Genomic DNA, 116,350 nt, shown 5'->3' with positions numbered 1-116,350 from the left:
GGGGGGAGAGCAAGATAGTCCAGCAGCACACAAATATCATATTCCCCAATATGGGAGGGTGAACAGATGCAAAACGCCACACTGTGAGCTATGAACCAAAGACTTGACAAAGACCCGGAAGGGTTGAAACGTTGTCTCTTCTCTGCATGGAGTCAATAAAGAATGTTATACTACACCATGTATGCTGCCACTTCTTGCATGGATATGTAGTCCGCCTATTCTGTTTATTACGTTAGATACTCTTCTTTGTAACCGTTCAAGCTCTGATATGTCCTCCTTGAGTACCGGTGCCCAAAACTGTATACAATATTCAGTGTCATCTGACCAGTGACTTGTAAAGAGGAAGAATAATATTCTCATCATATGCCCTTATACTTCTGATGCACCCCATAGTCCTATTTACCTTGGCAGCAGCTGCCTGACCCTGGTTGCTCTGTTTAAGTTCATTAATGTTCATTAGTGGTTTCCCATTTAGTGTGTAATGGTGACATGTATTTCCCTGCCCATGTGCAGAACCTTACATTAACAGTCTTAAACCTCATTTGCCACTTTTCTACCCCCAATTTATCCAGATCCATTTGCAACCATATACCGTCCTCTTTTGTGTTACTTTGCATAATTTTGCATCATCTGCAAATATTGCTAAGTAATGACTGGTCATAATACAGAGAAATCCCATGTAATGATCTGACCTTTTATATTACAGTCTAGTTGCTGTATACAGAATAAACCTCTTAATCCGACCTACTGTTACTCTTTCTTATAAGAGTCTCCACTTTAGACAAACCATACTTTTTACAATTATTATTTAAATTATGGCTGGTTTGTGCAAAACTGAACAATAATCGTTCAGCATAAACACTGCCAGCGGCTGAAAGACGAATGATAATTTGTTTGCTTATCGTTTGTCATTCAGGTTATGCAGGCATAAAAATCAAATAACGGTTGGCCTGTGTGAACAGGCAGTCATTCATCTACAAACGGCTGCCTGTTTACTGTGAATGGAGGCGGGCAGCCAAAAGTGATCGCGGGGCGGTCTGCCTCCATTCACTGAACAATCACTAATGTGTGAAAGCGCAGGAGTAAAAGGACCCTTAGAAGGTCCTTTAACAATAAGCAGCTCACAAAGCGTCCCTCCTGCTGGGACCCTCAGCGATCAGCTGTGATGTGTGGGGAATCCTAGCAGCGGGTGATTTCACTGCTGCGCCACCAAAGAGGAAATGAAGCCAAGGTTTTTCATAAGGATTCCTCCTCAAGAGCTGCAGCAGAAATCATTGGGTGAGCACTTGTAGGTCTCCGGATCATCACGAAGATTTACCTCCTTTTAATGGGCAGATCCGCTCAGACAGTCACTCGATCACATCCCTTTCCACGACGCGATTTTCGAGTGATGTCTGTTCTATTTTTGCCCGTTTAGCGCACCTCCCCAATGATGAGGTACGCTAAACTCCGCTGTCGGCCACAGCTTCCTGTGGCCATAAGCGAAAGTAAATCCACAACGCGTGTGTGAGGAAGGTCTAAGGCCATTACTGCACGGTTATAAACGCAGCCAAGCAAGCTGACCGTGCCAGAACTGATAAAACGCAGCCAGATGCTGAAGACGCACCCCATTCATTTCAGGGGGCAAAGCATCGCGTTGTGAAACACATGAAAATAGACACAAAGCTTGACAAACGCAGCGTTAAACGCTGTAAGAAACGTGTGCTCCATACCAAACTGTCCATGAGAATCTGCATGTAACACGGAGATATTAATGCGGATTTCTCCCCCATTTGAAGGACTGATGCACAGCAGACTTGCTTCAAAATCTACAACATTTGGTGTGAATTTTGCTGCAGACTTTCTGGAGCAAATCCTATAACTGCTCTCCACTTCGGCCAAGCGATGAGGACATCGCACTATTAACTCAGAATGCCCTAAAGCAGTGGTGGCGAACTCGCGGCACGCAGAGCCCTCCCTGCTGGTACGTGTCGCTGTCGGTCGCTCACCACGATGGAGAATACCTGCCGGTATTCACTCTGCAGTGCTGCTATTTGTGCTGATCCCGACGCACACTATCACGTCAGTGTGCAGCCTGGATCCTCCTCCCCCGACGTCTCCTACTTGGTTCCGCGAGAGCAGGGGGAGGCGTCGGGCAGCACACTGACATCAGTGTGCACCTATGATCAGCTCTGCTGGAGGGCACGCCGGGTAGAAGAGGAGCGCTGCTTCCATGAGGAGAAGGGGGTAAGTATGTGGGTCTCAGGGGAAAATGGGGCGCTGCTATGGGGTGTCACTGTTATACTGGGTGGGGGCCGCTGTGGGGTGTCACTGTTATACTGGGGGGCCACTGTGGGTGTCACTGATACTGGGGGCCGCCTTGTGGCATCACTGTTATTACTGGGGGCCGCCTTGTGGCGTCACTGTTATTACTGGGGGCCGCTGTGTGGTGCCACTATTATTACTGGGGGCTGCTGCGGGGTGTCACTGTGATACTGGGGGCCGCTGTGTGGTGTCACTATTATAACTGGGGGCCACTGTCGGATGTCACTGTGATACTGGGGGCCGTTGTGTGGTGTCACTATTATAATTGGGGGCTGCTGTGGTGTGTCACTGTGATACTGGGGGGCCACCGTGTGGTGTCACTATTATTACTGGGGACCGCTGTCAGGTGTCACTGTGATACTGGGGGCCGCTGTGGGAGGTCACTGTGATACTGGAGGGCCGCTGTAGGGGGTCACTGTGATACTGGGGGGCCGCTGAGGACGGTCACTGTGATACTGGGGGGCCGCTGTGGGGGGGGGTGTCACTGATAGTGAGGGGGTCACTGTGATAGTGGGGGGGGAGCTACTGTGGGGGGGTCACTGTGATACTAGGGGCCGCTGTGGAGAGGGTGTCACTGTGATAGTGGGGGGGTCACTGTGATAGTGGGGGGGAGCTACTGTGGGGGGGGGGGGGGTCACTGTGATACTGGGGGCCGCTGGGGGGTATCACTTACCCCTGGGGTATGTTTACATGTGGTGGAACTGGGCAGGGCTGTTTCAAAATAGCCAGCTTGCAGATTTTGACTGCTTTTTGGATGCGGAAATGCTCCACAGAAAGTTCTGCTGAGGACATTCTGCAGCATTTCCATATACAAAAAGCAGTCAAAATCTGCATGCTGCCTATTTTGAAGTGGCCCTGTTCTTATTAGAACGATGGGGGTAAAATCGTACATCGTGATAAGCCTCGCCCCTGATGTGTTGGCACTCTGCAGTAAATAAGTGGGTTTTGAGTTGCAGTTTTGGCACTCAGTCTCTAAAAGGTTTGCAATCCCTGCCCTAAAGGGATATAAGAAAATGGGTTTATAACTAGACAATCCCTTTTAATGTGATGCATAGAGATGAGCGAGCGTACTCTCTAAGGAAAATTACTCGAGCGAGTATTGCCATTTTCAAGTACATGCGTGCTTGTGCCAAAAGATTCGGGGGCCGGCGGGGGTGAGCGGTGAGTTGCAGGAGTGGGAGAGGGGGGAGGGAGGGGAGAGAGAGAGAGATTTCCCCCCCCCGAATCGAGCGGGAATGTACTCGAAAATGGCAATACTCGCTCAAGTAATTTGCCTTAGCCAGTACGCTCACTCATCTCTAGTGATGCAGTTTGACTGCTGTGAATTATATATATGCTCCCCATATATAAAAATAATCCCAAACTCCCCTCTCCTGGCTCTAGCACTGCGCCCTTTACAGGGAATATAGTGCCAACATTTTTTTTTACTAATTAAAAGCAGACATATTTCCTAATTTGTTTTAATTTTCTGGCAGTATAATTCTTTATTCTGTTGTTTATTCATGACTATGGGGGCGGCCATCTTTCCTGAGAGCTTCATATAACGGCATTCAGAGATATGCTTTACAGCAGCCTCGTGGGCCGTTCACACAGCAGACAGGGAGGGGCCCATTGACTTGCATGGAAGTGGTTCTAGACATGTTCTGTGACGTGCGGAGGCCATTCTGCAGGGAGGGGAGTAAATAGTCACAGATTACACAGATTGTGAAGGGTGGATCCAATGTTATATACATATAGGTGTCACCTCTCAGTGTAATCCTGTCTGTGATGTATCACGATCAGCAAGAATCTCAACGATTATCATTCAGTCTAAATGCATGCACCACTGAATGACAAATGATGAATTTGTCACAGTTCCTGCCCTGTTTTTCTCTTCTTTGTCTAGGAGATTTTCTCTTTCAGTGGGTGCGGCCGAATTCCACCATTCTTAACCATGTTTATGCCACATTCCTTTGCATATCTTAATGCATGGCTTTTGATTTCTTACAGCAGTTATACAACATACAGATGCATATACTGATAACTTCCTTTATTCACAATGACTTTTCTAAATCATGGCCAAGTTGGTAATGGCTTCAGCTATTCTATTTCACACAAATATTTTAACCCTTTGTTGTCCAATTTCACTCTACTAACTTTACAATACAGTTTACTGCAGTTTTTAGCATGCATTCAAGTGGTGATTTTGAGATTGCACTGCCCATACTTGGTTGGTAGTATTTTCCCAATGCACTGAAGACAATTGTCGCATTTTACGGGTTTTTTTCCACTGAACTGTTAACCACCATATTCTTAACGACAAAGCGTCTTCCTTTCCAAAATCTCAGGAAAGTACTGAGGCTTGTCCTAGAATTCTGATCAAGAATTCTCTTCTGTCTCTACAGGATTGGCTGTTCACCTGTGATTGTTTCAGACTAATCGCTAACATCTACTCAACAGGGCATATCATCTCACAATCACAAAACATATTATTTTACAACTTTAGAATAGATTTTAGAACCCGGGTTCTTACCTTTTTAGCTGATTTCAAGACTTCACCATATACCGTTCAGATCCTATCACTCTTCCGCGTTCGATCCAATTGTAATGAGAGATCAGACAAAACTCCTGGAATGACCGTCCTGAAGACCCCTGCAAATATCTGCTGGGGAGGAGCTCCTCCTGGCCGATCATCCAGCGTCGTCCTGTCTTTGCTCATACACGAGCAGTTCCAAAAAGGCAGTCTTTCTCAAATCCCAAATGAGGCCCCATTTGATATACGATGGGATCTACAGAATACACCCAGAGTGTATAGAAAATTTACAAAGATTGTACTGACCCAAAATGGACTGAGGGAGCTTTGCTCACAAATCGCAAACTAATTTATTACATCACACACAGAGCTTTATATATTGGGTAGACAGGCTTATTAAAAGCTAATACTTATTGGTTCAGCTTATCTCTTAGCGTAGAACAAAGAAAGCATGAAGTGTATTTTATTTTCTCTTATACCAGTTACGTACATACAGATACAGGAAGTCATACAGAGTGATACTGAGGGGGCAGTGGGGGAACGTTGCTGCAGCCTAGCATCCTATTACACATTGTTCCTCAGCTATCTATATGGGAGACTTATTACAACAGAGTAGGAAGGGGTAGAGTGTGTGAGTCAAGGAAGGGGGGTGTTAGTGGGTGAATTACAGTATAGGCTTCTGGTACCTGGTTACACAGTATATCTTTGCTACAACTAGCATCACCCAGGAAAAATTAGATACCCAGCAGAGCAGACTGCATGTGCAGACATTTGCGTTTATACCAAGGGATGTTAATAAAAGGTAAAGTTAGTATACAGTAGCTACATTTCATTTGTTAGATACTTATGTAGTAACAGAACAATATATATAATGGGATGGGAGGCATTTTTGACACAAAATGCATTGCATCTTCAGGGACATTGCACGTATGTGAAATAGCGATCTAGCGGCTCATGTTTCAGGCTCGTCAGAGGTTTACATGTGTTTCCATTGATTTCAGTGGAAAACATTACATCACACTCATCTGCACATCTCATAGCATGCTATTGCCTTGCAATGTCTTTTAGGATCTATTATAGTAATAATATATGTATTCTATTGTGTATATGTTTCTTACCTCAGCCTAGGCAAATGTGTGTGTGTATATATGTATGTACATATATATAACCTTCTTGTTATTAGCATATTAATGGTTAACTCATTCATGTTATACACTGGTATGTATTAGATGTAATCTCATCCCCCCCCCCCCCCCCCGTATCATTTCTCGCTTAGGAATGTCCTAAGATAGAACGTTCTGACCCCCCACCCTTCGAAGAGGAGCAGTTAGAACACATACAGAATGAGCCTTTTCTCCTTAAGTTTTTAGGTTCCTAGGAATTACGTATTTAGTAGTGACACACCTCAATGCATTAGCATATGTTAAACCATTAGCACCTAGAGCCAATCATGAGTTCTTATGATTACAGGGGGGCGTGTATTTCTGATCATGTGTAAGTGAACATATATATACATCGTCTGCCTTGTAATAAACTCAGAAGAGCATCATTGTCAGATGATATAGGCTGTGTCATGTGTCAGTGATTTGTGTACACAACTTCTCATATAATTCAGACCAAGCAATGAAACACGCTGAAAAATCTCTGATTTCCCTACCAACTTGCGCCCGAACAGGGACGAAAGAGGCTTGATAAGAGAATTTATTTGTCCGATCGCTTTAGTTCGAGGCTCAGATGACAGGACAATTGGAGAAACTGCAGTAGTGAGGTGAGTCATATGTACTATGTACCTCCACTCCATATATTGTTTCTTGTCTGTCTTAAGAGCTTTGGTCGGGTAAGTTGAATCCATATATGGGTTCTTTGTATAATTTATAGCCTCTCTTCCTTAGCATATAAGAACTCTGATGTGTTTCATTGTACTGGGTAATGGCTGGGTGCTGTGTATGGTGTGTTTGTTTGTCTGTGCTTATTCTGGGTTTCCAGTTTCTCATGTGGCATTGATAGTATGCTAAGCATAGTCTCAAAGGTTTTTATAAAATAATGATTCCTAGTAAAAGTACATGTCCCTGCTGAATAACGGAAATGATCTAGGAGTAGCACAGTAGTTATGCGGCGTATATAGGTCATTAAATGGATAATGTAGGCAGCAAGCAGATGGATGTTGAAAAATGCTACACAGCACCGCAGATTGAATCCCATATGGAGGAGAAACGGAATGTGAGCAAGTTGAAGTAGGTTGATGTTTATTACAAAATGTAACTCGGGAGGTAGGCTAAATGGTGGCCATTTCAGTGCCAGCCAAGGCCTGCGGCCATTTTAGAATCTGCTGTAACAATACCTCCGGCTGCCGCCCAAGCACCATCATAGCTCCATAGCAGGCACAGTCTGGCTTCTCACCTCCCATAGATGCACTGGTAGTAGTGTACAACACCAATGTTGAGGAATATTTAGAACCCCTCAATCCCATGTCCTCTGTGCTTTGATGATATGTTGTCTGTCTTAGGTGTTTACTATAAGATAAGATCAGTATGATACTGTTGCATATTAAGTCAGAGCAGTTCTACATTTTAGGTATAAAATCTAGAGAAAATATGTGTGGTCTCCTAAAGATAAGTGTCAGATAGTGTCTGCACTGAGGAGATAGGTTGCTATGGGTGACAGTAACACTGACAAGGATCATGGATAGTAGTCAGCAGTACAGACTTTTTCAGAGAAAGAAGGGATGGTTATGTAATGCAGATAGTCCTGAAATAAGACAGTAAATGAATAAAAGCTACAGTAGCATTAAATGAAGTTGACAGGCAATAGCTTAAGTGCTGGCCCTATGTGGTATGGTTAGTTTACAAATGGTTAAATAATCTTTATTTTATTTGAATGCTTGGTCCTTCTGAAGCTACTTCCTCCTTTGCCCCCCCCCCCCATTCCTCACCCTCCAGCCTCACAGAATTTCTTGGATATTGGACACACAGAGAAGGGAGGAGGAGGGATGGAAAGAATGTGATTGACCTTATAATGTAGGAATCTGGGAGCGGTACTCTGCTTGCATGAAATGAATAGAGACTTGTAATGAAGACAAAAATGAATGAAGTGAATTACAGTGTATTAGTATAAACTTGTGCAAATACGAAAGGCACAGGAATGTTAGGGTATATTCTTGCTGTTATTTGTGTAAATGTAAGTTCTGTGATTGGTTTGCAGTGAGTTTAATTGTTAAACGGTGTTACTGTTGTGTTTTCAGTGTGATAATGTCATGTAGGAGAAACAAGTTGTTAATAACCTCTATGTGAGACCTGAATGTTCCTATTATGGGAAAAATATTACAATGATACTAAGGTTAGCTGTAGGATTCTAGAAACCGTTAAAGTTTCATTTTTTCTCTTTCACCCTTCTCTCCTTAATAACAGGAATTCCGGAGGGGGTATTGTTTCGGTTGGAGGATCAAGCGAGTCTGCAGATGAGGGGAGTGCTAGTAGCTGCATGAATTTTTATGTTATGCAGTAAGCATTGTGTGTAGAGAATTATATGGTTTTTAATATTTATATGAGAGAGAAAGACATGACCCCACGGATGGATGAAAGTTTATGACAAGTGTTCAAGCTGTGATGAATGTAAAATGTGTGATGAAGATATTGACTGTGGCTACAAATTTCTCTCCCCTGTGCATAAAACTCTACTGGCCACTTAGTGTGGGATGTGAATTTCATCCACATTTTTGTTTTCCTTTTTCTATGCCTTTGCATATGTACACTGGAGCTGTGGCATTCTATTCATGAACTCAGAAGTCCAGAATAAGCAATAATAAACACCCTGCTGAAGTGCACTTCTTTGTAGATGAATGACTTTCTACTTGACTGACCAGGCATTGCAGGGAAAAAAACACTACATTTTTCACACCCTGAAGATTGTGGTCTATTTTATTTTTCTCTCAGCCCTGGGAATACTAAGCCTTTCAATATTGCTTTTGGTGGCCTCTGGTGTTAGAAAGAGTAGCAGCAGCTGGACAAAAGTTTTGAGATTGGTTACAGTTTTCCTATGACAGTATTGGGCCCCATGATGTTTCGGTCAACACTGTCATAGGTTTAGTTCAAACTTTGGTTTACCGAATGTCACCTTCACTTACCGTGTGCTCTGCTCATGACAGCTCTGCTCATGACACACTGTGTCCAATTCAGTGCTGCACCACCCTCAACCCCGCTACCTTGCTGTATCTGGAAAAGGAGTGGAAGGGGGGGGGGGGGGGGGGGATAATCATGTGATAGTTTTCCTTTCAGCCTGATACACATGACTATGCACATGCTAATGGCCCAGGAGACAGGGGATTCAGTCATGTTGTTGATCAGTCATTAGACAACCCTGAGTTTACACTCTTTGTGGATGGATCAAGGAATTGTTAAGAAGGCAGATTCTATACAGGTTATATTGTGCTCTCCTTACATGATGTGGTCAAAGCTAAACCCATTCCATCTCACATGTCAGCCCGAGAAGCCGAATTGCGAGCCCTGGAAGAAGCATGCTTAAGAGAACACGGCGGCTAACATCTACACGGACTCACTCTATGCCTACGGCATTGCTCATGACTAGAGACCCATCTGGAGAACAAGGTCATTCTTGAAAGCAAATGAAAAATCAATTAAAAACAGTAAAGGTGTACAGGCACTGATGGAATCCCTCTTGCTGCCCAAAAGAGTGGCCTGAAAGCACAACAAAAGGCCACTCCAAGGATGGCACAAAGGAGGCAACCGGAAATCATTTAGCTGATCAGGCTGTAAAGACAGTCACACAGAAGCCCAGACTTGGGGTTGGGGTGGTACAGGTACCTCCGCAGACGTTATGCCTGTTGAATTATGACCTCTTGATTTAGTTACAAAAGCAGCCAATCAAAGCGAAAAAGGAACAAAGCTGCAAAGCTTTTTCTACAGATAAGGAAGTGACAGACTAGCAATATGTGCTGTGGTCTGTGTGAAAATGCAGGATTTTAGGATTTTTTTAATGCAGATTGTAATCAAAATTTTAAAAAAATCCCCCAAATTCTTAAAAAATATGCTTAACACAAAAATGGGATTTATAAAATAGGTCATTTTCTGATGATGCCTTTAATGGTATCCACATAACACATATCTGCTGCAGGCTTGCCGCAGCACAAAACCTGCAGCAAATACGCGTTAAATCAGCAGTGACCAAATCCACACCTGAATGGTGCTGACTCGGACATGTTTTTAATTGCAGATCTGTTGCAGATTTTAACTCTTGTGTTTTAGGTCTTAAAATCTGCTGCATAAATATAACTTCTGCGGATTCAGAACCTGCAGAGTTTTTAAAAGTGCTGTGGATTTGTTGCGGAAATTTGTGAAAAGGTTTCTACGAAAAATGGTGCAGAATATCCGCTGCAATTCATGCAGCACAAATTATGCCCCTTTTCCAATATGGATGGTGGCCTAAGGATGGTCAGACTTGTTTTTAGCTAATACACCTGAATGGTGGTGCTCATACCATGAATATGTGCACCTACTGTTCTATTCAATTGCAGGTTACCTTTTTTTGAGATGTGATATGGGAGGGCAGGGAGGCTCTAGTACCTTACTGTACTGCCTCTAGCTTGGATACAAGATGTGATATGGGCAGGTATGAAGGCTCTAGTACCCTGTTGGACCACCTCCAGCTTGGATACAAGATGTGATACTTGCGGGCTTGGAGGCTCTAGCATCGTGTTGTACCGCCTCTAGCTTGGATACAAAATGTGATACAAGTGCAGCAAGCAGAAGTAGGCAGGAGTATCTCGAGTGGGTGCGCCACCACTGGCCTAGTCATGGTGGTGGGTAAAATAGTAACTCTTGTGGCAGGGACTCTCGGCGAAAGCAGTTAGCAATTAGTGTAAGTTTTTCATTTGACACCAGTGCCTTCGAATGAGTGTGTAACCGTGATGAAATGAAGAGACAAGTCCGTAAATGTATCAGTAAAACCAAAGGCACACAGTTTACTTAGGCCTCATGTCCACGGGGAAAATCGGGCCCGCTACGGATTCTACATGTAGAATCTGCAGCGGGTCCCTCCTGCCCCGCGGACATGAGCGCTGAAAATACAAATAAATGACAAACTCACCTCCCATCCGCTCCGTTTCTTCTCTTCGCGGCGGCGTCATCTTCTCTCGTCGCGGCTGGATCTTCATTCTTCGGCTCGGCGGATGTGCACGATGACGTCGGTGACGTGCCCCGCGCATGCGCCGGGCCGAAGCAAAATGATCCGGCCGCGGCTGAGAAAGGATGGCGCGGCGCCGAAGAGAAGAACCGGAGCGGGTAAGTAAAATGTGATTTTTGTGTCCCGCGGATCCGGATGGCTTCCATAGGCTTCAATAGAAGCCCGCGGGAGCCGTCCCCGCGGGAGACCCGCATGAAAATGGAGCATGGTCCAGATTTTTTCATGCTCCATTTTTTTTAAAATCACTTTTATTGACGATCCGCGGGTATTTATCTACCCGCGGGTGGTCAATGCATCCCTATGGGGTGCGGATCCGCGCGCGGGAGAAGAGTTAAAATCCGCTGCGGATTTTAATTCTTTTTTTTCCCCGTGGACATGAGCCCTTAAGCCTGTGGACTGAATAGAAAGTTCACACTTTTCTGGTAACAAACAGTAAATTCTCCAACAACTTCTTGCGTGTACGGAATGGCAAACATTTATTCCTTGACCCCTCTTGAAGAAAGGAGTGCGGTTGCCAGGCTAAGTGAAGTGGTTGCTGTACTAGGAGGTTATTTGAGGAGGGATAGGAGGAACACAGCAGGCTCTCCCATGGACACAATGACCTCTGACTGCACAGGGACAAGTTAAAACTCACATTGGTGGTGTCAGGTTCCTCCTGATTTACAAGCAGAACTTCTCTCTGTGTTCCTGCTCTCCCCTTCTGCTGACTCCACGACTGGACTTCTTCCGTGGCTTGGGCTCCTACCTCCCCACCCACTCCCTGTCTTTTATACCCTCCCCACTAACCAATCCTGAGCTAAGGGGAATCTCTCTACCCAATCCCAGTACTAGCTAGGGGGCGACTAACAGGTGTGAGAGCAAGTTAGAGTGTATAGTGTTGAATCATATAATGTTAGGTTGTAGAAACCTCAGACATTAACTCTTTAGTGACCATTTAAGGCCAATGCACATCATTAAACACAATTTACCATAAGTACACATATATACATATACACTTTAAATGAGCTAGCTATAAAAGTGCTGTAGGACCACAACTCTGGGGTACTACACGAGCGGGTATGAAGACATACAGGTACCATATGGTATCCTGCGGCATATCGCTCCACATTTGCTGTAACTGAGCCTCTGGATCATGCAAACCCGTTGAAGTTCATGTCCCAGATGGTCCCATACATGTTCTATTGGTGTTAAATCTGGTGACTGGGCAGCCACAGAAGTGTGACAATTTTGTGGGGACATTCCTGAGACCCCCGGTGTGCGGCTAAGGATGATCCTGCTGGAAGATACCTTTCAGAAGCCGCCATGAGAGGAACAGATGTGGCTGCAGGATGTCCTAAACATATCACTGAGCTGTCATTGCCCTTCGTACCACTACTGGGGGTGAGCAACTGTCGTATGCGATGATCCCCCAGACCATCATACCAGCAGTGGGGGCAGTGTGCTGATCCACAGCAAAGGCATGATTAAGGCGCTCACTCCGAGGTATCCAGACACGAATACGATCGTCAGCGCCAAAACTAAACCTGGATGCATCGCTGAAGACAACCCTCTTCCACTCCATAGTAGTCCAGTTTTGTTGTTCACTACACCACTGCAAACAAAAGTGATGCTGGGTGGGTATCAAAGGCAGGAAAACATAATGGGCGCTGTGAGATCAAATGTCCTTCAGCTAAGAGCCTGGAAATGGCCCCGATAGACACAGGAGCTTGGTAATGATGGTATCACCTGTCAGCTGAACAGTTGGAGCTGCTTGTGTTTGTTGGACGATCAGGTGACTCTCTCTACTGGTGGTCTGTCAAGAGCATCACCTTGTGTATCCTCACACATCCACTGGTCCCAACACCTCCTAACAGTCTGGACAGAACAGCCCGGTGGTGGACAATTGACCAATACGACCATCCAGCTTCTATTATCCCAATAATGCGCCCCCTCTCAGACTCTGGTAACGGAGTGGGGAAATCTCTTCTCTGCGTCATAGAGGTGTCTAGTGGTCAGCAAGTTCTGCACAAGCAGAACAAGAGGTCACTACACCCAAGGAGCCTCCAAGAACTTTTTTATATATCAAGAGTGGAATGACTTTTTGGGCCTCAGGTGCCAAGATCATTCATCTAATCACACCACAACTCTGCCTGAGATGTAACTGCATGCTAAGTTGTGCAGCAAAATGACAACTTCTTGGGACTTGATTTTTTTTTTTTTTACAAAGAGTTTACATTGGGATATTAATACCAATTTATAAGCTGGCCACACAATATTTTTAAAGAAGTAATTCCTCATTTCACCACAAGAGGGAGCATCTTTTCTGCAGCAGCGTATAAGAAACTGTGCGCTTTCAGTTCAACGTGCTTTAGTTTTCTAAGTTTTAGGCTCTGCTTACGTCTGCATCAGAATCTCCATTAGGACCTTCCTTTGCAGATTCTGTCAATTTTGACCAAAGCAATGCTGCATGCCGTGCTATTTTTCCTGTCAAAACAATGGAAACTTTGCAGAATCGTACAGATCCCATTATACAGATGTAGCAGTACCATCCTTGAAGGATTGCGCACAACATCTGCAGCGAAGACCGCCTGGCACCTTTAAGCCATGCTACGCTAATTGTGTAGCATGGCTAGTGCCATTCTCTTTGAACAGTGGCTGCGCTACACAATTAATGTAGGTGCGCCAAGCTCAGCATCAGTAAGTCAGTGGCATCCATTGTGTAATCATATGTGACTTCCTTTAGAAACAGAATCCACAAGGTACATGTGAACAGAGCCTTACATGGGCTGTAGAAGAAGGCGAACAAATCTTTAGGTGACGTTGAACAGAGTGACACTGCTGCTCTCGATTGGTGCGGTTTATATAAACTCATATGGCATTCTCAGTTACAGGTTGGATCCATCTTTGCAACTTTGTTGGTTCAGTGCATCTTAAAAAAACTAAAAAGCTATGCACATAGCCCTGCCTAAGCATTTTGTACCGTTTTGTGTATACAGCTCCAATGCAGACCTACAGTTACTGTTAAAATAAATTAACCATTTGGAATATTCTAAATGTCTGCATTGATTTCTGATAAAATGTGAGCTGATTGTTAAAACGATAGAAAAACAGAATCTAACTAAACTAACAACACACAAACATTTGTGCTGCTCATGTCTCTTAGGGCTCGATCAGTCAAGGGAATTCGCACAGCTAACTTACATGCGCACCAAACACGCGCCTGTTAGAGCCAATAGTTTCCTATGAAAACGATAAGATGAAGGATTTAAGGACGCCCCTTAAAAAATAGGACATGAGCGGCTGAAATTCCCTGCTGCGTGTGAAAATAGGACCAGATCTGTCTTTAGTGCTGGATGCACAGGCGTTTCAATAGACTCCTATGGGAGATGTATAACATGGAGGGGGGAGATTTCAATTGTTTAGTTTAAACTTCTAAACAATGGGAGAGGAAGGCTGAATGCCCATGGACTGATTACTGCTGCGGAAATCACAGTCAGACACCCATCTGACACCATATGACGAGAGACTATTGCAAGCTTTCGTTCTGGCAGGCCTCTGCTGCATACCTATCATTACAACTGGGGTCATAATAAGAGAGATAAGGTTGATAGCCGCCTATAGCTATACACAGCGCTCTAGTGGTTCAGTCACTATCACACAAAAAGGCACACATGTATCAGTACACTACCTGTACTAGTGTACCACATGGTTGGTGAAAATATATTTAAGTTCCTGACGAAGTGCCTACACTTGGCATGGAAACGCGCAGAACTAACTGAAGGTGTATAAAATCATTGAACCCACTGAAAAGCATCAATCAAAATTGTATACAAATCATCATAAATACGATTTTGATGGACCAACTACTAATTAATAATTGAAGAATCATCATAATTACAACCCCGATGATTACAATTTTTAGCAACAAGTACAGTTAGTATATGAGCAGGTATAGAGGGATCCCTGCAGTCCTCTGTCACTGTGCATCTTAGATGCTCCTATATTAGGCATTGATGATTAACGATTTCTACGTATATTGTCTGATAAATCGGACCAAGTGTGCCATCCAATATTGTTTTGAGAAAAATTGATACACTATTCAGTCTTCTGAATGCTCACTCCAATCCAATAAGGATTGACATACTATATAATCTGTGAGCAAGAAATCTTCATCAATACCAAAACCGTGCCGAGGATTCCGTTGTATTTTTTCGTTCTTTGGTCTTTGTCAGCCCTATTTTAATGACAATCAATAAAATATTGTTTTAGGTTGTCTATAACTGTGAAGGGCTTCTGCTTTAGTTCACTGTAGACTTCTTCTGCCCCAGTGACTACTTCTCCCAAAGCAGCAGCATTTTTTTAAGCAACGCTGCTCCGGATCATGTGATGACGCCCAGGGCTTCTGCATGGAAATAGCGTCCATTCACACGATTTTTAGGGCAGTTAGCTGCGGGTTTTTTTTGCATGGCTACCTTATGCATGATTTTTGTGCTTGTGTGAACGAGCCCTTATTAAGCACAGTGAGTAAACATCCACAGTACAGGGAGAAAAGTAAATGAACCTCTGTGCTACTCACTTCTGTAAGAGATAATTGGCAAGAGGTACTTCAATTAAGGAGTTGAGCTAGTGCTGTGTAGTGGTCGGCACTTGTAATTGCAGGCACAGCTCTTAAAATCAATGGGATCTGCGCCTGCAATTACAAGCATAGCTCCCTGTGATTTCAATTGTAAAAATAAACATTAAGTCTTGTGCTCATAAGGATAACAGAATGTTTTTGGAATGAAAAACTTACTTAGGAGGAGGTCTCTATCCCTGAGACTTCCCCAATTTGATTCCATTGTGTACCTATATGAATTGGACCAATAACCTTCTTAACAAAATACCTGGATTGGATATATTCATCTTGCCTGGAATCCAAATGGGGACTTCTCAGGGATAGAGACCGCCTCCTAAGTACGTTTTTCATTCCAAAAAATATTTAGTTATCCTTATGAGCGCAAGACCTCCTTTTTATTTTGACAATTACATTTTTCCCTGGATTTCCTATGTGTTGTCCGGTGTTGGTCTGGCTGCTGTCTGTGGTGGATGCACATAAGGCTTAAAATTCTGTCTATTGGAGACCTGGGCGTTTACAGGGTTTACGGTTGACTTGATGGCATTGGGTTAGACCGCAAATGCCAGGTGAGTCCCTATACTAAGATATTTGTTAATTGTATACCAACTGTTCCCAGAGCACTGTCCTCTAAAACTTTGCATTTCCCCTCTGATTTCAATGAGACTCCAGCCTGTAGTTACGAGTGCCGGCCACTACAAGCAGTGGCTTCCTCTCCGTCACTGACAATTGGCGCTACTTTGAAAACCTCTTTCAAACCTGGTTACTGACAAAGTCTGTTCTTCTTAAGAAAGATTGGCTTGTGTGAACCATGGCTCAATACAGACATGAATGGAAATTCATACCTTTATGTTCATCTTCTCATGGGCTGAGTGAATGGGTTGGCCACTACCACCATAATAAGCATTTCCTACTGTCTATTACCTTGCATGTCAAGGACTGAGCCAATAAATTTGGAGAGAACCTGTCAGCAGTTGCTACCCTACTAATCCAATCAGAGGAGCAGACCAGGGAATTACAGCAACTTCCATAAATGACTTTGTTGAGTTATGTTCACAAAGACGAATTCAGCATGGAAAAGTCCATGTGAATTCCACTTCAAAATCTGCATCCTTTTGCTTCATTTCTTGTGCATTGATCCGCAAGCGGAATCTGCCTAGTCAATGGGCAAAATCCGCGTGCGGAATTCCGACACGGAGAATCATGTATCCGCACGTCATGTCACTTCTTGATGAGAAAATGGAAATGACAAGGCAAATTCCGTTCGCGGATCCGTGAAGAAGTACACATTTTTTGAGGCAGAATTTTCCACAGTGACTTTCGCCATGTGGGTCAGAAACGCTATCTTTTCTCCTTAGGGAGAGCAACTATACTATAAACTAAGTGAGGAGACTCAAATGGCCACGCACGCTCATCTGGGTAATATGCAAATAAGGGAGATGGAATAAATCCTCCACAGTGCCACCTATTGAAAGGCAGCATTCCTTCAAGCCAAAGTCAGACTTTTTCTACAAGCCTTGTTACAATGACCAGGAATTTTGCCACGTGAACATATACTTATTGTTCCTTTTGAAAGCACACCTGTGTAACCATATTTTAAAATCTCCCGCGCTGTATACTGATGCCCCCCCGGTTCGGTGCTCGGGCCCAGACTGTCTCTTCTGGCCGGGAGCACAAGGAAGATCAGAACTTTGGAAACTATTGCAGCCCCTCCTTCTCTACAGTCTGCAGTTTCCTTGGCCACACATGGAGAAGCTATCAACAAAGAAATCCCAAGTCACAATATGATGATGGATTTATCAGCTGTGTTACAAGAGCCGAACATCAGGAGATGAAGATTTTCAGTCAAGCAGAGACATCTGGTACAAGAGCAATGGCCATCTGGAGAAAGGAACACAGGAAGACACAATATGAAGACGAGACATTTTGAAGGAAAGCATTCTTCGAGGTCAAAAATACATACAACAAGGAGTCCGTCCTCAATACCACAGAACACGCCATAGTGACTCCCTGAGAAGCAAAGTACACATTCTCCAGGTTCAGGCCTCACTCAGACAGGTTGTATAGTACCGAAGTTTAACTGTCTGTATTCCAAGTGTGACCCTCAGAGCCCCCACGGTTCAACTGAACTGGGCTTCCAGCATTGCTCACCATCGGAGAAGGGGGGGGGGGGGGTAATCTTTTTGGGAAAGGTACATTCTGGGGTCTCTTTTATAGTTTTGAACAATTTAGATAGCTCTATGATGTTCCCTATAGTTATTCTTTCCAGTTCCTTCAGTTACAACATATGCTTGTTGCTCAGGCCCGCTCGGTATTTGTGCTTATGGTCCAACACCCTTTGCTGAATTTTCTCAGGTGTTCTGGAGCAACAAAGGGTATAATACCTTATTTATATAGACAGATGCTTTCTTACCATTTACAGCAATTCCCAATAAAGGTAAAGGAAAAAAAGATTTAGGCCATATTAGTGAAGATAAATGGGCCGTAGTATTGAATATGATGATTCCAATGATATCTCTGATCTGAAAGTCAACGATTATCGCAGCTGTATTTAGTGCATAGAGTTTATCCTACTCCTTTAAAGTTGTTTAACACGGTTATGAGATTAAACTTAGATTGTCCGAAATGTTACATGCATGGTGCAGATTTAATGCACGCCGTCTGGGATTGTGTAAAATTGCATGAATTTTGGAATGGGGTACTAGAGATAGATTTTTTAATTATATCTTGTCAATATTGGTCTTAATCCCAGAACTTGTATAATGGGTATTATTGATGGGCAAACTCTTTTGGGAATTCAGAGAGCACTGTATGAGATGCAGGAGCTGAATAACTGCCAAAGATAAGAGAGGTCATATGTTTGGAAAGGGGGATACATCAAAAAAGTGTCTGTCTGACTAAGTTTGGGGAAATGTGGGGAATATGGCCCGATATATAATGGATATTTCACAAGTGCTGGTGGCATTAAGGTATAGTAGAAAAGTTGATGGGATTTGGGGGCAGGGGAAGAGAGGTTAGAAGGTGGAGAAGATTTGCTTAAAGATAGTTATGATTGTATGGTTTTGGTGGGTTATAAAATGTTCTATGTATATTATGCTTATGCATGTATAAATGTCATGAAATTAAGGGCTAATTGTGTTCAAAAGTGTAATTTTAATAAAAATTATCTAATTCAAATGCAAATATGTTTGTGAGAAGCCGCCATTAGATTGTATTTACAGAGGCAAGTGTAATATAAGTTAGGGAAAATTGGACCAATATTACACTTGTAAAGCTGTGATTTTGATGTGTTTCCATGTTAAAAACACATTCTGCATCTCTAAAGAAATTGTATGTTATTCCAACATTCCAATAGCTGAAATGGGAAAAACTGCATCACATTAAAATGCAAATTGCACGGCATGTGAGCGCAAAACAATTTTTTCTCAGGCTCTTATAGGAAAGAATCAGCGATTCTTGCAGTGGAATTGACCAAAAGTAGAACATGCTGCAATCTTTCAATCTCGCACTATCAGGGCTTATTTAGACGACCGTATATCGGCTGGGTTTTCACGCCCGGCCGATATACGGTGTCCTTGTCTGCAGGGGGAGGAGGATGAAAGAGCCAGGAGCAGGAACTGAGCTCCCGCCCCTTCCCACTATTTGCAATAGGAGGGGGCGAGATGGGGGCGGAGCGAAGTACCAGCACTTAGCTCCGCCCTCCTATTGCAAATAGTGGCAAGGGGCAGGAGCTCAGTTCCTGCTCCTGGCTCTTCCATCCATCCCCCCCCTGCAGACAAGGACACCGTATATCGGCTCGGCGTGAAAACTCAGCCAATACACGGTCGTCTAAATAAGCCCTCAATGTGAGCGAAAAATCTCTCATGTAAATTAACCCATTGAAAATAATTATTACAATTTTGCGAGTTCTGTATCTCGCACATTACTATTGCCCATCTAAATATAACCTAGGCCAGGCTTACATGGGCAGATGTGATAACAAAATAAGGTAAGCTAAGCCTAAGACAGCCCATTGCCTGCATCCTGTCAGTGGCTTGCTGATGAGACTAAGGCCTCTTTCACATGTGCATAATTTTGACACTCGATTAGCTGCACCAAAAACTCGTGACCAATGGAGCAGCAAATCGCATAGACGAAGAATAGCCACGACCAAGTTGCTGCTATTATTTGCAATCTTTCCATCCATTCACATGGCTGGCTGCAGTGAAATAACGCCGCAGCCCCGAAATCCCTCGGTCTGCAGAACTACAATTTAATCACTTTAAATGCTTCACTAGGCACCTGTCAGTGTTTAGCAGAGCCAGCTTCTGTTTAACTCCCTCCCCCTCCTTTTTTCTGACAGCTCCCATAGGAGTCTATGGAGCTTCCTGCGTTGTGCAGTCCAAAGATAGGGCAAGACCTATTTTTTAGCGCAGCAAGAAATTTCGGGAGTTGAAATAACGCTCTTATGTGCTATATTTTATACTTACCTAGCAGGCTCGATCCGGGTCCTCCTGCTGCTCTCCGGAGCTCCCCCACGTATCCTGCAGTCCTCGTTTGGCCACAGAAGATCACTTCCCGCCTCCAGGAAACAATGGTTCTGTTTGGTTCATCTAGTGCTGCTCAACTAATCAATGCAGCACTGGATGAACCAATACAATGAATTGGCTGAGCCACGGCATTGATTGGCCAATTCATAAATCCCGCCTGCACAACGTGCTGGCTGTTGATTGGTTCTTTAACCTCTGCTCTGCAAATCAATGCAGCACTGTATAAACCAATCACCGCCATCGCATTGGTTCATCTGGCACTGCATTGATTGGTTTATTTAGCACTGCTCAGCCAATCAGAGCGATCGCTTCCTGGAGACGGGATTTATGAATCCCGCAACCAGGAAGTGATCTTCTGTGGCCGGTGGAGCTTCAGACAGCAGCAGGAGGAACGGACCGAGCCTGCTAGGTAAGTACTCCCTTTTTTTTTTCAGGGAATGGAGTTAGGGCTTATTTTTGGGGTAGGAAATTTTGAAAATGTATTGCATCGCATGAAAGTCGCTAGTTCGTACAATGCAATAAACACGGCTCTATAGGGAAACATGGGCTACAAAGAAATCCCTCAAATATACAGCATGCCGTTTCTTTTTTCTCGCAGCGTCTCATCAGTGAAACCATCGTTAATGTGAAGGAGCCCATTGAAAAGCATGGGTTTCACAAACATGCTATTTCTTGCGTTGTCGCACCGTGGGAAAATCACACAATTTTGTCGCCGGTGTGAAAGCTGCCTAATAGGCATGTTCTATTTTTCGGTGATTTCTCCTATTCTTTACTATGGCTGCGTGAAAAATATTGTATCATAGTCGCATGTAAGTGTGCTTTGCATGCGAGTGTGATGGTTTTTATTACTGAAACAACATGCAATTCTTCACGCACGTGTAGTGATGTGTTTTTCTCTAAATAAATCAGAATATTAGGTAAAATCGCATGTTTACGAACGTGATATTTTCGGACCAACATTGTGCTCGCCCATATAAATACAGCCTTAGATTCTTAATGCCCTGTTTCTCTTCATAGAGTCACAAATTAAATCCTAAACCTCTGCCTGCATATTGCTCTGCCAAAGGATTCACACTACTATCTCAATGGAAACAATAAACTCTTTGTGCAGCAAACTCCCCCTAGTGGTGACTTCAGACAAAGAAAACATCATAGTAATATAGTATGTTAGGGCTCAGTCACAGAGGCGCATCGGCATCCGTACACCGGTGCCGATGCGCCCGTGTGACTGACAGTTAGAAGACGGCCGGACCTGAAGACGGCCGTCTCTTTCCAGCGCTGATGAAAGAACACATGACCGGCAATGAAGCCGGTCACATGTTCTTTCCTCCAGCGCTGCAGAGACGGCCGTCTTCAGGTACGTCCGTCTCCTTCCTGCAGTAACACGGGCGCCGATGCGCCTGTGTGACTGAAGCCTTAGGCTGAAGGGAGACAATGTCCATCTAGTTCATTAAAGGGACTGTCCATCAAATATTGAAATATGGTGCAGCATGATTTGCAAATATTCAAAAAGCCATGTTCAGCTCCCCAGTCCCCTAACTCTGCCTTTCTGATGGTACCCAGCCCTCCACCATTCTCTACTTCCTGCTGCAACCACGACATCCTAACACAGGTCATGTGACTGCTGCAGCCGAATGAGCCCGACATTGGGCTGTATTCATGTTTTTTGGTTCAATTGTGAACCACGATTTAAAAAAAAACAACAAAAAAACAACACATTAAAAAACTACATGCAGTATTCAAAAACTACAAATACTTTTAAGAAACTGAGCAGAAAAGTGGAATCCCCAATTCCCTGTAAAAATGATATGGAGCATGCTGGTATAACCTGGGTATCCTCTGTATATAATTAGTTATGTACAGCTGCTATATGTTACATCTCTCCTGTATACAGTGATATATCAGCATGGTCTATATCACTACATACAGGATGTGTATCTTATACCAGCAGTACATATATAATTATATACAGGGGATATCCAGGTTATACCAGCGCAGGCTATAGCAGTGGTTTCCAAACTTTTTCAGCAATGGAGCCTTTTTGAAGCAAAAGTTTCTTGTGGAGCCCCAAGGTGTGATCAGGGGAGGGGCTAGGGGCATGGCTTATAACATCATTTTACCTCCATCGTTATAAAAAAGGACAGGGCCATTAAAAACAAAACCAGGGAGGAACGCTGGATGGGCTGTAAATGTACATTATATTTAAAATTGACATGCTGTGGAATTAAATCCCGCACCACATGTCAATATCCACACGGGTTTTGTGCAGATTTTTTCCACAGCGTATAGATACCGTGGAAACAGTATAGGTACAGGTACAGTAAATTCCGCAGCAAATCCATGTAATAACGTCCCCTATATTACCCCAGTAGTAATAGTGACCCCCTATAATGATGGCCTCAGTAGTGCTAGTGTCCCCTATACTGGCCCCAGTAGTAATAGTGACCCTTATAATGATGGCCCCAGTAGTACTAGTGTCCCCTATACTGGCCCCAGTAGTAATAGTGACCCCTATATTGACTCCAGTAGTAATAGTGACCCCTATAATGATGGCCCCAGTAGTAATAATGTCCCCTATATTGGTGGCCCCAGTAGTAATAGTGACCCCCTATATTGATCGTCCTACTACCGTGTTTCCCCGAAAATAAGACAGTGTCTTATATTAATTTTTGTTCAAAAAGGTTTAACTTTTTTACATGTATAGCTGCCTGGACACTATTTAAATTGACTTTTTAAATTAACTTTTAGCAGGGCTTAATTTTGGAGTAGGGCTTATATTTCAAGCATCCTCAAAAAGCCTGAAAAATCATTTTGCATCCTTAAAAATTCTGGAAAATCATGCTATGTCTTATTTTCAGGGAAACAGGGTAGTAATAGACTTCCTATACTGTCTCCAGTAGTAATAGTGACCCCTATATTTGCCCCAGTAGTAATACTGACCCTTGTATTGACCCCAGTAGTAATAGTTACCCCTATATTTGCCCCAGTAGTAATACTGACCCCTGTATTGACCCCAGTAGTAATAGTGACCCTCTACATTGATCGTCCTAGTAGTAATAGACTCCCTATATTGTCTCCAGTAGTAATAGTGATCCCTATATTTGGCCCAGTAGTAATACTGGCACAGAAAAGATTAAGGCTAGGGTCACACAGGGCGGATTTGTTGCGGTTTTGCTGCGGTTTTTCCGTTGCAGTTTTGACGCAGAAGAACTGCTTCTGCAGCAAAACCGCTTCAAAGGTTAATTTAGGCTTGCGGATTTTCGTGCGGAAAAATCCGCAAGCGGTTTTTTCCGCAGCGCTGTTTTACTTTTGTCGCGTATTTGGTGCGGTTTTGGCTGCGTCCATAGAGGTCTATGGACAAAAAAGCGCTGCGGAAACAACCAAAGAATGAACATGCTGCATCTTTTAAAACCGCGACGCAGTTGCATTTCCGCACTGCGGCTGTGCGGAAAAAATCCGTCCTGTGAGAACAGCTCTTTGGCAAATCTCATTTGTGCTGCATTGCACTGCAAACGCAGCGGTTTCGCCGCAGTGTGGATATGCAACGGCAAACCACAGCAAAACCGCGGCAAATCCGCCCTGTGTGAACCCATCCTAAAGGTGCCTTCACAAATACGGTAAACACTGTGAAATTTCATCAGCAGATTTCGTTGGGGAAATTCCATTTGCAGCAGCAGCCATGCGGACAAGATTTTTTAAAAATCTGTGAAACTGCAGCGACGGCCTAGCGTGTTATGCTACACTGTTTGCATAACACTCATTGACTTCTATGGGAGTTAAAGGAACAGTGTAGCTCAGCTGAGCTTGGCTGTTTCCCTCAGCCCAGCTACTCAGTGAATTCATATTCAGTGGTGTTCACAGGTGGGAATGCCCCTTTAATTGGGCATCACAGCACTGTGATTAATGCATTGTATGAGATTGTTATTTTTGGTCAATGTCATGTAGCATTATGTGGCACTATGTAATATTTGGATATTGACAGACTTGGCTCAAAAATTCTAGCTTACACACGTGTATTGTAACATTTTATTCTAAGTCTCTCTTTTAGGTCCTCTGCACATGGGTTGGTTGGACCCCACATGCGGGATTCCCACAGCGGAATTTGACATGGTGCCCGGCCGTTGACCCCTGCGTACCTGTCCGGCCTCTTTGGCGAGCGCTGCGGATGTGTCCGCCAACACTTCGTCGCCCATGCACAGTAGCCCCCGATGCTCGGCAATGATGCGTATCCCACTATACCTCTGCAGTGCTCACTGCAGAAGAGCCGTATAGCCCGCACAGAATCACAGCATGCTGCGATTTCTTCTCCGCGAGTGAAAAATCGCATTCGATTTCCGCTCGTGGAGGTGAAATGGCGTTTTGCCATTGAATGCTATGGGGCAATATTTGCTGCGGAGTCCGGAGGTGGAAGCCCACCGCAGACCCTGCAAGGTAAATCCGCCCGTGTGCAGGAGGACTAAATGATATTTCTTTCATTCCTGTAGTTTGTAAAGTCAAGTCATGGATGTCATAGAAAACCAGTAGAGCTCTTACTGAAATGACCTTCTAAGGGCTCAGTCACACATGCGTTGCACTTTTGGCTAAATCTCGCGTTTTCTTCAGACGGTCGGGTACGGCGTATATACGCCGCAGGACAGAATTTCGGCACTTGAAAGGAAAGAGTTTAGCGTTGCTAAACTGTCTTCCCCTCCCTTTGCCGGCTGATGATGGCAATAAGAGCTCCCATAAAAGCCTATGGGAGCTGCTGGCAAAGGGAGAGGGAAGAAGAGGGAGGGAGTTTAGCAGCGCTAGTCATGCTAAACTCCTTCCCTCCCTCCCCTTCCACTTGATGGCAGCTCCCATCACCTTCTATGGGAGCTGCCAGCTGAACGCGGCCAAAATCCACAGCGTATGCGCTATCTTTTCCAGATGGACGATCTTATGCACCATCTGAACAAATGCATTGGAATCCAATGCTTCAGATGGTTGCGCGCGTGAAGCCAGCCTAATAAGACCTCTGAGTTTGGTAATGTGGATCCATAAAAGCAGACATAAGACTATAAAGGGGCGAGAATCTCACAGGAGTTCTGTGCGTTGCGAGCTGCACAAAAATTGCAGGATATGATCTCCATACTCTTCATTGGACTTATTCACAGGAGCGATTACTTTTTTCTGCTAACAGCGATGCTGCGAGGATAGAAATCACTGCATGTCCTATCCTTTGGTGTTCCCTCGGAATGCCTCACCCATTGTTTTCAATGGGACCTTTAAAGACATCGAATGGCATTCGCATGCCGAGCGATGTGATATTTCCCGTTGAAAGCAATAGGGAACCCGCACCCGAGGATCACAATGTCGCAGAAGCGATACAAGGCATTTTTGAATGAAAAACGCCTCACATCCACGTGAAAAATGCACATTGACAAGTGTGATATTGGGTCTAGTTTCTCGGCCCGATATTGCGTTCACCCGTGTAAATGTAGCCCCAGTCTGGGCTCACAAGGGAGGATTACAAGTGCGGAATCCGTGCGGTGGATCCACCGCAAAATGCAGGCATTGTAAAGCAGGTAACATCACTTTTTTGCTCACAGTCACAGGTACGAATTTCGTATTCTATGAATAGAGGAAAAATCGCAGCATACTCTATTTTGCTGTGGAATCCACACAGACGGCCTCCAATGAAGTCAATTAACATTGCATATGGGCCACAGGAACCCGCATAAGCGAGAGCGCAGGAAATACAATTATTGAGATTAAAAAAAACTGTTCTGCGCATGACAGATGGCGAGCCGCCGCGGTCACATGCAATACAAGAAAAACTCTCTGCATGCAGCACTTTTTCTTTTGATAAAATGCCGGCCAGCTGAGAGGAAACCAAACAGAAACCAATAAGCCTCCTTCACACGGGCGACACTGATCGCCGGGAGAAAATCGCATCGATATCGCACCACTGCACTGTGCGATGTCGCTGCGTATTCTCTTGGCAATACCGCGATTTTGTAGCGCTACAAAGTCGCATGTGACGCTACAAAATCACATGACTCTGTAGCATCACATGTGAGGATTTTCGAAATATTTAACCCTACCCCGATTGCTTGGTTCAATCACAGCCATTCATCGAGCACTGGCTGTGATTGGCTAAGCGTCAGCCAATCACAGCCAGCACTTCCACAAGGCAAGGATTTTTCAATCCCCGGACAGAAGATGAAGAGGAGAAAGAGTGTCAGGACCCGGGAAGGAGCGCTTCTAAGGTGATGTATCTGTTTTTTTTAATTTTTCCATGCAGCCAGAGCTTAGATTTGGCTTTGACAGTAGGATTTCCTACTGTCAAAGTTGCATAGCCCCCCACGAAAATCGCGTTTTCGTGCGATGTGATGCAACAGAGAGGAAGGCTCTATAAGGAAACATGGACAACAAAACCTCACAAATCGCGGGCAGATCGCTGGACCTGCAAGGTTTTTATGTCGGGTTGTCGCATGCTACAAAACATTGCATGTGTGAAGAACCCATCGGAAAAAATGGGCTTCAGATACATGCGATTTGTAGCATTGTAGCACCATGATAAAATCGTGCGACTTTGTCGCCCGTGTGAAGGAGGCCTTACAGTCAATGTAGTCTGTTCGGCGCTGTTCAGTTCCATCATAAGACTAACCTGTTCAACTGTGGGGATTCCCCTTTTCTGCTTCTCAGAGCAAGAAAACAGAACCCATGCCGTAGATGTGAAGGCAGTAGAGGTGAGCGAACGTACTCGTTTCGAGTAATTACTCGATCGAGCACCGCGATTTTTGAGTACTTCAGTACTCGGGTGAAAAGATTCAGGGGGCGCCGGGGGTGGGGGGAGGCGTAGCGGCGCGGGGGTAGCAGCGGGGAACAGGGGGGAGCCCTCTCTCTCTCCCTCTCCCCCCCACTCCCCGCTGCAACCCCCCACTCACCCACGGCGCCCCCCGAATATTTTCGCCCAAGTACGGAAGTACTCGAAAATCGCGGTACTCGGGTGAAAAAGGGGCGTGGCCGACTACGCTCGCTCATCTCTAGAAGGCAGCCTATGGGGGGACTCGCACAACCGGTTTTAAAAACGCTACGTCTTTTTCCTGCATGTGCAGTCTGATTTTTTTCATTTCAATTTCCTGCTCTGTCTCTCAGCGACATCGCTTATAAACACTGTAATTGCATATGTACAGCACTTATTACGTGCCCATAGAGAACAACAGGGCTCTACTGCGCATGATATGCAATTTACGCATGTATTATACACAATGTATATAGGCAAGTATGAATGGATCAATGAAAATCAATGTACTTTCATTGACTCCATTCACCGTTTATTACGCTATTAAATTACGCTTGTCTCAGCGCCTGCCCTAAGTCATGAATGTGGCAAGACTATTTACAAATATTGATGTTTAATAAGAAGGTGAAATGTAACAATATGAAGTGAAACATTTAAGTAAAATGTAACTTTTTTTGTTGTGAACTCCATAGACACACATATGTACTACAGCCAGGCAGTCCAGGATATATGATCTGAGGTAGTATGTTTTTTGGGTTAGGAATCCCCATAGCTGCCTCCTCCCACAGGTTTTCCAGTCTGTCTATAAGCCCCCAGGTCTTCTGTTTCCCTCTCCTGCATCTTCCCAGGATCAGTCATAGCATGGGTGAGGGGGCTGCTGATGTGACTTCCCTCTGTCAAAGCTTCCTGCAGAGATGAACTTTAAAAGAATCCCCCCAAAGCATCTTCAACCATAATGTCATGGACAAGCAGGTTACGCTCTAAACATTAAATGATGCTTAGTAGGATAAGACTTGTTAAAGTAATTAGTACCCCCCTACTGTTTACCTACTGCAGGAAGGAAGGGGGGCTGCACTTTAGATTTTGTCAGAAGTGGGAGCCTCCTGGTAGCAAATCACCCACCCACCTCCCTTCTGACCACAGAATTATTTAAAGTGGAATCAGGTGGCTGACAGTAAGCAGTAAGGGGGAGGTCTGCAGCGCACATGTGTACAGCTGATCCAGTATTCTCACAAAGCAGTCTATCCCCTGCAGATAGCTGACTTCATCTCTGCCACTACGGGCATCTGTCTTGGCACCATTTTTCATATGGTTGACATTTCAGTAGACTTGCGAGCATGATCAGGAGTACGGATACCAACAGAACTCATGCCACGTTCCCCTGCATTTATTTTGGCATGTTATAAACATAAGAATGACTACACACTGTGCATTAACTCTTTAAAGACTGGCCCCCCTTTTTTTTCATTTTCGTTTTTTCCTCCCCACTTTAAAAAAAATCACAACTTTTTTATTTATCCATCACCGTCAATGTCTGAGAACTTGTTTTTTTGCATGACGAGTTGTATTTTTCAATGGTATTATTCAATCTACCATATGATGTACTGAAAAATGTAAAAAAAAAATTCTAAGTGGAGTAAAATGGAAGAAAAAGTGCAATTCCGTCACATTTGTGGAAAGTCTTGTTTCTATGGTGTACACACTGCAGCAAAAATGACATTAATTTTATTGTATGGGTCAGTACCATTACTACGATACTGAATTTATATAGTTTTTTTTTTTGCTGAACTACTTTAAAGGGGTTGTCCCGCGCCGAAACTGTTTTTTTTTTTTTTTTTACCCCCCCCCCCCCCCCGTTCGGCGCGAGACAACCCCGATGCAGGGGTTAAAAAAGAACACCGGACAGCGCTTACCTGAATCCCCGCGCTCCGGTGACTTCTTACTTACCCGGTGAAGATGGCCGCCGGCATCTTCTCCCTCCGTGGACCGCAGGGCTTCTGTGCGGTCCATTGCCGATTCCAGCCTCCTGATTGGCTGGAATCGGCACGTGACGGGGCGGAGCTACACGGAGCTACACGGAGCCCCATTGAGAAGATAAGAAGACCCGGACTGCGCAAGCGCGTCTAATTTGGCCATTAGACGGCGAAAATTAGACGGCAACCATGGAGACGAGGACGCCAGCAACGGAGCAGGTAAGTGAATAACTTTTGATAACTTCTGTATGGCTCATAATTAATGCACAATGTACATTACAAAGTGCATTAATATGGCCATACAGAAGTGTATAGACCCACTTGCTGCCGCGGGACAACCCCTTTAAAAACATAAAATATCTTTGAAAAAAAACTTAAATTGTTTTCTGCTGCCATTTTCTTAATATTATCAACATAGTTGTGCGAGGGCTTATTTTTTGCGGAACGTCCTGTAGTTTCTATTGGAACCATTTTGGAGTACATATGAATTTTTGATCCCTTTTTATTACATTTTTTCTTGAAGGCAGGGTTGACCAAAAAAGTGCAATTCTGACGTTGTTGTTTTTTCTGATGATGTTGACCATGCAGGAAAAGTAATGCATTACTTTATTAGATCGGACATTTATGGATGCAGTGATACCAAATATGTTTGGGTTTTTTTTATTTAGATTTTTTAAAATGTAATTTTAAATTGATATTTAAATTATACATATGGGAAAAAGCTGGATTTTTACACTTTTATTAACTTTTATTTTTCTCAATATTTAATAAAACGTTTTTTAAATTAACTTTTACTTTTTTTTTTTTTTAGTTCCCATAGGGGACAAGAACATTTCATGGTTTGATAGCTTCTGCATTATGATGTAATACCATAATGTTAGATTACCTGTTATATCACGGTATAATGTATCAGGCCACAGCACAGGAGTCAGAGAAAAGTATCATACCAACAATATCCTATAGGAAATATCTATTTGCAAGTGCCACCTTCCAGCGAAGAGGAAATCTTTATGCCTACAGCATCACATTAGACCTCCTTCCCATTGGCGATTGCAATTCTGCCACAAGAAAATCGTGGTAAAATTGTGTTTTTGTTCCCACGATTTTTGAGCCTCAGCAATGCCTTTTCCTAAGAATCATCTTGCATCGTATCGCTGCTGCCCGCAATTTTTTCGTGTGAAAGTCAATAGCAATTTCTAATGTTAAAAATGCATTTCATGAAAATCGCAAGTTCATGCTTTGTGATGCGATAAAAAGGAGGCTCCATAGGGAAACATGCGAGATCAAAAAAATCACAAAACGCAGAATGCAGAATGCATAAGTGAAAACGTCACAAATGGGAATAAAACCAATGAAAATAATTGCTTTCATAATTCTGCATTCTCACTCTCGTATCACTCAAAAATTGTGCAATTTTATTGCAGGCGTGAAGCCACCCTAATAAGATGTATACATTTATTGATATATACTGCATGGCCACTTTATTAAGGTCAATTTAGATGGGACGAATGTCGGACAAACGATGCCCGATGGAGAGTGGCGGGGGAGTGCAAGGAGAGAAATCTCCTGCAACCTTCCCGCCCCCCTGCACGGCAGCAAGGACACACACAGTGACAAGTGTCGGGCAGCGTTTGTCCGACATTCGTCCCTGTGTGTGTCCTTGCTGACGTGCAGGGGGGCGGGCCAGCAGAGGGGCGGGGAGGCTGCAGGAGATTTCTCTCCACTCGCTCCCCCACCCCTCTCCATTGATTTAACATAGGTACAGTTCAATACTGAACGGCTGCTATTTACACTAAGCTATCAGCTCATCGCCCATTGTTTATGCAGCATAAATGATGGACGATGAGCTGATCGCTCAGTGTATATAGCAGCCGTTCAGTATTGAACGGTATCTATGTTAAATCAATGGAGAGGGGTGGGAGAGCGAGTGGAGAGAAATCTCCTCCAGCCCCCCCGATGTGAGCCAATGATACTTGCTCCCGCGCAGCAGCACGAGAGTGAGTATGTGCGGGGTCAAGTGTCGGCAATCATTTGCCCGACATTCGTCCTGTCTAAATGGGCTTTTAGTTATCTGCCCTTTCACCAGCTTCCCGGTATGGAAATTAGACCCTTGATCCCAGAATACAGAATAAAATTAGGTGACAAATTTGCGAGGATCAATTTTAATGTGAAATCACATTAGATGGGAAAATCCGGCAATACGAGCGACTTCAAGCACTGCCAACCTTGTGGGGTTTTCTCATGCAATAGTAATAAGAGTATGTCGAGAATGATGTGATCAAGAAAAACATCCAGTGAAAGGGCATCCTGCAGTCATGAAAAACTCATTGACCAAAGGGGTCTGAGGAGGATGTCAATAGTTGTTCTGATTACGAATACAACACTAGATCTCCTACTAATGTGTCCAAATGCACAACTTGTGGTTCCTTAGTATAGATGGGCTATAACAAGCGCCATTACTGAGTGATAAACCAAGGCAATTCTCCAGTGGGCAAACCAGTACAAAATCTGGACCAATGGAGAAATCTCACCTGGCCAGATGGATCCAGATTTCTATTGCACTGTGCTGATGGATTCTCGGTGGACCTCACAATTACTCTTCATTTATTGGCTCATTGGAAATCAGTTGTGCTCTGTTAAGAAATATCAGCTAATCAGTAAGAAGTAAGCTGAGATGAGTTTCCTTGTTATCCCTGTGCCCCATCCCTGTGGCCTCCTCCCCCTCCTATCTACCTCTCTCCCTCCCGTCTCCTCTTCTCCCCTCTCCCTGTCCCTCCTGTGCCCCCTCTCCCCTCCCCCTGTCCCGGCTCCGAGCTCCCCCAGCCTCACACAGCTCGCAGCCTGTAATTACTTGGCCATGCGGGGAGGGAGCGGGCAGCCCCAGCCGGTCCCCAGGCTTTTCCTGCCGCAGCTGCAGTACAGGGATGTGTGCACCTCGCCCCCCCGGGCTCATCCTGCTGCTCATCCTGCTGTGCCGGAGCCTCGGAGCCTCCACCTCTAAGGTAACACTCATGCCACCTACAGTGCCAGGGACGGGATGGGCAGGGACAGGGCACAGCTCCGGTGGTACCTTGTGGATGATCACTGACCGCAGTAAGAAGTGCTCACAAAGTTCTACTAATACCGCACGTGTGATCAGTATGAAGTCCTCATACATGTACACAGCAAGAATACAGGGACTACATGTGACTGGGGAGGGTCATCACAGGCAGAATGTAGCATGTAGCACGTACCAGGCTATTATGTAGCCATGTGTCTGTCTAATACTGTTTATATAAACATTATCGATCTATATATCTGTCTAGCTTTTTTCTATTATCTATCTCATATTTCTTTCTATCTATATCATCTTTCTATTATCTATCCATCTCTCTCATATCTCTCTTATCTATCTTTCTATCTCTCATATCTATCCATATCTCTATCTATCTATCTATCTATCTATCTATCTATCTATCTATCTATCTATCTATCTATCTATCTATCTATCTCATATCTATATTATCTATCTATCTATCTATCTATCTATCTATCTATCTATCTATCTATCTATCTATCTATCTATCTATCTATCTATCTATCTATCTATCTATCTATCTCTCTCTCTCTCTCTCATATCTATCTATCCATCTATCTATATCTCGTATATCTATCTTTCTATCTCTCGCATATCTATCTATCTTTCTATTTCTCTCATGTCTATCCATATATCTATCTACATCTTTCTATCTATCTATCTATGTATCTATCTATCTATCTATCTCATATCTATATCTATCTCTATCTATCTCATATCTATCTATCTATCTATCTATCTATCTATCTATCTATCTCAGATACAAAGAAAGATGATAGATAGATAGATAGATAGATAGATAGATAGATGTGAGATAGATAGATATATAGATAGATATAAGATAGATAGGTAGATAGATAGAAATATATGAGATAGATAGGGGACAAGTATACAGGAAGGCTTACAATAACTACATGTAGGAAGGGGGAGGTTCATCAGAAGCTGAATATAACATGATATATTGTAAAGCACATGTGGAGTGTTATTTATATAGCCATGTGTCTGCCTAGTAAGTGTTCTTAGAATTGTGTCTGTTTATATATATATTTCTTCATATATATTTATAGTATTTAATTATGTGCTGGACATTCTATCTCCCTATGTATATCCTATCTATCTATCTATCTATCTATCTATCTATCTATCTATCTATCTATCTATCTATCTCATATCTATCTATCTATCGATCTCATATCTATCCATCTATCTATCTATCTCATATCTATCTATCTATCTATCTATCTATCTATCTATCTATCTATCTATCTATCTATCTCATATCTATCTATCTATCTCATATCTATCTATCTATCTATCTATCTATCTCATATCTATCTATCTATCTATCTATCTATCTATCTATCTATCTATCTATCTATCTATCTATCGATCTCATATCTATCTATCGATCTCATATCTATCCATCTATCTATCTCATATCTATCTATCTATCTATCTCATATCTATCTATCTATCTCATATCTATCTATCTATCTATCTATCTCATATCTATCTATCTATCTATCTATCTATCTATCTATCTATCTATCTATCTATCTATCTATCTATCTATCTATCTATCTATCTATCTATCTATCCATTCATTCATCCATCCATTTGTAAGACAGCTTCAACACAATCAGTGACATTTCTGTTATATTACTATCAGAAATCAGCCTGAAGAAGAAACCCTTAGGAGGTTGGAAAGCTCACTGTAACATCATGTATTTTTGTTAGCCATTAAAAGGTATCATATTTACAAGATTACTTGGTTTCTCTTACCGAGAACAATCACATTTTGATACATTACTATTCTACTAAGTTTACTATTATGCTTACTAGATGGCATAATACCACTAACAATCATTTAGTTCAACTTTGAGATATCACAGAGGTTATTTTACATAGGACTGCAGGTAGATCACCTGCATTATCTTATGCACACGGGCGGATTGGAATTGTAGAATCCGCAACAGGCATCTGCCCTCGGATTCCGCAATAACCCTCCATAGCATACTATGGCAAAGTGATTTTTCATACCCATGTGGGTAAATCACTTGAGATTTCCGCTCATGAAGGAAAAATCGCAGCATGCTCCATTTTTCTGCAAGCCCCACACGGACGGCTCCCATTGAAGTCAAGGCATGCAGCCTGACCCACGGCCCTTCCACAAATAACATTGCGGAAAGGTTGCGGAATCCGCATCATCGCCTAACGACGGCGCTGGAAAATCTGTAATGCGCATGTGCGACGGCCAGACTATCCACAGTACAGATAAAAGAAGAAATAGACAGCCGCGCAAGATCACCCACTAAGGTCAGGGCGGGATTCCGCTGTGGGATTTTGCAGCCAGAATCCGGACGTGCCGTGTGCATGAGGCCTAAGGGTCCTTTTACCAATTTCTCGTTTGGACCCGTTTGCACTCATGCAGCCTGTTTGAGGATAGGCCACCACTTTTTAAAGCCTGGAAAGCCCCTTTAAGTCTCTCTAAGCCCCTTTTAAGGCTCAGTTCACACTAACCTCCACCAGGGGCTCCATCACATTTGACAGCAAGAATAGAGCATCACATCTAACTACTCTTGCAGACAAAAAGACAGAAACCTTGAGGGACCACTGATGTCTTCCATTATAATTCACTGCGGTCAGTTGTTTGTCATTTGGATCCATCGTTCTAAGCAGAAGCCATGACACCAGTGTGAACTAACAAAGGTGCTTTTAGATGGAACGATTGCATTGGATTCCAATGCATCAGATCACACGGGCGTATTCCAGCAGCGTAACAGTGCTAAGACACCAAATAGAGTGCCGGGCACTTTTACGCCGGGCAGCAAAGGTAGTCCTGGAACTATCTTTGTTCACGGAATACATCGTCCGATGCATAGGCTCTTATGGGAGCCAATGAGAGCGGACGGAGAAGGGAGGTGGGAGGGAGTTTAGCGGCGTGACTGTTAAATTTTCTCCTCCTTCTCTCCTCCTTTCTCCTCCCCTCCGGCTGTTTGCAATGGGCAGGGACGGGTGGGGGCTGAGCCAAGCCCCACCCCCTTCCATTGCTGGCTGTAGACAAGGGGAGGGGCGGGTGCTTAGCTCCACCTCCATTCCGCCCACTCCCAGTGCAAACAGCCAGAGGGAAGGAGAGAGGAGGTGAGTCAGTGAGGGGGAGGGAAAGGGAGGCAATGGCATTGCAACCTCGGCATATATGTGCCTGGCCCGTGCCGTCTTAAAGAGCGCACAAACGTTAGATTTGTGTGCCCGTTCTTGCCTTCTTACGGCGCACGTAAAAATGCCGGCACACATAAAAATGCCTGCGCTTGTGGGAAAGAGTGCTTAATGCGCGCCAACGACTTAACGAAGAACAATAATCATTCGCTTTTTGTTTGCCGTTCATTTGATGCAGGCATAAAAACCATCGTTGGCTCATTCACTTATTGTTTGGTTTAAACACTTCTTGTTCAGTTGTTCTCAGTCATTTATACAACAAATGTGAAAGACTGAACGATTTCTATTCTAAATGAGCCAACCATGTATCTGCCCGTATAAACAGGCTGCAGACTAGCGAACAAGCTAGTGGTGATGTCACTCACTCGTTAAGACGATAAATCAATTCATCTTAAAGGACCCTAAGGCCTCTGTCACATCACCAACGCACTTTTCGTCCAGCTGCATCGCGGCCGTATAACGCATAAAGAAGGAAGTCACAGCGTTTTTTCGCCCATTCACACAGCCAGGTGCGGCATATAGACACCGCAGCCCGGAATTCCTTCAGCCGGCATAAATGCTCAGCATGGCTTCTATTATTTGAATAGAGCTGCCATAGTATAGCATCGGTAGCCACTGCTAAACTCCCTTAGACTCCCTTTGCCAGCAGCTCCCATAGGAGCCTATGGGAGCTGGCAGCTGATTGCAGCCAAAAGATAGGGCAAGATCTATCTTTTCCGGCTGCGTCAAAACATCGGCTGGCATATTCGGCCGTGATGTCCTATTATCACGGCTGCCATGTTTTGATGCGGCTAAAAAGCGGCCATCTGAATGAATGCATTGGAATCCAAAGCTTCAGATGGTATTCGGCTGACGTATTACAGCAGCAAAACAGCTGCGATAAAATGTTTGTGTGACATCGGCCTTATGGAACAAAGTTCTGTTTCTAAGGGCTTAAACAGATTGGCGTAAGCAAAAGTACGCTCACCGCTATGGAGTGTAGTTGCACATGAATGAGGATTTTTTTTCTCCGAGTATTCAAGCTCTGCCCTTGGGTATAGCCCTAATCAGTATGGGTCGATTATATAGGATTATTCATATAATTCTTATATAAGCACAATTCACACACATACATATTGATCACCATAGGGCCTCATTTATCAAAACTGTCTAACAGCGCTGTGTGCGCACCTCCCTATACAAGTCTATGGGAGAGCGGACACATGGAATCAGATTTTCATGCTCGACTTCAGAGGGGGACACAACTGCATCGCGGGAGAGTATAAAAAAAAAACATGATCCGGCTCCCCATCACGTCCCCTTACAGCACTATAACTTAGTTTGTGGTGCTGTGGGGACGTGACAGGTTCCCTTTGAACATTTAGTATCATGGAGCCTCTCCTCCATAGAGTATTACATCTGCTGCCTTCAGTAAACTGTATTTTAAGACCCTCGTGAGTTCTGTGAGTGTGAATGAATAAATGTATGAATGAATGATTCATGCGTGTCTCTTAACCCCTCACTGACAGGTCACACTTTACAGTCTCCTGTTCGGAGCAGGGAGATAATGGGATTTTATCCTCAGTTGACAACGCTAATACTCTCGCTACTTTACGCAGTTTTAATCTTCAGAAAGCATAGAAATTGCATTCATTAAAAGGAAGAAAAAAAAAAAATCTCTAGCCCGGGGACAGAAGGTTTTAAGGCTCGGCACTATTGAACCACATAATATTGAGTCCTACATTCGTGTATATCGTGCAGAATCAGGATGGAATTTGCAAAATCAGTGGTTTGTGAATTGTAAAGACCTCAGGTTACCCGTAACATAGAAGTCGTGTCACATGACTTTTTTTTTTTTTTCAGAACCCGCACCCCCCCACACTCCCTTCTAAATTCAGCTACTAAGGATGCAAACATTAACTCTTTCTCCTTTGTAAACATATGAGATATTGAAGATGTAGAATGGAAGAAGTCCCCGTAATCCAGCTGCGGCCTCAACACTTCATCTGTCAGCATTTACTAAGCATCTTTTTCAGTTTCTCTCATCCCCCATCTATCACTTCACACCATCTTCTTAATCCTTTCTTCCTGCTCCTGCCCCTCCAGCATTGAAGGGGTGGAACCTCTAACTCTGCTGGCGTCCCTTTTAAGTAGGAGATCAAACACTTTTGCTAGAGGAGAGGTTTCCAGCTTCTAACACCACCAGGCCTGGGGGTAGTGGAGGAAAAGAAAATGGAGAAGACAGATGACCTGCACTTAGGGAACTTTCTGCCCTACCTTTAAAATTAATCTTTATATTATGTTCTTTCTTTCTGGGAATCCTGCGTCGGTTCTCGGTCCCCGCTAATTGTTTTCTGAATTCCTGCATGTCTTATAGACGTATCAGCTAACTTTTTTACCACCATGAAAGCAGCAGAAGAAAATAAAGATAGTTTGGGGTTGGCGCTTCTCAGGTGAAAAGTTGTCCTAATGGCATGTTACAATCACTGCTTGCATTAGGATGTTGCACTGCGATCCCATAGTGACAAATATTACTGACCATTAATTCATGAAATGATGGGTGAATAAATGTGCCTTAAGGCCTCATGTCCACGGGCAAAAGATGATTTTAAATCCGCAGCGGATCACACGCACGCGGATCCACATCCCATAGGGATGCATTGACCACCCGCGGGTAGATAAATACCCACGGATGGTCAATAAAAGTGAATAAAAAAAAAAACAGAGCATAAAAAAAAATAACTTACCCGCAGCGGACCGGGCAGGTCTTCTCTTCTTCACGGCCGGATCTTCTTTCTTTGGCTCGGCATGCTGCCGGTGTGCCCAGCACATCCGCCGGCCGAAGAAAGAAGATCCGGCCGTGAAGAAGAGAAGACCTGCCCGATCCGCTGCAGGTAAGTTTATTCTTATTTTCAGCCTTCATGTCCGCGGGGCAGGAGGGACCCGCTGCGGATTCTCCATGGACAATCCGTAGCGGGCCTGATTTTCCCCGTGGACATGTGGCCTTAGACGGAGTGATTATCATTCACAAAAATCATTCAAACGAGCGAGAGCGAACGATAAGCTTCAGTTTACGGCCTAATTCACACGGGCGATGCGCATCAGTGAAGAATAGCCGCAATTGAGTCCCGAGATTAATTAGCGTTTTCTCATCCATTCACACATCATATTGCATGAAAAATACGCTGCAGCACGGAATTCTATCGGTCGGCAGAAATCCTCGGAATGACTTCTAATGCTTAAATGGAGCCAGCTGTCTTCTTCTTCTTCGAGTGCCGGACGGAGGTAAACTCCCTCCCCCTCCTTTTTTTATCAGCTCCCATAGGAGTCTATAGGAGCCGCCAGCGTTTTTCGTCAAAACATAGGTCAAGACCTATCTTTTGACGCAGCGGTGACCGAAAACGGTGTTTTAACAGTGCAATTTTTTTCACACACTCGAAAATTGCCCATGGGAATGAATGCATTGCAATCCAATGCTTCACATGGTCGGCTGGCGTTTTATCGCGGCAAAATAGTCACGTAAATACGCTTGTGCGAATGAGGCCTGAAGGTCAGTCAATGACTGAACGACAAACAAATCGTTCGCTTTTAACTCGTCATTCATTTTATGCCGGCATAAAAATCATTGCTGGCTCATTCACTTAGCGTTTGGTTTAAACAGCGCTCGTTCTGTCATTCGCATTCACAGCCAATGTGAAAGACTGAACGATTCTGGACGACTTCTTGTTTGAATGAGCCAATGATGTATCTGACTGTCCAAACAGGCTGCACAAGAGCGAACGAGCCGGAATGATGTCATTCACTCGTTCAAACGATAAATCGGCTTGTCTAAGAGTGCCCTTAATAGACTAACTATGATAAAACCTATTCTACAGTAATATATATGAGAATGAGCTACTGTACGTGGACAAGATATGAAGTGACTACTGGTTGGGAATGTATTTCGTCACTGTGCTGTCCGACGTCATGGGCGGCAGGTAATCGGTACAAGCGCCTTTTGCCTGGTGCAAGTGGGAGGGATTGCTGTTCAAACATCGGGCAGCATTGGAGCAATTATGTATTGATTTTCTAGCAATTTAGTACAGTGATCCCTTGGCCTCAGGAGACCCTTAAAAGAGGGACAAAGCAAATTTTAGCACATTTGGAATTCTCTAGGGCATTTTATTGTAAGAAGTAAGTTTCAGACGTGGTTGCCCTTTTCAGGGCTGATACCCTGTGACAGGTGATTGGGTCCTGATAGCTGAACTAATAGGGTATAATAAGGTGAGTGACAGAGTTCCTGTGCCCTCTTTTGGAAGCCTGAGGCCATTATGGACTAATGGTGAATGTGACCTGCTATGGTCTGGATACCCTCTGCATTAAGTATAGGGTTTGGTGAGACTATTCCGGTTTACCTATGTTTATGTAAATTTTGTATATTTGAGGCAGACTCAGACATCATTAGGCCCTTGTGCAAGAAAAGTAAGTTGACCTCTTATTATGTAACAGCTGGTTTATCATAAGCGAAGTGTGAATTACAGAACTTCCTTTTAGCTGATTTTTCAATGGTGTGCCAAATGTTTATAGTGAATTGTACTCCACAAGGAATAATGAGCCATGATACTCTCTAAAAATCCTGGTAGAGTCCGGTAATTTGTTTTAGGATAATGCTGAGATCCCTTTGTGTATGGTGTCCCAGTGTAGCTACACGGGTGCATTCAGGGTATATATCCTTGTATTGAATAAGTATGCAAGTTTGAATTATTTTAATAGGAAAATAAAATGCTGCTTAGGCTTCATTCACACGAGCGTTAATTGGCCGTGCTTTCACGGACGGCCGATATACGCTGCCCATCTGAATGCATTTTACAATGCATCAGTTCAGATGGGCGTATTCCCATGGCGTAAAATTGCCCGGCCAGCCAAGATAGCGCATATGGTGCGGATTTCGGCCGGGCGCTTTTACGACGACCAGAACGACGTTCAGGAACTATCTTTTGGACAGAATACGGCAGCAGCTCCGATAGACTCCTATGGGAGCCAATGGTAGCTGCCAGAAAACCCTTCTGCTAAACTTCCACCTCCTTCTCTCCTCCTCTCTGCTCTTTGCTGGCTGTTTGCAATTGGAGGGGGCGGGATTTGGCGGGAGCTAGTTACTAAGCTCCCGACTCATCCTGCCCCCTGTCATTGCTGACAGTTAACAAACGCGGCAAAGGGGGCGGGAGCTTAGCACACTAGCTCCTGCCCCGCCCCCTCACCTCCCCGAAAGCCGTCGAGGGGGCGGAAAGGGGGAGGAAGTTTAGCAGAGCTAAACTGTCATCCTCCGCCTGATGGCATTCCGGCTCGCCATTTATGTGCCGGACCTGGGCTTTCTGAACGTTTGTGTACCTGTTCACGCGACTTGTGATTGCGCTGTGGCCGTGACAAGGCCGACTGAAAATCTCTTTAAGGGTAACTAAACTTGTGCTAGTTTTCTGACATGTTGTAGTGACATGCCAGAAGTTTTGATTGGTGGGGGTCTGAGTACTGAGACTTTAATCAATCACTAAAACAAGAGGGAAAAGCAATCAGCCAAGCTCCACACCTCTTTGGCTGTGATTGCCACCAGTGTACAGACTCATAGACTGGTGTTTTTTTCAAATTTTTTTTATTAAGGTGTTTTTGTTTAAAACCTAAATGAATATAACAATACCATGGTAAACAAGAAGACACCTCATAGGGTGATATTATGAACGGAATACACTTGAGGGAACCACGTAATTCCGTCAGTAATAACCCTTTCCAATCCACTGTCTGACGTCTAAAGACATTATGATTTAAGGCTGTACAGCTCTGATGTTGAAAGACGTCTGTCGGAGTTCTCTTACTGTATATTGCCAGCCTCTCTGCTGTTGGAGCCTATCCAATGTGTCACCTCATGCAGTACTGGCTTTAGCCAGCATATAGCGCTGTTGTATAACAGTAGAAAAAGAGTAAGCCCCCTAGGAAAACCAGGATACAGATTGGAATGAAAAGGGTTAAACCAATATGCCAAAAACAGGCAGGTAGACTCATAGACTTTCGGTTGAGCCTAAAAACCATTTTGAGCAGAGACAAATGGGTAATGCACTCAGATGAGCACTTCCTTTTAGCAGTTATTGGGAATCTCACTCAGACCTCACCAATCAAAACTTTTGACATGTCACTATGAAGTTTTCTAAAAGTTTAGTTACACCTTATAGGGAACCTGTCACCTGCCTAAAGTATCATAAATTAACTTACCTCCACCACCCGCTACCTGGCTCTTATGGTGCCCGCTGGATGAAAATCTGACTCTTCTCAGAGTCCCATGCGTGCGCTCTCTTATACAAGTCTTTTAACTCACATGTGAAGAGGCAGAGAGCACAAAGAAGACAGGCTGCTGTGGGGCATGTGTCCGGTAACATCATGCGAGGAGCAGCAAGCTGCGAATGTAAAAGCTCTGTTCGCCCGGCTCACAGGGAAATCATATCTACTATTAATAGGGAATCTTCTTTTAGGGTGACTACCCACTACAGTTTTTTTTTTTTGCAGCATTTATTTTCCTGCAGGGGTCTATGGGACTTGTAATGTTAAAATCGCGATCGCGCAAAATCGCGATTTTGCGGTAAATTGTGATTTTGCGCAATCACGATTTTAACATTACAAGTCCCATAGACCCCTGCAGAAAAAAAAATGCTGCGAATTTCGCAGGGAGAGAAAAAACTGTAGTGCTGTAGTGGGCAGTCACCCTAAAATGAAAGGAGTTGGAAATAACAAAAAACACTATTTGAAAATGCATATATTTCATTATTACTGTTCTGTTTTGCAAGGTGTGTATCTGGCATATATTGTCTATTTGGTGGACAGAGTCTTGTCTTTGGTGATATTTCACTCTTCACCCTAAATTACATATAAGCAATTACTATTAGGGCACTGTAGCTGTGCTGTTTTCTTTGCTGACGCTCTCTGGTCTTGTCAGGACAGCAGTGAGGTGTGGGATGAAGATGTGACTGAATGGTGGGGAGAATGGAGTTCATGGTCTACATGCTCCCGAACCTGTGGAGGAGGAGTAATGTCTCGAGAAAGACACTGCTTACGTCAAAGGTAGGTGATCATACTAGGTTATGTTTACACTATACTGTTGTCTTAACATAAAGAACTTTGGTTCCTATTTTAGTAGTACACTGTTCTTAACTTCTCTTATAGGCATCAGACTTGGGTTAATGAGTTATTGCCTTACAAATTCTGTAAATATTCATCATACGCAAACATAGGATTATTAAAACTAAGTATTTTTCAGTCCCTTGTAACTTGGATGACTCCAAGCCATGAATGTCCTGTGGGAAGTAGTAACGAAGATTTTTCTTGGGGGTATACCATGAATACGAGTGGTATTTGCAGAGATGATTCTTTGAGGGTCCATATGGATTGTTCTGCATTATTGTCTGAGGCATCAGAGGAGCTGGAGAGAGTGTCTGCTTTGGTGTTCTTTTCAGTTGGATGAAAATGCAGAATTAAGTTAAGCCAAGGAAGACTGGAGACCAGTGAGCTTGTCGGGAGTTCAGGCACTGAGTGGACTGAATATAGGTTACATTTTTATGATCATATAAATATGGAATGGATGAAACAAACCTTCCAACAGATACCTAAATTCTTCTAGGGCAAGTTTCATAGCAAGGAATTCTCTATCACCTGTAGTATAATTATCCTCCGTTAATTGAATAGCTTGGAGAAGAAACTACAGGTAATAGTTTTTCCTTTCCCATCCTTTTGGTACAAGAGAACTCCTACTCACAGCAAAAAGCATCAGCCTCAAGGTAAAAAAGTTTTGAGGTACCCAAATGGTGAAGAATGGGAGCACTGGTGAATAGATGTTTGAGTTGATCCAAGGTGTCTTCTGTCTCAGGTGACCACTTCTTGGGGTTGACCCCCCATGAGGCATAGCAGACAATGGATTAGTCATGGTTGAGAAATGTGGAATGAATTGATGATAGTAGTATCACGTCCACTTCAAGCATGCAATAACTGCAAACCAAAATAAAGGGAACTGCAAACGGGACTTGTTAGCAGACATCCGGCAACGACTGACAAATGCCAAAACACTTACCTAAAATACCAGCACGCATAAACAGATGGAATAGCTAAAGTATGTATGAGGTACTGGTTCATATTTTGGCCAAGATACTTAAGCTCACGAGCCCACGACAAGGGTCCTTGTTTTCTCGTGAGTCCCTACTCTAACAAGACAACTCAAACCCCAAGGAGTACTGCCTGCAAGCTGGGCGATTGTCCCAATAGGGATTCCTTCATGCTGGAACCTACGGGCCTGACTAGCGATAGATAGTAAATGTCATAAATGGTGATGTGCCAGGAAGCAGGTCAATGGGACAATCATAGGGTCGATGTGGAGGCAGTGTCTCAGCCTCCGGTCTACTAAATACATCTGCATACATGGCATATTGAGAATGAAGACCTGGAAGCTCAGAGGGAACTAATGGTCTCTGGACTGGAGTTACAGTACATCGACAGTGGGTGTAGTAATAAGTACTCTAACATAAGATCTGCCCAGTGTGTCAGTCAATGATTGGAGAATGCTGTCCGAACCAGGGAAGGCCCAAGAACACAGAGTTTATTCACTTTGAAAGGACCAATAAGGAAATTTTATCTCTGTGCAAGACTCCAGCAGGGCAGTGGGGAATCTGAATGCAACAGACAAGCGCTCTGTATCAACAGAAGTAACAGGCAAGGGCTTTTTCAAGGGCAGCATAGGTACCCTGCACTTCCCCACCAAACAGTGGAAAGTAGTATTGTTTCTTATTGTGCATTCTTTGTTCGTAAATAAGTGTTGCATATCTTGTAACTCCTTCTTCTGTATCGTATCCTGAATCTGTGTCGCGATACCATCACCTGCAACACAACTACAGCAAATGTTTCATAGGCACTAAATGAAAACAACTGCCATATTTTGTGAATAAAGATGTGTCTTATCTCCCACAGACTCCAAACAGTTGCAGGACTGGATAATACAGTATGTGGAGGTCAGGCCAAACAGTATCAGCTGTGTGAGGAACAGGTATGCAACAGACCTTGACTGATTGATAAGGGTTCAGTCCCACCATGCGGTAACTGCATGGGGCCAAAATCCTGCTCGCCTGGGGCAGCCAAAGGCTGCGTGATCTTGCCAGCATTATTGGCAAGATTGTGCAACCATTGGCTGCTGCAGGCTGGCAGGGTCTTCGCTGAATGCAGTTAACACATAGTTGGACCATACTGTACCCTCAGAGATTATGGCAATAATTAGAATTCTGCAGGCTGCTGAGCACAAATTCCTATGCATCCCCTGCTGACTCGATTTCTTCCCAGAGCTTGGTATGGTAAGTTGCAGTTTGGAAAAAGTACTCTTTACACAAGGGCAGTGTGCGACAATTGGATTTAGGAATAGTATCGGAGCTAAGATAATGAAACTGCCTGTCAACAAACTGTTGACTGTTTCCATCTACGACCAGCAAAACTGTGAATGCAGCTCTGGAGGTGAATGGGCTTTGCTGACGCGTTGTAATTAATGGGAACCTGTCACTAGTTTTGTGGATACTAAACCACCTACACCAGCAAAACAACCAAGTAATGAACATTCACAATGTTACTGTGTTAGTCATTATGGTAAAAGCATGCCTTCAAGAAGTTTTAACATTTCCCATGCTGCATATAAATCACTAGTGAGCACTCCAGTGGGCAAGCTGGACCGTCTCTAGTGGGCTGGCCGGACCATTTCTTGCCACCGCACCTCTTTGCTGCTGTGGCCTAAGACATTCTCCACATCATCAACGTACAGATCTATTTATTTATTTATTCTGCCTCAGCAATATAAGAAATAGCAACCAATCACTGCGCAGCATTTATGTTACCTCAGCGGTATAATATATAGCAACCAATCACTGCACAGCTTTCATGTTACCTCAGCGGTATAATATATAGCAACCAATCACTGCACAGCTTTCATGTAACCTCAGTAGTATAAGAAGTAGCAACCAATCACAGCGCAGCTTTCATTTTACCTCAGCGGTATAATATATAGCAAACAATCACTGCACAGCTTTCATGTTACCTCAGCACTATAGGAAATAGCAACCAATCACAGCGCAGCTTTCATGTTACCTCAGCACTATAGGAAATAGCAACCAATCACAGCGCAGCTTTCATTTTACCTCAGCGGTATAATATATAGCAACCAATCACTGCACAGCTTTCATGTTACCTTAGTAGTATAAGAAATAGCAACCAATCACAGTACAGCTTTCATGTAACCTCAGTAGTATAAGAAGTAGCAACCAATCACAGCGCAGCTTTCATTTTACCTCAGCAGTATAATATATAGCAACCAATCACTGCACAGCTTTCATGTTACCTCAGCACTATAGGAAATAGCAACCAATCACTGCACAGCTTTCATTTTACCTCAGTAGTATAATATATAGCGACCAATCACAGCACAGCTTTTATTTTACCTCAGCAGTATAATATATAACAACCAATCACATCAGAGCTTTTATTTTACCTCAGCATTCTCAATATGCAGCAATTGTCTTGCAAAACGTTCGGCGGATGCATCATTTTGTAGTTGAACACTCATCCCGTTGCTCGTAATTCCTTTTGCTTTCGATCAAACGATCTACGGGGGGGGGGCATAACTGTCGACGCTCGCACGCGCGCCGTTTATCACAGGATAGTTGTACTATGCCTATAATCTTCCCAGGAGTGTACTCAACAACTTCCCAAAGTTTCATGGCCATTGGATGAATGGTGTAGTAATGCATAAAGGACAGACAGACACACAGACATACATTCATTTTTATATATATAGATTTTACTTTTTGCTACTGGAGTGAGAAGGCTATTCTTGATAGATCTTATATTCTTATTATATGTCTCTTTTTACTACTTAGTGCATGATGGTGTCCTGTACTGAATGGATCGTGGATTTAATTGATATTTTAAAGGGGTTGTCCAACCACATAAAATACATTTTTTCACAAATAGCTTGTAGTGCTATAAAAAAGCAAAAAAGGTAATGCTCATTTTACCTATCCTCCCTTCCAGCTTCTGTGCTGACCCTTCCGGGGTCCACCGACGGTCTCTGTTCTTCTTGCTTCAGCATGACGTGTCAACGTGATATGTGGCTGCTGCAGCCAATCGCTGCCTGTAGTGCTGGCGTGTCAACACTACTGAGGTCACTATTGGGGCCAGTGATTGGCTGTAGCAGTCACATGTCACATTCACATGTTTTTGCTGGAACAAGAAAGACAGAGAATAGCAGGGGACCTAAGAAGTGTCAGCATTGAAGCAGTGGTGGATGGGTAAGGTGATCATTACCTCTCATTTTATTACAATGGCGCTACATTCACACGGGCGAGCGTGATATCAGCCCGAGGAACTTGTCCCGATATTGTGCTTGCCAATGAGCAATTTTCATGGGGATGCGATACGTTTTCAATTAAAAATCGCATTGCTTCTGTAAAATTGCGGTCTTCACGTGCGTATTTCACACGTGTGAGAGGATCGCAAGTGATTCCCATAGGCTTCCATGGGAAAAATCACATGCGAGTGCCATGCAATTTTTTCCGAGGTCCCATGGGAAACAACAGGTGATTCCTCCCGTGGGAACGCCCCAAAATAGAACCAACTGCGATGTTACTTGCAAGAAAAAAAAGTCAAAAGAATGGATTTAATACTCTTGTGAGTTTTGCGTGCCTAGCATTCACGTGCATAAGCCCTTATCAGGGCGATCGCAGATCTACCATAGACCACAATCTTTGCTGCTTTCTTCAGCTTTGACCAGTTGTTGTAGCCACTAGTTCGCTGCTAAAAGGAAGCGAGTTCCCTTTAAGATATGGAACATGCGTATGTATTTTAACAATCGTGTCTCCCTGTATAGTATCTGTATACTTGGTTTATGACCCCTCCAACCACGTATGAACTATACATAGCACAGTCTGCATTCCTCTTCACCCAAAACAGAGTTATTTTTGTAAGGTGCCAACATTTTCTGCAGAGTAGCATTTTGGGAGGTGGGTGGTTACACTGAAACGTGAGTGGTATTGCAGTTGAGTAGTTAACGAGCCAATGGTCTGGGTCCTTTGTAAACTGCAGACAAGTATTTGTAAATGATCATTGTAACACGGTACGATGAATGAGCGAATGTAGTGTGATTGTTACCCATTACACTCACTACATAACTGTGATGTACAAGCCTGTAATTACCCACACATAACCCTGTCATTACTCCTCATAAACCATGTAATTACCTGCCTATAATCCTGCCTAACTCCTATATCATGGTAACTACGGCTAACTCATTCAAAAGCATGTTTGGCCTGAAGGCGTGCCATAGATTTCTACAAGGCTTTTGAAGTGCACTGGGATCTGTATTAATTCACTGCTTTTACAGAATTGCAAGCTGTGCTCTACCAGAATGGGTAGAATGTTTGCAGGATGTCTTCTTTTCGGTATATAGTGTTAGTAATTATTTAACCCCTTAAGAACTGTAAATTTACAGCGCTTTGGTCCTGGGCTTCAGTCCCGGCCGATGGGAAAAATACTTTGCGCGATTAACAGGGCCGGATTTAGAAACCATGGGGCCCTGGGCAAAAGATTTGGTGGGGGCCCTTGTTCCCCCCCTGCAAACAGCTATCGCAGAAGCCCCTAATAATTAAAATGACCAAAAATTAAAAAGTGAATGTGGTTTAATTAGTAGCAAAAGATGTTTTTTGTTGTAGTAATTTGGATGTTTTGTTATTGCAAAAGAATATTTAACATAAATAAAAAGGTACTTAAAATAATTACATAATAATCTGCTAACTTAACTAAGGCCTCGTGTCCACAGGGAAATTCGGGGCCCGCATGCATTCCAAATGCAGAATTCCGCAGTGGGTCCCTCCCCCGCAGACATGAGGCCAGAAAATCAAATATACTTACCTTTCTGGACACTGCGGATCTGCCCCCCATTGCGACCAGATCTTCTTTCTTTGGCCTGGCGGATGTGCTCAGCTCGCCAACAGTGTGCTGCGCGTGCGCTGTGCACTTTTTTTTTGAGCGCCTGCTTTCCCACGGCACAGCAGAAATACAGCTGCGGGTGTGCCGCGGGGACAGGACGCCTCCCATAGGCTTCAATGGAAGCCGTGGGAGCCGTCCACACGGGAGACCCGCATGTAATGGAGCATGCTGCAGGTGTTTTCCCGCACGTGTGATCCGCGCGCCAGGGAAAAATGACATCCGCAGGTATTTAATTACCTGCGGGTGTCCAATGCATCCCTTTAGGCGCCGATAACGCAGGATGCAGGACACCCACGCCGATTTGGTCATTCTAATTTGCCCGTGGACATCGGGCCTTAGTATACTATACAGACTTTACAGAGGGGAATGATTTAAAGTTTTTTATTTAACAAAAACTTTGTGTATTTTTGAAATTGCGAAATCTGAAATTATTTCTGAAAAGTCTATCTGACGCAAAATATCCGATGACAGTGAGATTATTGTAAGAAAGTTCAGTTTAACTTCGGTCATTGTTGTTCTTAATCTGTTCTTGATGAGTTTCATTTTTGAATGAAATCGAATAGCGAGCAAAGTAACTCGTAAGCGAAGCTGAGCTCTGATTGGTGACTCGTAGGAGGGAGTTTATGCGGAAATGATCAGAAGCGGAGAGCTCAACCCCAGAAGCGCTGCCACAATCCAGGGGTCGTAAATGAATGTTGACTTTACGCTGGCGTGGTTGCCGGTGCTCATTTGTACCGGACAGCTGGGCTCCGTGACGTTCATAGTCATTGATTGCACAACAAATTGCAAAGATTGTAGAGCAGCAACGACAGTCTTCAGATCCAGGTGTGAGTTTTGTAGGCACAAACTTGCCTACAAACTTGGGATTTGGAAGCTTGAAGAATGTCGTTCCAGAATGTGGCGTATGTTCCAGTCTCCAACATAGACATCTGATCATACAGGCCACTCGTGGTGCAACGGACTGCAGCCTGTTCAGTGGGATTTTTGGCAATGCTTTTCAGAGAATCTGCATTAGCTGTATACCCGTGCACAAGAGCTTTTGTGGCATCAGCCCGTAAGACCATTGCGTCGTGGAAATTCTATGAGGTAAAGAAAACTGATTTCTATCCCTTCACATTTCATTGCCGACTTAAGCGGCTTTGTTAATATTTCAACAATATTAACATTAATAACCGAAGATCTGAAATGGTGAAGAATACCTAGGACTCCTCAAGAAAGCAGAAAAATCGGACAGCTGCTGGGAAGCGCTCAGCTGTTGCTTTTCCCACAAGATTTAAGCTGTGGTCGGCACAAGTTACCCAGATTGCCTTTGGCTTTTCCGCTCTAATCTTGGCTTGAAGACCATTGAATTTCCCACTCAGGGTTGCTACATTGTCATATGACTGACCTTGACAATCTTTAATATCTAGTCCATGTTTGTTAAAAAATTTGTCAGTCCTTGTAGCATTTCCTCCCCCAAGTGACCTTGATTTGGCAGAGATTTTACAAATCGTCCTACTGGCAACCTGTTCTCCATGTATCAAAATACCAATGATAGCTGGTCGATGTGCTCCTCATAGGATGATGAATCAAGCAATATGGAGTAATACTTTGAACGTTTGATGCAGTAAACTATTTCCTGCAATCCCCTATTTCCCATAATTTCGACGAGTTTGTCGCAGATAGTTGACGATAAATAGTTAGTATGTCCGGATCCTCTATTCGCGTGCCTCTTGATGTGTAAATGTAAAATTTCATCATATTCTGCTAGAAGCTCTAACATTGCAAGATAGTTTCCATTTGAAGGGGATCTGACTAGAGATGAGCGAGCGTACTCGCTGAGGCAAACTACTTGAGCGAGTAGTGCCTTATGCAAGTACCTGCCCGCTCGTCTCTAAAGATTCGGGTGCCGGCGGGGGAGAGCGGGGAGGAACGGGGGGGGGGGGGGGGGAGATCTCTCTCACTCTCTGCCCCCCCCCCCCCCGCTCCACCCTGCTCACTCCCGCAACTTCTAAAAACGGAAAGAAGGTATAAAAAATAGCCCTAAATGTCACGGGAAAAAAAATAAAAAATAAGGCGGTAAAACTGCCACATAGGTAAAATCCTTAAAAGGTATCTGGTCCTTTTGTCAGGGTAAAATTCTAAGTACAGCACCAATCAGGCCCACCCCACTTGCCCCGCTGCCGGCGGAAAGAAGAAAACACCACACGGAGGTCTGGTATCGTTTCTCACACGGGACATGACTGCGCTCTTTATTACAGATTACATGAGATCTTATACCCTTTTGTCTCATCACCAGGAATGGGTGATGGGCTCATAACCATATATGGGAAGTCCGGATTTCCGGCCTGAGACAGTGAAAGTTCAGATGCGTAGTTGAACGGTTGTTATCTTGCTACGGCGCCTCTGGAAAAACAGCCAAGCACACGTCCTTGTGTCTGGTTCTTCCTTTGCTGGGTTTTAAGATACATTTTGTCTTTGTCTCGCAAGGCCTTTGGAATATCTGATGTAAGGCGACAGATTAAGTTTTTTTTTCTCATTTGGAATTGAATAGAACTTGCATATAGGTATAAAGCATAAAAAACATATGGCAATATATACATATACCCTCACACTTTAACACCAAAACACCTTAGTCATTAAGGGGTTAAAGAAAAATGTCTGCCTTTTAATGCTATGGCATTTTTCTTTTTTTTTTTTTTTCTGTGCTGCTTATTTTTTTAAACATATATTTATAATGGTGGGAGCTTTGTTTTCGGATAAAGACCTCCAGATTCTGTACCCCAGACATGGAGTCAAAAGTTCTATCTAGCCACTTTCTCCCCTAGAAGATGCATAGGACTGTACTATGTATGGTTTTATTTTAAAATGTAAAGACTACCTATCATTTCAGGACTAATATTCATCTAGTCTCTCAGAACGGACTATAACAGGGAATTTAGTGTGAACGGTCAGTGCAGAATGCAGGGAAGAGACAAAAAAGGGTCTCATTAGTGGCAAAAGAGGCATTTTTCTCTAGTAAGACACACTGGATATAAAAAGTCTACACACCCCTGCTAAAATGCCACGTTAACAAAGATGAATCCCTTCAGATTTATTTCCACCTTTGGTGTGACCAGAATTATCGGTACAATTCCACTGAAAAACAAACAAATTTTTTTGGGGGTAGAAAAATTAAAAGCTAAAAACTAAAATAATGTGGTTGCGTATATATGCGTACTAGAGATGAGCGAACGTACTCGGTAAGGCCGATTTCGCAATCGAGCACCGCGATTTTCGAGTACTTCACTACTCGGGTGAAAAGATTCGGGGGGCGCCGTGGGTGAGCGCGGGGTTGCAGAGGGGAGTGGGGGGGAGAGGGAGAGAGCTCCCCCCTGTTCCGCGCTGCTACCCCCCACTCCACCACGCCACGCCCCGCCCCCCGGCGACCCCCGAATCTTTTCACCCGAGTAGTGAAGTACTCGAAAATCGCGGTGCTCGATTGCGAAATCGGCCTTACCGAGTACGTTCGCTCATCTCTAATGCATACCCTAAAACTAATACTTTGTTGATGAACCCTTTGAGTTCATGACAGCATTCAGTCTCTTTGGGTAGGTATACCAGCATGAGATATCTTGACTTGGCACTCTTTGCCCACTCTTCCTTTCAAAAGAGCTCCAAATCTGTCAGATTGTAAGGGCATCTCATGTGTAGCGCCCTCTTCAGGTCAACCCACAGATTTACAAGGGAATTCAGGTCTGGGCTCTGGCTGGGCCATTCCAAAACTTCGATCTACTTCTGGCAAAGCCATTTTCTTGTTGATTTGGAGGTATGCTTTGGATCGTTGCCAGACATGTATGGCGCTGATTTTTAAAAAAGGCAGCCATGTTTTTCTAATCTTGCTACTCCTTTATATTGTATGCAGTTACATCACCTTTCAGATGCATGAAACTAACTAGTTAATCATTATCAGAGAAGGTAAATGTTGTGCTTTATCTCTTGTAGGTTCTGATTTAAACAATATCAAGGTCTGTATGTCATTAATGACAACATAGAAGAATAAAACATTCTGTTCTTTCTCTCCAGCTTTGTCCTGCGGGATCAGCAAGCTTCAAGCAGTATCAGTGTTCTGCATTTAATGCTAAGGCCTTTGGGAAACTGTATCACCTTTGGGTACCGCTATATCCAGGTTAGTGAATATAACAATTTAAATGGGTATACAAACAGCTCACATCAAGTAGTGGGACTCCCGTGCCAAAAGCCGACTTGGGTGATGCTTCGTCATTTGACACTTTTAGTGATTACTGAACCATATTGGCTACCGGAACTTAATACAGGAGTATATTGAAATCAGTGTTGTTTTAATTTACAGGTTCTTAGATGTCCCTTTCTCTTTCTCTTAGATGACTACACCAGCATTTCCAGTAAGCCATGCGATCTTCAGTGCAGCAGTACCACCAGAGAGAGGCAACTATTGGTGCCAGCCCATGATGGAACAAGTTGTAGAGACAGGACATATCAGGGAGTTTGTATCAGTGGCAAATGTGAGGTACCTCTGGTATACATCATAAGCATGTTATCTGAATGCTATCTATCTATCTATCTATCTATCTCATATCTATCTATCTATCTACTGGTCGTAGAGTTATAACATTAAAACCATCTGTCCGATATTGTGTAGGTACCACTTGTGCCACCAAAACAGCTTTGACTACTGTCGAGGCATAGATTCCAAAAGACCTCTGAAGGTGTCCTGTGGTATCTAGCACCAAGACGTTAACAACTGATATATTAAGTCCTGTAAATTATGAAGGGGGACCTCCAACGATTGAACGTGTTATACCAGCATATCCTACAGATGCGCAATCAGATTGAGCTCTGGGAAATTTGAAAGCCAAATCAACACCTTGAGTTCATGTACCTCAAACTACTCTTGAACAATTTCAGCTGTGGAGCAGGACACATTATCATAGGGAATACCACTGCAATGAATGGGTCTATTTGGTCTACAACAATGCAACATTTAAGATGGGTGGTACCTGTCAAAGTACCATCCACATGAATGTCAGTATCTAGGGTTTCCCGCAGAACATTGCCCAGAGCATCACAGTGCCTCTACTAGCTTGTCTTCTTTCCATATTGTATCCTGATGCCATCTCTTCTTCAGGGTAGCAACACACATGCATCCATCTGTCCATATGATGTAAAATAATACATTATTCATTGGACCAGGCCACCTTTTTCCATTGTTTCATGGTCCAATTCTGATGGTCACATGCCCATTGTATGCACTTTCAGTGGTAGACATGGATCAGTATAGGCACCCTGACTAGTTTGCGGCTACGTAGCCCCCTAAGCATCAATCTGTGATTTTCTGTGTGTCCAGATGCTTTTCCGTCCTACCAGCATGAACATTTTTAGCAATTTGTGCTATTGTAGTTACCTTTTTGGGATCAGACCAGACAGGCTTGACTAAACTCCTCACATGCATCAATGATCTTCATACGCCCATAAGCCTATGGCCGGTGACTGGTTGTCTCTTTTCGGACCATGTATGGTGGATAGTTGTCATTACATACCCCAAAAGAGCAGCTTGGAGATGCTCTAACCCATTCATTTAGCCATAATTTTTTGGCTATTGTCAAACTTGTTCAGATTCTTACCCATTACTCCAGCTACAGCATATCAACTTAAGAATTGATTGTTTACTTGACAGGCTCTTATTGTCTTGAGATAATCAATGTTATTCACTTCATTTGTTAGTGATTTGATGTCAGTTAGATAGTAGCAATTTATCTTATTGTTGGATTAAACAGTTATAGGTTATTGCAATAAAAAATAACCATCTATAGAATGTTCTAGAACTAACAGCTTGGCTCTGTCCTATATTCTAGCCATAGTGAATATTGCTGTTATATTGTTTTCTTACTTCAAATACTTGTATCTCTTAATATCTGCAGCCAGTCGGATGTGATGGAAAACTATATTCATCCAGATCCTTGGACAGATGTGGTGTTTGTGGTGGTGATGGAAGTACATGCTATAGGGTATCGGGAAGCTTTAGGAAATGCGTCTTGGGTACGTTTTTTAACTATGTGACCAGGATGCAATTGTTAAGTGCTATAAAATATTCTTTGGTATATTTTGACACATTGGTTTTGATCTAGAGCATGTTTTTGATATACTTTATGAGCTAACCATTTATTTGAACGTTCACATTTAGTGTAACGGATCCTGATTGGTCGGACTCTATAGGGATGTCTTGTAGTATTAGGATGACATTGGAAATTCTTACTATAAGAATTATTCTATGGCAGCATTGCCCAATCACCAAGTGACATTACAGTAACACATCTGTAGGATATGTTTACTGGGGTAATCTGAAGCTGACCACCCTTGAGTATCAGTTTTTGCTTAAAATCAAAACATGTCCACTATTATAAGCAGAATTTTCCAGAAATTCATCTTTACAGTCATCATAACATTGCTCCTTTACTGATACAGAACTTCAAATCTCCTCCATAGGGACATCGAGTTAAAGGGTTTTTTTGAGCTGTGAAAAAAATGGCTGGTGAGCAAAATGTGCTAAAATAATAAAAGACCCAATACTTAACCATTTATTTTCCTGCCCCTCCAGCACCGCCACTACAGTGCTCACCACTGTTTATTTGACTTCAGTGATGCCATTCCCATGTAGTCATGTCTCCTTCATAATCGTTGCTCCACAACCTTGCCTTGATTGATAGCTCCTTTGCTGCCCAACATCACTCTCTTTTACATTGAAATCTCATACATGCGCCATGCATCTGTGAGAAGGGCCATGGCAATGCCCAACCTGTGGGCACCAGTGTAAGTTACGTACTGCACATGTCCCGTATACATGTGCAAAACACCGGGAGAGGAGGGAGATTGGTGGAAGAGATTTCAGCACAGAAGTAAATAAAGACAAAGGGTGAGGGACGGAGCGGAGATTAGAGAGAGCACTTGCAGCCTTTGCAACCTTCCACTAGGTAATTGCATCCTCATTTGCATATTGGAATAAACATAATTTGCTCTTTAATTAGACTTCACTCTACATCAATAAACTAATGTTTCAAAATGCCTTTCTCACCTCTCCCCAGCACTGCAATTAGTTTAATATAAAAAAAGCCTCTGACAGACCCCCTTTTTCCATGGCTATATATATGATTTGGAGCTTGTTATCAAAAAATTGGAGCTTTGACTGCAATAAAAGCATCTTAAAGGGGCTGTACGGTCATCTGGCCATATAACATATTTAAAAAAATAAAATAAAATAACGCTTAGCATGCCATAAAGTAATAAAATACATCACACTCACCTTACAGTTCCCCTGCCACTATCCAGTTCTTCCCCCACTGGTCTCAACTTCCTAGTTCCTCTCAACATGGACATGCTGCAGCCAGTGACAGGCTACAGTGATCATATGTCCATGCCAAGAGGTCAGTGACTGGCTGCAACAATCACATGCTAGTATCAAGAGGGACCTGAAAGTAGAGACTGGCAGGAAGCCTCCTCAGAATGAAAGTGCAGTGGATTGGTAAGGTGAGTATGACTTGTTTTATTATTTTACAACTCTCTGAGCCATTTAAAAAAAGTTTTAATTAGCCAGGCAATCCCTGTAAAAAAATAGGCACAGAATGTTGAACCTAAAAATGATATGGAGTTAACCCTTTCCAATCCACTGTCTGACCTCTGAAGACAGGATGAATTAAGGCTGTACAGCTCCGATGTTGGAAGATGTCCGTCGGGGTTCTCTTACTGTATATTGCCAGCCTCTCTGCTGTCGGAGCCTATCCAACGTGTCACCTCATGTAGTACTGGCTTTAGCCAGCAGATAGCGCTGTTGTATAACTGCAGAAAAAGAGTAAGCCCCCTAGGAAAACCTGGATACAAATTGGATTGGAAAGTGTTAAACTGTGGACATTAACTTTAAGCAAAAAGAAGTCATACGAGTCGTAAGACCATTATTTTCCACAGGTGCCAACTTGTAAGCTGGAGCCTAATGTCAAAGCCAGCAATGTGTTTTCTGTTAGGACATATGAGACAAACAATACAGTTCTGTGGAAACACATTGCCTGTCACTGAGTGCTCAGCTTTAGTGTGTTATGACAGAGCTGTATAATGTGATGCTACACAGTGACTGGATTGTACTAATTTATGCAATAGCTTTTCTCATTTTTTTGCTTTTGTATTTCAGGTTACGCACTTATTACAACAATTCCTGCTGCGGCGTTTGACATTCTTATCACGGAGAAAAGAAACACTGAAAATATTCTAGGTGAGAATGAGGGCTGAGGTCCTCAGCTTAGATTCTGCTATTGTCAAATATCAAATAATAGAACCTAAGATAAAATGAACTGAATTGAACTGAACGAGAGTTTGTACATTTTGGTTGCTTTTATCCTTTTTGGATACGTTCTACACAAATATCTCCTTAACCATATAGATGTTATAGTGAAAATGTGGAGGTGCTGCTCTATTTTGTATACCATTACATAGCTGCATGTGTAGCATTTATTCAAGGCAGAACAAGTGTTTTACTTCAGTCACCACAGCAGAAGCAAGTAAAATGCATAATCCCTTAAATTACAAAGTATTAGACCAGCTTTAGACAAGCATATCAGAAGCCGTACTATTGTATACAAATGTGTATTAATGCCTGTAGCTTAGGCAACAAGCTCTGTTTTTTATATCCAGGAATAATTTAGACCTAGTTACCGTAAAAGAGACATGGTTCAAAGATTGTACTGACTGTGAAATAGCAATACCTGGATACACGTTGCACAAGAAAAACAGAGTAGAAAGAAAGGAGAAATGGAGTAGTTATTTATGTCAAAGATAGTCTTACATCAACAGTGATTCAAAATACACAAAAAGAGCTAAAAACTCTCTGGGTTTGCATGCAAACTTAGGAGAGAACGGTGATTAGAATTAGTGTTGTATATAAGCTTCTGGGGCAAACTGAGGATTTCGATAACCTGTTGGTTTATGAAATTGCTCAAATGGCAATAAGAGGAAATACTTAAAGGGGTTGTCCCGCGGCAGCAAGTGGGTCTATACACTTCTGTATGGCCATATTAATGCACTTTGTAATGTACATTGTGCATTAATTATGAGCCATACAGAAGTTATAAGAAGTTTTTCACTTACCTGCTCCGTTGCTGGCGTCCTCGTCTCCATGGTTGCCGTCTAATTTTCGCCAAATTAGACGCGCTTGCGCAGTCCGGGTCTTCTTATCTTCTCAATGGGGCTCCGTGTAGCTCCGTGTAGCTCCGCCCCGTCACGTGCCGATTCCAGCCAATCAGGAGGCTGGAATCGGCAATGGACCGCACAGAAACCCTGCGGTCCACGGAGGGATAAGATGCCGGCGGCCATCTTCACCGGGTAAGAAGTCACCGGAGTGCGGGGATTCAGGTAAGCGCTGTCCGGTGTTCTTTTTTAACCCCTGCATCGGGGTTGTCTCGCGCCGAACGGGGGGGGGGGGGGGGGGTTGAAAAAAAAAAAAAACCTGTTTCGGCGCGGGACAACCCCTTTAAGTTAAGGGTGACTTGAATATGCTTGATGTTTATCGAAACATTCCTGTTGCACTTACTGTACAAGCAGAAAGTGGAATTTGATTATTCCAGTGACTTATTTCAAGGATATGGATGAGTTAAAAAAAATGAATTAACACGGTAGAATAAAACAGCATGATTGTGTGTCCAGTAGACACTATTAAAAATGGCAATCCTAAAGTCAACCAAACTTTATGTTACACAAACTAGCAAAAGGAAGAGGAAAAATAAACCATTTTGGTTCACCAAAGAAGTTAGTAATATAGTAATAGCAAAGAAATATGCCTATAAGAAGTTTAAAGATACTGGAAGTGCAGCTGACAGAGAGTTGCATAAAGTTGTATAAAATTAGAAGAAGGAAAAACACATTTTAGAAATCCTATAACAGCATCATAAATCCCTATGGTGCTGTATGTTGGGTTAAAACCTGATGTTGGTCTGAGACGTTGGTCATAGAATCATAGAATGGTAGAGTTGGAAGGGGCCTCCAGGGTTATCGGGTCCAACCCCCTGCTCAGTGCAGGATTCACTAAATCATCCCAGACAGATATTTTTTCCAGCCTTTGTTTGAACACTTCCATTGAAGGAGAATTCACCACCTCCCATGGTAACCTGTTCCACTCACTGATCACTCTCACTGTCAGAAAGTTTTTCTAATATCTAATTTGTGTCTCCTCCCTTTCAGTTTCATCCCATTGCTTCTTGTCTCTCCTTGTACAAATGAGAATAGGGCTGATCCCCCTGCACTGTAACAGCCCCTCAGATATTTGTAGACAGCTATTAAGTCTCCTCTCAGTCTTCTTTTTTGCAAGCTAAACATTACCAGATTCTTTAACCGTTCCTCATAGGACATGATTTGCAGACCGCTCACCATCTTAGTAACTCTTCTCTGTACTTGCTCAAGTTAGTCAATGTATTTTTTAAAGTGAGGTGCCCAGAACTGGACACAATATTCCAGATGAGGTCTGACTAAGGAAGAGTAGAGGGGGATAATTATCTCACATGATCTAGACCCTATGATTCTCTTAATACATCCCAGAATTGTGTTTGCCTTTTTGGCTGCTGCATCACATTGTTGACTCATGTTCAGATTTAAGCACACAAAAATGCACTCGTAAGGTGCTCTTTTGATATTGTCTCTAGTGTTATGTACCTTAGACCATGTTCACATTTGGCAAAGAAGATGATATGTCAGCAGCACTTCCTCTGTCCATATATGGCGTGGTGATATGAATGCATAGCCACCATGGATCCCAAATCAAGGCTCCAAATCAGGTTAACAAAAAACATATGTGGCAGCATAGGTGGTGTGATAAAACAGCACAATTCCTCTTTATTCCTCCATAATGCACACAGCAACATTTCAACCCTTATGACTTGAGAAAGACCCATAAAAGGGTCAAATGTTGCTGTGTGCATTATGGAGGAGTAAAGAGGAATTTTGCAGTTTTATCATACCACCTATGCTGCCACGTATGTTTTCTTGTTGACATTTGTGTCACAGACCCTGTTTGGAGCCTCACTCATAATTCTATGAGGTAGGAGGAATAGCTGCCTATTATTTTGACAAAACGTAGGTCTTTCAAAAGTCCTTCCATATGCTGGTGGGCAAGTCTAGCCTTGTATGTTCCCATGTAAGTTTTCTGATATTTCAAACTGAACTGATGTGAACTAAGTGTACATTAGAACATTAGTAGTCACCATGCAGAGACGAGTAAGAGAGATTTTGAAATTCGTGAGAAGCCAAAATATTTGTCCCAAGTTTTAGTTGGATACGTGGAAGCAGGTGGGTATAAGGATGTCACATTATATCCAGTTTGTTTCATCTTTTTTCACAGTGGAGGACTATTTCCTATTCTTATCCTATTTCATATCCTGTCCATTTTTCCCAGCTCTTGCAGACTCTGCTGGGAATTTCTACATTAACGGGAACATGATGATGGATAATCCTCAGAACTTTCGTGTCGCTGGGACCTTGGTCAAGTATCGACGACCCGCAAATGTACACAGTGAGGGACTGGAATACCTAACTACACCAGGGCCAACCAACCAGTCCCTCAGTGTCATGGTGTGTGTGTGAGACCCCAGCCTACCTGCATGCCTAGAAACATCTTGATGTAACATCTGACCTATAGCTGTTATATAAAAGTTCTAGACACCATACATATTCAGAACTTCCTTATTTTATGGGAAGAGTATATTTCCAGATTTTGCACCTGGTTGCATCACAGAGAGGATAGATTTAAATGTTTGCAACTTCCTGCTACATGATATGACAAATGGTTATTTCCTTGCCCCTAATTATCACCAAGGAATCGCAGACATTGAGAACTGCAGCGTTTGGGTACTCAATCTGTTCTGTATAGGACACTGAATTAAAGAGATTAATTTCTAACTATTCTGCATTGGTGAACTTCCTGATCATAATAGTGAATCCATGAAGTTGCATAAATGTGTTATTTTTGAACTTAGTTTTTTTCCCAGGTGACTTAGATGTTACAGATGGTAAATAATGCTTAACCTCGATATATCAGACTTTTTTAGAGGCAGCAATACCAAATATGTTTTGTTTTTTTATTATTAAGTATGGAAAAAGGGTTGTTTTTTTCCCTTTTTTTAAAATTAATTAATAAAACTTTTAAAATAGATTTTTACATTTTTTTTAAAGGGGAAATGAACTTGCAATGATTGGATCGCTCCTGCCGTATGATGTAATACTATAGTATTACATTCTACTGTGATCTGACAGCCAATTTATCAAGCCACACCACAGGCCCCCAGCTGCCACAGCAACCAAACAGCACCCCACGATCTCATTGCAGAGGGCCGTTCTGAACCCTGAAACTCCGACCGGGCATATAAAGGGTTAACAGTCACGGTCATCATGAGTGATGATTGCAGCTGTTGCTGGTGGGTGTCGGCTGTAAGAAACAGCCGTCACCCTTATTGCATGGAGCACGGTCGATCCCCCTCTCTACATACCCCGAACGCATAAGACATAACTGTACGTCCTGTGTTGTTAAAGGGTTAAAGTTATGGCTTTTACTTATAATACTCTAGTTACCTTAGAACTAAGCAATAACTTAAATATTGTGAGAGGGTTCCTTGGATCCAGCACAGGATGTTATTCTGAGGCCCACCCTCCACCTATACAGAACCTATGCATCTCCACCTTTCATTTTTTATCATTGTACATTAACATAGTCAATTACATTATTTTAAAATCAATCCATAAGTAATAATTTGATACTTCTCACGTCCCTAAACATAGCCAAGCACACAGAAAGATATAGCAATCAGTGGTTTTAATTCTTAGAAAAATATGGACTTAGTCTTCCAGCTCCAGTAATCCATGAGAAGGTCCTTAACCATGAGAAGGTCCTTAACCATGAGAAGGTCCTTGAGCTCTTTTTGTCTTCTAATATTTAGCCAACATCTACTTCTTACTTGAATGGGTCATGCATCATATATGAATATGGACACTGAAACTGTTTTGTTGTATATGTGATTGGCAAGCATATCTGCCCTTTTAAAATATTAATAGATTTATGTTTCTTTATAGTATTATAACTTCAACGGAAAGATTCCACACATTACATATGAATATACCGTACCTCGTGTCCTAGAAGAACCTCTGCCTCTTCTTTCTGTACCGATACAGCCTGTTCCTCAAGCTCCAAGTAATATACAAGGTGGAGTTCTGAGAGAGTCTGAGAGCCACCTACCTGAGTCTACTGACCCCTTTAACTGGGGGAACACTGAAGACGAAGAACGATCATTTACACATCAAGGCGGAGCTGTAAAAGAGCAAGAGATAGTAGAAGACCACACAGACAGTAAGCTCAATGTTTATTGATCCATCAGTGATATGAACAATACTGTACTAACGTTTTAGACAGATGCGGGAAAAATGCTGCAAAGAATGCTTTCAAAAATAAAAAAAATTAAAATAAAATCACTATTTGGTGTGACCAGCCTTTGTCTTCAAAACAGCATCACTTTTTCTAGGTGCACTTGCACACAGTTTTTGAAGAAACTGGGCAGAGAGGTTGTTCCAAACATCTTAAAGAACTAAACACAGATGTTCTGTGGATGTAGGCTTTCTCAAATGCTTCTGTCTCTTTATCTAATCGCAGACAGACTGAGAGATCAGGGCTCTGTGGGGGCTATATCATCACTTCCAAGACTCCTTGTTCTTTACGCTGAAGTTAGTTCTTAATGACATTGGTTGTATGTTTGGGGGTCGCTGTCCTGTTGCAGAATAAATTTGGAGACAATCGTATGCCTACTGATGATATTGCATGATGGATAAGTATCTGTCTGTATTTCTCAGCATTGAGGACACCATTATTTCTGACCAAAGCCTCAACAGCATTTGCTGAAATGCAGCCCCAAACTTGCAGGGACCCTCCACCATGCTTCACTGCTGCCTGCAGAAACCCATAATTATAGCGGTCTCCAACATTTTGGCGAACAAACTGCTTCCCGTGGCTCATCAGTCCAGAGCACATGCTGCCATTTTTCTGCACCCTAGTTCCTATGTTTCTATGCATTGTTGAGTCACTTGGTCTTGTTTCTACTGTATGTCGAAGGTCTGGCTTTTTGGCTGCAAATCTTGGATGAACACCACTTCTAGCCAGACTTCTTCGAACAATAGATAGGTATACCTGGGTTCCACTGGTTTCTGACAATTCTGAGCTGATGGCATGGTTGGACATCTGATTTCAAAGAGAGGTAAGCATGATGTGGCTTTCATCTACTGCACTAAGTTTCCTTGGCCGACCATTGCATCTTCTGTTCTCAACATTGCCCGTTTCTTTGTGCTTCTTCAGAAGAGCTTAAAAAACATATTCTGGAATCGTAGTCTGTTTTAAATCTTTGCCTGGGAGTGTCTTGTTGCTGTACTCAGTTTTACTATGGCATATGTTCTGTGACATGAAACTGTCTTCCACAACCTCACCTTTGTAGCAGAGTCGGGCTGTTCCTCACCCAGTTTTAAGCCTCCTACACAGCTGTTTCTGTTTTAGTTAATGACTGGGTTTCAACCAGCAAATGAAAATGATGATCTTTATCACCTTTTTGGTGTAATTGGTTAATCATACACCTGACTGTAATCCTACCAAATCCCTGACTTTGTGCAAGCGTACCTATCAGAATTGATGCTATTTTGAAAGAAAAGGGTGGTTACAGTCATTAAGCAATTTGTTAATTTACAAAAATAAATTATTTACGCTTTTACTTCTGAAAGCATTCTTACTTTGCAACATTTTTTCCACACCTGCCTTAAACATTTTGCACATCACTGTATATAAGTTTCTGGTGGTTCCAGGACCTGGAGGGATTTTCTAGATTTCTTGTCTCTAAACCAATAGAGAAAACCCCCAGTCAACCTGTCCACAGCCAGCAATGACAGCCTACATGGAAATGTATGATTACTGGGTATCTGACCACTGGAACCCTCAAACATTAATGGAACGGCATCCAAGTCACCCTAGTGAATAGAGCGTTGGTGCGCAGTTGTGACCACCTCTCCATTCACTGTTAATGGAGAATTGAGTGATACCAGTCCTATAGAAGTGAATGCAGAGTCGGTCACACATGTCTACCACCATTCCATTCACTAGGGAAATTAGGAGCTCACCATCCTTATGATTCCTAGTGGCCCTACTGGTTAGACCACAGTGATCAAATTTATAACCCACAGGGGACATGAACCTGCAGTGGTTTGATCACTACTGGAGTATGATGTAATACCATAGTATTACATTATACCGCAATCTGACAGGCAATCTGTCAAGTCACAGGCATGGCTTGATAGGCAATTTGCTATAGCACTCCTGGGGGCTTTAAGAAGATCACAGGGTGCTGTTCCGGACCCCTGAACTCCAATTGGAGCATTTAAATGCCACTATCATAATTGACAGAAGCATGTAAAGGGTTAAGAGCTGCGATCAGCGGGAGTGGTGATCGGGCTGTTGTGGGCAGGTGTTTGCTATAAGAAACAGCCGGCACCTACATTGTATGGAACAGGATCGAACCCCCCCCCCCCCACCTTCATAAAAACCCTGAACCTCCATGATGTAAATGTATGTCCTGCAGCGTTAAAGGGGTTGTCCCGCGAAAGCAAGTGGGGTTAAGCACTTCTGTATGGCCATATAAATGCACTTTGTAATATACATCGTGCATTAAATATTGGCCATACAGAAGTTATACACTTACCCCCATGGCGCCGACCGAAGCCTTCTTCTGCCTGGATTAGACGCGCTTGCGCAGTCTGCTTCTTCTGTCCCGCTGAAGGGGCCGCTCCTGCGTGCTCGCGCCGCACAGGTCTTCTGCGCATGCGCAGAAGACCTCTGCGGCGCGAGCACGCCGGAGCGGGACAGAAGAGGGCAGACAGCGCAAGCGCGTCTAATCCAGGCAGAAGGCAGCTTTGGTCGGCGCCATGGAGACGGGGACGCCAACACCGGAGGGGGTAAGTATATAACTTCTGTATGGCCAATATTTAATGCACAATGTATATTACAAAGTGCATTTATATGGCCATACAGAAGTGCTTAACCCCACTTGCTTTCACGGGACAACCCCTTTAAGCATCTGAGCTTAAGATGCATTTGAACATATTAACATGCAAGTTGATGGTTGAGCGGTGCAAATATTGTCTTGTAAGACAAGTGAGACATTTTCAGTACGCTGGCACTTCAAGTAAGAGATGTTATCTGGCTGATCATTAAGTGTGTACTAAGTTCTTGCAGAAATGCTATTATAAATATATCCACATGTCTATCTGCAGGCAGAACCATATTGTTTATCCCTGCGCCCCTGCATGAAATAAAACACACATGCCGACACGTTTGCCATAGAGTATTCAAGAACATTTTGGAAACTTTAAGAAATCAGCCTTATAGAGTTCTTCTTGGATTTGTTGCTGAATGATTCACCCTTCTCCATATGCAGTGTCAAAAAGCTGTGTAAATGTCATCACTTCTCAATTTCCCTGTTTCAGGCCTCCAGCCCAGCACAGACGCCCCTCTTGGATTACTGCAAAGTGAAATATGGAGACTCTGTGATCAGCACAGCCACTCTGCTCTCTGCCAATCCCTCTTTGGTGGCAGTCCTGGGGGTCCGACCCTTGCTGAGTCCATGCAGGAAGCAGAACAACTCAGGGACAGCCTGATGTTGCCAGCTGCTTATGAACATCTTGGATCCGTTCCCATGACAGAACCGCTGCAAGGACCCGGGTTAAGCAGGTACGCAGCTGTGCACAGTGTACTTGGACATAAATTGGTATATTCTGTTTTTCTTTGCCTGGCATTATGGATCTAGAATAGAGATGAGCGAGCACACTCGGATAAAGCAGTTACTCAAGCGAGCATCGCTCTTAAGTAACTGCTTACTGGTCCGAGCAGGCTCAGGGGGGTGGCAGGTGTTAGCGGGGGGTAGAGAGAGAGAGATCTCTCACTTTCCCCCCTGCTCACCCCCGCCCCCACGAGCCTGCTTGGACCAGTAAGCAGTTACTCGAGAAGAGCGATGCTCGGTCGAGTAACTGCTTTATCCGAGCTGATCCTACGAGCCACACACCAGAAGAGGATGCATTCACATGCCACATGACAGGGACTGAACAACAGGACACACGGAGCTAGAATACACAGCATACAGCAGCCAAAATGCAACCACTAGTAACAGATAGGAAGCTGAATACAAATACCAGGTATTAGTTGACATTTTGTACAAAACATGAAAGCTAGCGTGCCACTTCATGGCTCCTGGCTATACCGCTAGTCCCTACACTAACCAGGAGTCCAGCAGCACCAGACACAGTTCACACAGCAAGCTGCAACAGGACAGGACACAGATCACAGGTCACACAGCAAGCTGACACAAAACTGACAGAATATAAATGAACAAACAGACATGAACCAGCAAGACACAGATCATACAGCAAACTTCAACAGAGAAGGATTCATGACTGCTCACCCTTAACACCAGACAGAGACTGACCAGGAGCTGGGTTTATATGTGAGCACAGACCCAGGAGATTGGCTAGCAGGAAGAACCACACCCAGCCAGCTTAATCATTAACCCTGAGAGTGCTGTGCTGCTGAAAGCACAGTAGTACAACATGTCTCAGCAGCACACGTACCACTTTGGTTCTGTTCACACATGCATTACAGCTTTTTGTCTTTCTGTTCCAAAAACGGAAATAAACTTTTCCATTTTTCCCTATTTATGAGTTTTCTAAAAAAAAGGGGGTTTTCACTTAATTCTGTTCCATTTTGTTGTCATTTTTTAAATGTAACAAATAGCGCTGCAGACTTCACTATTTTTTAAGTTATAAAAAAAATGTAAATTTAATGGAACAGAAGGAAATGGAAAGCTGTCCAATTTTTTGAAAAGCCATTGAAATCAATGGGAACAAAAACTGAAACATTTATTTCTATTTCTCTTCTCCAAAAACAGAAAACAGTAGTGTGAACAGAGCCTTACTCATAAAATGTTCTGCTTACCAGCCTGATTTGTAACGTAATGTGGCACAGATGTGCATGCCAACAGTTAAAGCGGCAGTTCTATAACATATGAGCATCTAATCCATGGTGTCCTGGCATTCCCTACCTGTGCATGCATATACAAAGTGTTAGTTAACTCATAGCCTACATAAATCTGCGCATGTGCTGATAGGATACACTATGTGACCACTGCCTCCATCATTGCTGTCTTTGAAGGAGTTCTCTAGGGGGGATACCTCAGCAGGACCCTAAAGAACTACTCTGCATGTGCTGGAAAAATATTTGACTACAGAAATTATAGACTCATTTCGGGTTTTGCCCTCTTCCACCCATTCTTAGACAATTCAGCAGTGTAGTAAAATATGTGGTAAAACAAACTTCTATATATAGTAGAACTTCTTTGAGACAACAACTTAAAGGGGTTTTCCAGGTCTACATCGTGAGGATAGGTCATCAACCATTGATTGGTGGGAGTCCTGCCGATTAGCTGATGGAAGAGCCTTGGCATTCGTATGAACGCTGTTGCCTCTTCTCAGGCTTGTGATGTCACATTCATCGGTCACACAACCTAAGAGCAGCTTGGTCCCATGCAAGCAGTAATACCAGGCACAGCTGCTATAGAATGTAGGGCGCTATGCCTGGTATGGACTAAAGCCGCACTCGCCCAAGTGCTGCTGCTGCTTCAGTCAGCTGATTGGCAGGGATTGCTCCCTGATGACTCCTGCCAATCAACTGCTGATGATCTATTCTGAGGATTGGTCATTAGAGATGAGCGAGCGTACTTGGTAAGGACAGATACTCGAGCGAGTATCGTCCGTACTGAGTACCTGCCTACTCACCCGCAAAGATTCGGGTGCCAGTGGGGGTGAGCGCTGTGTTGCGGGAGGGAGCAGGATGGAGCGGAGGGGAGAGAGAGAGATATCGCCCTCCTGTTCCCTCCCCGCTCTACCCAGCCGCTCGCCGCCCCCCGCCGGCACCCGAATCTTTGCGTGTGAGCAGGCAGGTACTCGGTAAGGACGATACTCGACCGGAGTATTTGTCCTTACCGAGTACACTCGCTCATCTCTATTGGTCATCAGTAATGTAGTCTCGGAAAACCCCTTTGAAATTGCATTGAAAAATGGTCTTCTCACAGAAGAAGGCATAGTATATGATGGAAGTGAAAAACGGTCACATGAAATCTGGTCTAATTAAGGGGGTGTAAGAGATAGACTGAAAATCATAAAGTTTTTCATGTCAATTTCTGGTGTAAAAAAGTTGCAAAGTTTTAAAAAGTTTTTAACTTTTCGCTGTTTGCCACTTCCCAGAAAGGTGGCATGGCTTGTTGAGAGGGGCATGGCCACCTTGGACCAACACATTAGTGTATAATTCATGCTAGAAGTAGGTGTAAGTTATACCAGAAATGTATGCCAGATGGGACCTGTGTAGATGCATGGAGGAGCTGAAATACACTTAATATATGAAAAGGCATGCGCCTTTGTGCGCAGACGGAAATAATATGAAGACCTGCGTTTTACATGCCGATCTCAATATATTTTCCTTGTGGTCTTTTAAAGAAGCTTTACTGTACTGCTCAGAAGATTTTTATTTCCTTTGTACACAATCCACCAATATACAGTCAGTAAAACCATTAACCAAGCCCTCTACATTCAGTAACAGCAGGCCACATGGATTTCGGAGAGACACAGCCTCTACTATTGCAAATTCACAGTTGTTTACAAAACAAATTTTTACTATTTGCAAAGCATTGTTTAATTACCATAGATGAGTATAAATGAGCATTTGTCATTAGAGATGAGCGAGCATATTCGATAAGGCAAACTACTCGAGCGAGCAGTGCCTTATTCGAGTACCTGCCCGCTTGTCTCTAAAGATTCGGCTGCCGGCGGGGGGCGGGGAGCGGCGGGGGAGAGCGGGGAAGAACGGAGGGGAGATCTCTCTCCCTCTCTCCCCCCCGCTCCCCCCTGCTCACCGCCGCAACTCACCTCTCACCCGCGCCGGCAGCCGAATCTTTAGAGACGAGCGGGCAGGTACTCGAATAAGGCACTACTGGCTCGAGTAGTTTGCCCTATCGAGTATGCTCGCTCATCTCTATTAGTCATCATATTGGTCACATTCTTGTTAGGGCTCTGATCACAGGGCAGTCCAGTTCCTTTTGTCTAATCTCTACATATATTCTTGCTTGTAGTGATTCAATGTCAAGTCATGACATCAGCCGGGCCGATATGTATCGCTGGAAGGTTTCTGCCTATTCACCATGCAGCTCTACTTGCAGCTCAGGTAATGTAGAATTGCTTCTTCATTAGATTGAGTTAAAGGGTTTCTTCAGGATCGTAACATACATACTGGTGAAGTACTAGAGCTGCAAACATGTTTTAATTATCCGTAGTCCGAACTCAGGGCAGGGAGTATATTGCGTCATTATTTCTTGTTTATGGACAACTAATATGTACATGTAGTAATATAGATTGCATTAGAATTGTGGAGCACCTCTTCATCAATGTTGGTCATAGTTGTTGTTTTTTTGGTAAATTTATATGATTATTTTTTTTTTATCAGGCACAGATTCATTTTATTACCTTAGCCTTCTATTTAAATATGCTGGCCAAGGCAAAATGGCTTGTTGCTGTACCCACTGGCACTCATCTGGGGCACCCACTGGTACCCATCTGGGGCACATGCCTTGGTAGACCTCCATCTACACCCCTAAAATACTCTGGACAATACTGCCAGATGTTCAGTTTTGTTTGTTCTTTTTACTTATCTTAGATTTTATCTTTTATTAGCTTTTGTTGTGGATCTGAAAATGTCTACCTTGGTGTATTTGCAGGTCTCAGTTCTGCATATGCTTTATGCATTCGTTATGATGGGAGGGAAGTAGATGAGTCCCACTGTGATCCGTTGACGAGGCCAGAACCAACTCAGGAATTCTGCACAGGACGAGAGTGTATGCCAAGGTATGAGAGAATAGCATACTGTACTTAACCCTTAATCCACCCAAACTGAATGGTAATCTGTGAAAGACAAAACACGCATTGCTTTTTTTGTGAAGAAAAATAATAAGGTATCTACATTTGAAAGCCACAACTTGCAGATGAATGCTGTTGGGTCAGTATATTGGAGGATACTGATAGTAGACAGTTACAGCATCTCATCATTGAGCAATGGGCGACCTCCTGCTCAGTAGAGTATAAGATACACCTGGTGGCAACATCCTAAGGTCTCTCATTTTTGGAAAAGGGTTTACTACTTAAAGAGGTATTTGGGACATTTAGTATTAATGACCTAACCTTAGGATAGGTTGTCAATAGTTGATCGGTGGGATTCTGTTGTTTGGGATGACCGTATAGACGGTTTCACTCCCATTGCGCCATGCCTCCTATTACACTTCTGGCTCCTTATTGTGGTCAGACTTCAAAGTGTAATAGAAAGTATCAATGTCATTGATTTAAATGAGTGAAGCTATCTATTACACTTTTGACCGTGACCATCAATATGGATATCAGTGCACTGACAGCGGGCTGGAGGATCAGCTGATTGATGGGGATCCAGAGCGGCGGACCCCGCCTATAACTATTGATGACTTATTATGATGATAGGTCATCGATAGTAATTGCCCAGAAAACCCCCTCCTGCCCAAGGTCTTGGTCCTGGCTGGGAAGCAGTTCCCACAAATGGATGTAAACTTACATCCTATGGATGGTGCAAGCTCAGAAGCTAGGCCTGCGCCATCCTCAGTGAGAGCGCGTTATAACAGACAGCTGACCGCCCACTGCAACAGTGAGGGTCGGTGAGAACAACAATTCCTTCTGTTAACACCTTACATAGCGCACTTAGTGTTGATTTCAGCATATAAAGTGTTCACAAAGGAAGGGTGCTTCCCCTGTGATGTTATTGGCCCTCTGCCATGTAAACATGGAGGGCCAAAGGCTGCCATGGCAAAGGGGTGCCAGATAATGGCATCCGGGTCTACCATGGCCTGTGATCACTGTGATTAGCTATAATGCATTGCAGTACTGAAGCACTGCAGCACTGCAGTGTATTATCAGTGCGATCATAGCATGCCAGCTTTAAGTCCCCTTTAGGGACATAAAAAATGTAAGAAAAAAATGAATAAAGAATAAATTGTACACAACACTTTTTATCCTGAATTGCAAATGTTTTTTTGTTTCTTTTGCCTCACAGAAAAATGCAATAAAAGTGACCAAAAAAGCTATATGTACCCCCAAAATCATACCAACAAAAACTACAGCTTGTCATGCAAAAAACAAGCCCTCCCAGAGGTTCATTGATGGGAAATAAAAAAGTTATGGGACTTTGAATGCAGCGATGCCAAAAAAAAAAAAAAGTTAAAAAAAAACATGTTTTTATTGTGCAGAAGTGGAAAAACCTAAAAACAATATATATATAATTTTGGTATTGTTGTAAGCAAACCAACCCGCAGAAAAAAATGTATCATGTCATTTATGCTGCATGATTTAAAAAAATGTCGGAATTGATGCCTTTTTTTCTCCCTGCCATCCAAAAAAAGTTAAGAAAGGTTATACAATACATTATATTTATCCGAAAAAGGGTACCAATAAAAACTACCGCTCGGCACACAAAAAAACAAGTCCTCATAGGATCATGTTGACAGAAAAATAAAAAAATTATGGCTTTTGAAAGTGGAGATGAAAATCCCCCAAAAATCTTTGTGTCCAAAATAGGCAATGTCCATAAGGGGTTAATTCAGTTGGTAATGCATATCAATCTACTTTTGGCAACTTAGAAGTTCAAAAGGTTGAGGTGCAGTAGACTGATTTATTTCATTGTTCTGGCAGCTCGTATAATAATAGCCAAATCATGGAAACTTTCGCCAATCAATACTAAGCTGATTATATATAAACTTACTATTGTAGTTGGAAGAATAAAAAAATCTAGCAAATGCATCCCCTTGGATTACATAGCTCAGCTCATATAGATGAAATGTGGGTTGAGAGAGCTCAGTCAACCTTTCCTAACAACCCATCATCCCTCTGTTCCACTTCTCTTTTTCTGCCCTTTGTTCCATTTTCTTGTTTTTCTACTTTCTTCTTTCTTTACAGGATATCATCTTTGAGTTGCAACTCATTTCCATCTACAGTGGTGGAACTGCTCAGCTTCAAAACGAAGATGAACTTCGTTAACTTACTGTATTTAATGGACTTTATTTCTAACTACTGTGGTTGCTCCTAGACTTGCCTTACATCCCTTTTTTTTACCTTTGAGATGGGAGTCAAGTGGTTGGAGTGAGTGCACAAGAACCTGTGGTCAAGGAGTCCAAGTACGCTCAGTTCGTTGTTGGAAGATGCTTGCACCAGGGCTAGACAGTTCTGTGTATGATGAGCAATGTGAAGGTGCCCAGCTCGCAAGACCACCCCAGAAGAAAGTATGTAAGAATAAGCCATGTGGACCTCAGTGGGAGTTCTCAGACTGGTCGGAGGTACTTGACCTACCTTTAGACAATTCTATTGGTGATTGATTTTGAAATCTAATAAGACACACACAAAAATACTTAAATGGGTATCCCCATCTCATAAAGTGTTGGTATATTTTTAGGATATGCTATGACCTTCTGATCCATAGTGGTTCAACTCTAGGACCTCCACCAATCTTGAAGATGGAGAGTTCGGGGTGCTGATTCTACTGTACGGACCCTTCACTATTTTTCTTGCACACCCTTGTGGCCAGAGCGCTGCTGTGTAAGGAAAGGGCTGTAGAGCTCCTTCATTCTCAAAATCAGTAGGAGGCCCAAAGGTTGGACCCTAACCAACCATAAAGCAATTGTGATATGTGATATGCTTTTACTTTATGACATGGGAAAACCGCTATTATTTTTCAGCCAAGCCAGTGTCTTCATGCGGAGTTCTTAGACATCATTTCTTTCTTTTTTGGTTTTTAATACCACTAAGTTGTCGTGATTGGTGACCACAAAAGACACAGAAGACAAGCAGTATTGGGAACATTGTTTCCTATTGCTACTTTATCCTTCGCTCTGTAACTCATCCTTTTATTGTGTACTTCGTAAATTGCATCAATAATGATGCATCCGAAGGGCAGATAACAATGATCAATCTCACTTTTACAGAGCTAAAGACATAATTAATTCTCATTACAGTAAATATCTCTTGTGGGTTTTTCTTTCTAGACTCGCCATACCACAGACATAACATTACTTTCCCTATATTTCAGTGCTCTGCAGCCTGTGGAACTGAGGGAGCAATGAAGAGGGAAGTCAAGTGCTCAGCAGAATCTAGTCAGTGCGATGAAAGCATTAAGCCCCCAAGTGAGAAGTCATGCCTGGGCCCGCCTTGTGATCATCACTGGACATCAACAGAATGGAGGCCAGTGAGTGGTATTACATTACTGTGATATAGAATAGAGTATATTTGTATTTTTACATTAGTGTTTGCTTAAAGGGGCACTAACTTTTCAGACAACTTCTGATCAACTACTAACTTTTGTTATTCTCAACATTTCTGTAATATACTTGCATTAAAAAACGTGTTACTTTACTACTATAAATCATGTTTGAAGTGGCTGCCAATAGGAGTCTCCCTTCCAGTTTCTCTGCAATCCACTCTCTGTCATTAGGTACAGAGCTTCTGTAGTAACAAGGACACTGGGATGTTTTGATAATAACAAGAGAAGGGGCTATCTTCATAGGTAGCCTTTGTGCACTCACAGGTTGCTGTCTGACAGATCTGCAGTCACTGTGATAATGATCTCCACAGCCTCTACCTCTCCTGCTGTTACAGAATATGGGTGTGTGTCTGTGTGTGTGTGCACACATTACACATATATATTAGAGTGGGTTTACTCACCATTTAGCCAGAGTATTTCTAAATGCATGATCATTCTGGAAAAGCGGATGGGTGGGCATTCAGATAATGCCCCCTTGCTGATTGTTCCAAAGACACTGCAATGTAGCATGGGAAGTAAGGGCAAGAAAGTCAGGACAGTAAACTACTGGCAGAATGCTAGGTTTGCCACACGCATCCTCCCTAAAACTAGATTGTAAACAGACGAGCAATAGAAAAATTGGAGAAGATCACCTGAAAATCAGAACTTACAGACATAATAAAGGATGCAAACAGCAGCATATGAGCTGGTAAGGAGAACCTGGTGTATTTTAGAAAACTTGTTGAAAACTCAGGTACATTTTATGGTAAATGCATCCATGGTCTCTGTGGATTTCTAAAGTTATGAGTAAATAATTTTATATTCTCTCAAAGGAATATTCAAGGAATTACGTTGCAATTATAACCGGCTGTATAGTTTTATACTAATGGGTATCAAATAGAGATGAGCGAGCATACTCGCTAAGGGCAAGTACTCAAGTGAGCATTGCCCTTAGCGAGTACCTGCCCATTCGGAAGAAAAGATTTGGCTGCCGGCGCGGGGGAGAGGTGAGTTGCGGGAGTGAGCAGGAGGGAGCGGGGAGTGGGGGGGAGGGAGAGAGAGATCCCCTGTCGCTCTCCGCCCCGTGCCGGCAGCCGAATCTTTTCTTCCGAACGGGCAGGTACTCGCTAAGGGCAATGCTTGCTCGAGTAATTGCCCTTAGCGAGTATGCTCACTCATCTCTAGTATTAAACAATAGCACTTGTGTGTTTGCCTACTAGTTTCCTGATAGCTTTACTAAAATCTGCCCCAATTCTACTGAGTCAACTATGGCCAAATTGAACACCATTTCGGAAACACTTAATAACAACTCGGTAGCCATCGTAGAACTCCCTATCCTAGAAGTGCCAAGAATTCCTGAAGAAATACACTTCATTGAAGAATCCAAATTAGATAGATACATTTTTTCTGTTATCTTGCTCCCCATCGGTATCGCCAAACAAACCCCATTCCATTATTGCCATGGAGATAGAACTACAGCAGAACCTCTCTACTACAAAGACCACCTTTATCTTCTCCAATGTATATGTATTTCTCATCTGTATACAATTGCAAGCTGGTGCATACAACATGTATTTCTCAGATGTGTAAAGATTTAAGACCATGCATACAAAATCCTGACGAGGTGCTGTAATGTACTTACATAAGAATTAATCTCTGCCCTGCGAGCACCTGCTGGAGATGTACAGAAAGCAGGATTGGGGTCAGTAGCTCACATCTGGTGTTTTTTCTCCTCAATGCAAACATTTAAGGAAGGGATCAGGCCTCAAATTACACAAATCGGCCTCACTATCCCTCACAGCTCAGGTTCTACCTTAGCCCTACTGGCTCCAGAGGGTCCTTGCGCTTAACCCTTCCTCTCCCACCCCCCCCCATTACTGGCTCAGACCGAAGCTGACATCGGGAATGTTATTGGGGGCGCAGCTGGTGAGAGCCCCAACGTTGGAAATAACCTTCCCCCCTCTTGGGAGCTCACTCTCCCCTCACCCTCCCTCGTCCCCCCCCCCCTCACCCATCCTCTCTTAACCCTTCCCATTCCCCCTTTTGTCTTCCACAGTATGTTTTGTTTGAACAGGTCCTTGCAATAATTACTAGCCTCGGTTGAGACCTGATGATCCCCTCTTTCTCTTTTTTAACCCAAAGATACTGCACATGCCCCGCGGTAATGCCTAGATATAGCAGATTGTTAATGCATATGTTTATCCTTGTCTACAGTTCTACATATGTACGGTATGCTGTAAAATTCTCTTTTGTCTTTTATTGTGAAAATTTCAATAAAAATTGATTTAAAAAAAAAAAAATTACACAAATCTCCTCAAAATCTGCACATTAATTCTGATATGTGTTATAACACTTCAGTCTGCGCTGCCAAAAAGTCATCTACCCACACTACTTTTGAATGGAGCAAGCACTACTAATCCACAGACGTCACGGTCTCCTTTTACACAAATATGGTTTTAGATAATTTTGGTAGTGAAGAACTCCCGCTGTATCTTTCACTGTCTAATACCAACCTAAGGGCTTTTACCCACCAGCGTTTTTTTAACGTTGCGATATCGCTGCGTTTTTTTCACTGCCAATGTCAATGGGACTTTCTAATGTTAAAATCGCATCGCACAAAAATCGCAGAAAAGCAAACTTGCGATTTTTGTGCGATGCGATTTTAACATTAGAAAGTCCCATTGACATTTGCAGTAAAGAAACGCAGTTATATCGCAGCGTTAAAAAAACGCTAGTGGGTAAAAACCCTAAACCTGATATTTCCATTTCAGTCTGTGATATCACTATATCTTCTCGGTAGCATGCCTGCTGTCTTCTTGGGGGTCATTTTCAACTCCATTCTTTCCTACACTCCCTATATTCCATCACTTGCACGCTCATGTCACCTGTACCTCAAAAACATCTCCAGAATCTGCCCTTATTGTTGTCCTGATTCTTTCTCGGCTTGATTGCTGCAACTTGGTACTGATCAGTCTCCCATCACTAAGCTCTCCTTTCTACCCTGAATGCAGCAGGCTTTGTCTTTTTGGTAATGCTTTTGCCTTTCCCCGTCACTGCACTGGTTGCCCTTCCACTATAAGGTAAAGGTAAAGTCCCCTGGTGCAAGCACCAAGTTATGATTGACTCCTAGGGTGAGGTCACATCTTGACATTTTCTTGGCAGACTGTTTTTACCAGGTGGTTTGCTATTGCCTTCCCCAGTCATCCTTTCCCCCCCCCCCCCCAGCAAGTTGGGTACTCACTTTATTGACCTTAAATACATGGTAGGCTGAGTATGACTTGAGCAAGCTTACCTGAACCATGCGGGGATTGAACTCGCAACCTTCAGGTTGTGAGCGAGAGTTTCTGCTGCCTTAACACTCTGCTCCACACAAGGTTTAAACTCATCACTCTCATTCATTAAGCTTTCCAGAGTGCTGTGTCGCCTATATCTCCTCCTTCATCTCTGTCTGCCACCCAACATGTGTTCTCTGCTCCGCTATTGACCTTAAACTAATTGCCCTTTTAAACTAATGACCTGTGCTTTTATAGAGGAACGAACACCACTGAGTGAATGGAGACAGAGCGGGCCGGGGATCGTTCTGGCCGGCTGCCTGTCCCCAATTCACAGTAAACAGGCAGTCATTCATAAATGAACAACTGCCTGTTAACATTGGCTGATTTGTCGTTCAGTTTTATGAATTCAGAAACTGAATGAGGCATGAGAAGCAAATGAATTCTCGTTCGTCATACAGTTGTGCATGCTTTACACTGAATGACGATTGCTCAGATTCCTGTTGTATGAGGGAATCTGAATGATTTATTGGACCACGTAAGAGGATGCAAAGTTCCAACTTAATCCAAACTTCCCATTCCTGTTTCCAAGATTTGTCACCAGTTTTTTAGAATGCGCTACTGAGACAATCAGGTTACTTTGTAACACCCACAGTGTTAAGCCTGCCCTAAAAACACATCTTCTAGGGTGGCCTACTATACTCCCTAATCATCTCCATTTACCCGTCTTCTTCAATCCCCCTCAGAAGCGGACCCCTTCATCCCACTGCATCCCACACCCCCATTATTATTAGGGCTTAGACAAAAGAACTTGTTTGCGCACATTTTTACACGCTTGAAAGTCACGCCCGCAAAACGTGACAATGCCCACCCATTGGTTTCAATAGGTTCATATTCATGAGCATATTTCTCGCGTGAAATTCATGAGCGCGAGATAAAACAGGACTTGCCCTATCTTTCTGCATGCTACACAGAAAGCTGCCGTAGAAGCCTATGGCAAGTTAAAAAAAAATCAAGGGGGAAGGTATGACTCTGCAGACAACCCTTATTCATACACTAATACGCTCCGCTGCGCATGCATGCGTTTGTTAAAGCCCGTATGCTGGGATTAATGGAGATTGTATTTTTCTGCCTTTGTTACAGTGTAGTAAGACCTGCGGATCTGGATACCAGCTTAGAGAAGTGAAGTGTTATCAAGGGGAAGAACTGAGCCAGGGATGCGATCAGTCTACTAAACCAGAAAGTAGACAGGTCTGCAGTGTCAATCCATGCCCCACCGAGGCTCCTGGTAAGATAACTCATGCTGTACCTCCGTTATCTCTATATCATTACAAGCAGGTGCCTATTTCTATCTTACTATAACATGTTTTTTTTTTAATAATCAGTGAGGACTTTACCTCCCTTTGTATATCTGTTTTCGTAAATACTTGCATTTCTCATTAAATACTTTTGCTGTAGCACTCTTTCTTAGAACTGTTTATAGGGACATGCCTCACTGACGAAGGTAATAATAACATCCGGTTATCAATTTAGTCACACATTTCCAGGATGAGTAATAAAGGCACAGAGTAATGGAGTCTCGGTGCCTCTATTACTCATCCTGGAAATGTGTGACTAAATTGATAACCAGATGTTATTATTACCGTCGTCAGTGAGGCATGTCCTTATAAACAATGGCACTGTCTCATTTATTTTGAGCTGATTTCTCGTGCAGCCTGTTTAAACCGACAGATATATCATTGGCTCGTTCAGTGGAGAAATTGTTAAGAGGTGGTAGCAGGTGCTAGAGGGGCAGTCCTAATCTCTCACTTATGACCTGAAGGTTGTGGGTTCAATCCCTGCTTGGTTCAAGTAGCCGGCTCAAGGTTGACTCATCCTTCCGAATACCCAGCTTGGTGGGGGTAGTAAATAAAAACTACCTGAAAGCGCTGCGGAATAAGTTGGCGCTATACAAATAACAGTAATTATTTTTTATTTAAACCAAATGATAAGTGAGTGAGAAAAGGAATGATTTTAATGCCTACATAAGGTGAATGAAAAGCGAATGATTTATCGTTCGTCTGATTGTCAACTGTGTTTATACTTAACGATTATTATTCACTATTGCTCGTTTAAAACGATTTTTCTGAACAATCGTTTCGTGTAAAAGCGCCTTAGGGCTCCTTCACATCGGTGTATTTGCATATGCAAAATTTGAACTTGTAATAGGCAGAGAATTGATTTCAGTGGGTTCATTCACATTTCCTTTTTTGCGCATGCAAATTTCTCGAACGCGCAAAAAATAGAACATGCTCTATTTTGTGCACAGAGAAGTCAATGGGAGGTGCGCAAATGTGTAATATGCTGCACAATTCAGTCGAAAAAAGACCATATTTGCCCTCATTAGGCTAAATAGCCATTAAAATCCGGGCATGGTAGTGTCCCGTGTACAAAAACCCCTGTGTGCGCAAAAAGTACAGTACGATGCGCAGACATGTGTGCAAATCAACCTTGTTCGCAGCACAAATATGTTGCACCCACGTAAAGCCCCCTTAATATATGCCAACAGGGGAATGGGAACATCTTGCTGTGAATTTAATATGAATATATTATATTTAGAGATGAGCGAGTATACTCGCTAAAGGCAATTGCTCGAGCGAGCATTGCCTTTAGCGAGTATCTCCCCCACTTGAGATGAAAGGTTCGGGTGCCGGCGCGGGGGAGCGGTGAGTAGCGGCTGTCAGCAGGAGGGAGCGGGGGGGAGAGAGGGAGAGAGAGATCTCCCCTCCGTTCCGCCCCGCTCTCCCTTGCAGCTCCGTTCCCGCTGCCGGCACCCGAACCTGCAGTCTCGAGCGGGGAGATACTCGCTAAAGGCAATGCTCGCTCGAGCAATTGCCTTTAGCGAGTATACTCGCTCATCTATAATTATATTCATACAGTTCCAGGAGGAATAATAGAGGAAGGACACAATGAAGAGTGTTAAGAAAACCTGCTCTAGCATCAATATTTATTAATACAGACGTATGCTCGTTAATATAATCATAATTATTATAACATAATCCTTGTGGAATATATGCTAATGATATCCCCTGACTGAGTTATGCACTTTGGGGCAAAAAAGTGTCAAAGGGCGAGTAGAATGGTGTCTAAGCTGACCCCAGCCTCATGACGTAGTTCAAAACGAAGGCATTATGTTCTTTGTAAAAACTGTTAGTACTTTTATTTCATGTGATTCTGTACAGAACTCCGATAGGACTGGATGTTAAGAGGTTCCCAATGGCAATTCTCTACAACCCTCACTGCTGTGAGTACATGATGTAAGAACAGAGTTTGGCAGGACAGCAAAGAGAATGGGATCAAGACCTTTGTGGAATAGAACTCCGTGTTAACGTTTACACTGCTCAAACTATGTAAGATTAGAATAAATAAGGTCGAGTGAAAAAAAAAACCACCGCATGCTCTATTTTGGTGCGTGTTATACAATGCCATTGAAGTCAATGGACCTGCGTAAATATGCAGTGAATATGCAAAAAACCTACGTTTTACCTGCATATTTGCGCATCTAAACAATGGACCCTTCTACGTTTTTTTATGTGTAAATACACTGCATATTTACCCTCCCCAAAAAACATCAGGCTGAGATATATAAGGAATATGTGTATTTTGGTCACGCAAATATGCTGCATATTATGCAACCGAAATATGCATACACCCATGTAAATGAGTCATAAGTAGAGATGAGCGAGTGTACTTGCTAAAGGCAATTGCTCGAGCGAGCATTGCCCTTAGCGAGTACCTGCCCGCTCGAGACAAAAGGTTCGGGTGCCGGCGGCGGGCAGGGAGCTGCGGGGCGGAACGGAGGGGAGATCTCTCTCTCTCCCTCGCTCCCTCCTGCTGACAGCCGCTACTCACCGCTCCCCCGCGCCGGCACCTGAACCTTCTGTCTCGAGCGGGCAGGTACTCGCTAAGGGCAATGCTCGCTCGAGCAATTGCCTTTAGCGAGTATACTCGCTCATCTCTAGTCATAAGTTATGATACTGTTGGGGAAGGTGAAGGGGAGCCCGGTGATGTATTCTGTACCACTCCCTGCACTGTCAGGACAAATACACATTAGGTTGAATTTCTCCCCTTATACATGAAAAACCGGCGAAGGGGAAGAAATCCCCCTAGTTCAGGACCAACTACACTCCATGCCGGTGAGCGTAGTGGCGTCTATGTTCGTCTGAAACTGCCCTCACCCGTTGAAGATTGTATTGTCCAAGCAAATCTGACTGCTTTTAGATTGCTGTGCTTTACTCTACCATAGACTTGTATGGACATGGGTGTATTTTGCTGTACTTTTTGTGCCCGCATGGCATGTTCATTTGCGCAAGGCAAACAAAGACCCACCTCTTGAAATGGCCCATTCATCTAATGAGTCGCAGATGTGTTTTGTTTTTTTATATCGCGGAGCTACGCGCATCTCCTTGTGTATTGTGAAAACATTTGCACACCCCCTGTCGATTTTTATGGGTATCTTTGGTGGGCAAATCCGCACAAAAATAGAACATGCTCTATTTTTTTTTGCGTGACCAAAATGCGCGTGTAAAATATGGAAATGTGAATGAACCCAATGAAATCAATGGATTCTATTCTCTACACATTGCACGCAAATAGGCCCGTTTGAAGCCAGCCTAAGTTAGATTATGGTGCTGCAGATAGCTGACCGGTGTCCTTCAACTCTCTGCTGTGACTTTCCGTCTTCGAGTTCTGTTTAAATCGCCAAAAATTGTGTTCAGACTGAACCCCCGAACAGAACTGTTGAGTTTAATTAGTCAAATGGAGACGAAAGTTGCACATTTTGTTTTCTGTTTAACGTGATTTCCATTTGTCTCCGTTGTTGTGGAGGACAGAATAGCGTTCCACCTGATGAGAGTTGTGTATACAGGTACACCCACACACAACTGGAAGGAGCACAGTACAAGTAAACAGATTTGATTGCTTTACGTCACACATTAGTGGAAAGTAAACAGTTGTTACTGATCATGAACGTGGCCATCTAAACATATCGACATGACAGATCCCAGAAGAGATAAAACACATCAGTTTCATGGCGGTAATCTCACAAACTTGTCTTCAGGCAAACTGATAGAGCCATGTTCTGTTCCGTGCGGCCTCACCCAGGCTCATCGCAGTCCTCATTCATCCCACTCGCCATCCTATCCCATCCATACCAAACCTCTAAATCTGTAAACTGTGAAGTCCTTTACACCTTACTTGTAGATGTCCTGACATTTTTTAAGAAAAATCTTAAAGCAACCCTTTGGTTTCGGGAAACAATTCTGTCCTGGGGCTGAAGAAGGCATGGGCTATAACTAGAGATGAGCGAACGTACTCGGTTCGGGTGTTTTTGCACTCGAGCACCGCTTTTTCCGAGTAACTGACTACTCGGACGAAAAGATTCGGGGGGCGCCGGGGGTGAGCGGGGGGTTGCAGAGAGGAGTGGGGGGGGGGGGGGAGAGAAAGAGAGAGCTCCCCCCTGTTCCCCACTGCTACCCCCCACTCCACCATGCTGCCCCCCGCCCCCCGAATCTTTTCGTCCGAGTAGTCAGTTACTCGGAAAAAGTGGTGCTCGAGTGCAAAAACACCCGAACCGAGTACGTTCGCTCATCTCTAGTTATAATACCTGCAGTTGATCTCTGCCACCCCTCTGTTCTGTTGGTCCTGGCTCTTGTTTTCGGCCATCCAGGATGACCAATGTAATCATTACACTATCTAATTTCCAGAATGCATTTGTAGTGTTAGACTACCAATGCACTATACCTTCTATCTAATTGACCAGGGTTGCTCATGTGATTAGTGCTGACCAATCAGAGAGCAGTGCACAAAAAATTGTGGTGGGCATTTTGGACAGCTGAAAACAGGACCGAAACCAGCAGATCAGAGGGACAGCAGAGACATTCCATTGCAGGCAATATGCGCACCTTCTCCCCTATCCTCACCCTCCATTTCAGACAGAATTTTGTCCCAAAATGGGAGGGTCTCTTTAAGGGCCTTTTAGGCAGACCATTTTATCAGGTGCAAAGGTTTACCCAAATGTTCGATTGCCCAATAATGAACTCATCTAAATCTGCCGCTGATCACTTGACAGACATTCGTCCATTGGGTGATCGCATCTCTTATGCATCACAAAGAATCATTGTTCACAGCACATTGCCCCATATACCCTTAATATGGATGAATGATTATATTCACAATTGTTCATCCCTTAATAGATTTCGATTAAGTCCATGTGAAGAGCAGGTAGATTAGCGATAATCTCAAAGATCGGCACTATATTGGATAATGTAAAAGAACCCTTAAGCATCATGTCCATCAGCAGAGCTGTGTGTACAGAGCTGTAAAGTGTAGTATGATGCCTTACATAAAGTGTATTTTCACTTTTGTCACCATTGTATAGGGCAGGGACAGTATATAGACAGTATATGATCCTCTTCCTCTCCAATAGCTCATCACAGAGCACCCCCTATTGTCTCTTTAACAATTGAATAGTAATTTTAAGTTATGAAATAAATTAGCTCAGTTCCCTACAAACTATTTTAAGGTGTTAGCCGCCCCCCTTACCTACTAGGCCCATGCAGCTGTACAGGTCACACATATGGTATATGGTTGGCTCATATTTTACTTTTAGGACTTATTAGTCAGATTGTAACATTGTGCAAACAAATGTAGTACTTATAGCCAGTGTTAATCATGAGCTGTTGTTAGTGGGGAGAGGTTGGCGTGGCCCATCTCTTTGAATCAAGAGCTCTGTTCCGAGCAAGACTTTAAAGCTTTCTGCGTTTCAGAATAAAACAACCACTAGGCTAGCAGACATTTCTTGAACATCCACTTGGGCAGCAGACATCTCTTAGACATCCACTTGGGCAGCAGACATCTCTTAGACATCCACTTGGGCAGCAGACATCTCTTAGACATCCACTTGGGCAGCAGACATCTCTTAGACATCCACTTGGGCAGCAGACATCTCTTGGACATCCACTTGGACAGCAGGCATCTCTTAGACATCCACTTGGGCAGCAGACATCTCTTAGACATCCACTTGGGCAGCAGACATCTCTTGGACATCCACTTGGGCAGCAGGCATCTCTTGGACATCCACTTGGGCAGCAGACATCCCTTAGACATCCACTTGGACAGCAGGCATCTCTTGGACATCCACCTGGGCAGCATGAACCTGGTGACAGATTCCCTTTAAGACACAGTAGTGAATATTACCCAATTACTATACACACCCTATTGGTAGCACTACACATTTCTGTAATTGTCAGTGTTACAATAGCATATGACTGAAGTACTCATTGTTCATCCCAAGGAATAAGAAATATTCATTGTCTTATGCCATAAATTAGAATGATGCTTAATCGAATCATGACCGTAGCTGCCTTCTATGTCCGCCAACATAGTCTTGTTAATATGTATCCTAAACCAGAAGAGGATGGACCACCAGTCAGCATTGAGCACTTGATGTCACTTTCTATAATCCCAGCATGATGCCTCCCTTCCCTGCTGATCTGCAGTGTCTGATCTCCCCAGTAGTTCAGACTACAACTAACTTTTTGAATAGCTGCCAACATTCGCCTCCACATTTTAACCTATCAGTCTAATTATCTGAATTTTCCCACACTCTCAAAGTCACCCAGAATATTGTGTCTCTAACATTTATACATCACATTGCTCTTGGGATTGTAATTTCTAGCTTTGCTCTGATATACTTGCTACTACCTCGCTACAATATGGAGATTTAACTAGTGAAGATTATTTATCTAATTGCAAAAACTTTTACTGTCTCTGAAACTAATTTGGATGGGTTTCATTGGTGAATTCAGGGTCTGTTTTCTGCAGTATCCATTCATAAGTGAGTGGAACTAGAAGGCTTCCCTAGTCTTTCAGAAACATTAATGTACTGTACCTCCGACTATAAACACATTTCCATAAAACAAAAGTAAAAGTGACGATAAGATACTTTGTAATACCATAGAAGTCTACCATATATGTGTGTTTTCAGTTTAACTAAGAGCTTGCCCATAGAAGTCTATGGAGAGAGGTTGGGGGGGGAGTTGCTGAAGAGTGAAAGAGAGCCACAGACATACATAGATGCTACTGGCTTTAGCAAGTGTTTTCCTGTCTTATCCTAGTGCTAGAATCGCATCAGCACTGTTCATTACTGCTGTATAATGACTTCCTACGCTGCTTCCGGGAGAGAGAATAGAGGAGCATGATCTCCCCTGTATGCTGTGTATAGCAGCTAGTCTCCTCTCCCCACCTCTTTCCATAGACTTCTATGGGCAAGCTCTTAGTTAAACTGAAAACACACATATATATATATCCAGGTAATAAATTATTTTGACAGAACAGCAGTTCAGTCAATCACTCTGCTTTAAACTCTGTAAAGCGGCAAACTTAAGTTTGTGCACAGTTGGATTGTGCCTCTGCGAGACAACCTATTTTCCTGTAAAAGGAATTCATGAGATGCAGTGAAATATTGAAGATAAACTCATATACACACTGTTTCCAAGAAAATTTTAATCCTCAAATCTGAGCTCTTCTGTTTAAAATTAGAAGATCTTGAAACGTTACAAGACAATTGGTGCTCTTTACTTTTGTACCATATAAATGTTAATTAGCGTTTGCAGGCAGAGTGCTTCCGTATATAGCAGTAAGCATATACACAATAGTGGTGCCGACCCCAGGAGATGTTGGGTGAGAATGCCTGTTTGAGTATACCTTTAGTGATGTCCTATCAGATGCCGGTCAGTTTATTTTGGACAATTAAAAATTAATTTAAATAAAATTAAAAATCTCCAACTGAAACAAATAAAAAAAGTAAAAATATCTAATAAAGGTCAATAAAGTTTAAGAATCCAACTTTCAGGATCCCCACAGATCAGCAAAGTGATGGAACCCCTTCATTGTTTACACAGGCACATCAGCTTGTCCACATTGGTGGCTGTAATTGGTACTGCAGCTCATACTGTACACTTGAATGGAAGAAGCCACCAGACATTGCTGCTCAATTGGATGAGTCACTGTGCCTTTGTAGATAATGAAGGAGTAGCAGCAGGAGCACCGCTGCCCCTTGATGTGCTGATCGGCAAAGGTTGAACCTCAACCAGTCAAACATTTAAGACCCACTGTAAATATATGGCATCAGTGTTAAAGCCCCAAATAATCAATTTAATATGTGAAAAGTAGAATAAAAGAAAACAATTAAGGAGTTGTAGTTTTTCAGCATTCTGCCTAAATAACATTACTCCCCCCCCCCCCCAGTGTTATGACAAACTCGGTTTGTTCTGCAGGAAAAGGACTTTACAGTTTTGACAAACTGAGCTCATTCTATTTAAGAGCCTAGAGATATGGACATACTCTTGTCTTAAAAAGTGTTTTTCTACCTTACACAAAGCCCTAAATTTTGAGAAAAAAAAAACCTACACATAATTGGTATCACCCCAATCAGAAAATGCAAAAATAGCATTAGTTTTCCATTCATTTCGATTCAGCAAAACAGGAATGATAAAGTAATCAAAAGTTGTATGCACCCCAGAATGGCATCAATAAAAACTAAAGTTGACCCACAGAAAACAAGCCCTCACACAGCTCTGTCAACAGAAAAATAAAAATGTTCTGCTCCTGGAATGTGGCACCAGAAAAAGGATTTTTGTAAAAAAAAAGTGTAAAAGTGGTAAAACCTCTATAAATTTGGTATTGTCATAATCATACTGACCCGCAGAATAAAGGCATCAAGATTTATAACATATAATGAACTCTATAAAAATAAGTCCCCCAAAACAATGGTGAAATAGCTTTTTTTTCCATGGTCCCGCACCAAAAAAATGAATAAAAGTTATTGAATACATTATATGTACCCTAAATTGATTCCTATAAAAACTTAAACTCATCCCGCACAATGCGAGTACTGACAACTAGAACACAAAAGGGTACAGGACTTACTGCTTCCTAAGGCTAGAATTACTTATGTCACTAATGCGTTAAAATTGTACTTAAGGTAACTATGTTCTCTGCTAAATACACTCATCGTAAAAAAACAAATCCATCACCTGGAAGTTGTCGGAATCGAGTGAAACTTTCTATGTGGGATTTTAACATTGATATAAGTAAGTGATTATAATACCAGAGCAAAAATATAATTTATTGTGGAAAACTGAACACTTGATGGGAGGCTCTACTACCCTGTTGTACCGCCTCTAGCTTGTATACAAGATGTGATACAAGGGCATGGAGGCTCTAGTACCCTCTTCTACCACCTCTAGCTTGGATACAAGATGTGATATGGGGGCATGGAGGCTCTAGAACTCTCTTCTACCACCTCTAGCTTGGATACAAGATATGATACGGGCAGGCATGGAGGCTCTAGTACCTTGTTGTACCACCTCTAGCTTGGATGTAAGATGTGATACGAGTGGGCATGGAGGCTCTAGTACCCTGTTGTACCTCGTCTAGCTTGGATATAAGATGTGATACGAGTGGGCATGGAGGCTCTAGTACCCTGTTGTACTGCCTCTAGCTTGTATATAAGATGTGATGCAGGCAGGCATGGAGGCTCTAGTACCCTGTTGTACCGCCTCTACCTTGGATACAAGATGTGATATGGGCAGGCAAAGAGGCTCTAGTATCCTGTTGTACTGCCTCTAGCTTGGATGCAAGATGTGATATGGTCAGGCATGAAGGCATACAGGTTTTATATGGCGTCCTGTGGCATATCGCTCCACATTTGCTGTAACTGAGCCTTTAGACTGGGCAAACCTGTAAGCTGTCAAAGTTGGTGTACCAGATGGTCTCATACATGTTCTATTGGTGATAAACCTGGTGACTGGGAAGCCACAGAAGCGTAGCAATGTTGTGGAGGCATTACTGTGATACTCTTGTGTGTGCGACTGAGTATTATCCTGCTGGAAAATGCCTCTTGGAAGCCCTGCCACGAGAGACAAAACATGTGGCTGCAGGATGCCCTGAACATATTCCTGAGACATGTCTAGTGGTCAACAAGCTCTAAGCAAGCGGAAGAAGAGCTCACTACACACAAGGAGCCTTTGAGAGCCTTTTAAAATGCCAACAGTGGAACCACTTTAAGGGCCTCAGGTGACAAGACTGTTCATATAATAACATGACAACTCTAATCATTTCTATATCTGCCTAAGATGGAACTGCATGCTGAGTTTTGAAGCAAAATGACAACTCCTTCTAGGGGTGCGATTTTTTTTTTGACAATGAGTGTATACTAGAGATGAGCGAGTAGTGCCTTATGCGAGTACCTGCCTGCTCGTCTCTAAAGATTCAGGTGCCGGCGGGGAAAAGCGGTAAGTTGCAGGAGTGAGCAGGGAGGAGTGGGGGGGGGGAGTAAGTGAGAGCGAGATCTCCCCTCTCTCCCCCGCCGCTCCCCGCCGACACCTGAATCTTTAGAGACGAGCGGGTAGGTACTTGCATAAGGCACTACTCGCTCATCTCTAGTGTATACTTATATACACACACAGATGTTGATGCACTTTGGTTGAGAAAGGAGCTACCTGCTCTGAAACGTGTCCCTGTGACAGTAATAAACTTATGACTTATTCTTAATCTCAAGTGGACAATGGATTGACCATTCCTTATCCAGTGGGGTGCATCACTATCTATGTGTGCGTATCCATAACTGTAGTTCTTACTGGGGTCTCTTCCTGGTGATTCCGTCAGACCCTAGTTTTTGATTTCAGCCTTTTGGTTGTTTGCCCAACCTCACGAGGTGAGTATATTTCTTTTTTCAAAAATTGACTATTATTGAGATTTTACTCATGGAAGTGCTCTGCCTTTTATTTTTGTAAATATATTTATACGAGACAGAAATTCTTAATCTATCGTAAAAAAAATACACTTTTGGGAGGGTTTTTCCAAATTTAATGTGACTGTTGGGGGTTAATGTAATTTAAATATTAAATCATGTAATCTAAAATGGTCAGCATAGTAATTACAACTCATTCCACATAAAAATCTTAGACATTTTTCCTATGTCATGTAATGATAAAGCCACCAGAATGCAAAGAAGCAAAAATTAAAAAATTCCAAAAATAGTTTGGCCCTTAGCAAGTTAACCCCTTTGTGACACTACCTGCACACCTCGTTCAGTTAGGACGTCTACAGCCATCCACAGCATATGCTGCATATGGGGGTGGATTGGGAGCCAAATCCACTTCATACATGGTGGGTACCGGCTGTCTCTGACAGCCAGCACCTGCCCACAACAGCTGCGATTGGAGATAACTTTGATTGAGACTGTTAACCTTTTAAATGCCATTGTCAGATCTGAAAGCAATATTAAATGTCTAGATCTACCAGGATTTAAATGTCCCAAATGGCCGCCCGCAATAAGATCGTGGGGGTTCTGTCCAGATTTTATGGAAGCCTGAGGCCTCCTGATGGTCCTCAGATTTGCCATGATTGTTTGCCTGTGGCATGTCTTTATTAGGCTGCCTGTTAAAATACAGCATAATTCTATACCATAGTATTTCAAATGTTACCAGGACAGAGGAACATCAATGACCTTTGGTCATGAACAGGTCATTAATAACCATAATAACAGAGCCTTGCAAAGTGCTAAGGCAGCAGAAATGCTCACAACCTGAAGGTTGAGAGTTCAATCTCCGCGTGGTTCAGGTAGCCGGCGCAAGGTTGACTCAGCCTTCCATCCTTCCGAGGTCGGTAAAATGAGTACCCAGCTTGGTGGGTGGTAATAAAAAAATTACTTGAAAGCGCTGCGGAATATGTTGTTGCTATACAAATAAGATTTATAGTAAAAAATAACAGAATAAAGTTCAGATCAGGAGCAAGTTAACACATGTATGACGAAATAGAATTTCAGGTCAAAAATATCTAATTGCAATAACATTTTGATCGTTAATATTCTTGTTTCCAACCAGATGAAAACTGTGAAGACAAGGCAACCGCTAACTGTTCCCTGGTGTTAAAGGTGAAGCTGTGCTCACACTGGTATTACCGGAAGGCCTGCTGCCGAGCTTGTGGGGGAAAAGCCTCCTGACTGGTGTTCCTTGAAGTATTTGTCCCGTACATTTGTGAATTTTGTACATTATGGATGCTGCCAGATGCTTCTAACCCTGCAGTCACACTTTCGAGCTGTGTTAGATGGTAGTACAAGGTGTTTGGCAGAAGTTATTTTTTTACCTCTTCGTTTTAACAGAATTTTATGGCGCGCAGTCATCAACCTGCTGTTATGTGAATATGATGCCTCTATTGCACTAGATCTTCCATATCTGTATGCCTTCACCTCTTTGTGTGTTGGACAAGAGCTTAGAAGACTTATACATTTCCTATGCCAATTCTCTACCCCAACGGAGTTAATACGCAACTGTATTACCATACTCCAATTGAATGTGCCAGAAGAAAGAAAAATACCATATCTACATTTTGTTTATGGTTACATTTTGTTTTTGTTTTTACTGTACCTTGAAGATTCCTAATCCATCCACTCTGTCCTGTTCTTTAATGAAGTATTGGATGAAACAGATGCTAGCAATTTCCAGGTCATGTAGAACTCATTGGAGGAACATCCTAGGTGTTTTCCTCCTTAGATCTCTCATTATGGAGATCAGTGAACTCTATATGAGTATTAGTACCCTTCAGCCCACCCATAGGTGGAAAAAAATGAAAATTCTCTGAAATGCATTGTCTAGTTTCGTTACAAAAAAACCTAATAAATGCCTTCTAATAAAAGGGCATGCAGGCCATTGTAAATAGAAACAATGAAATGTTATACGCCAGATTTCTGGCATACAAAAGCTGCAACTTATGGCACACACCATAATATGTGACTTTTGGCCGTTTTACGTTGGCCTACCTTAAATGGATGGGGCTAGGCAAAAATAATGTGGTTAGTTAGATTTACTATAGTTTACATCAGAAACTAGCATAAATTGTAGCTGAAACCTATGCTAGCTCATTGCTGGTATAGATTTCAACTTTGGCACACAGGCGGCCCAAAAGATGTGTCAAATGTATTAAGAGGCTCGTTCCTCTTAATACATTTGGCACACTTTATGGGAGCATCACCTATACTTAGTCCGGCGTTTCAGATGCTGGTCTGAGTAATGTCTGGGAGATGGGAGAAGAATCATGGGAACTGTGGTCCTTCACATTGGTGATCCCACCCACAGCATAGCAGAAGGCACTCTGCACTCCAAGGAAGTTTAAAGTGATTATATAGTTTATATACACTCATTGTCAAACAAAATCAAGCAGCTTGAAGGAGTTGTCAGAGTCAAATGAAACTTTGTATGTTTGACTTGAAAGGAGGCTCTCTCACCCTGTGGGTCGCCTCTAGCTTGGATGCCAGATGTGATACGGGCGGGCATGGAGGCATACAGGTTCCATATGGAATTCTGTGACATATCAGTCCACATTTGCTGTAACTGAGCCTCTAGATCATGCAAATTCATAGGCTGTCAAAATGGGCATCCCAGATGGTCCCATACACGTTCTATTGCCGATAAATCTGCTAACCAGGAAGGCCATGGAAGTGTGGCAATGTTGTTGGGACATTCCTGTGACACCCTTGTGTGTGCGGCCGAGCATTATCCTGCTGGAAATCTCTTGGAAGCCGCCATGAGAGAAATACAAGTGGCTGCAGGATGTCCTGAACATATCACTCAGGCATATCTAGTGGTCAAAAAGATCTAAACAAGCAGAAAAAGAGGTCGGTGACTGACTGTTGTATGTGATAGCCCACCAGACCATCACACCAGCTGTCGGGGCAATATGCAGCTCCACAGCAAAGGGAGGATTGAGGAGCTCACCCCTAGGTCTCCAGACACGAACATGGCCATCATCAGTGCATAAAGTAAACCTGAATTCGTTGCTGAAGATAACCCGGTTTCACTTCATAGCAGTTCAGTTTTGTCATTCATGACACCACTGGAAACAAAGGCGACCGTGGACAGGTGTCAAAGGCAGTACATGTAATGGGCGCTATGAGATTAAATGTCCTTCAGCTAAGTGCCTGGAATTGGTTCTCAGACACAGGAGCCTGTAATGATGGTGCCACCTGTCACTGGATGGCGGACAATGTAACAGTTGGAGCTGCTCGTGCCTGTTGGATGATCAGATGATCCTCTCTACTGGTGGTCTGTTGAGGGTGTTCTGAGCCTGGTTGCCTTGAGTGTGTCCCCTCACTCATCCACTGGCCCCAACACCTGCTAACAGTGTGGTCAGAATGGCCCAGGTAGTGGGCAATTCATTGATATGACCACCCAGCTTCTTGCATTCCAATAATACACCCACTCTCAAAACTTAACTAGGCTAAATCTCTTTGATTGCATCATAGAGGCGTCTAGTAGTCAACAAACTTTAAACAAGCCAAAAAAGAGGTCACTACACATAAGTAGCCTCAGAGAGCCATTTTATAGACCAAAGTTGGAACCACTTTTAGGACCTCAGGTGGCAAGACTGTTCATCTAATCACACTGTAAGTCTATTCATTTGAATATCTGTCTGAGATGTAAGGCATGCCGAGTTTTACAGCAAAACGACAACTCTTTCTTGGAGCGGTATTTTATTTTACAAAGAGTCTATAAGGAAGGCAATTCAATTGCCCTCCTTGTGAATAAACTATCACATTTAGGCCTCCTTCACACGGGCAACAAAGTCGCGCGATTTTGTAGCATTGCTACAATGCTACAAATCGCATGTATGTGAAGCCCATGGTTTCCTATGGGTTCCTTCACACATGAGATGTTTTGTAGCATGCTACAAAACGACACACAAACCTCGCAGGTCTGGCGATATGCCCGCAACACGCGAGGTTTTGTAACCCATGTTTCTCTATGGAGCCTTCCTCTCTGTTGTATCGCATCGCACGAAAACGCGGTTTGCATGCGATGCGATGCAACTTTGACAGTAGCAGATGCTACAAAGTCGCGTGATTTTGTACCGTCACATGCAACTTTGTAGCGCTACAAAATCGCGGTATTGCTGCGAGAAAATCGCAGTGATATCGCACAGTGTCGCACGGTGTCGCCCGTATGAAGGAGGCCTTAGTGCAGAGTCCCTTCTAGGTATATGCACTTACTTAGAACCTAAATGATTGAAAGATTTAGCCTTCTATTTGCATAAACTATTAATGGCCATTAACACTTTATCATCCTCATTTGAATATACAAGGACCTCTAGGAGTTGTTTATAGAGCCTAGCTTGTATTTAAACACACACCCAGCTGTGCAAACAGCTGTTGGCAGATTCCAATGTTCTCCTCAAGGCTAGTATAAAACATGCCACGGGGAGAACAACATACAGTCTATTGAAAGATGATCGAAATACATTCAAATGGAATGTATTTGTTCAGTCTTTCAGCGGCTGAACGATGAATTTTAAGTGAACCAAAATCCATTGTTAAAACAAAAAGAGAACGATGCCCGCGTTTACATGTAACGATTATCGCTAATTTTTGGACGAATTTTGAGCGATAATTGTTGCATGTAAAAGCGCCTTTACTCTTTCATCCTTTAATAGTGAGTGCTGTGGATCTACTTCCTATAACCCACCCACAGCACTGGCAGCCTGAAAGCAAAGGTGCTATACAGAGATAAGTCGGAGGATGTCGTTTTTATACTCACCTGCTTCTTTCTACCTGTAGTGTCCACCGGTGAAGATCACGCTGGGCACAAACATATGACTCTTCTCTGAGTACAAGCCTATGGGAGAACCCAAGCATATCACTCAGAGAAGAGTCATAGCTTCGTTCCCTGCTTGATCTACACTGGTGGACACTATGGGTACGCAGGAGCAGGTGAGTATAAAAACCACATCTTCAGGCTCCCTGTCACCTCCTGGAACAGAACCATAACTCGGTGCTCTTCCGAGGTGACAGGTTCCATTTAAGTGAAAAACACATACGAGGAACGTATAAAGTCAGGTGCACCACTTTTATGCCATACAGAATTTGTGAAACGGGCTCACGCCATGTTTACGATGTAATTTGCAACTTTTCATACAACTTTTGAAAAATGGTGAGAAAAGTGGATGTGGTTAACCAGGAGGGTGCGGGATCGTCATCTTTTCCACAAATTTACATTTTCCTAAAGACAGGAGTGGTGCAAATTTTAGCGCAAATGTACACCTGTTCATAGTAAATGTAGATTTCCTTTTTGTCATTAGGACAGTCCAGCATGCACCAAATGTGTTAAGAGATGTCATCCTTTAGTACATTTGGTGCATTTTACTCCAAAACATTTTAGATTAGGATTAATGTATAAAACACTACAGCAAATACGGTAAATCTTCCCTTTAGTGTTTTCTAGTCCGTGAATATGCAGCATATTCATGGACTCAAAATTGCCTTTTCCCTGCATATTTCAGTCCTTCTGTATTTTTTCGCACGCGTAAATACATAGCGTACTTATACGTGCAAAAAAAAAACTCAGAAAGGCCATTGCTTTGATATGCAGATACACAGTTAATTTGCAGGCTTCCTGCGTATTCGTGCTGGCCCATTCACTTCCAAGTCGGCTGGTAATATGCACCAAATTAGCTATTTTTTCATGCGACCAAAAATCGTCTGAAGATATGCAGATGTGGATGAACCTATTGAAATTAATGGGTTTTATTCACTGCGTATCATGCATGTAAAAAATATGCACATAATTCGCAGCATATTTATGCCCATGTGAATGAGACCTCTGAGTTCTCCAGCCCCTAATGTTGCACATAAAGCATTTTCTAGTCCCTAAGCATCATGGGAGATACAGATTGTATGCAGGTGGAATACCTTCAAATCTCCAACAGAGGCCAAAAGTATGATGAGAATAAAGTCTTCTTGCTCTTTCGTCCTATTGTATAGCCCATGGCAGAATCTAATTTCTTTTTGAGACAATGGCTCCTGCTATAATGACAATGGCTGGAAGAAATGGATTTATTATTCTAAATAAAATAAAGAATGTGATTTATTTCTTGGTGGTGTTTTTTGTTCAGCCTAAGGGTGGACACCCACTGGCGTTTTTTTCTCCACTGCCCTGCAAGAGCAAATGAAAAGTCTCGCAGCGCAGTGCGAAAAATAAACCTGGCATCACGCTGGGATATCGCCAGTCTTTTCAATGGGGCCAGCGGCAGCAGCGCTAGCTCCATTGAAAAGATAGGGAGAATGCCGCGGACTTCTGCCACAGCTGTGACAGGAGTTCCTTCATCCCCATGGGGACCGCGGGATGAAGGAATTCTCTGTGACAGCTGTAGCAGAAGTGCAGAATGATATCCCATTGCTTTCAATGGGATCGGCACTGTTGCCGATCCCCTTGAAAGCAGTGCTTTCTTGAAAGCCCTGCAGTATGATTATCGGGGAAGGGCTTGAAATATAAGCCCTTCCCTGAAAATCATCAATAAGTGTTAAATAATAAAAAATTTATTCACCTCTCGGCCGCTCAGACGCGTCCTCCAGCTGGCTCTCCGACACTGCTGTCCAGCACTTTCAGCAGGGGGGGGGGGGGGGGGGGAAATTTAAAAATCCCTGCATCCTGAAAGGGCTGTGCTGATTGGCTGAGGGCTCAGCCAATAGCAGCCAGTGCTTAACTATCGGCTGAGTGCTCAGCCAATTACAGATTGTGCTTAGCTATTCATTCATGAATAGCTAAGATAGTGCTATTCATGAATGAATAGCTAAACACTATCTGTAATTGGCTGAGCGCTCAGCCAATAGCTATGCACTAGCTGCTATTGGCTGAGCCCTCAGCCAATCAGCACAGCCCTTTCAGGAGGCGGGGATTTTTAAATCCCTGGCTGCTGAAAGTGCTGGACAGCAGTGTCGGGGAGCCAGCCGGAGGACGCGTCTGAGCGGTGGAGGTGAGTAAATTAATTTTTTTAACACTTATTGATGATTTTCTGGGAAGGGCTTATATTTTAAGCCCTTCCCCGATAATCATACTGCGGGGCTTGCAAGAAAGCACTGCTTTCAATGGGATCGGCAGCAGTGCCGATCCCTTTGAAAGCAATGGGATATCATTCTGCACTTCTGCCAGAGCTGTAACAGCTGTGGCAGAGGATTCCTTCATCCCCGTGGTCCCCGCGGGGATGAAGGAAACTCCTGCCACAGCTGTCACAGCTGTGGCAGAAGTCTGTGGTATTCTCCCTATGTTTTCAATAAGAAGCAGAATGATTGTACTGGAGGAACTGTTAATGAGAATCGGTGACTTTTATAATGGTCAACTTTTCCATAACATTGAAATCTCAATTTACTTCTCAAATTGGAACAGGAATAACACATATAAATCAAACTAAGGAACCAATGTTCCTCTAACAATTAACTTTTTAACCTGAGTCGACCAGTACTCTTGGTACCATAGGTTATGCATTCATTGTGGAGCAGACTTTGCTCTATTATAGTTGGCCTATTATTTTGGTAGTGCTGTATCACAGAAATGTTTAACATAGTAACCTTATACTGCATGGAGTCTTATCGTCTATTTCATGTAAATAGAAGATTGGTCCCAAGATGATTCCCCACCTAAATCCTTTAATTTGGATAGGTCCAAGCAATCAGATTTTAAGCAAACAAGCTATATTCTCTCTCAGAGTCCATTGTGATTCCCCAGAGTCAATGGTTTAAAGGAAAAGAGGGGAAACAATAAGTCTCTGTCAATCCTGAAGTAATAAGTAATCTTTGAGGGCAAAATCGGCACCAGAGTTGGCCAGGGTACGCTGTACTCACTTTCCTTATGTAGAAAATAACTTGAGTACAGTTGCCAGTTGCAACTTTTGTGCACAAAGAGTTGGATGTCGTTTCAGCGGTTCCCCGAATTTTGGACATGATGCTGTGATGTTCTGAATGAAGTGGTATTGCTGCTACGATTGCACTGTTCCTGTCTCTCACAATGCTGCGCCTTACCATCATGCAAACAATCTCTCCTCGCTCAGTTATCTCAGCCATGGTACTGCACACTTCACACTGGGCATGTTTTTTTTTCTATATCCCAGCGTTAGGAACAAGTAGTGATGCAATCACGTACAGGTATTGCATTGCAGAAAAGCATTAAACAAGTTAACTCTTTGCCTCCATTGTGCTTCAACCTCGACACGAATATTTTAGGAGGGCAACTTCCATTGGTTCTCCTCCTGAACCATTACAACTGCACTAAGGGTGGCTTCACACGCTTCTATTTGCAACAATGCATTCCCTATGGTGTGTGCACATGTCCGTGCTTTACAGGTGTGTGCCTGCAAAGATAGGACATACGTGCACCATTGGGAATGCATGCATTGTTTTCAATGGAGCTGCGGCACCCCTGCATTCTTTTTCAGGGAAGGGCTTTACACATACCGGCAGCTCCCATAGGCTTCTATTGGAGCTTCTATTGCTGCGATCAGCTGGCAGAGGGAGTGGCAGGGAGGGAGAGGTGAAACTTGAGCAGCCCGGCTGTCTGAATGGGTGAGAGAACGTGAGATTTAGCCACGACTTTCTCTCATTCATGTGATTTTCGGCTACGATACGGGCAGGCAAAAATCGCAACGCCTGTGTGAAAGAGCCCTTAGTCATTGTATCCGCATTTTTTTTACTAAGACATTGTAAGTAACACATTACATTATTTACTTATTCATCAGTGTTGGACTTTGTAATGATTTGCAACTTTTTACATCAACAAGGTCAACCCTGACTGGATAATATACTTTCTTTGTCCTGCTCTGCACTATAAATAAAGCTAACAATGGGCTGGACTAGTTCAAAAGGGCACTGTGGTGACTTCACACAGTTAATGTCACTTAAGGCCCATTTACACGCAACAATTGTCGTTTGATTGTTGCTTTCAAATGATTAGTGTTTACACTTAAAGATCCTTGTTTGCTGGGTCATTTGGTAATGTTTATATGTAAAGATAAGTGGACGATTGTTTGCTCTTGTGGGCGTATGTATATCTAAAGACTCTCTAGGTGGGCGATTTTTAATTAGTGCAAAGAAAAAGCCATTGTCTAATTTGGCAGTATGTGGATTGGCTTTTGAATGAATCATTTCGTTTAGCTGGGCAAACAATTACTCCTCCTCTCAAGTTGTCTGAACAACTGCTGTTTAAACCTAAGGACAAGCAAATGAACTAGCGACTATTTTTATGCTGCTTGAAACTCAGCGACCGACAAGTAAATGAATAGGATGGCTTCACGTTTACACATAACGATTATCACTCATTTGAACGAATTTTGAGTGACAAGTGTTGTGTGTAAATGGGCCATTACTCTTTCTTCAATGATCATTGTTAATCTGGACACATGAGAGAACTCAGATTCTAAATTTAAAGGAATATTCCAACACATTATACACCTACACAGTAGAGATGAGCGAGCGTACTCGGAAAAGCACTACTCGCTCGAGTAATGTGCTTTATCCGAGTATCGCTGTGCTCGTCCCTGAAGATTCGGGTGCCGCTGCGGCTGACAGGTGAGTCGCAGCGGGGAGCAGGGGAGAGCGGGCGGGAGAGAGGGAGAGAAAGATCTCCCCTCCGTTCCTCCCCGCTCTCCCCTGCAGCTCCCCGCTCCGTGCCGGCACCCGAATCTTCAGACCCGAGCACAGCGATACTCGGATAAAGCAAATTACTCGAGCGAGTAGTGCTTTTCCGAGTACGCTCGCTCATCTCTACTACACAGCACTGCTGCACGCACATTGTGCATGCGCACAACACACACAGCTCTGCAGTATTTACAACTCTGCTACATACACACAGTTCTGCAGCATTCACACTCTCACACAGCTCCACTATATGCACACACACACCTGCAGCTGGCATGTTAAACACTGATTTTATTAACACTAGATCCTCACATACAAGTGTAGTAATACATTGCCCCTTTTTGCTGCTTCCTGGTCACATGGTTATGACATCATCTGCGGTCCTGCTGCTACTGTTAGACCCTTGAACTTTGCTATTGTCTGTTCTTGTGTGTACAGAGCAGGACCTGCACCTGGGAGGAAGGGGATGATATATGTGATCTGCAGTGTTATCTCCTGTAGAGGACTGCTCGGGCAGGGAGAGGAGGGACTGTGCAGCCACAGTATGTATGGCTGCAGATTTTCCCTGATGATCAATCAGTGCACTGCTGGATCATTGAGGCAGTGGTCAGGGGTCTCTGGATTTATCAGACTACCCTGCTTTTGGACAATAAGGCACAGACACTTTTCAGCAAGATTCAATCTTGCTGAAAACTGTGTCTTAGGGCTTATTCACACAAGCGTAGGCGTTTTTATGTGCGCCGGCTGGTGCCACATAAACCCTGGAACGGGCGCACAAATATACCATCTGTGCACCTGTTCAGACTGCCTGAGTCTGGCACAAATACGTCGAGCCTAGATTGGCGTCAGGCGGGGGAGACAGTTTAGCTCTGCTTAACTGCCTTACCCCTTTCCACCCCCTCCCCGACTCTTGGCAAGGGAAGAGGGAGAGATGGGGGGGAGGGGGCTAGTGTGCTAAGCTCCTGTCCCCTCTCCAACCCCTTGTTGGCTGCCAGCAATGGGAGGGGGCAGTATGGGGTGGGAGCTTAGCAACTAGCTCTCACCCCATCCTGCCTCCTCCCATTGCAAACAGCTGGCAAGGGGCAGAGAGAAGGAGGGAAGTGGGTGGGAGTTTAACAGACATGCTGCTAAATTCCCTCCCATCTCCCTTCTCTGGCACTTGCCATTGGCTCCTATGGGAGTCTATGGCAGTGGCTGCCATATTCTAGCCAGGAAGATAGTTCCTGAACTATGTTTCATGGCTGGTGTAAAAGTGCCCTGCCACAATGCGCTCGTATGCGCTATGTTGGCCGGCCGGGCGCTTTTACGCCGCGGTAATACACCCATGTGCACTGATGCATTGTAAACCAATGCATCAGATGGGCAACGTATATCGTCCGGGCGTGAAAGCGCTGCCGATATACGCCCGTGTGAATAAGCCCTTATAGTCATTTTGTATATCTGCATCTGTGTTTGTATTAGTTTGTATATTCGTCCGTCTAGGACATTATATTTATACCCATGTAGGCCATGTAGGATAAGCCCTGCACGGATGTAACAGAAACCAGTGATGATATGAAGATTCTGAAAGCAATTAAAAATTGTGCAGCAAAGGTATGATATTAATTAGATGTCTATATTGTTCAGCTGCCGCTTAATGCATATGCTCTCTCTATAGGGGACCTTTCACACAGGACAGAATATTCCACATCTCTGTTGCAGAATATGCCGTCCCTGAATTCCTCACCAAAATCCGAATGGCTACCTGTGGATTTTGATGCAGAATTACCGGCAGCATTCTGCTATTTTTAATCCCTCACCAAAATCTGCACATTAGCTGTGTGTATTTTGGGGCTGAATATTCTGCAATGCTGTTGCGAAATATTCCATCCCATGTGAAAGGCCCATAAGCATTTTATAGGAAATCCGTCAGTAATCTCACTGATACATGTTGAAATCAAATCCCAAGTGGTTGCTTACTGTGCTCTATACTCAGTTGATCATCTTTTTTAAAGCATAGATAACCAACGGAGACATTCACTTTAGTTACCTTAGAAAAAGTCTATATAATAGTCTATATAATATTCATATTCACCCCAATGATGCAAAATTAAAAGCCCCATAAACATTATAGTTTTTCTTTTCTTCCATTAAAAAAATAAAGTCAAACACAAAAAATCATTAAATACAAGTTATTTGTTTAAGCAAAGTCATTATCCCCCATTCTTCTCAGGACTTCCTCATATTTAGAATGGCAATGTAATATTGTGCCTCTTACAATAAGCATGGTGCTATATACTGTACATTTACCATTTTTACAGGTCATCCTGTAATTAAACATTTTGTTCCAAAAAAAAAAGATCAGGGAATGCCCATGAACATGGCTGGCCTGTGTGGATCCACAGTAGTGGTATAAAATCCTTGGCAAGATTAGAACATAGAGACTCTCAGTGTTGTGTTGGCCACTTCCAGTTCATACTTGGGTACTGAGAGCGTGCAGCCCTCTAGAAAGGCTAGGGGTACCCCCCATCACAAGAAGGGGTCCAGCTTCTGCATAGTGAGTCGGAGTGTATGAATCACTTTCTCCATTGCACATGGTATCTGCAGTCCGAATGATATATGGAGAGCCATATGGAGAGTAAGCTGGAGTTGCATATGAAGGCAACACTCCATCAAGGTGACCTGAAGAGCAGTCATGGCAAGGAAAGTGTGAGTGAGGTCGGTGACCAGAATCCTCTTCTGCCTCTCCATTCAGTTCTTCTTTCTTACAGCAGTAATACTATATTGAAAACAGGGAACATTTTAATAGTCATTTTTATGGAAGTGCTACAAAATAGTATGCAAATATACTAATGATACAAAGCATTAAAGAAAGGGCCACTCCTGTGATTTTTTTTTCATTAATTCATTATGTAACTAATAGAGATGAGCGAGCACCAAAATGCTCGGGTGCTCGTTACTCGGGACGAAATTTTCGCGATGCTCGAGGGTTCGTTTCGAGTAACGAACCCCATTGAAGTCAATGGGCGACCCGAGCATTTTTGTATATCGCCGATGCTCGCTAAGGTTTTCGTTTGTGAAAATCTGGGCAATTCAAGAAAGTGATGGGAACGACACAGAAACGGATAGGGCAGGCGAGGGGCTACATGTTGGGCTGCATCTCAAGTTCACAGGTCCCACTATTAAGCCACAATAGCGGCAAGAGTGGGGTCCCCCCCCCCGCACTGTCAGCATAAAGATCGTTCTTCTCTGCCGCAGCAGTAACAGCTGTGGCAGAGAAGAACGATGTTAGCCCATTGAATTCAATGGAACCAGCAATACAGCCGACTCCATTGAATTCAATGGGCTAACATCGTTCTTCTCTGCCACAGCTGTTACAGCTGTGGCAGAGAAGAATGATTTCTCTTCTATATGTTCTCAATGGGGTCGGCGCTGCTGCCGCCGGCCCCATTGAGCGCATATAGAGAAGAGAACAGGAATCGCAGATCGCAGATAGGTGCGATCTGCGATTTCTGTTCTATAATTTATCAGTTGAGCGCATAAAAAGCGCTCATGTGTCCGATAAAAATTCGCCGGATGCATGCGCAATCGGCAGCCGGAGTTCCGCGCGGCCGTCCTGCAGTGGGTGTAAAGGGGGTGTGAGTCAGACCTGCCCCCTGATTGGCTCAGCGCTGAGCCAATCAGGGGGCAGGTCTGACTCACACCCCCTTCACACCCACTGAATGGGTGTGAGTGAGACCTGCCTCTGATTGGATCAGCGCTGAGCCAATCAGGGGGCAGGTCTGACTCACACCCCCTTCACACCCACTGCAGGACGGCTGCGCGGAACTCCGGCTGCCGGTAGCAGGTCAGTATATATATATTTTTTAGTTTAACACTTTTCTGGATGAATTGCAGGGAAGGGCTTATATATTTAACCCCTTCCTGACAATTCATCCCGCGATCGTCGGCAGCCCATTGATTTCAATTGAGTCGGCTGTATTGCCGGCTCCATTGAATTCAATGGGCAAACATCGTTCTTCTCTGCCACAGCTGTTACAGCTGTGGCAGAGAAGAATGATTTGTCTTCTATATGTTCTCAATGGGGTCGGCGCTGCTGCCGCCGGCCCCATTGAGCGCATATAGAGAAGAAGGACCGTTGGGGTTCTTGAAGCCTAAAATCACTCCTAACACTCTCCCTATAGCAGCCCCGGCATCAACAGCACTTTCCCTCAGCTAAGTGAGGGACGCATCTGTGGCGAGCCGCGGGCCGGCAGATTTTAATACTCGGGTGACACCTAATCTCGCCAGCCACTCACTGCAGGGGGGTGGTATAGGGCTTGAACGTTGCAGGGGGAAGTTGTAATGCCTTCCCTGTCTTTCTATTGGCCAGAAAAGCGCGCAAATTTCTCAGGGAAGAAAATGAAAGTAACTGAAACATCACGTGGTACTCGTTACGAGTAACGAGCATCTCGAACACCCTAATACTCGAACGAGTATCAAGCTCGGACGAGTATGCTCGCTCATCTCTAGTAACCAACTATCCCTCCAGTATATAGAAGAAGGAGAAGGGGGAGAAGATAGGGAAGAAAAAGATGAAGGAGAATAAGCAGATTTTCTTTCCTTCTTCATCGTCTTCTTTTTCTCCTTCTCCTTCATAGAGGAAGAAGCAGGAGAAGTAAGAATGAAGAACAACTGGGGTTCTTCTTCCTAGGACCTCAGCACTGAAAGGCAAAAGTGCAACTGAGCCGCACTGATAAAAAGAGCAGGCACACGCATGCCGATTTATACTCTCATTGATTTCAATGGGAGTTGGAATCAGCTATTCCGATATACAATCAATTTTTAAGAATTGGGTTGGGCTGTCTTGACTGGAATATTTTACTTGCCCAATACTAGTTATGAATTAATTCTTGTCAATTGCTCAGTCTGTGTGATGCTGTTACATGGATCTACCACATCAACTGTCTGAAGATGGATAGAGAACCTCTATCACAGTTACTGAGGACCATCAAACAGTTATAATAGAGGTGATCACAGCTCCCCCTCCTGACTGTATACTTATGTTCTGTAGCATTTTTAGGTGAATGTAGAAGGTAATGATAATTAAACTGTTCTTCCCTGCAGGCGAAAAAGCATAGCATTAACTAATGCTAGGCTGATGCATCATGGGATTGATTGAACATGAAAGTAAATTAAAAAAAACTATCATCAAGATGATGTCAAATAAAAGAATTGCATTGTGTGGAAGTAACTGGAATATACAGAGGAAACTTCCAGAGTGTGACAGGCAATCAGGTGAAGGAGCAGGCATGCAAAAATGTGTTTTCGCTGGAGTGGCCCTTTAAAGTATATCTCTAACTATGAACAACTGCCCGTAAATCAACAGTAGAAGTAAAGATAATAAACTTTGTAATCTATCTTGTTGCAAAAATGCATCTTTCCCCACTTATCAGATTCTTTCCCTCTGCTTCCTCACTTCATAACTATTTATTCACTCAGAATTCAATGATAAAATCCATAGATAGGGATACAGATTTTCAACTTCACTGAGAGATCAGATTACAGTTGCCCATAGAATTTTATAAAGAGGGGAGAGGAAAAAGGTAGTAGCCAATGACAGAGAAAGAGGCACATACACACAAGATACACTGCTGGCTCTATTAAGTATTTACTATATTACCCCAGTGCTGGATTTATAGCTACACTGTTCCTTAATGTTGTATGATGTCCTTCATGCTGCTGATTCTACGTGCTTGTGAGAGGGATAAGGGAGCAGGATCTTCTCTGTATACCAGGCTCAGAACCAACATGAGAACAAATGAATCTCCTGGTGGGTCCTGAACAAGGATGGGCTCCCAGTCCTCTTCGTGAGCTATGCAAAGGATCTGCACATGTTGGATGAATGGGAGTTGACCAATTTCTGTCCAATGCATTCTCCAAATATTTCAGTGGAGACAGGGCCACACACAAACAGCCACCTTTCTATTAAAGTATATGGAGAATGCAGGAATTTGTGAACAGGAATCAGGTAATATTTGCACGGAGCTGTGTAGTGGACCCCCAGAAGGAATTTTACTTGTGAGCCCTGGGCATCCCAGTCTGACGCTGCTGTATGCTGGGTATGGGAGACATCGTAGCGGGTAAACTCCTGTTTCTTCTTTCTATTCTACTCTCCTCTTCATAGACGTCTATGGGCATCTGAAAAATCTTGTCTTAGTGAAGCTATAAATCCATCTCCTCTCCGCCATACGAATTGTATCAGTGAATGAACAGTGCTGGAGGCGGTACGGTTAGGAGAAGTAACTGATAAGTGTAGAAAGACCATTTTCTGTAATTATATTACAGATATTAATTATCTTCGCTTGTAGTCGAGACTTATGGAAACTTTTTTATAACCAGAAGAAAAAGTTGGTCAGCTCTGCGTAAACTAAAAAACAACCATATGTAATGTATAGACCAAATTCTGAACACGGACAAGCTCAGAGCAAAGCTATAACACTCAGCAACAATGTAGAGAATCCAGCAAGAGGAAAATTCATTAATAATGAAAGCAGGGGTTTATTGATCCGTTTGAAAACTAGCACAACTCTCCTGCACGTGCGTTGTGCTGGATTCCAAACGGATCAATAAACACCTGCTTTTATTATAAATGAATTTTCCTCCTATATTTTATACATTTTGGAAAACTGTTTATAATCCAAGGGTCATATTAGAAGACATCTACTACTTGGGTCACAAGCTACCCGGATTCCCCCAAAATAAGGGTTTTATATTAATCTTTGCTCCAAAAGATTTCACTGTTTTACATGTATAGCTACTGGGCATTATTTAAATGTACTTTTTTATTAACTGTATTTAGGGCTTATTCTTGAAATAGGGTGTATATCTAGGTCATCATCAAAAAATGTTGAAAAATCATGCCTGGGCTTATTTTTGGGATGGGTCTTATTTGCAGGGAACCAAGGTAGCTATACACATTTGATGCTTATTGGCAGAACCCAATTATTTCAACTGGACCTGTGGACCATTTATAGGGGGTGTCCTCACTCTCCCCTAAGAACAGATGTCATTAAAGATAAGGATTGACAGTTGGATTTCATCTTACGTCATCCTTTTGTTCTTGGGGAGATAGGCTTCTGACAGAGGTGTCTGACTGTGGCTTATTCACAACACCTGCATGTTTGGCTGACTTGATCCTACACGTGTATGGGAAGGTCAGGAGAGATAGCTGTTGGCTGGATGACCATTCTGTTGACATCTATCTAATATGTATGAGGGTGTCAGGAGTGATAGCTATTGACTAGTGTTGAGCGAACCAAAACAGTAGAACCCTATTCGGGGTCAAACTTTGCTAAAAGTTTTGTTCAGGGCAGACCTGAACTTTGGAGAGTTTGACTTGGCCAAACCCACTAAAATTAATCATCATTCTTTTTCCTTCCTTCTTCATTAGCTTTGCCTTAAAATCAGCTCCAAAAACGTATACACTCCTGGCCAACCTAAGAGTGTTAGTAAGGTTTTTTTGGGGGGGCTCATACACAAGTTTTATGGGTTGTGGTGAAGTTTCATTTCAGTTCAAACTAATTCGGACTGAACCAATTTTTTTGCTCAAATTCAGCAAACTGGCCAAACCAAGCTTTTCAAATGTTTGCTCATCACTACTATTGACCAAACAAGTGTTCGTCTGACATCTAATGTATGTGGCCAGCAATTCTCTTACCTGAAGTCTGCAGTAGCACAGTACTCCAATAATGCACAGAAGTATCACAGTAGCTAGGATTCCTCCTGTGATCACAACAGTTCCAGCTGTCATCCGAACAATCCCCCATCAAACCTAAATATAAAAAAATGAGCATTCAGTAATATACCTACAGTATTTATATATATACAGTAATATATATACAGTATTTAGTTCCGGTAGACGGTGGAAAGCAAAGCATGTCTTTCTCAATGAGTGCTACAATATTAATGGTAAATGAGTGGCAAAAAGGATAATTTCATGTAATGGATAAATGTGCAGCTGCATTGCAGGGGCTGGGAAGGCGATTCATATGTCTGTTCTTTGATACGGTAATTTTCATGCTGAGTATTCAGTGGGAGAGAGTTGTCTCAGCATGGTTCTACTGAGATACAATCTTATTTGCTTCTGATTGAGTGGTATGCTGCAAGGTTTTGTGCTCAGTGGGTGAAGAATTACAGAAAATACCAAGAACAGAGTAAGGCAGGAAATGCTATCAGGATGGAATATGAAAATAGGTAAGTTAAAGTTTTGATAACTTTTAAAGATGAGTGAACGTACTAGTGTAGGGTGATTTCGCAATCGAGCACCGCTTTTTTTGAGTAACTGACTACTCGGGTGAAAAGATTCGGGGGGCGCTGGGGGGGAGCGAGGGGTTGCAGAGGGGAGTGAGGGGGGAGAGAGAGAAAGAGCTCCCCCCTGTTCCCCACTGCTACCTCCCGCTCCACCACGCCGCCCCCGCCCCCCGGCGCCCCTCGAATCTTTTCGCCTGAGTAGTCACTCAAAAAAAGCGGTGCTCGATTACGAAATCGCCCTAAATGAGTACGTTCGCTCATCTGTAATAACTTTTCCAATGGATATAACTTATTTCTTAAAAATGTATTTTTATGTAGTCGTCTCATTAAGCACAACATGTTACAGCCATGATATCATGATTTTATGCAGGGTATAAGCATTGTAGTGTTCTGTTAATGTGGTAAATGCAACTTCCACATATTCTATGTGTAAGAGAAATTACATAATCAGTATAAAATATTTCAAGCTTTCTGTGTTCTGACTGATTCCATGCTGTGGGACCGTAAAAACTGTCCAACAGTAAATAAAGAAAGTCAGATTTATCTCTTATTAGATTTTTATTTTTAAAAAAATGAAATCCGAGCCATATTCAAAGCTGGCCAGATAGGACTTAATATTCCTATTCAATTCTATGCTCAAGTCAATAATAGGATCATGCAGGGGAGAAAAAATAGCAATTTTGATGATTACAAAGCCCTTACAATATATGGTGACCCATGGCCAACTGTTGGGCTGATTTGTGAATGAGAGAATGGTTTATGAATGTATGATCAACCAGCATATAAAATGTCTACACAGTTAAACCAAGGATTAACTAACAGACGCTATTGACGTTATGAATTATTTAGCAATGGATTGCTATTCTGAATGCAGTCAGTGTAACTACACACAATACACAGAGCTGCTGGCTGAGGACCTGCATAGACTGAAGAATTACTTCTCTTCTACATGACTCATATTGGATATTGCCAACACATCCTAAATCCTGTTCCTCTACCCATTTGGGGAAGTTTATGTTCTATGATGCACTTAGGCACAATCATCTATAATTTGGATTAAATATCCATTAAGAAGGATCACTGAGTCACGATATATTAGATCAAATTAAAACAGAAAAAAGATGAGTCACTCGTGTATACATATTGTGACCAATCAGAATTTAGGATTCATTTTAAGATTGATATATTGCAATTGCTATGGTGTGGCAAGTTGAATTTATCTATAAATCAATCTCATTGTAGCAGTTTCAGGCACTAGGGTGAAGCCTCGGGTGTAGTAGTCACAGATCTGGAGAGTAGTCAGGGATGAGCCAGGAGTCAGCAACGGGAGGTCTCAGTTTGCAGTACAGATGGATAAGGCGGATATCGTAGTCAGTGGGGAAGCCAGAAGTCAGTATCATGAGGTCTTGTAGCAAAAGCAGAGAAGCAGGCAGAAGGGGAGCTGATCAATGCTGTGGAGCAGAATAATCATGCGCTGGTGCAGTGGCAGGATTAGGCTTTTATAATGAGCCTAATTAGGAACAAAGGCAGGTTAGGATAGGGGGTGGGTTTGCAAGATCTGGGAACAAGGCAAAGAGTCATGCAGAGGATCTGTCTAAAGGCTGGATGGCGCAGTAGTGGGAGCTACTGACTGGAGTGCGGGGCGTCCCAGGTATGATCCCTGACACTTATATTGATGTAATATCTATCTCATATGTATTTACCTATCTAGCTAATCTATTCAGTTAAATCATATTTATGTACCAATATAAAGAATTTCGATTTTAAAGGGGGTTTTCCAGGCAAAAGTTATCCTCAGGATAGGTCATAAATAGCTGATTGACTGGGGTCCACAGCTCGGGACCCCAACTGATCTGCTTTTCAGGCGCCCATTGTCATCAGCAAAATGCACAGTGTACGGAGTGAAAGCTGATAGCTCCAAGTCCTGTGTACTGGCCAGAATGGGTAATTGCATGTATAGCTCTCATTAAAATCAATAAGAGCTCCGTCTGCAAATACCAGCACCGGCCAAGAGAGCGACTGCAATTCTGCCCATTCTCACTTATACAGTCTTATCTTTGCTCAGCTTATCTCCACAAATGTGTTGTATCCAAGTCTTTTAGTATATTCGAATGCAGCCCTGCATTAAAAACAATTATTTTCCTTCAAAGTAAAGATGTAGGCTGCCTCCATGTGTGCACTGATATGGCCTGACTTAGTGTTTTATGTTACGTTATTTTATGAAGTCACTACAAGCTTGTCTAAGGAAGAACATGAATTCTTCGCTAGGCTTAAATATATTAGTGTAATAAACATTGGGTAATTACATTGCACCATAATAAAGATTCATGATAGTTGTTATAGAAATGAGTCATACCACAAGTACTGTAGGTCAAGGTAGAGCAGATGGGTTGAAACTTCTCTGATGCAGAAGGATAGTCAGTTCTTCTTGGCTCATGCAAAAACATCTGATGAATTCAATAAATGTCCAGGTGTCTTCTATAAATCAATATACAAGTCATGAGATTTGTACTAGAACATATGACGAATGGAGATGAGCGAGCATAATCGCTAAGGACAATTACTCGATCGAGCATTGTCCTTAGTGAGTACCTGCCCGCTCGGAAGAAAAGGTCCGGCTGCCGGCGTGGGTGAGAGGTGAGTTGCGGCAGTGAGCAGGTGGGAGCGGGGGGGAGAGAGATCTCCCCTTCGTTCCTCCCCGCTGCTCCCCGCCCGCCGCCGGCAGCCAAATCTTTTCTTCCGAGCAGGCAGGTACTCGCCAAGGGAAATGCTCGCTCGGGTAATTGCCCTTAGCGAGTATGCTCGCTCATCTCTAATGACGAATAGAACGTTCTATATATGATTATTGGACATTTATGTAGCATTGGGATATATAATGCTCTTATAAAAAACACACACACAATTGTGCTCTTCTTAAGGGACAGCTACCTTTAACATGCCCCAAAACTTTGGATAGGTGTCGGCTGAATGCTTTCCAGAGACAGTTGTTCCTGCTGATTCCCCCACCTACTTGAACACTCAACTCACTTACATATGTATTTGTAAGGGTGTTTTGCCAAGTTTTAAAGTTATCCACCATCTGTCTGCTCTGGGTCTGACTACTGGGACTCTGCAGATGATTTAGACTATGATCCCAAAGGTCTCCAATTGAATGGAGTGGCATTGGGGGAATGGGGGAACACCGCCATATACATTGGATAGTCAAGCAGTCCTGCCAAAATCTAATGTGTATGGGCTCCTTTAAGAAAATAGCCTGTTAACTATTCACTCAGGTTGTCTTTAATAATTATTTTAGTTCTATTGCTTATAGAGTTCCTACATATTTCACAAAACTGTACAAATTTACATAATCTCTTATCATCAGTTCCTGTCCCAAAATAGGCTCACATTCTAATTTCCTATGGCACACACAGTACAGACAAATTATCTATATTCTCAGAGACTGGGGCAAAACTGGAGTTCCAACCCACACAAACATGGAGATAACATAAAAACCTGCTTGTCTTTGGTAAGACTCACACTCAAGCCCTAATGCTACAAGGCAAGTATGCTACTCAATGAGATATTGAGTGATCCCAACTTTGATGACTGGTGTCCTTTTAAACATGCAGCACCTTTTTCTTTTTACAGTACAATGCACTGCTTCCCCATCACTGTATAATTCCACACAACGTCCTTCTGCTCCATAGTATGTTGCCGTCAAGCCTTCATGTGCTACTGTACAGCCTCTCTGCACAGGCTTTGAAGTATGAATGAGACCTAACAACAATGCAACACTGTTGACATATACGGTATGAGTTTCAAGTAAATTTAAATTTCTGTATAATTGGCAATTAAAATTGCGCGAATAATGTATTTGCACAATGTTTTATGTGCAACTGTCATTTAAAGGCATTGAAAAGCTATTTGCATAAAAAAATCAATGCACACATATCCTCCTAAGTCCCGTCAGAAAAAATTGATGCACTTATGTTTTTTTTCCATTGAGTTTTCCTTCTCATGTATTTAGGAAGCCTCATGCTTGGTTTGCAGGCTCTCCTACATACACGTTTCTGGGTTGGGAGCATTCTCAGCACTGATTACCTGGTCTCTCTTGTGAACAAGCTCAGCTCCCCCTCTTCTCTTTCAGAGGCTGTGTAGCATAGCCGCACCCACTCAATACTACACAGCTATCTCATTCTCTCTCTAAGTATCGTGTAGTCCATTCCCTATCACTACTGATAACAGCACAGAATTAATCCACAGTGAATTACAGCTCTCGGTACCGTGTTTCTCTTAAAATAAGACCTACCTCAATAATACTTTTATTTTGAGGGGGGTTGAAATATAAGCCCTACCCAGAAAATAAGCTCTAGCTACACTACGTGACAAAAAAAAGCAATAACCACTTAGCAGATGCCATCCAGGTTCCTCCCGCTGGGCTGCGGTGCTTTGGCAGGCTTCTGTGCAGTCCCTAATGCTGACAGAGCATCTCTTGCTGGTGACAGAGCTTGAATACCTTGCCTCCAGCACGCTTGCTATGATTGGCTGAGGCGGCGCTCCTGAACCAATCAGGCCCGGTGCACGATGAACCAATCATAGCCATTCATTGAATGACATCATTGAATGGCTGTGATTGGTTCAGGAGCACTGCTTCAGCCAATCAGAGCAATCCCTTGCTAGAGGTAGGGTATTCAAGTCCCGTCACCAGCAATAGATGCTCCGTCAGCATTGAGCACTGCACGGAAGCTTGCTGGAGCACTGCAGCCCAGTGGAAGGGACCCAGACAGCGCCTGCTAGGTGACTATAAGACAACCCCCGAAAATAGCACCCTGTGCCTCTTTTAGGGCAAAAATGAATATAAGACAGGGTCTTATTTTCGGGGAAACATGGTAATAGTAGCTTTCTCTGTCCTTTGATCTGCTTCATATCCCCTGACACTGTCACATAGCCCTCAGTAATAGCTTAGTGGAAGGTCAGTGATTGCACTTTCACAATAGAGGAGCAGCTAGTGGAGAAGCTGTCAGTTAATCTGATTGATAGAATTTGCTAAGATTTCAGTCCTCCAGTCTGCGATGCGTTGGAAAGCAATAAGAAGTTGGAAATCAAACCATCGGAAATCTTTAATAAAAACCAATTACAAAAAGTCTTAAATTTCCAAAAATAAAATGATTAAAAAGGGGGAAAAAAAGACTACAAAGGTGTATATAGCCTTCAACATGTCTATGTAAAATAGCAACAATGATAACAATGTACAATAAATATCCATAAGTTTATTTATTAAGATATTAGTGTGTCCATATAGGTCTATAAAAATTGTCTTCTTCTTGCAGAGTTCAGTGCACAAGAACAGCAGTTCAGCAAATAGCTGATAGGTGGGGTCTTGGAAGGCAGAGTTCTTGCCAATCCACGATTAACCCCTTGAGTGGCAGGTTTCCTACCACCCTGTCGTGCCCACCAGGGCAGGTTTTTTAAAATGGTCTAATCATTGAATTTCAACTAATTTTGCAGTTGCGTCTCAAGAGCCATAACTTTTTCATTTTTCCATTGACATGGCCATATAAGGGCTTGTTTTTTGCGGGGCAAGTTGTGATTTTTTAAACAGGGGGGAGGAAAAAAAGAAATGGGGAAAAAAGAAAAAAAGGGGCCATGTCATTAAGGGGTTAAATAATGTATTAACTTCCTTCTCTGTGTCATTATGACGCACGAATACCACATGTGTGATTGTATTTTTGATTTTTTACAAAGTAAAGGGAGACAAGTGTTTTTTTTATTTTTTTAATAATTTTTTTACTTTTTTTAAAAAAAAATTTTTTTTTTTTTGTCCCTTTAGGGGACTTCCACAGGGACCCATCAGGACCCCTGATCACATTCCAGGGGTCCGATGGTGACAGCCCTTTACATGCTGCAGTGACAGCCCTTTACATGCTGCAGTCACATAGACTGCAGCATATAAAGGGTTAACACAGCAGAGATCGGAGGTTTTCTCTGATCTCTGCTGTAAGAGCTATTACCTAGCTGTCCTCTGACAGCTAACAACCAGCTCTTCCTGCCACAGAGACCATCGGCTTGCTTCTGACAAGCCGATGGTCTCTATGGCAACCTGTAAACAAAGCAGGACATTGCCGACATGTCGGCAATATCTTCTGCTGGTTTTTCAAAGCCCTTGCTTTGTTCTGTGGGTCTGTGCAGGCAGAGCACACTGTCACAGCTTGTGGCATTGTGCTCTGCAGCTCCCATAGTGATACATAGCCCGGAAATCTTCCGGGGTATATCACTATGGGCAGTGGAGCTCGTCACGGAACTTTTCCGGGCGTGCCACTCAAGGGGTTAAACTGTCCAAATAAATTCAAAAGGACTCTCACCCTAGCCAACGTCAAGACCACAACTAATCCAGCTACCGCAAAACAAGGGGTTGTTACCAAACACAGCTTTGCACTGGAAGTTCAAGATGGTGTGAAAACCCTTTCCCTGCTCCACTAGTTTGTCCTCCCAATAGAGATCTTAACAGGGAATCAGAGGCCGCAGTGCTCAATGATGTTGGATTCGGGAGCTGGAAGAAACTTCATGAACTTAAGATTCGTTCTTGACAAAAACATTGCAACCAGATTCAACCCTTTCCAATCCAATGTCTGACGTCTGAAGACATTCTGATTAAAGGCTGTACAGCTCCGATGTCGAAAGATGTCCGGCAGGGTATTCTTACTGTTTATTACAGTCTGCTCTATTGTTGGGGGCCTCTCCAGCATGTCCCATACTGCAGTACTGGCTCTAGCCGGCAGATGGCGCCATTATATATTGGCAGAAAGCAAAAGTCCCCTAGGAAACCCTGAATCCAAAATTGGATTGCAAAGGGTTAAGCCCATACTGATTGATATGGAAACAGTGGATGGGTCACCCTTGTCCTCAGGAAAAGTCACACAGGAGACAATCGAACTGGAGCTCCACATGAAACCTGACCACCAAGAAACGATCAGCTTCCAGCTCATCTTGTCCGCTAAATTTCCAGTGATTCTCAGGATCCCCTGCTTCTGTACCCATAATCCCTTTAACCCCTTAGTGACCAAGCCTGTTTGCGCCTTAATGACCAGGCCAAATTTTGCAAATCTGACACGTGTCACTTTAGCATGGAAAAACACCAGAAAGGTTTTGCATATCCAAGCGATTTTGACATTGTTTTTTCGCCACATGTTGTACTTCATCTAGGTGGAAAAAAAAGACCGATAGAATTTGTGTTTATTTATTAAAAGCGCCAAAATTGGGAAAATTTTGAAAAAATTGTCATTTTTTTCACATTTCCAACTGCAATATCTCAAATATGTGCAAACATAATATAGAAATTTTTTGCTAAGATATGTATTTCCATCTGTTTACTTTATTTTTGGCGCACATTGGAAAAACTTTCTTTTTTTTTAAAACTATTTAGGAGACGTAAAAATTTAACATTACTTTTCAGCATTTTGAGGAACACTTTGCTTTCCTACACCAAACCAAGATTGGAAAGGCTCATAGGAGTCAAAATGATAGATACCCCCACAAGTGACCCCATTTTAAAAACTACACCCTTTAAGGTATTCACTGAGGGGTGTCATGAGTATTTTAACCCAACAGGTTTTTTTTAGGAGTCAATGCAATTTAGAAGAGAAAAACTAAAATTTCATATTTTTGCAAATATGTCATTTTCAAGACAGGACTTTTTTCTATAGTACACATGAAAATTAGGATTTACACCCCAGAATGGATACCCCTGTTTGTCCCGTGCTCAGAAACATACCCATTGTGGCCCAAATCTTACATCTGGATGCACAATGGGGCCCAAAATGAAAGGAGCAACCAGTGGTTTTCGGAACAGAAATTTTGCTTGAAGGAGATGTAGGCCCTATTGCACACTTGTAGAGCCATTGAGTGACCAAAACGATGGAGAACGCCCACAAGTGACCCCATTTTGAAAAGTAGACCCCTTAATGAATTTATCTGGGGGTACGATGACTTTTTTGACTTCACAGTTTTTGAATGAATCTAAGCCAAGCCGAAGGAAAAAAATTACGATTTTCATTTTTTTGGTAATTCTGTCATTTCAAAAGCAGTTTTTTTTGTACCGCACATATAGGAATGAAAACTTGCACCCCAAAATGGATACCCCTGTTTGTCCCGTGCTCAGAAACATACCCATTGTGGCCCTAATCTTACGTCTGGATGCACAATGGGGCCCAAAATGAAAGGAGCAACCGGTGGCTTTCGGAACAGAAATTTTGCTTGAAGGAGATTTAGGCCCTATTGCACACTTGTAGAGCCATTGAGTGACCAAAATGATGGAGAACCCCCACAAGTGACCCCATTTTAAATAGTAGACCCCTTAACAAATTTATCTAGGGGTAAGATGACTTTTTTGACTTCACAGTTTTTGAATGAATCTAAGCCAAGCAGAAGGAAAAAATAATGATTTTCATTTTTTTGGCAATTGTGTCAATTTAAAAACAGAGGCCCGCAGTGGATCTCATCTGTGAGCCCGGCTGTGACCCTGCATATGGCCGCGTAATGTACTGCGCATAACTGCCTACTCACACAGGCGGTCATGCGCAGTACTTTTTTTTTTTGTTTGTATTTCCCGCACCGTCACCTAGAGATGACCCGAGTACCCGCAGCCCGTACACAATGTATTTGCATATGGGCTGCGAGTATATCCGTGGTCATAGAGCACAATGGGCTCTAGGTCGCAGATATTCGCGGTAAAATATAGCATGCTGTGTTCTGTTTCTGCGAGTGGATTACGTAATTCAGACCCGCTAATTGGGGGGAATTGTGTAATCCAATGCATGTGATTGATCTGTGGATTGCCGCTGATCAAGCGCATGCAGAACCTGTAATTCCTCTCCGGTCATGCGTGACCGGCCTAATGTTAGATCGTTACTTTATCACGTGACTGGGGACCGCTCAGCGAGGCCACTGGTCACTGCTCCAAGCACTCAGCGACCGTTGGTCGCTGGGAGCAAGGAGATTTAAAATTTCCTGGGCCCCCCGGCTCCTGCGAATGTGTCCGGCATTTTGCCGGCGGGCGCATGCGCAGCAGCCGGAAGGGTCAATGGAGGATAATCGCATCTGGATTCAAATACGGAAGCCTCCGAGAAGATGTTTCATCTCCCCTCACTGATCGCATCGGTGAGGGGAGATGAAACTGCCACTTTTTAAAGAACTTTTACGTGATCGCCATTATGCATTGTATAGCGGCGATCACGTGACCAGTAACCACATACTGCGGCTCTCCGTGACATCTCCAGGCTCTTGGCTACCTTTGGTAGCCAGCAGCAGGGAGATTTTACATTTCTTGGGCAATATTTCACTTTTGCGCATGCGTCCGCCATAATGTTGACGGGCACATGCGCCGAAGCTGGGGTAAGGTCCGCAGATCAACATCCCATCAAGGAGCAAATCCGGGACCTTGGGTACGTAATTTCATCCCCCCTTACGGAAACTTTAACTTTTTAAACTTTTTTTTAACTTTTAATTTTTTTTTTTTACTTTTTAACTTTATATGATCACCGTTATCCGATGGATAATGGTGATCATATGACTGGAAACCGCATACAGCAGTCCCCAGTCATATCTCACTGCACTCGGCTATCTGTGACAGCCGGGTGCAGGGAGATTTTGAATTTGCCGGGCTCGCCGGCCTTCTGCGCATGCGCGCCACATCGGCGCATGCGCAGAAGCCAGCGGGGGTCCCGACACTGGCCGGAGGACATCGGCGGACCTGAGGTGAGTATTTTCACCTCCCCTCATGGATCCGATCCATGAGGGGAGGTGAAACTTTTCTCTTTTAACACTTTTTTTCACTTTTCTGCGATCGTCGTTATCCATTGGATAACGACGATCGCGGTACCGGGGGCCACTCACCGCGGTCCCCGCTGACAGCTCCATGCTGTCGGCTACCTGTGGACACCGACAGCATGGAGCTGTCACGTCCAGAGCCCCAGGGGCTTTATTCTCTGCAGGACGCATGTTTTTACGTCCTCAGAGAATAAAGCCCACTTCGGGAGGACGTAAAAACACTATGGGCTGGTCATTAAGGGGTTAATACCTGGAAATCAAAGACCATTACCTTCCCTTCAAAGCTCTGTAAAGAGAACTGCAAGACAGCACCATCCCACCTAAACCAGTGCAAGACCCTGAGAATGGTCAACAGGACCTTGATGAGTTTCCAGTTCAATATCAGATGTTCAGTAATGTCTGCAGCAAGAAGAAAGTTGACCAGCTGCCACCATATCGGCCCTATAATTGCCCAGTGTAGTTGCTTCTATTCCGTTCGGGCAGATCTACAACCTTTCAGAGTTGAAGGTACTCCGCGAATACCTGTCCGGAAATTTGAAAAAGGGTTTTTTTCGACCGTTCTCTTCCTTGGCGGGGGTGCCCATATTTTTAGTTGAAAAGAGTGACTCAACCCTGTGACCATTATTGATTGTTGTTGTTGTTAGCTGTTTAGTCATTCACGACCCTTGGTGACCATAAAGGCGAGGTCCTTGCATGTTTTTCGGTTCTGCACAGTTTCTTTCAGTTGTCTGATATTCATGCCAGTATCAAGCCATTGTGGTCTTTGGAGGCCCGATCTTCTTTTGCCACAGATCTGTTTAAGCATTATAGATTTTTTTAGCTACTCTGCTTGCATTACATGGCCAAAATATGTGAACCTGAGCCT

At 43.1% G+C, this 116,350-nt stretch overlaps 1 protein-coding gene across 1 annotated transcript; it reads left to right on the top strand.

Annotated features, from left to right (window-relative positions):
* The first annotated feature begins 31,740 nt into the window (after positions 1-31,740).
* Positions 31,741-93,868, top strand: LOC136621736 (ADAMTS-like protein 2). The gene is made up of 16 exons (XM_066597422.1): positions 31,741-31,878; positions 42,106-42,230; positions 44,124-44,199; positions 52,221-52,323; positions 52,538-52,683; positions 54,095-54,212; positions 56,353-56,433; positions 59,602-59,777; positions 61,272-61,545; positions 64,713-64,956; positions 68,402-68,493; positions 69,044-69,170; positions 71,461-71,674; positions 72,424-72,579; positions 77,049-77,193; positions 88,835-93,868. Exons 1-16 carry the CDS (start codon positions 31,801-31,803, stop codon positions 88,951-88,953), a joined length of 2,274 nt encoding a protein of 757 aa, XP_066453519.1. The 5' UTR covers positions 31,741-31,800; the 3' UTR covers positions 88,954-93,868.
* Positions 93,869-116,350: the final 22,482 nt, after the last annotated feature.

The sequence above is a fragment of the Eleutherodactylus coqui genome, chromosome 3 (genome assembly GCF_035609145.1).
Source record: "Eleutherodactylus coqui strain aEleCoq1 chromosome 3, aEleCoq1.hap1, whole genome shotgun sequence".
NCBI classification, from domain to species: Eukaryota; Metazoa; Chordata; class Amphibia; order Anura; family Eleutherodactylidae; genus Eleutherodactylus; species Eleutherodactylus coqui.
Note: the sequence above shows the minus strand (reverse complement) of the source record. Positions and strands in the feature narration are given on the sequence as shown.

Coding starts and splice junctions, on each gene's coding strand:
- LOC136621736 (XM_066597422.1), top strand. CDS start 31,801: ATGTGTGCACCTCGCCCCCCCGGGCTCATCCTGCTGCTCATCCTGCTG. Junction 59,778..61,271: donor ACCAGTCCCTCAGTGTCATG/GTGTGTGTGTGA, acceptor GTTTCTTTATAG/TATTATAACTTCAACGGAAA. Junction 77,194..88,834: donor ATGCCCCACCGAGGCTCCTG/GTAAGATAACTC, acceptor GTTTCCAACCAG/ATGAAAACTGTGAAGACAAG.